This window comes from Lepidochelys kempii, chromosome 1 (genome assembly GCF_965140265.1).
Source record: "Lepidochelys kempii isolate rLepKem1 chromosome 1, rLepKem1.hap2, whole genome shotgun sequence".
Taxonomy (NCBI): domain Eukaryota; kingdom Metazoa; phylum Chordata; order Testudines; family Cheloniidae; genus Lepidochelys; species Lepidochelys kempii.
Genome location: NC_133256.1, coordinates 284,042,492 through 284,186,670, shown reverse-complemented (window position 1 = coordinate 284,186,670; position 144,179 = coordinate 284,042,492). Strand labels below are relative to the sequence as shown.

The 144,179-nt window shown below is 42.5% G+C and overlaps 2 protein-coding genes across 7 annotated transcripts in view; both read left to right on the top strand.

The window, feature by feature from the left end:
* The window catches only part of RAB21 (RAB21, member RAS oncogene family), an 18,965-nt gene extending 1,005 nt beyond the window's left edge, over nucleotides 1-17,960 (top strand). Inside the window, exons 2-7 of the mRNA XM_073327768.1 lie at nucleotides 9,789-9,848; nucleotides 10,121-10,228; nucleotides 11,658-11,721; nucleotides 13,974-14,028; nucleotides 15,082-15,170; nucleotides 16,472-17,960. Of these exons, the coding sequence (XP_073183869.1) occupies nucleotides 9,789-9,848; nucleotides 10,121-10,228; nucleotides 11,658-11,721; nucleotides 13,974-14,028; nucleotides 15,082-15,170; nucleotides 16,472-16,611 (516 nt within the window). The 3' untranslated portion in view covers nucleotides 16,612-17,960. The remainder of the gene's footprint in view (nucleotides 1-9,788; nucleotides 9,849-10,120; nucleotides 10,229-11,657; nucleotides 11,722-13,973; nucleotides 14,029-15,081; nucleotides 15,171-16,471) is intronic.
* Nucleotides 17,961-52,557: 34,597 nt separating this feature from the next.
* TBC1D15 (TBC1 domain family member 15) lies at nucleotides 52,558-141,619 on the top strand. Of its 6 annotated transcripts, XM_073327761.1 has the most exons (18): nucleotides 52,559-52,700; nucleotides 69,372-69,470; nucleotides 69,738-69,812; nucleotides 74,448-74,586; nucleotides 83,558-83,768; nucleotides 90,740-90,842; nucleotides 91,568-91,618; nucleotides 91,915-92,112; nucleotides 93,949-94,077; nucleotides 102,674-102,777; nucleotides 103,033-103,127; nucleotides 104,887-105,003; nucleotides 105,496-105,596; nucleotides 112,312-112,411; nucleotides 112,877-112,974; nucleotides 138,516-138,632; nucleotides 139,268-139,354; nucleotides 140,181-141,619. In XM_073327761.1, exons 1-18 carry the CDS (start codon nucleotides 52,677-52,679, stop codon nucleotides 140,397-140,399), a joined length of 2,067 nt encoding a protein of 688 aa, XP_073183862.1. In that variant the 5' UTR covers nucleotides 52,559-52,676; the 3' UTR covers nucleotides 140,400-141,619. The 6 variants fall into 6 exon arrangements, with proteins under 6 accessions (XP_073183865.1, XP_073183862.1, XP_073183864.1 ...); XM_073327764.1 differs by lacking the exon at nucleotides 138,516-138,632 and having other exon boundaries at nucleotides 52,558-52,700; XM_073327763.1 differs by lacking the exon at nucleotides 69,738-69,812.
* The last annotated feature ends 2,560 nt before the right edge of the window (nucleotides 141,620-144,179 follow it).

Below are 144,179 nucleotides of genomic sequence, written 5' to 3'. Positions count from 1 at the left end.
TAAGTATTGAGGAAGGTCAGTATCTTCAAAGAAATTGTGAGTGCCTTCAGATTTCATCTTTAGGTTTTTGCAAAACTCAACAAAAACACGTAGTAAATATTACTGGTGAAATAGGCTAAATTAGAAAGTTTGGTGAACTTGGCCAAAACTGGCTTACGCCTCATATTGCAGAAATGCTAACATCCTAAATATTGAAAGAGCCACTCCATGTAATTGTTCAACAGCTAAAATGTTTGAGAATAAATCTGTCTAAATTATTGGCCTCAGATTTGCAGCACCAAAATCCTGTAGTTCACTGTACATTTATTATTTGACATGTATTGAAGTGCATGTACAAGCTTATGTATCATGTATAAACTCTCAGGACCTGTGATTCTCAGACTCTTTGGGTGTGTCTACACAGCAACTAGACACCCATGGCTGGCCTATGCCAGCAAACTTGGGCTCACAGGGCTTGGGCTGCAGGGCTGTTTCATTGTTGTGTAGACATCTGTGCTCTGGTACCCTCCCACCTCACGGGGGTCTTAGAGCCTGTGCTGGAGCCTGAGCGTGGAAGTCTACACAGCAATGAAACAGCCCTGCAAGCCTGAGTTCGTTGACACAAGCTAACTGCAGGTGTCTAGTTGCTGTGTACACATACCTTAAGAGTCTGGAACCACTTTTTAATTGTCTTGGGTGTCCCACTGCTCTGTGAACCACAGTTCCAGATATACTGCTCTAGAGTGAGAACAAACCATTTAGGGATGACAACGTAGAGTGGAGCTGCAAGCAAGTTGTGCTTTATCTGTTTCAAGAAAAACTTAGTTTTCTTTTTCAACCAGCTCTGTGAAGAAAATTTACACTTTTTTAAATATTTTGAGATATGTATGATACTCCAGTAATGGAGACCAGAATGGCACCAAAAGGATTAAGTATTTAGTTTTTCCTTCCTTATCATAAGGGCTTGAAATACTTTTAAAACATTCTACATTAATATTTTCATGGTTATGAGTCTGATCTTCTGTTTTTTGGTTGTTTTCTGGAGGTCTGAGGTGTGAGCTCGCTTACCTTAATTGAAGGTGCATGGCTTGGGGTTGATTCTTTAACGAACCTTTCTTCCCAAATTTTTTAGCTCTAGAGAGGTAATGAAGAGTTTAAACTGTAACTAAATACTCCTGTACTTGCTGACAGCACATGTCTGCAATGGATGCAGTTGTAGCAGAACAATGTTAGCACTTCAGATATAATAAGGACAAAGTGTATGTCACTGCTTTGGAACTAGCCCAATCCAGACTATGTCCTGGAAAATCTGCACCCCCAAGCAATGTAGTTACCCCAACCTAACCCCTGGTGTGGACCGTGCTAGGTCAATGGGAGAACTTCCCCAAGTGGTGATAGCTATGTCAATAGGAGAAGTGGATTACCTATGCTAATGGGAGAAGCTCTCTCATCAGCATTAGTAGGGTCTTCACCAAGCACTACAGCTGCCCCATTGTAGCACTGCAAGTGTAAACAAGCCCTGTGCCTCCAGTGGGTACCTAAGTTCTGATATCAATGTAAAACCAAAGGCTGTGACAATAGACTATTAATAGTTTTGTCATCTGATGTGTCTCAGTTTCAGCTAAGCATGTGGGTGTAATTTGTAGTTGGAAATCGAAATTCAGGCACTTTTTTCCTTGAGGTTAAAAAGTGAATTGAATAAATACTCTGTGGATATTGGGGAAACAGAGTGAGGGAAGCTACAGGTCCACCAATTCAATTTTTAAAATAAAAACAAAAGAATGAATTTGTCCTCTCTGGATTTATTGCTTTTAAAGGAGTGTGTGTCTTTTTTTTTTTTTTTTTTTAAACCTCCTGTAAACAAGCTTTCGGAGTAGGGACTTATGTGGGGAGAATGCACTTCCTTATTGCATGAAAAGGGGTGGCGCTCTATCATTAGTCCTTGGATATACAAAAATGAAATCTCTGTGGGGCTGTAACATCACTAGACTTAGCTGACTCACTTATAGTTTTTGATATCGTCATCTCTTAAACAGATGTTGTGTGCCACTTAAGACTAAATGAAGAATTCTCTCTTCTCTCCCCACACCTCTCCCGCTGTGGGTTCCAGGACTGGCTGCTCCAAGAAGCAGTCATTAATGGTATCTAGAAATTGTGTATCTGCATCCTATACTGAGGTGTCAGTGGTACATTTCTGGACATCTCTTCAGTGAATCCTACTATATATCCTCTCTCTCCAGTGACCCTGGTTCTTCTCTCTTCCCAACATATTTACCCCTAAGTTCTAAAAACGTTAAGCTGCAGGGTCAGTTGGTGTTGGAACTTAACTGTGTGAACAGTTCACATTTCAAAACTACTTCTTACTGTAGTTGCTTTCCTGTATCCTATTTTAAAGTGTATTTTACTACCATATATGGTCAGCATGTGGATTAAACTAAGGGGTCGCACGCTTCCTGGCTTCCGTAGACTAAACTTTTTGCATATACCGGGGGCTCCTTATGTCCCTTCATTATACCCCCACAAATTCCCTGTATGCCACCCTCGCATCCTGCAACTCCCTCCATTCTCCCCCTGCCAGGGATTCTGTGCCTCCATTCTCTTTCTTCCCATTCCAGCATTTTCTGTTTTTCCACATGGAAGGGGCTCTGTGCCCCTTTCCCAGGCCTCCCTCTCCAGACTAGCGTCCCCCAATTTCTCTTGTGCTCTCATCCCTGTACTGCATGCCTACATATCCCCAGTCCTGCTTCCCCCACTATTATAGGAATGACTGAGTAGGTTGCACTGGTGGTGGAGAGTGGCGCTACATGTGAAAAAAGCATAGTCAAATACAGTTTGATTCATAGAAATTTTTAGTATATTTTAGAATTTCTAGGGATACAAATTCCATGCTTGATAAGCATTTAGTAAAAGGAATAATCTACTGATCCAGATGATAGTTGTGAAAGTCTCAGACTAGAGAAGCTACAAAAACAGAACACCCAGGAATTGAGGATTTTAGTCACAACATATATAGTTGGGGACATGTCTCCTGAGGATAGGATGCAGAGGGGATTTCTTGACACCATTAATGACTGTTCGTTGGAGCAGCTAGGCCTGAAACCCAGAAGGGGAGAGACCATTCTTGATTTTAGTCCGAAGTGGCACATGGGATCTGGTTGAAGAGATGATTATAGCTGAATCACTCAGTAATAGCAACCATAATGTAATTTAAACTTAACGTACTGGGGGGAGGGGAGAATATCTAAGAAACCCGTCACAGTAGAATTTAACGTCAAAAAGGGGAACTACACAAAAATGAGGAGGCTAGTTAAATGGAAATTAAAAGGAACTGTCATAAGAAGGAAATGCCTTCATGGAAGTACTTAAAGAAAACTCATAATACAGACTCAAACTATATGGATACACCAAAATTAAAAAAATAGTAAGGGGACCAAAAAACACCACTGTGGCTAAACAGCAGAGTAGAAGATGTGGTTGGAGACAAAAAGGCATCCTTTTAAAAATTGAAAGTCCCATCCTACTGAGGAAAACAGAAAGAAAGGAACCTAAACTCTGGCAAGTCAAGTGTGTTTAAAATATATTAATTAGGCAGGAAAACAAATTTGAAGAGCAACTAGCAAAAGGTAGATTGGCAGGCTTCCAGCTTCTGATGTACTAAATTCACTGGACAATCAAGGTGTACTCAAAGTCAAGGTTGTTGTGGAGAAGCTAAATGAATTCTTTTCATCGGTCTTCACTGCAGAGGATGTGAGGGAGATTCCCACATATGAGCCATTATTTTTAGGTGACAAATTTGAGGAACTGTATTAGATTGTTCCAAAATCTCTTCTATTAACAAATTGATAAATTAAACAATAGTAAGTCCCCAGGACCACATGGCCTTCACCAAGAGTTCTGAAGGAACTCAAATATGATATTGCAGAAATACTTACTAACTGTGGTATGTTTCAGAGTAGCAGCTGTTAGTCTGTATCCGCAAGAAGAAAAGGAAGACTTGTGGCACTTTAGACTAACAAATTTATTTGAGCATAAGCTTTCGTGAGCTACAGCTCACTTCATCGGTATGTAATGTATTGCTTAAATCAGCCTTTGTACCAGATGGGCTCCATATTAGTTAACTTCAGTACTAGACAAATTTGGTTGCATCTATAGTAAAACAAAAACAATTATCGACACATAAGCAAGCACAACATCTTGAGGAAGAGTAAATCGTGCTTCACCAATCTAGTCGAATTCTTTGAGGGAGGTCAGCAAACATGTAGGTAGATGATTCCAGTGGATATGGTGTACTTGCTTTCTGAGAGAGCCTTTGACAATGTCCTTCACCAAAGGCTCTAAAGCAAAGTAAGGAGTCATGGGATAATAGGGAAGGTTCTCTCGTGGATCAGTAACTGATTAAAAGATAGGAAACCAAGGTTAGGAATAAATGGTCAGGTTTTTTTTGGAGAGTGGAGAGAAGTAAATAGTCCCCCAAGGATCTGTAGTAGGACCAGTGCTGTTAATTTATGAATATCCTCATCTGGAAGAGGGGGTAAACTGCTAAGTAGCAAAATTGGCAGATGATACAAAATTACTCAAGATAAGTCCAAAGCAGACGGAAGAGTTAGAAAGGGATCTCACAAAACTGGGTGCACAACAAAGTGGCTGATGAAATTCAGTGTTAAATGAAAATTAATGCACTTTGGAAAACAGAATCAACTATACATACAAAATGATGGTCTAAATTAGCTGTTACCACTCACGAAATCTTGGCGTCATTGTGGGTCGTTCTCTGAAAACCTCCGCTCAGTGCACAGTAGCTGTCAAAAAGGTTAACAATCCTAAGAACCATTAGGAAAGAGGTAGATAAGACAGAAAATATCATGCCAGTGCATAAATCCATGTTATGCCCACACTTAGAATACTGTGCAGATCTTTTTGACCTACCTACATTTTGATGTTTTTCAGTCCTAAAAGATATGAGACGGGGGACACAAATGATTAGGCGTATAGAACAAGTTCCATATAAGGAGAGATTTAAAAAGACTGGGATTGTTCATCTTAGAAAAGAGATCTCCACACCATTCAGGATTTTTTAGAAAGTGAATACGGCAGTGATGTTTGTTGCTTAATATTACACATGAACCAAGGGGCACCCACTGAAATTAATAAGCATCTGGCTTAAAACATAAAGAAGTACTTCACTCAACACAGTCAACCTGTGGAACGCATTGTGAAGGCCAAAAGTATAACTGGGCTCAAAAAAGAACTAGATAAATTCATGGAAGATAGGCACATCAGTGCCTATTAGCCAAGATGGTCAGAGAGGCAACCCCATGGTCTGGGTGTCCCTAAACCTTTGACTGCTAGAAGCTGGGAGTAGACAACAGATCATGAATCACTCAGTAAATTGCCCTGTTCTGTTCACTCCCTCAGAAGCATCTGGCACTGGTCACTGTCAGACAGGATACTGGGCTAGGTGGATCATTGGTCTGATCATTGTTGTTTGTCTGGCACAAAAGGCTATATCTATACTGCAGAGCCTCCATGCATCTGAAGAAGTGGTTTTTTACTCACCAAAGCTTATGCCCAAATAAATCTGTTAGTCTTTAAGGTGCCACCAGACTCCTTGTTGTGGATACAGACTAACACAGCTACCCTCTGATACTTAGTTATTCAGTGTGTCAGCATGTTGTTGTTGGAAGGATAAGCAAGATGAGAGATGGGTATTAATGGGTGCTGTCAAACAGTTGGTTTTTAAGACAGTTGGAGAAGTGCTTGAAGCTGTGACTGCACGAAATAGATGGCAGGGCTCCATGTGTCCCTTCCCCTGCCGCCCGCGCCCCCCCCTTGGTTTTCTGATTTTCCTCCCCCCAGAAAAATAGAGTTCTGGCCACTGGTGCCTAGAACATTCTCTGAATGGTGCATCAGATCAGTTAGCACATTAGGCAGATGTGCTCTCAAGTTGAGAGCACAAAGCCTTGTAAGCTCCTCCAGTTATGACTTGACAGTGAAACTGGCAGTAACTTTAAACTAAGAATGTATTCTCATTTATCCTGAAACATGATCAAGCAGTGAAATGGTGTGGTTTAAATTGTTCTTAAGCAGATTTTTAGTTTGTAAAAAATATTTATAGTCTAATAGATTGTAAGGACTTAGTTCTGCATTATGGTTCCAGTTCAGCAAAGTACCTAAGCATATGAATAGTTCCTTTTGAAGTTGATGATTTGTTGAATTGGGCCATATGATGAGCCATGTGAAGGAGAGGGGATGGGCCAGGAAGCACTGTTGCTTTCTTTAAAAGTTGCCCTTTGCCATGGGATAAGAGGGGAGAAGAACAGTACAATGTGGGTCATGCTAAACTCTTGAAAAGTTGGAGCCATTCTAACATGCAGGAGGGTGGTGAGGCATTAGCCCTGTCCAGAAATGCCCTCAGTGTGGCCAGCTAGCTCTGTTTGCAGAACTGGCTCACTCCCTAGCATTGGAAGATGGGCTGGGTGTACTCTTTATGGGTGGAGACAGGCTTCTTTAATCTTTTCTTTCCTTACCTAGTGCTTCCCAGACAAGGAATAAACCTAGTTCAGCTTTTGTAAATTCATTAATATGAACTAATCTCTAAATCTGGTGCATAGCAATATTCTTGCTGTAGTTAAAATCCTCAGACCTGTTTGATCTGTTACATTATATGTATCCAGCTCATCCCCATCAGAGTCCCATAGTTCTTCAGTGCTACTTTCCACAAATTCACTCAGTGCAGTGTAGTTTTTCTGTACTAGCAGAATTTAGCAAGATTTTTTTAACCGTGAAAGGGTTTTTTTTTTTTTTTTCCATTGGAAACTACAGGGAGAACCCTGGTAGGCAAAATATCCATTCTAGGACTCTGGTGTTAGGATGCTGCTAGTACATGGGTATAGACTAATGCATTCATGTCAGCCATATTTGATTTCAAGTTGGATCTTAAACAGTTCAATAATGCGTGTCTATTGCTAAAGTGATAAGCACTGCAAATCACTGAAATGGTGGAAGTTGCTAATCTGCCTTCTGGAGCTGAAGTGATAAACAATTGTCTGAAATAGGTGGATTTTTTGTCTTTAGGAATGATTTCTCAAATCTAAACTACAGTAAATACAAAGAGGAATGGCACACAGAGTCCAGATGAAGAGGGGCTAATGCAGCTTTAAGTAAACTTTGCACCTTCCTGATCCTGGGTTGCTCTGGGGGCTGGAGCATGTATGTAATTTAAGTAGACTTGCGGGGGCTTCTCTAAATTATGATAGCCTCCCTAGATTGCCATATAGGTTGCAGCACTGTCTGGAATTTCCAGTGTTGCACGCAGTAATCCTGCACCCAGCATGCCCCTGGCATTCCCACTACATCAGGGCTTGAGGGCATCCTAAGGGAATCCTCTCCTAACTGGATCTGGGGCTTTTAGGGCCTTTCTAATACTGCTTAGGCTCTTATCCAGAATAAAGGGACTGGAGCGGGGATGAGGCGTTTGCCCTTTAAAGGAATGATATTTAACACCTCAGTGTGCCCATAGATGGAAGACCATTTCTTAGCAATTGTAGGAGATTAATAAGTTAAGCATAACTGAGTTTAGTGTAAATTGTAGGTTGAAGCATTCACTGGAGATCAAAGGACTGAAAAATCAGAAGATATCACAAGATTCAATAAATCAATAGTAGTTGCAGTTAACTTCAGCTGGTCTCGTGTTTTGGAAACCACATCCAAAAAATTGCGATAGAAATTTAAAAAAAAAAGTTGAAAGAAATGACTAGAAATTAAAACTCATGACTTTCAGATTTAAACTAGTCTCAGTCCACTAATGTTTTATATTTAGTAAAGCTACAAAAGGACTGAAATGAATAAGAATCTAGTATCTTCCAAGTTACATTGCATAAATTCTCAGAACTGCAGCTCTTAATGTCGAATGAAACAGAAGTGAAGAGCCTTCTTGCAATTGGAAATCTAACTGGTTAAAGTTGAGCTTTTTTCCCTTAAGAATCCAAGACTAAAATGCACTGGTGTATACATGCTAAGAACAAACCCTTACACTGAATATACTAGCATATTTATAGTCACAAATGCTAGAAATTCTAAGTGACTAGGGACATTGCTTGAAAATTTATTTAAACTCTGTTAACCCAATAATGAGGCCTACCAACCAGGGGAGTTACCTCTGCTGCCTAACTTCTTAAACTACACGTGCAACTTAAAGGGGTAAAGCAGTTGTGCATTATATTGTAACTCTAGCATATTGTCCAAATCATAAAAATATAACTTGAAGCCTGCTTTTGCTTAGCTTCAGGCTGGGGAAAAAATCTTCTAATCACTTGTTGTTTGGCAGCTAAGACTTTACATTTGTTCATCAAAGAAAATATGCCTGTCCCAATTTTTGGGCAACAGTTTCAAGCAAATTACATGAAGCATTTGCTCCTGTGACCGACAACACTTCTGCTTTTCATTTTTTTGGACTGTTTCAGGCTTTAACTTTAGTTTTGTCTCTAGCTTTAATACAAACTTAAAATGCCATTTCTACCAGGCCGAGATTGAAGTAATTTATTAGTCTTAGTTCTGAGTCTAATTCAAAACAATGAAATCTGAAGAATGTCCATCTGGTTTGAAATCTAAATGTTGGGGGTACCTTTACCTCCTCATAGTATCTAAAGTTATCTGATAGATCCATAATATGTATGGTGTCCAGATCATTATTTTACTTGGCTGCAGTCTGGAGTTGTAGTATTTTTAACCGTGTGAATTGGCTGCTGTAGTCTGAATCTGGATTCTGTAGGTTTTCTATGAAAGAAGCTGCACTGGTGGTGGTTTTTCCTGTTTTCTTGCCCACAAACATTTAATTTCAAACAGAAGGGCCAGTCTATTTCATGTGGGGAAAGTTGCAACATAGTATTTCTCTCTTGCCAAGCCTCAAAAAGATCCCCTCAAAGGAAGATTTCAGTTACTATGGTAGCTAAGGCCACTGTGCCACCAAACTTGTCATGCCTTGAGCTCTTAATTCTTTAAATTGGGCTACATCAGTCCTGGGTTCAGTTGCCCTGATATTTTCCAAATGGGGTGTGGTATTAATTAAAAAATCACTTGGCTTATGGTATAACTAAAACACCTCTAGGATTCAGATCAAGGAGAACAGACTAATCTGAAGGCAGGGATGTTCTCATGGAGGATCAGAAGTGAACATGGATGCCAAAGGATAATAACTAGCTAATAGTCACACTAATTAAGGCTGATGAGTGTATTTTTGATTAACTTGTTTAATGCTCAAAACTTAAATTTGTCCATTATTTATGGGTTAAGACATAACTACTTGTTCTCATTAAATAACTAGATCTTGTAATTAAAATATTACATAATTGTCTTGGGATGCCAGATAATTTGTAACATAATAATGGGAAAAATTTCCTGAATTTATTCTTACCTGTTTTCACTCCAGACTGAATAGATGACAGTTACTACTTAGATGCTGCCCAAATGGTGAGGCAATATTGAGATGTTATAAAACTTCTTCTAGACTTGCCTGGAGATACTCTGAAAAGGCAAACTGAAAGTGTGGTTTGTTGGAGCTAGGCTAATCCCCAGCCTTGGATGATAATATATCTTTTGGTCTGTGTCACCTCCACACCTCCTGATGGTTAATGGTGGTCTGAACAGATTTTGCTTCAGGATTTGTTTTTCTCTTTAAAACCATAAGAGTACAAAAATAATCCAAATGACAGGTTTATAAATAACTCTCTGGATCAGCCATAAATGTAAAAATTAACCATAATGACTCTAGTCTCTAAACTATTTCATACATATTTTAATTTCTGTTCTAGGCATCTTTTCTAACAAAGAAGCTAAATATTGGAGGGAAAAGAGTAAACCTTGCAATATGGGTATGTTTGCTTATCTGCCTTTTACGTTTCTATTCACTCTGCTTTTATAAACTTCAACTTTTCACTTTTACAATGGAATTCAAGTCTTGTTGGTTAAAATACTAAGCACAAAATAAATGAATACACATTTGAGATTCTGGTTGAATTCTTGCCAAGAATTCAAAGTTTTACTTATTTCTGGTGTCACTCTTGTTCAATAATTGGATTTCCTTGAATGATGTCATCAGTTTTGCCTTAATGAACACTAACACAAATGTATCTATCACATGCAGGATACAGCTGGTCAAGAAAGATTCCATGCACTGGGTCCAATTTACTACAGAGATTCTAATGGAGCTATTTTAGTATATGACATAACGGATGAAGACTCTTTTCAGAAGGTACTGTGACAGATGCATCCATCTCCCCGCAAGTAAACAGGTTCAAAGCTTCCCTGCAGTATGAGTGTGCAACTTGGAAGTTTCCATTTCATCAGTAACTAAATGTACTTTCTAATTTAGATAATGACTGCCTTATAAACTTAGTTTATAATTGAATGTACTGCAGTTTTTTTATAACTGATCAATTTGAATGATCTAAATTGTTCTATCTAATATAATAGAAAATAATTCCTAAAACTGAACAGTTTAAGGAAAGATGGAACTTTTTTTTCCTCCTTCCCCCTCTTTGCTCCTGGTAAAACAGTAATGCTGTTATGGCACTGTCATTAGAGTTTAATTTATATTCTGAAGTAATTAGGTCAAATCTACTCTAAGTGCTGTGCTTGTAAATATATAGTAATGTGGTAGTGATGGAACAATAACAGTAGGTAGTATACATGCTTATTGCATATATCTTAATTATTTGAAACATAGCATGCTACAACATGCCTTGCTTGTGGAATGCACTACTTTGCCATAATTTCCAAGTTACGACACTAAAGAAACTGTTTCCAAGAACAGTGCCCCTGGATTATTAATACCTTATAACAGTAAGTAGAGACAAGGTTTGGAGCTCGTGTGTCTATATAGAGCTGCTGATATATTCCAGAGTTTAGTCTATAAATCTAAATGATTTGCTTATTAGAATATTACTTGGTAAGATTCTGAAGGATTTTATTTTAATGAAGTTTTTCTCCATCATGAATGGAGACGCACTCTGTTGAAAGAAATGTGTGGTTTTTTGTTAGCATGTAAAAGCTTGGTTTTTTTTTGTATGTTTGTATCATGGGATCTAATTTTTATTTGACTTTCTTGCAGTTAACTTCCTCCTTCATTACTTATTCATAATGAAATAGAAATTCATAAGCTTATACACTCCTCATGTAGTCCCAGTATGGACAGTGTATTTTCTATTGGCCTATCTCCAACCATGCCTGCAAAAGTAATATTCTTGTCTGGTTCTGTTCCTCCCAAAACAGTCCATCTATTATGTGTACATTGGATTATAAAACACTCTGAGCAGGCCCCAGTTCTTCTAGTAGAATACCATGCACGCTAACATATCACTGACCCATCTATGTAGCAGTCAATACAGAATTCATATTTGACCTAAAAGGCAACCTCATGTGCATTTATATCACACATGTGATCTGTAACTTGCTCTTTGGGACTGGGATAACAGATGCTGGATTACCTTTAGTACAACTCAGAGGTGCGTAACTTCTCTGGATTCCAGATCGCCCTCTATAGAATTAAAAGGACAAAGTCAGGAAGACATTTGCATAGATATCTGTCTTAGTCTTAAAGCTGTATAGTTGGATCCATGACCTTAAAATGATGATACATGCCTCTTAAAATGAGAATACATCTAACTGATATTTGTATGCAGGTAAAAAACTGGGTCAAGGAATTAAGAAAAATGTTGGGGAACGAAATCTGTTTATGTATAGTTGGTAAGGCTATTTTATTTTTAGTCTGCTTTGAGTGCATGAGTAATTTATTGTAAATGTGCAGTTATTTAAACATTGCATGATTACTTTTGTGGTGATGAAACATAGTCTTACAGTACAGATCAGCCTGCTACCAAATGTAAACTCAAGAGTTTAAGTATCATTAATATATAATATCTGTTGAGTATATGCAAGATTTGGTGTGGGAAGAAAAATTAACTTTAGCTCCCTCAGTATGTATTAAGGCCAAGATCTATAAATGGACTTGGGTGTCACAACACTGAAACTGGTGCATAACATTTGGGCTACTAGAAAATCACAGGAACAACACTGCAATTCGTAAGACTGAGTTAGGTGCCTGGGCTCCCTATACAATGAATGAAGAGATGGGTACCTTAGAAAGCAATCCACAAAAGTTAGCTCACTAGGTGAGGAGCCAGTTAAGCTAGCCAATGGGAGATGCTGAAGAGAGGAGATAGCAGCCTGCTTAATGATCTGTAAACCTGAACCTGTCTCTTGGAGTCAGGTGGCTCAGGTACTTCAGGTGTTTCCTGTGGGAATGAGTTAGGGGCCTGTTTTACCCCACATAAAATGTCTGGAGGTGGTGGGCTGCCCACTTTAACTTTTAGCCTGGTGGTTAGAGCACTTGCCTAGGGAGACCCAGGTTAAATTCCCTCCCGCTGCCAGAGGGGGAGAGGATTTGAACAGGGGTCTCTCCCACTTCTGAGTGCTCTAACCACTGAGTTATGGGATTTTCAGATGTGGGGCTTCCCCATCTCTCCTGTTAGAGCTTTCCACTATGAATAAATGAAAGTGAGTTGGCCCAGGAGAATGGGAATGAATCTGTAGCCTGGTGGTTCGGATGCTTATCTGAGAGGTGGGAGACCCAGGGTTCAATTCCCCTGCTCTAGTTACTTTCATTATTTATCCACAGTGGAACAGCTTCAACAGACTCCATCCTTGTCTCTCAGTGACTGAGCTGTGGGACACTCATGTGAGAGTACTCTCCTGAGAGGTGGGAAACCCTTTCCCTGTTCATATCTTATTGTTGCTAAGTGGCGAGGGGGATTGAAGCTGGGTCTCCCACCTCTCAGGTGAGTGCTCTAACCGCTGACTTAAGTCATAAGGTGGGCACCTCCTCCTCTGGTGGTCACACTTTGAATGGACCCTGATCCAATAGGCAGCTTCTGAGCATGTCTCCTGGATCAGGCCCTGCATATGAGATGAACTGGGGAAGAGCATTCACCTGCCCATGGACACTCTGGAGCTCAGGCTGGAGATAAGTGTCTGGACACCTAGAGGAAGGCTGCAGTGTGCATGATAAAAGGCAAGAAAATAGGCACTAGGAAAATTCTTTTTTTTAACCCTGAAAACTTAAGTACTTAAACTTATCTGGTGCCTACAGGGTTTGGCAGGAGTTTTTTGGCTCACAATGGAGCCTAAAATTGGGACTTTATGGATCCCATCCTAAGTATTTGGGTGAAAGGGGAAAATCTTTAAATACTGCTAACCCTTAACGTGTAAAACATTTTTAAAGAAAACCAGCTTGATTGTGTTTTGAAGGTGGTATTTGGAAAGTGATAGGAAGAAAGATCCATAGCAGGGGTGGGCAAACTTTTTGGCCTGAGGGCTGCATCTGATTTTGGAAATGGGATGGAGGGCCAGTTAGGGGAGGGGTGTGTGGCCTGCCCCCCACCCTCTGCCGTTTCTCACCCCCGACAGCCTCCCCTGGGATCCCTTCCCCATCCAACCACCCTTTTCTCCCTGACTGCCCCTAGAAACCCTGCCCCTGACTGCCCACCACCACCCCCATCCAACCCCCCCACCTTCCTGACAGTCCCAACCCTTATCCACTCCACCCCTCCGCCTCACTTCCTACCCCCTTATCACGCTGCCTGGAGCATGGGTGGCACTGGAGCCAGCCACACCAGCACGCAGCACAGAGCACGGGTGGGTCAGGCCGGGCTCTACAGCTGCGCTGCTCCGCCCCAGGAGCTCACAGCCCCGCCACCCAGAGCGTTGCACCAGCAGCACAGTGAGCGGAGGCTGCAGGGGAGAGGGAACAGTGGGGGAGGGGCCATGGGCTAGCCTCTCGGGCAAGGAGCTCCAGGGCCAGGCAGAAGGGTCCCATGGGCCGGATGTGGCCCACGGGCAATAGTTTGCCCACCTCTGATCAATAGTCCGTAGACTTTTTTTTCTTTAGTTTGTTCTACACACACTGAAAAGATCTGAAGACTGGTGTCTCTCTCTGACAGGTAACAAAATAGACTTGGAAAAAGAGAGGCATGTTTCAATTCAAGAAGCAGAAACGTGAGTGGTTTTTTTTTTTTTGGCTTTTGGTTTTTTCTTAAACTTTAAATTAGTTAAATCACTTCTGCTATAACTAGTGCCTTTATCACAAGACTAAAGAAACAGTAGTGCTTTTAGTGAACGATTGTAGCTAATTACCATAGCTTTTGTATTATCTGCCAAAATTAATACTATAGTAACGTTCCATCCCTGTTCTACTCCACATGTATTCAAGGATTTAAAGCTTCAAAATTATACAAAACACTCTTAAATTACAGTATATTCTGTAGTAAACTTAGCTTCTGAAGTGTTTTTAAAATAGTAGATTCTCCCTTTCAGTGATGCTTCTCAATCTACACTAGTCATAGAACGGCAGGACTGGAAGGGACCTTGAGAGGTCATCTGGGCCTGTCCCCTGCATGCATGGCAGGATTAAGTATTCTCTAGACCATCCCTGACCAGGTGTTTGTATAATATGCTCTTAAATCTCCAATGATGGAAATTCCACAACCGCCCTAGGCAATTTATTCTAGTGCTTAATCACCATCCTGACAGGAAGCTTTTCTAATGTCCAACCTAAACCACCCTTGCTGCAATTTAAGCCCATTGCTTCTTGTCCTATCCTCGGAGGTTAAGGAGAACAATTTTTCTCCCTCCTTCTAACAACCTTTTTATGTACTTGAAAAGAACATAAGAATGGTCTGACCTGGTATGGCCAAAGATCCATCTAGCCCAGTATCCGGTCTTCCAACAATGGCCGATGCCAGGTGCCCCAGGGGAAATGATCAGGATAGGTAATCATCAAGTGATCCATGCTCTGTTGCCATTCCAAGCTTCTGTTATCTATTGTTTACTAAAAGGTGGGTTTGGGTTTTTCGCATGCAATATACAGGAGTGGCAACAAATTTAAATAGCAAAGTTTAATGTGGTAAATATCCTCCATACTTTATATATTTGTCTTACAAAGAATATTGTACACTTCAAAGTATGAAGGCTTGAAAGGATTTTTGATTTCTTTAACATTCCATGTGGTCTCATAAGTAAAAGCTTTTTTGGTATTTGCACTACATACAGGTATGCAGAATCAGTGGGAGCAAAACACTATCATACTTCAGCCAAACAAAACAAAGGAATTGAAGAACTCTTCCTTGACCTCTGTAAAAGTAGGTATTGCATTTGCTGTGGTGAGTTTACACGGTACAAGTTGATGAAAAAGCCCACATCAGAATAAAGTCCTTTCACATAATAGGCTGGAAGATGGGTTTCACAGATATTAAATTAAACTACAATAGATTAGTTAACATAACTGTTCATTCATAAGATTGATGTTTTACCTAATCTTTTGATGCCAAACTTTCTATTGCTGAATGTCTTCAGTCCTTGAGCCAATGTTCAAGCTGCTGCAGGTTTGAAAAGACTAAGATTTGGTGCCAAAGATGATAAAACAGCCACACTGCATACACTTGTTATGTGCATATTATTGAATGATTAATATGTTGTAATTTTGAGACATTCAGTTGCCTGAATTAGTTGTTAAAATAGGGGGTCTAGTGTACAAAGTAAAAATGAAAACCAAGTTTAAGGCTTGTACAGGCTATTTGGAATATAGTGTTCAAAATTAGTCAACTATTTTAAACATTCTTATACCTCTGCACTCTGTCCAAGGTCTCCCCTTCACCGTATCTGAGCATTGGTTGGTTGAAAACAGGAAAAAGTACATAAACGCACTTTTCTCTTCCATTTTCCTTATGACTGTTTCTCCTTCCACTCTTGCTCCCTTCCAATCCTCCATCCCACAGAAACTTGGCTTCAGAATTCTGATTTGAAGTTCTCTCTATTCACTTGCTGTCCAGAGTCAACTTGAAGTTTATTGCACAGATCTTAAACCTCATTCCAAACGGTCTGGATTGGAATATAGGTGTCTTACTCCCTGCATCTTTGAATTTTGTGAACACCTGCATCTTAAACCTTCAAAGGAGCCAAATTAGGAAGAAAACCGATCTAGAATCATTCAGCTGTCTGCTGTTGCTTTCTTTTATTTGTAGAATTTTCAGCAGTAACTTTTTGTTCCTGTGTACAGGCTCTAGTGCGGTAGTTAATGTTTGAGGGGTCATTTATTTAGGCCCAAATAGTCTTACCAACTCAACTACTGAGCACTCAAATGCTCCTATTGAAGTCCAATCAGAGCTGCTAGATGTTCTGCATTTCTGGGCCCGAATTATGGTTTTGGACTTTATATGTAGCAACCTGTTTTAAAATGTTGGTTTGTGGTATCAGATGGATCACTTTTCTAAAAAAGTCACTTGAATATTGAAAAATTTCAGTTTGTTTCTCGTTTTGCTAAATCAGGCTGATAACAGCTCTGTGTGCATAGAGATTAAATAGCTTGTTGAAGAATTCAAAGCTTTGAAATATTTTAAAATGGTAATGGAATGTCATCCTGATTTGAGTTCTTATTTTCCAGGAATGATAGAAACTGCTCAAGTGGATGAAAGAGCAAGAGGCAATGGTTCCAGCCAGTCAGGAACTACAAGGCGGGGTGTACAGATTATTGATGATGAGCCACAAGCACAGGGCAGTGGAGGGTGCTGTTCTTCTGGATAACTGTATAAAACTGTGGATTATTGCCCCCTCAATATGAAGACTGCCATATTTCAAGTCCTGCGTTCTTTACCAATGGAATAATAGAATTAACAGTATTGAAAAATATCTCTTAACACTGCAGAGACCTCAAGTGCTAAACTAGTGGAGTCTGAGACCAGAGAATTGGCATTTTCTACAGTGGTTAAAGCAATTACCAATGGCCTTTTTACATATATTTCTTTAATGAGGAATAATATGCATGTAGAAAAGACCTACTTAAAGGCGTCATTTATATTCTTTTAAATCAGATCATTATTTAATAACTTATATACACTGTTAGAATGGCAAATGTTTTTGCAGCTGTTTGTATTTTGTGGTAGATTCAACTGTATCACTTCTAAACTGCAAACGGATTTTTTTTCTAAATTAGATACCTAAACCTTTTTTTTTTTTTTTGCAGGGCTTACACAAGCCCATAACTGTCAACTACTTTGATATACTCTATATCCAGTCTGTATGCCAAGCTGGTAAAATACATTGTAAATTACATATTAAATATTTTATCTGCTTTTACAAGTGCAGGTGCAGAAATACATACATCAGCCTTGTCAGTGAGTGTCAAGTGAATAACAGTCGGTGAAAAGATTGCTCGTTTCTTCACCCGCTCTTCCTGCAGACTCCTAACAGGGGTTTTGGTGTATTCAGTTACACAGCTCTCTTTAAAAGTCTCTTCTGGCAAGCAGCAATATGCTACAGAGCACCTCTGGTGACAGGGAGGGAGCACTTCCTTTAAACTCCAGTTAACCCAGAGGGATTTGAGTCCCAGATGAACAGTGGAGCACCCTGCCCTCTCAAGTCTGCAATTGCTTTCATCCTCTCCCTAGTCTCCCAAGGAAGCTTAATCCTAAATTAGCCCTTGTCCATCTGGTAGCCACTAAACAATGTTTGTGAAAAGTTGTATTAGTACCCTTGCCTCCCAAGACAGCATTTTAAACTTTAATGAGCATTAGTTCATACTACAAAGCTTGAGTGAACAAGTAAATGAAATTTAACTTTCCTGAGTTACTTTTGATTTTGAGTGGTTTATTGACTATAAATGTAAGATGTAAAAACTTGCAAGATGCAATGTAACTATAGGAACACTAGAAAGGACTAAATTATATTCCTGCTCTGCTGGTTTTGTAAAGCTTGGTGAAGCTTACTTTAAGGTTTTGGGCAGAGATTTATTTGGAAATATTAAGTGTTTAAAAAAAATCTGCAGAAGGAACACACATGGTGGCAATTAAAACTTAAACTGTTGTGCTCTGACTTTTTTTACACATTTGTCATGTTTGGAAAAAACAGTAAAAGTGATGTCTGATAAAATAGAATATTCTTTGGCTTTCCTTTTTCTGAAGGGTGGAATCAGTATCACTTAAGCAACTGTAAATGCACTGAAAGGTGTAGGAAATATCTATTATACAGTATATAGGTGATGGCAAATCCATTTATACTACAACAAGAATACACAATATCCTCAGTTTATTCCTTTTTTCCCTGCCCAAAAATGATAGAATTTAGTTTAAGTACTTCATGGTAAAACAGTAGGAACCTACATTTCCACAAGCCAAACAAAGCCACCTTAGTCTTAAACGTGACAGGCACACCTAATTAGGTAACTTTTCAAACATTGTGTAAAGGGCGTATACATCTTAACTAGCAAGAAAACATAGCATGCTATTGCCTGGCCTCTGTAAATGACTGTGTGGAAAATATTAATGAAAAGTCTGATCACAAGATTTAAATATTCTGTTAAAAGACTAGCTGCACTACAGAACCATATTACTATGTTGAAATAAGTGTGCATAATTCTCTATCAGTAGCTCAAAATACTAAAGGAGCTAACTTTTGATACCAGTACATGTCTCTCTGTAGGTCTGTCACTCTTCTTTCCTCAGGTTAGTTGGGAATAAATTTAACAGGGTTAATTTATGGATCATTTAAAAATACTTCTGAACTCCCTGTTTGCTTGTTCTCTCTTCTGCATCAGGGCTTTTGCAGGGGATGTGGAGGCAGGAGTGCCTGTCTTCCATGGCAAAAAGTGGACTGGACAGGCCAGTCCTGTTCAATTTTAAAAAGTGGGAGATCCATGCCCCTGGCCGCCCTCCCTTCCTTCCTTTCTGCTGCCAGTGGTTCCTGTTCAGGGATTGTTAAACAGAAATAGGCGTCTCTTCAGCCCAGACTTAGGCCTCTTGTCTCCAAGAGACAGGTAGGGCTTAGTGCACATACCTCATCAGAATATCCCATTGGCTAGTGTAGGTGTGGTGCTGCCTAGCATACTGGCTTTTGTGGATTGCATTGTAAGGGGTCTGTCTCTTCCCATGCATCCACAGTGCTGGGACAGTGAGCACAGCAATACCCAAGTTCCTTTGCAGACCCCACCCTAGGAGAAGACACTTAAAAACTGACCAGAGGTCAGCTACTCCCTGGATTGGAGCTGAACACAGTACACTTGTCTTGACAACATCCTCCCTCTTCATACCAGTGTCACAGACTCAGTTGTTGCTGGCTCCAGTCGGTTTAGGAACAGTATCTTTCTGCTTTGGTGGTTGTCCGAACTGGAGGAAATATGAAGGTATGAAAAGTTCTACAACAGTAACATTTTTAGTTAAACGTGCAACAACTCACTTGCGTACTTTAAGTGTGCCAAAATGGCATCCTCCATGGTGTCTGTCAAGGCTGAATTCTCCACTCTGGCACTTTGAGTGCAGAAGGTGGGGGCTCGCAAGGATTCTAAAAATTAATACTGGCCTCTCCAGGCTGGTATTAAACTGCCAAGGTTACAGGGGTTTTTTTTGACCTTGGGTGGTGGCAGCATCTACCCATCCAAGTGCGAAACTCCTTTGAGGACTCAGGAAGACACACTTGGGAATTCCTTCCTGTAGGGTGCCCCCCTGGCCAGGGAGAGCTGAGAAAGAAAAAGGAAATCAGCTGTTGCCACCAGCTACTTAAAACATGCACAAACCTCTTAGGACACCAAAAATCCAATCCTGTTCTTAAAGGTAAATTGTATTTTTTGTTTTTAATAAATCTGGAACTTAAGCCTTTGCTGGATTTAAAAATCCCACTTACAAAAATTAATCAAGAATAATCTTCTTGAGGTCCAGCTTAAAGGTTACAAGCAAAACAAAAGCATTTGGGTTAGCAAAGAGGAGTCCACTAACCACAAGAAAGAAACCTAATCGCATCTTTCTAAACATTCCTGATCTACTTACACATCTGGAGGGTTTCAAATAAGTAGTTCTAGGGATGACCTGATGATTTTTCATACCTGGCTTAAACCTTCTCATAGCATAACTGCTGCCCTGTTCCCCTCTTCCCCAGAGAACAACAACAACCGACAAAGGGAAAATTTTGGGTTTTTTTCCCCCCAATTTAAAAAAGTTCTAGCCCTCCCACTGGCTCTTTTGGTCAGGTGCCCACTCCCTTCCTTTACCTGTGGACTTTTTTAACCCTTTACAGGTAAAGCAAGTAGAGAACAGCCACAAACAGGGATTTCATAGCTAACTAGCCAGCTGGGTATCCATAAAAAGGAGCTTTCCTACTCCCTGCTTCATTTATCACAGGGTCCAGTCAGAATTGTCCCACAGGCTGCCAGTTGGACAGCACACAGCTGATTGAGCATGCAGGGCACGCAATGCGTGCCTTGCACATATAAACAGCAGGCCACTGCTCTATGGTGATGTCTAGATATGTCTTGGTGAGTGACTGTCAGCACCTGTATGAGTCATCAACATACATACCCCAGCTCAGCTTGCAGGCCTACAGCATTGCTGATTTACACATGAGCGCCAGGCCCTATTAACTCCAACATTTCCAGACTCCTTTGACTTCTATCAGTGAAGCACGTTTTTTCCTCTCTCCTCCAAGCAATCAGATGGTTACCAAAGCAGGATGGGACTTGTAGTTCTCCTACCTCAGCATGCAGCCCTAGCCATTTAATCAAAGGGGACTGTTTGCCACATTTGTAGGGACAACATGCCAAAAGTGATTCCCCACCCCTGAAAGCAGATCTGCCTTCAGACCTGAGCTCCCGGCCAGCACCCACTGCTCTCCAGCTGCTCAGCTCTGAAGGCAGCGCCGCTATCAACAGCAGCACAGAAGTAAGGGTAGCAGTACCACAACCCCACCCTACAATAACCTTGCAACCCCCCAAAAGCCTCCTTTTTGTGTCAGGACTCCAACAATTACAACACTGTGAAATTTCAATTTTAAGTAGCTGAAATCATGAAATTTATGATTTTTTATATCTTATGACCGTGAAATTGACCAAAATGGACCATGAATTGGGTAGGGCCCTAGTCATCACTGCTGCTGCTCCTGATCACTGCTGCTTCTGCCATGTTGTGTTCTGAGGTTCTACCACTTAGAATCAGATCACCTCAGTGATTTCATTGGGTAGCTGGAAACCACACTGCTAGTGCAGTCTCTTTCACTGCCCCCACCCCAACTCCAAGGCTTAGCCCCTGGATCTAATTATCAGTAAGTTTAGCTCCAGTGATCATAGAACAGAAACAAGGATTGTCCCTTGAGTCCGATCAGTTCTGAGTTTAAACACTGAGGAGAGCAGCCAGGACACTTTAAGCAAAGTCTACACCACTACATAGAAATATCCATCTCCACCCCCTCTTTTTTTAATTAGAATTGGGCACTGCTATCCCTGGGTGACCCCCCCCCCCCCCCCCAGTCAGGGCTAGCTAAGTACAGTTCTGCAGCTCTTTATTCATACAATAAGGATAACATCATTTCATCACCCCTGCATTCAATATTAAAGTGAATTGTAACCCAAAATCTACCAAAATTGATCACCTTGGCAAAGCAGCTCCGTCTGTTACACACCCAGGTAGAGTAGGTGTGCCCATGCAAATATGGTCAGTCTGAAGTCTTTTCCCCTAGTTTATCACTTTAGATGTTGTGGGAAAACTCATTCAGACCCTTCTTATATATACTACCAATAAAAAAAATAAATTTAAAGCATTTTTATATTAGTTTCTCTATAAACCATGTGGCATACATAGAACATAATAGCACTGCATGAAGGTTTTATTGGTGTACATTTGGGATGACCTACACGCCTCCACTCATTGTTTTATGTTTGAGGAAATCAAAAATCACAAACCAATGTCAATAAAACTTTTATGCTGCACCATGTAATTTATTATCTAGCACAAGCTATCTAGAATGTATTGAAATAAAAGTCTTTTCGAACTTTTTAAAATACCATCTACTAGGCTAGAAGATCTGTTTAGGAGAGGTTTAATAAAAAAGTGAGAGGCTGATTGTGAGTCAAGAAGATAGAGGAAATCCCTATCCATAAAATTATTTTAGACTTATGATCCTTAGAGATGAGCCTAAATCAAACTCTGAATGTCTAGGAACATTGGGGATGTTTATTTGAAATCTAAATTTGTATTTTGCAAATATCTGAAACCCCAGATCCAAACTTGGGGGCATCTGAAATTCAAATCTGAGTTTTGTGGCTTGGGTCCATGTCTGGTGGTAATTAACTTTTTAAGTTAAACTAGAGTAGCTTGCTCCAGTATTTAGTGAGACAATTAAGCAGTTATAAGTCTCTTCTGGCTTGCCAGTTTTTCTCAGTGATGACAGCAGATTGTGAGTAGTTGCTTGCTTCCAATAATATTTAAAAACATTATTAATTCTTTTATTCCATCACATTTTTCCTGTCACTCTAACTGCTTGACTCATAGTCAGCCAGTCCTCCACCTTCAATCCTCTCTTAAACAGATGTAATCATTTCAACCCTTATCCTCTCCCAGGTTTCAAGTCAGGTGAGGAAAAGGAGTTTTGTAAGACATTAAAAGGCTATGGAAGATAAATGGAGTTTCCAGAAGAGATGGGATGGTGCAGCGAAAAGTAACAGGGTTAGCATAAATAGTGTAAAAGAGAGGTAAGGGAGGGGTGTTTGGGACCAGAAGTAGAATAGTTGTCACTAGCAGCTATGAAGAGGAGGACTAAACAGCACTGAGATGAAGGTACGGGAGAACGGAAGAAAGGGAGAGGTGGAGGTCATGAGAGCAGAAGGAAGAAGTGGGATAGAAAGAGATAGGCAAGTGAGGGGTCTGGCACTGGGCTATTGAAGCTAGGAAAGTCAGCTCTGCAGTCTCCTGAGCTATTGGGACCTGGTGGAGTTGCTAGGTTATCATCTAATGATGGTAATTAGATTATTCAGGTAGATTCCTATAAACTGGTCTCCTAGGTTACTCCTCCTCAGTGAGTTACCTGTTGTTTTAATAAAGATAGAGACAACTATTAACTGTGTGAACAGAATTCCAGAGACAATACCAATACATTTAAAAATCGATTAGCCTAGACAGTGAGATGAATGATACTTTCATTGGTGAAATGTATACAGTTCACGTATTTTGTGGGGCTCACTCTATCGCTCCCGTTGAAACTATTCCAGCGTGGATATATAGTAAATGAATGATTGGAGTAGGTGGCTGGGTCTGGGGTACCCTACCTCCCAGGGGGTTGCCATAACCACTGGACTACAGAATCATGCCCACTCTGTTCCTCTGGCCATTTAAGCATTTATCCACAATGGAACAGTCACTGGGCCAAAGAATGAGAATTACTTTGTAGTCCAGTGGTTAGAGCACCCACTTGGGAGGTGAGAGAGACCCCCAGATTTAGTCTTCTTACTCTAATCACTCTTTCGTTAGTTATCCATAGTGAAACAGCTTCAACAGGCAAAATGGAAGGAGCCCTCCCGCCCACCTCAGAATATCCCATAGCTCAGGGGTTACAGCATGCTCCTGAGAAGTGGGAAAGCCCTATTCAAATCTTTTCTCCCTTTCTAGCAGAGAGGGAGGAATTGAACCTGGGTCTCACACATCCCAGGTGAGTAGTTGAACCATTTGGCTCAAAGTTAGAAGGCTGGTGCCACTGCCTTCTGTGGTGAAATTTTGAAAGGGACCCAGTTCAGTATGTGGCTCCTGAGCATGCTTCCTCGATCTGGCCCCACATGTGACATAGGCAGCTGAATGCTTGTATTCCCCTGGCTTGTGAATTGCTCTGGGATGTAGGCTGGAGATAGGTGTCTGGATGCCGAGAGGGAAGCAGCAGTGCAAATGCCCAGAGGCAGAAACATAAGTGCTTAGCGAACTTTTGCCCTAAAAACTTAGGCACCGAGTAAGTTTAGGTGTCAATTGGGTTTGGCTGGAGTTTTGTGCACCGCAGTGGAGCCAAAACTGGGACCTAAGTCCCTTTGTGGATCTGGACCCTAGTATTTTTCCTCACAAAGCATAGGATGACTTTCCTCATTTGTCAGAATGAGAACTCCTAAAAAGCTAATTTATTATAATTTATTTGCATTACTGTAGCATCAAGGAGCCCCAGTCGTAGACCAGGAGCCCATTGTGCTGCACAAACCCAGAACACACAGATGGTTGCTGCCCCAAAGGGCTCCCAAACCCTGCTTTCTTTTAAATTTTCTGAGTGATGTATCTTCCCACCATTTCCCCATGGGTGACTACACTCATTGTCAGGAAGGATTTTCCTCTAATTTAGCCTAATTTCCCACTTCGATAGGGTTAGATTATGCTTTTAAAACATAGCGTTGTGTTGTGAATGCACATTAGAGGGAGGCTCTGCCACTCATTAGATGGATACAGAATGTACTCCACCTGCCTGCACCCAGGCAGCTCTGCTGGCTACTGGGAAATGTGGTGCTCCCCTCCTGACTCCCTTTTCAGGGAGTCTAGTGCTTTGCCTGCACTCCCCAAACACGCTGACGCTGGTCCCAGAACAGGGATGGTGAGGGGGTAGGGAAAAGAACCTCTCCTCCCCACTTTGTGCATTCATGCAGGACCAGCCTCAATCTGGACCTTGATTTTAGCCTGTATCTGCCACCCCTATTATTATGCTAAATAGTCCCTTCTACCCTTGGGCTCACTACACTTAATATCCTTACATTTCCTTGACCCCAGTCATTTGGATTATACACCTGGGTATAGGTTAGAAACAGCACTAGCTGATGATCTCCTCTACCAATAAATGAATATTTTAGATTTGTCAGCAGCTTTTGAGAGGTCTTGGTCATAATATTTTAGACTTGAGCAGGAGTGAGTCCACTTTTATTTTGTGGAGAGAACCCAAATAGTAATTACTTGTTTGCCTTGCCCTGATTGCTCTCTCATGCGGGTCCCTATAACGTCACCCCTCTTTTGCAATGAAGATATGAGCCCATTGGGAAGATTAGTAGAGAGACATGAGTTGCAATGCATACAGTATGCTAACTGACATCCAGCTCTACAGCTCCATCACATCTGACCTGGCCAGAGCAGTGGACAATAGCTTGGTTGAAAATTCAGGCCCTGATTTTTCCATCAGACTATAGACCCTCTGCCAGTACAAACTGTCCATAAAGCTAGTGCATCTGGAAATTGCACCAGTGTAGGAGAATCTTTGGGTAGTGTACAGATGTCATACTGCTCCATACCACTTCCATTCACAGCCACCAGCGTGAGGAGCATGGCCAAGGGAAAGGTGGTGGGGCTAGAGTCCCTCTGCTCATACTATTACTGGTTATTGTAATGGCCCCTTTCAGTTGCTAGCAGCCAGGTGTAAGTCTAAGCAGCCTTGAGGCTGCTTTAACTTATGTCAGGGCAAGAACTGGACCCTAGTCACCCCTATAATCGAGGGGCTGCAGGGTGGAATTAAGCCATCTCCCCTCCTGCACCTCCTTGTGTCTCACAGCTCTGCTAATCAGACCCTCCATGATTACTACTAAAGGTCACCTTTGATGAAATTAGTTTGGTGGTCTCCACTGCATCCTTAGGGAATGTCTATCCACGATACTAAACTGCCATACTAGCTGTCCTAGAAAAGAGTGAGGACTAGACTAGTCAGGGTCTGCAGGTCAAGAATGAACTGATTTAGCAGTCATAAATGTGTGACAAAACTTGCACAACACTTACCTGACTAGAGCCAGTTAAAATATAGTGTTCCATGTTGCCTGTATCATTATGTGTATTGTGGTAGCACCTAGAGGCCAGGGCCTTGTGGTCTGGGCACTGTACAAATATATAATAAAAAGATGATCCCTGCCCCAAAGAGTTTACAATCTACATTTAAGATTAGCAACAACAGACAGAGGGGAGATATGGGAGAGCACAAACCGTGAGACAATTATAAACAGCAATCACAAAACACCAGCTGCCTGAACATTGTCAAGTGGTTTGTAGGCATTGTTGGCAAAGTGGAGGAAAGAGTCTGCATTTCCCATGCCGATATTTTGGACTAAAAGGAGATTATTTATGAACCATTACCATGGTGACCAATTATTCAGTTCTTTAAGGCTATTAGATTGTGACCTGTCATGTCGGACAGAAAATACTTTCCCCTGTGCAACCCAGAAAATTAAACAAAGCCTAAATGGGCTATTTCTCTTAGTAAAATAAGAGAAATGGAGGCAGAAAGAGTGTCATGTTGTTGATCCTATTTATTCCCACTAGGGTATCTCAGAGGCTGTCACAATGAACCTTTTTCATCAAGGGAATGTTGCTCATCAAGGGCTATCAAGTTGATAGAATACTGTGCTCCAAACCAAAAATAAAAGTTACCACAGTAGCAGGAGTAAATGAAAAAGATGCAATACTTCAAACCATACATCAGCTAAAGTGGCAAAGTCAGGTCTTGGAGAAGGATTCCATTTGGAAATTGGAAAGCACGGGAGACTAGAAATGATACCCTCATAAATAGTATATATAGTACTTCACAAAACCTTCACTTTCCCAATGTATCACTGCTGCTGGAATTCTGAAAACCTTTTAGATCAAATGTTTTATTCAACACCATTTTTAACTGGAGTCAATTCCGTGAAAAACTCCAAGGAATACTAATCTATCAATCAAACAGAAAGGGAAACAAGATTAAAGACCACCTTTAGTATGACTGCTATTCATTCAATGCCAAATACAAGAGGTAAAAAAAATATTTAGAAACCACACTCTTAATACAAGGTAGTGTGGATCAATAGATGGGACACCATTAGTGTACTGAAGATCGATAAAAGAAAATAGAGCCGGAGAGTCTAAAACACTCGGCCTATGATTGAGTAGCATTATTGTACAATATAAAGGATAGCAAGCCACAAGACTCAAAGTCAGTGATGAACAGTCTGAAATACAGCCAATCCTGGAATTATTAGAGCAGAGAAAATGTAGAGCTTGGATAAATAAAGATTTGCTAAAAGGGTGAGAGATGAGCGCTGGTGAGACTGCAACTCTTTTTAATGCACATGCGACAAATATGGCTCCAGACTCTGGGTCCCTCAGAGCTGCACTCAGCACAGGACCCATGCTGGGGCAGAAGGTGGCTCTAAGGGGCCAAACCAGCCCTGGCAGAACTCAGAGCAGCTGAAGGATTGTTCTAAATTATACCAGTTAGTTAAAACAGTCCCCTCAAGACTATACCACAGGCTGGGCATCATCAGAGTGCAGCTCTCCCTCCCTCACCTGTCCATGTTACCCAGAAAAGCCCCCGATGCCTCCTGGGGTGTGGAAAGAAGAAGGTGGTAGAGAGCCACATATGCCCATTTTACACCACCCTGCCCTGGCAGGGTCGGTCTCTATCCCTTGCATACTACTGGAGCAGCACAAAAGGCTAGGCGGAACCAAGGCTCAGCCCTGGATTTTTAACTCCAGTGATTTCTGTTCAAATCCTGATTGAGTCACAAGTCACTAATGGACATTTGTGAACACTGGGCCATTGAAAGTGTCTGCACAAGAAAACCTAGGAATTAGCTAGGACAGCTGATATGAGACTAGGAGTGTGCGAGCAGGGCAACGTGGCAGACGCTTGGGCTATTTCTGGCACTGGCTGGTCCTTTCATTCTCTCTTGTTAATGAGTGCCACAGTAAAAAACCATGAAGATAGTTGTTTAGTCTGTCAGCACCTTAAAAGGGTCCTTTGCAAATTCGTTTTACAAACTTCTTCCCACACACTGTCACTATCCCATTTATGTTTCTATGTTTCAGCAAATGTGTTATTTTGAATGACATCCTGTAATCATAGTTCAGGGTTGAATATCTCACCTAGCAAGAGGCATTCAACACAGCTAATCTTATTTTGTGGGAGATCCTTGTCCCAGAAGACAATCTGTTATGACATTACAGCAGCCACATTGCACTGCTGGACCGTGAGACCAGCTCCTATTGGTCAGGGAAGTGGATGGATTATCCAGGCTTAAAGAAGTTTTAAAGTATATTTAGATTGTAACAGTTCTAGAGCATGGGCCATCTTTTCATTATGTATGTACAGTACCTAGCACAATGGGTCTCTGAACCTTGACTGGACCTCTAGCCACCACCACAATACAAATTATTATTATTAATAAGAGGCTGAGTGGCTCAGGGTAGCAGCCTGGCTAGAAAAAAATAGAGAACTCTGAGGTGGGTCTGAAGGTGGGCTGGAGGAAGGGGGTCACTGATGGAAGAGGCAGCTGTTGTGTAATATGGCCAAGTCATAAGCCGCGCTTTCTGAATGGGAAGCGAGGTACAGCAGTGATTATCCCCACCCTACAGTAATTGTCCTGTATGTTTTCTGCTTTTTCCAGGAAATGTTGCTAATTGCAATAGTGCTGTAATGCATGTGCACTGGGGATGGGCTTATTTTTGTCTTCTGCTTTTGAACGCTCAGATTTGGCAATATTGCCATTTGCCAGTCAGCGAGCAACACATCAGCCTCTGTTTCGTCACCACTCACAGGATCACCTCCCATCCCTCTAGTCCAGGGGTGGGCAAACTTTTTGGCCCAAAGGCCACATTGGGGTGTGAAACTGTATGGAGGGCCGGGTAGGGAAGGCTGTGCCCCACAAACAGCCTGGCCCCCACCCCCTATTCGCCCCCTCCCACTTCCCACCCCCTGACTGTCCTCCTCAGACCCCCCGACCCGTCCAACCCCCCCTGCTCCTTGTCTCCTGACTGCCTCCTCTTGGGACCCCCGCCCCAAACTGCCCCCCTTGGATCCCACCCCCAATCCAATCCCCCTGCTCCCTGTCCCCTGACTGCCCCGCCCCCTATCCACACCCCCGCCCCCTGACAGGCCCCCCAGGACTCCCTATCCAACCCCCCCTGCTCCCTGTCCATCCCCTGCTGTTGGCCGTGTCCAACCCCCCCGTTCCCCAACCCCTGACTGCCCCAGAATCTCTGCCCCATCCAACCGCCCCCTGGTCCCTTGTCCCCTGACTGCCCCCTGGGACCCCCTACCCAACCCCCCACTGCCATGCGCACATCGCCGCCGCCCCCTTACCATGCCGCTCAGAGCTGCAGGAGCTCACAGCCCCACTGTCCACGCGGCGGCGTAGTTGCAGGGGAGGGGAAACAACGGGGGAGGGCCTGGGGACTAGCTTCCCGGGCCAGGAGCTCAGGGGCCAGGCAGGACGGTCCCATGGGCTGGATGTATCCCATGGGCCGTAGTTTGCCCACCTCTGCTCTACTTTATCTGGAGGCTGATACAACCATGCAACGTTCTCCAATTGGCAAATTCAGAGCATTTCATTTTAGTACTCTGCTTTGGCTGTCTGGTATTAAAAACCACTTCCCTATCCCACTCAAAGGAACTAGCTTCCCACAGCTCCCATTAGCCGGGAACGGCAAACCGTGGCCACTGGGAGCTGCGAGCAGCCATACCTGTGGACGCAGCTGGTAAACAAAGCATCTCACAGCCTGCCGGGGCTTACCCTCAACAAGCCGCGAACCAAGTCTGGGAACCCCTGCCCTAGAGGCAGTCAATAGGTGGACCGCGGCCCAAATCTGGACCACCAGACACTTTTGAACAGATCCCAAAATCTTCTTATTTACTTGTTGTTGTTGTTATTTTATTATTATTTATTATTATTTTCTCTAGAGTCTGGACCTTGACTCTACCTTGACCAAGAAATTTGGACCTTGACAAAAATAATTGACTACCCCTGCTTTACTCCTATGAGCTGAAGCCATATTATCTTACTTTTCTTGCATTCAGGCTAATAGGGCTACTTGCATGAGTAATGTGAGCAGGATTTATCCCTGAATCTTCCAATTATTTGCCAGCTACTCCAGGTAGCCTGAGCCTGCTGATCCCCGTTGTGGCTGCATACTGAAAGCTTAATGTTTACTTGTAAATAGCTTTCCTTTTTGTGGGCTTTTCTCTGTGTTGTTGCTACTCAGGGAATAAAGTCTAATAGATTATGGCTCTAACTATGTTATCAATTCTTCTATTGACAGAGTGAGATTCTCTGTAAAGCCACTTTATATAACTAGTTAAAGCTTATTTCAAGGTTCCTTCCCGACTCTGAACTCTAGGGTACAGATGTGGGGACCTGCATGAAAAACCCCCTCAGTTTATTTTTACCAGCTTAGGTTAAAACTTCCCCAAGGTACAAACTATTTTACCTTTTGCCCTTGGACTTTATTGCTGCCACCACCAAGCAGCTAACAAATATATAACAGGGAAAGAGCCTGCTTGGAAACGTCTTTCCCCCCAAAAAATCCTCCCAAACCCTACACTCCCTTTCCTGGGGAAGGCTTAATAAAAATCCTCACCAATTTGCATAGGTGAACACAGACCCAAACCCTTGGATCTTAAGAGCAATGAAAAAGCAATCAGGTTCTTAAAAGAAGAATTTTAATTGAAGAAAAAGTAAAAGAATCACCTCTGTAAAATCAGGATAGTAAATACCTTACAAGGTAATCAGATTCAAAATATAGAGAATCCCTCTAGGCAAAACCTTAAGTTACAAAAAGACACAAAATCAGGAATATACATTCCATTCAGCACAACTTATTTTATCAGCCATTTAAACAAAACAGAATCTAACGCATATCTAGCTAGATTACTTACTAAGTTCTAAGACTCCATTCCTTTTCTGTTCCTTGCAAAAGCATCACACAGACAGAGAGAACCTTTGTTTCTTCCCACCCCCCTCCAGCTTTGAAAGTATCTTGTCTCCTCATTGGTCATTTTGGTCAGGTGCCAGCGAGGTTATCCTAGCTTCTTAACCCTTTACAGGTGAAAGGGTTTTTCCTCTAGTCAGGAGGGATTTACAGGTGTTTACCCTTCCCTTTATATTTATGACAGCTCACCTAAACGCTGCAGCAGTATGTTTGCATGATTAGAGCCTACTCTACAGTCCTCACTCAGGCAGAACTAACAGCTTTCACAGGAGTTTGACAGAGTAAAGTATATGTACGTTGTTGTCCTTTGTGACCAAAGATGACACTGATGATATGTGTTATGTCCTGTGAGTATGAGTGTGGCTAAAAAGGCCAATGCACAAATGGCAGTCCTTTCTGCACTGAATGCATATGTAGCTTGATATTGAGGAAGAGATAACAGCCTGTGTCTGCTGAATCTGCTGCTCTTTATGACTCAGCCTCTGTGCCTCAAGATCCATACGGTGATCAATCTCAAACTGAGCAACCCTATCATCGGGGCCAGATTTAGGGGCTGGTGACCCAGCCTGGGGTGCCAGGCTTGGGGGGTGCCGGGCTTGGGTGCTGTTTTTATTGTTAGCGACAAAAGGAAAAATAAAATGTTTGAAGCAAAATGTTTCAGGTATTCCATATGTGTATTCATTTGTCACTAACTTCCTAGAATGTTCTGGACCTTTGTAGAATCTTGTGGAACCTTCCAGACTTTCTGAGAACTACATTTTCCTCATGCTTCCTAGAAAGTTGTCAGCCATGCCCTCATAGGTTTATAAGGGGCTGGGCATTGCCAGTCAGACAGTGAGATATAAGGACAAAGTGAAGTGAAGTGAAGTAAGTGCCCAGCTGCTATATTGTGAACCATGTTTTATTGTGTAATTGTGAAAGTGTACTTGTCTTTTAAGACTTGAAGACATCTAAGTGGTCACTAATAAAGAGCATATTTAATGAGACACGAGAGATATCTATCAAACCCCTATCTACGCAACAATATAAATGAAATACTGTTACTTCTTTTGCCATGCTTAACACATAATGTCTGAGACTTTCTAGACCGCAGAACATAGACTTTTGTTCTCCCTAATACTGTCTGTTTTCCCAGAGAAAATAAAAGATGTTTCTGAGGAAGCCTTCAGGAGCTCAGTGTAGGAAGTGAAAAGCTCAACTGCAATCTAGTTTGCACCAAGGGGAAAAACTGATGGGGAAATATCTGAAACAGAACAACACAGACCAGGCTTTAGACAGTAGCGATTGTCCCAGTGCAGAAGAAATTGAGGAGTGAAGTGTAAATGATGGAAGTGTTATTACTAAGGAATTAGCAGATTTACCTGAATATAAGGAATGCAAATGTGAGGAAAGTGATAGAGAATTGTCAAGTTTTCCTGATGGCGTAAAGGAGAGTGATGATAAAGAAGAATGTGGCTCACATGGAAAGGAGAGCAATGACAAATAAAGATCTGGTTTACATGAAAAGGAGATAAATGATAAAGAAGAATCAGCTTTGCATGATGACAGAAACATCAGTGAGAAAAACTACACCCCAGAAATCGATATGTCAGATCCTGCTTTATGGCCGATGATCCTAAAGTCTGCTGATATTGATCGTACAATTTTGAACAGGCCAGGCAAAATTGAGGATATGACATTTCCAGTTAATGAGCAGAAGTGACACTTCTCAAAGTCACACTGCAAAAAACGGCTCAAGAATGGTGAGAAACTGAATTGGTGTTGGCTAGTTTACTCAAAATCAACTGAAAAAGTGTTCTCTTTTTGTTGCAAAATATTTGACAAGAATGCCAAATCATTGCTTGCACTTTCCAGGTACAATTACTAGCCTAACTGCTGATGTTCTGAAGCAACATGAAAAGTCATCCAGCCATTTTATGGCATACTCCAAATGGATGGAGGTCAAATCCAGGCTCAAGCTGAATAAATGCCTAGATGCAGAAAACCAGTGCATTATTAATGTAGAAACCCAGCACTGGAGGAATGTGCTCGAGTGTCTGATCTCAATTACCCTCTTCCTTGCAAAGAATAATTTGGCTTTCTGGTGCTTGTCGGATAAGTTGTTCACTGAACATAATGGTAATTTCCTCAATTTGGTAGAGCTCCTTGGGAAATATGATGATGTCATGACTAAGCACCTACGTTGAGTAGTTCATAAAGTAGCTATTACAATTACTGCAGCAAAACAATTCAAAATGAATTGATTAACCTTATGGCAAGGAAGGTGCTTGATAACATACTGATGAAGTAGTAATAGACTACATCCCTGACATTAGTCACAGTGAAAATATGTCATTTACAGTAAGTTTTGTTCATGACGAGGATGGCTGTATCCAAGTAAAGGAACACTTTATCTATTTCCAGTCTGTGGATGACTCTATTGGAAAAGGTCTAACAGAACTGTTTATGAATGTTTTGAATGAGAATAAAATAAATCTTCAGGACTGCTGCGGCCAAGGCTATGACAACAGCATGAACACGAAGGGAAGAAACAGTGGCGTCCAGGCAATGATCCTTGCACTGAATCCAAGAGCTTTCTTCATGCCTTGTGGCTGCCGTTTCCTCAACCTGGTTGTGTCAGATGCAGCATCATCTTCTTTAGATTCAGTATCTCTCTTCGGAGTACTGCAAAGGACGTACATCTTGTTTTCAGCATCAAATATCAGGTGGAAGATCCTCATGGACAAGGTTACAAATCTAACCGTGACTCTGCTAAGCTGGGAGAGCCGCACTGACAGCATGAGGCCAGTGAGGTACCAAGTTACTGAGGTTTATGATATCCTGAGAGAACTGGCTGTGACATTCCTCTCTGGTGTTATCTGGACTGGTGATCTGCTCGGTCACTTGAATCCTTGACTCTGGCAGCCAGCCTTACCCTGCTCTGCTGTGAGAACCCCCACTCCTGGGCTGTTCATGCACAGCCTCTGGCATGTAAGCTGCTCCCAGCTACTTGTAACTGAAAGACACTAGCCAATATCTCCAGTCCCAGACATAACCCTAGGAACCTCTGTCTTGCAGTGTCCAGTTATGCCCACTAGATGCTGCAAGCTTATATGAGTTTGTCAATTTAACAAAGAAATTGATATGTACCAGGTTTGTTATCCCAAGGGGAGTCTCTGACACACTTCAAACCAAATGCAGTGCTTCAGGTAGAATAAACAAATAAATGTATTAACTATGAAAGATAGATTTTAAGTGATTATAAGTCAAAGCACAAGAAGTCGGATTTGGTCAAATGAAATAAAAGCAAAACGCATTCTAAGTTGATCTTAACATTTTCAGTGCCCTTACAAACTTAGATGCTGCTCACCATAGGCTGGCTGGTTGCCCTTCAGTGAGGCTCTCCCCTTTGATCAGCGCTTCAGTCGCTTGGCAGTGGTGGTGTCTGTAGATGTAGGTGGAAGAGAGAGGAAGAGCATGGCAACTGTCTCTCCCTTTTATCATGGTCTTTCTTTCCTCTTGGCTTTGCTCCCCCCCACACCTTCAGAGTCAGGTGAGCATTCCCTCATCGCAGTCCCAAACTGACCAAAGGAAGAGGGGTGACTCACTCGATAGTCCAACAGATCCTTTGTTGTTTCCTAGGCCAGTGTCCTTTGTTCTTGTGAGGCTGGGCTGGGTTTGTCCCAAACATGCCCTGATGAGGTGTGAACTGCCCCTCTGCTCTTGGAGAGTTTTTGCCTGGGCTTGCTTTAAGTCATGAAGACACATTCTCAGCCTCATAACTATATATATGAAATTACAACCTATAACACTACTATAACAATGATTACTATAACAACAATGCTCAGTGCATCATGAGCCTTCTGCAGATACCTGACATGACAAACTTTCCATTAGATACCACACAATCATATTATAAGGATGAATATGGGGGTGCTGGGTGTTTCCCCGAGGTACAGAACGTCACACTAGCGCAGTCAAGTAAAGCTGAGGCTGGACTCTGAGATGAGGCTAAAAGCTTGGCGAACCAGATCACTGACTTCAGATTTCTGGTCTTAATTGTTGTTTGGCACAATATCCTATTCCAAGTAAATGTTGTAAGCAAGGCATTACAAACTCAGTCAATGGACATCGTGACCGCTACTACTTTGATGAGAAGTTGCCTTGATTTCATTGTGGCCTACAGAGATAACGGATTTGAAGATGCCATCACTGCTGCCAAAGAAATGGTGGAAAACTTAGGAGTTGAACCAGTCTTCAAGAAAACTCGTATGCATCAGAAGAAGAGACAGTTTGTTTACAAGTGTAGATATGAGGTGATGGGAAGTTTGGAAGAAAAATTCAATACGGACTTTTTCAGCTCACTCATTGACACTGCTCGAGTGACCATAGGAGAAAGGTTTGGACAAATGAAGCACCACAAAAAGACCTGGGTTTTTTTGTACGACCGTAGTAAGCTGCCAGCAGACAGGATACTCTTGAACAATTGTACGGACCTTCACTGGATGCTGATACATGGGGAATCACTGGAGGAACTGACATCTGTGATAAAGGCCTCTATGGCAAATTGGACAAGATCTGTCACATTTTGCAACACCAGAAGCACTCTCCACTCCTAGTTCTCCAATTCATTCATGATACAGACCTGATATGCTTCACCATTCTTAATTCCTTTCAACGAGTAATTTTTGTTTATGGAATTTTACATGGTTTACAAGACCTGTCATTTTTATTAGAAAAATGGAAAAACTCAAAATTTCTTTGAAGAAATGATTAGTGAAGTGAGGATTCCAATTGAATGCTTTGAGCGAAGCATCTCAGCACTGGCTTTGCTGAACAGAAAGGCTTTATCAAATATATTTTTGGCTGAAATTCTGAAAGGCTGATGTGCTGAGATAAATATTTATCACCTATTATATCTGTGAAAGATGATGAAAAGTTTCCACTAAAATGCCAATGCTTCAGATAGGGCCTTTCACAGGGAGCTGTTTTAAAGAGGTAAGAGAGCCTCAAATGGAGTTTACATGAACACTGTCAAAAAAAGGAATGATAAAGATGAAGGACAATTTGGTGACAAAACAAACAAACAAACAAAAAAGAAACAGAAAAAGAAAGAGTGCTTATTCAAACAGAAATCCCCCCACAACTCAACACCTGGAAACACCTCAGGAACAAAGGCTAGACGAGGGAGGTGGTCCCAGGATGAAAGGATTTCTACTTTGTGTATGGAAGATTGGTGGACTGTTTGTACCATCAGGGTGAGACACTGCTTGATTCAAATCCTGTCTAGAGTATAGAACTTAGATTGTGATTTTGTTGTATTTCTTAGGCAGCCAACTTTGATCTGTACACTATTACTTATAATCGCTTAAAATCTATCTTTCTGTAGTTAATAAATCTGTTTTATATTTTTTTACCTAAGACAGTGTGTTGTTTGAAGTGCAAAGGGAAATCTCAAGAACAGGGGCTGGTGCATTGTCCTTTCCATATTGAGAGGGGGTGGACTGGTTAATAACTTGCACTGGTCAGGCTTTTGACCAGGGCAAGACGGTACAGGTCTGGGATCTTAGGCTGGAGACCTAGGGAAAGTTGGCTGGAGCCTCTGTATTGTTGGTTCATGGGTAAATAGTGAAAGCATTCATGTAACATAGCTAGGTGTGTCTCTGTCTGTGACTGTTTGTGTGAGTGCAGGATCTGGAGGGGTCTGCAGCTTGTCACAGCATCACAATGTGAGAGGGAGCCCAGGTTGGTAGTACAGAGGGCTCAGCAGTACCCCACTTCCAGGTTGCACCCCAGGGAAGTACGTCACAGTAATTAAAAAGCATGTGATGTCTCTTGAAAGACTTGGAAGGTAATTTACTAATGGATCTTAATAGTTCTGGTTGCTGTGGGAACTAAAACACTGAATTTTCTCACTTCACTATTTGCACTACTTCACTACTTGATTTAACCGATTTCACCCTTTTTGCTGCTGTTTTCACTAGCCCAAGAGAACCAGATCAGACTGATTTTCAGATCTATAGCCTTACAAATTTATAGCTGTTTTAAACTTTTTTTCCACTTAGTTTTTTACTCTCTCTACTTGAATATGTTTCAGTTCCATTACCCTGTTGTCTTGTCCTTTCCTGTCTCTCTACTTATTCGTAGTCCTCCCAATTTTATTTTGTTTCTCTCTCTTTGGTGGGAATAAAATAAAATGCAATGCCTAATAACAGATGTATCCAGGACTTTAATGATCTTCTGCTGTTTATTCTTTGTATTTTTCCTGCTGTGTTTAGTTGATTCTGATTAAAGTAACACATCCTCACAGCCACTGACAGGAAAAGCCTCTTATGAAGAGTTTGATTCTGGCAGAGACACTCACAGGCATATGCAGATGAGACAACTAATGTTAGGTCACGGCTACACTACAAACTGCGATTGACACAAGTTATGTTGGTGTACAGCTGCTGAAGCTTGTATATTGCTTGGACATGTGCATATTTGGCTGCTTGCCTCAGCACTGCGAGTATTCCCTAGAAGTGATTGTGTCGATAGAAAGTGCGGTGAGTAAATGGGTTTGCATCCCAGTATGCCACGTGCCACCATCTGGCACAATGACTATTGGGAAAATTTTGTAATGTGTTGTGGGATAGAAATGACTCACTCGGGGATCTTTGGGAACTCGGAAGCCAAGTTCTCAGAATGCAATTTTCTCCATCCCATAATGCTATCCATATCCCATCATTTAAAAAAAAATATATCCCTGAGTAGCACTTTTCAGTGTCTGCCATCTCTGACAGAAGCATGCACCCTATAGAGTTCTGCGCTATCCTCATGAATGTTGCAAATAGAGGACACACAATTCTCCTGTATTTGCAAACCTGCAGAAAGCACTGCACTGGGTATCATGGGATCCACTCATTGGTGGTGGTACCTCCTGCTGGCCGTCCTGGGGATTAGCTCCAGCCAGGCCAGGCATTGTGCCCCCCCGGCGGCATCTCTCTCATCGTCCTCTCGCCCTGAAGACCCCTCTTACTCCAAGAACTGCAGCCTCCTATTCATGATTTGACTCTCCAGATGGGTCACGATTAGGGTTGCCAACTTTCTAATTGCAGAAAACCAAATGCCCTTGCCCTGCCATGCTCTTTCTCCGAGGCCCTGCCCCACACTCACTCAATCCTCCCTCCCTCCGTCACTCGCTCTCCTCCAATCTCAATCACTTGCTCATTTTCACCAGGCTGTGCTTCCAGAGCTGCCAGAGTCCCTTTTTGACCAGGTGTTCCAGTCAAAAACTGGACACCTGGCAATCCTACCATATATGATCCCCCCCCTTCCAGGGTATCAAAATCCCTCTTAACAAATGGGCTCAGACAGTCTTCCTGCTCACTGCCTCGCTGGTGCCACTCCACCAGTGGCTGGTAGGGCGACCCGTGTCTGTTCTCTACTCTGGGTCCTGGCTCAGGGAAAATAGACTGGAAGGCCTCTGAACAAGAACACTCTAATTCTGATGCCCATCCCAATCCCAAGCTCTGAAATGAAGAGGGTGTGGGTTGGTATGTCTGATCTCACCATTCTCTTGAGTCACTAGATCTGGGAAACTAATGTGATGCCGATTTTTAAAAAAAGGTTCAAGAGGTGATCCTGGCAATGACAGGCTAGTAAGTCTAACTTCAATAGTAGGTAAATTGGTTTAAACTTGTTCATGTGGTTCATGAATTGGTAGTGCTCCTGTTCTAGCAGGAACCTGAGAAACGTTGTGCAGGACATGTGAGTGTCTATATGAAAGTAAGCATCTTTCATATTGAGAGGCGCAAACCATGTGCCCAGCTCCAGAGAGGGGATAACTGATGCCAATGTGACCATGCAGAATTTTGATTTTTGAATACCAACATTCAGTTGGTGTAGACTGAGAATTGGCCTCCATCATCTGTTTTTCTTGGGAACTAAGAAATATGGGGAGTAAAATCCTTTCCCTTGGTGAAGTAGTACTTGCTAAGGAAGAAAGTCCATCTCCTGATGAAGGATTTCCTCATGAGTGGTCCCTGAAGAGGTACCAGAAAGGGGGTTTGTTATGGGGAAATGAGACTGTGATGGGTTGGGACTATGACCTGGTATGCAAAATCACAGCAACAAGATGGAGTTTGTAGCCACCTGGGCAAGTCACGTATCCATGAATGATTCAGCTTTTTGAAGGCCAACGCCATTGTTTACATGTTAGTTTGAATGTTCCCAGGAAAGCTCAGATGTGGATTGGCATCTCCCAAAGTCCATTGTTAGTTAAGTACTCCCAATTACTTGAGTAATTCCTTCACAACATGTTGGTCAAACCTTTCTTATGTGTTCCCTACAGCAAACACTTTAAATACAAGTATAGAGCCAATGCTCATAAGTCAGATATAAAAATGATACATGCATACAAATAGGATGAATATATTCAGTAGCTCATAATCTTTGCAAAGATATGTTACATGGCATATCTAGCATAAAACATATTCCAGTTATGTCATATTTACACTCATATGCATATTTTTATAAAGCATTATGGAGTGCAGCGTCACAGAGACAAACTTGATCGTGCAGCTGGAGTGAATGATCTCTGCCACCCACTTGTCTGTTGTTGTTGCTTTCCAGTTGTGAGTGAAATGGGTGAGGTGGCCACCAAAAGTTTGGGGGCAGTGTAGGATGGTATTAAGAGAGGAACACAGTTCGTGAATGTCCCATCAAAAGAAACCCCAAGGTGATGGGTGGGATTGAGCAGCAGCAGTTAAGGTGGAGTGTCACAGGGTTTGCTCATCGCTGGGGTACCTCCCTGTGTCTGAATCTGGGTATAAGAAGTGTCTGAATGAGCTCTCCCCTGACATCTAGAGATGAGCTGGGGGGAAAAGACTTCAGGAACAGACCGTGTTTACATAGAGCAGCATGATGGATTATTTGCAAAATTATCATGTTTGGCTTATGTTGTGTTACAAATCACTTTAATATTGAGTGTGGGGTAATGAAACGTTGTTATCCTTACTGTATGAGGAAAGAGCAGCAGAACTACATTTAGCCTGCCCTGATTGAGGGCGGTCACCCTAAACTGAATCCTATTTGGTAAGCAGGGAGTAGGGATGCCAAATACCAGTGAAAGGGGGAAGTGAGAACAGGTGTTCCTACCTGGTGATGTGGACTGCCTAAAGAGTCTTAGACACCATTTGATCTTCTCCTCTCCAGCGTTTAATGACAGAGCTAATTAGACTCAATTGAGAGTATCTTTTTCTGTTCAGTGATAAGCAAAACAAGGAGATAAGCCTTAACCCTGGTGTTGGGATAATGGTGAAAGGAAAAGACACTGCAGAGGCTGTACTGGCAATGAGGTTCTTTGCTACCCTGTGAAATCGCTAAGAGTTGAAATCACTACAGACCTGGGTTAAGTGAGGAACCTCAGAATATAGCATCGCAGAAGTGGCAGTAAGCGTCCAATGGCAGAAGCACAGAATAGCAGTGACAGCAAGCAACCACTGGCAGCACAGAAAAGCAGCAGAAGTAGCAGTAAACCCAGCCAGTTGCTGAGGTGCGCAGTGACCGCAGAGACATTGCTCAATGACCCTTCTGGGGTGGGAGGTGAACCCTTGCAAACACACTTCTGACCTTGGACAGCCAACTGTGGGTGGGGTGCAATGGAGGGAGAGGGGAGTGTTGTGTTAAAGGTCTGTCAGACTTTCCCATCAAAAGGTGGGAAACTCAGGAAAAGGGCACTGCCCAACACATTGTGCGGTCGGGTGTTTGCTTATGGTTGTGTGCTTTTGAATGTGGTTCTGGTGTTTTCCCAAACTAATGCTTGATTCTCTTTCCCTTTTATTAACATTTCTCATTTGTTATACACAGACTCTGTGCTTGCAAGAGCGGGAATATTGCCTCTTGGAGGTGCACAGGAGTGGTGATACGTTTTCCCAGATTACTGGGTGGCGCTAAAGCCTGTTCGGTTTTGTATTGTTAAGAGGAACCCCTAAATATTGAACCCAGCCCTTTGTGCTGCCAACTCCACCTAGCAGATGGGTTACATGGGATTACTTCTGCTTGGTCTGATGATCCCTTCCTTCAGTCACTCATGCCACAGCCCCTCTTGGTCTCTAGGAGTTGCAGTACTTTCTCTTTGTGGCTTGTCCCTCCAGCCAAGTCAATATATGGTCTTCCCCTTCTGGGGTAACAAAATCTCAACAGACCTGATGTCCAGGCAGTCTTCCTGTTCAAGACTGTGCCATTTCCCAGTGGTTGGTTGGGGAACCTGCACCCTCCAGCTACTTTGGGTTCCATCCCAGAGTCCGTAGATTCAGCAGTCAAGGTCTGCACCTCTCACCCTTGCTCACATTTCCCTGGCCTTCTTCCTTCTCTGCCATTTGCTGGCTTTCTTCTCTATTACTCAATAAACCCCTTCCCTCAGCATCAGGATCCCATGCCTTCTGTTCTCCTCTTGGGTTTCCTCCTTCTCTCCTCACTAGGCCCAGAGACTGATTGCAGACTTCCACATTACAGCCCATTCTGCTTTCCCTTTCTGGCTTTATACACGTCTGTTTACTCCTGCCCAGATGAGCTCCATCTTAAATTAGTGCTTGTCAGTCAAGCCTAAGGCCATGTCTACACTACAGAGCTAAGTTGACTTAAGTTATGTTGATGATCATAAGCCGCTTTAATTACATCGGTTGTGCACGTCCACACAACACTCCTTGTGTTGGCAGAGTGTGTCCACAGTTGGTGCTCTTGCACTGACAGAGAGAGCGTTGCATCATGGATTGCTATTCCATTGCGCAACTCGTCACCCTCTGCCTCTGGGAGCTCTGGGAACAGATCACGGTGCATCATGAGGGAGTGCTCACCATCCCATGATGCAGTTCTTTCCATCCCATCATTCCATAGGTTTCCGGCTATATTTCGCACCATTTTTCAACAGCCCTTGTTAACTGAGTGCCCGCCATTATGTTGGATCATATTAAAGAAGTTCTGTATTAAAATCACAAATGAGTTTGATTCCCCAGAGTTTCAATTCCAGGGTATTACTAATTAAGAGGTCTCTTGGTTTTTGGTGCTGTTTCTCTCCCTCTATGTGTGAAACTTGCAAGCTGCTAATTGTGTTAGTACATTCCAAGACAGAGTCTGTTCTCAAAGCAATTCACAGAGAGAGAGACTCAAAGCAATACTCTAACAACAGAAACAGCACCCAGAGACTCCCCACCCTTTTGTTGTATTAACCATTGTGATTAAAATAGAGATAGAGGATGTATGTGGATGGATGCTTGGTGTGGATAATAACTGAATGATCAGGGAGGTGCCAGCCTAAGAATCCAGTGTCCATCGGCTGAAGAAGGCGTCAAGTGGATATAACCAGAGGACCCCCCCGGTGGGCAGACTGGAATCCACCCAACAGCCTCAAGAATGGGAGAACCAAAGAACAAGATAACATCTTGGAGCCGTCAGGAATGTGCTATCTGCTGATTGATTCAGCAACAGCATGATGAAGCAATTCCCATAGACTGGCATAGGAAGAAATTCCTATAAAAATAGACTCTAAAAAGTGAGAACTTTGGGGGGTCTGATTCTGCAAACCAACTTCCAGGAGCATCAGATGAGCATCTGACAAGGCCCTGCTCCCTCCTCATGTCCAGGCCACCTGGCCAGTGGCTTGGCATGAGCAACTCTAAGGCTGGTAACTATGATAACAACCTTGCAGAACCTCTGTGTGTGTGTGTATGAATGAATGTGTGAATAAATATGAGATTGAATGGAATGTTATAGCTATAACTAACTGCTTACTATGATTCTTTCTGTATTCACAATAAATGTGGTATTTTGCCTTTTTCCCTTTAATAAGATCCTGCTGGTTTTTATTTTATTGGTACAACATTTTGGTGGAGAATTGCGAAAGGGGGAATATTGGTAAAAAACCTCAGTTATTGTAAATATTGGTGTGCACACCGCCAGCTCTAGTGAGCTAGGCATTTCTATTAGGTTAACCAGACCTGCTGGCCTCCGAGAAGGTAGCAGGGGACCTGCTGGCCTCCGAGAAGGTAGCAGGAAAAACAGATTAAACCAGACCTGCTGGCCTCCGAGAAGGTAGCAGGGGACCTGCTGGCCTCCGAGAAGGTAGCAGGAAAAACAGATTAAACCAGACCTGCTGGCCTCCGAGAAGGTAGCAGGGGACCTGCTGGCCTCCGAGAAGGTAGTAGGGAAAACAGATTAAACCAGACCTGCTGGCCTCCGAGAAGGTAGCAGGGGACCTGCTGGCCTCCGAGAAGGTAGCAGGGAAGAACAGGTTAACCGGACCTGCTGGCCTCCGAGAAGGTAGCAGGGAGAAACAGGTTAACCAGACCTGCTGGCCTCCGAGAAGGTAGCAGGGAGAAACAGGTTAACCAGACCTGCTGGCCTCCGAGAAGGTAGCAGGGGACCTGCTGGCCTCCGGGAAGGTAGCAGGGGAAAAACGCATAGATTAAGCTATGATTTCAGAATCTAGGCTGTGTCACTTGCTAAGTAATACCAGCAGTGACAAAGAGATTGAAATATCCATGTTAAGATGTTTAAAAGAAAACAGGGTAAGCCAGTACTAGAGGGAGGAATGGAGTCAGAAGGAACTCCAACCTCACCTTTTGTTAAAGAAATTACACCTTTTAAACAAATCCTTCAAAAATTTGGGCACAGTCCTTGGACTAAACAAGCCCTAGCTGATGTCTGCACTATTTCGGACCTAGAGGATAGATTGGCTCAGTATATCCTCATATACAAACCTTCTAGTGCTGCCAAAAGAGATGCAGCAGCAATTTGGTTGTTGTGGGAGGCATGTAAGGATTCTTCTCTCCGCTTGTCTTCATGTAAAGAGGAAAAGGCACAAATGGAAAAGGGAGCAGACAATTGGAAGGTGCTGGCTACAAATATCCAAAGCCAGCTGAAAATAGTGAAAGAGGCACTCCAGGAATACAAAAAGAGTGAAAAAGTTAACTCTGCAGAGGCTGGAGGGAGGCAGGTAAAGGGGGAGAAGGTCCTATGTACGGCACCCCCAGGCATAATTACAAAGAGAAAAGAGAGTAAAAAAAAAAAAAAAAGTTAACTCTGCAGAGGCTGGAGGGAATTAAGCAGTTAAACTTTGTATTTCACCCAAACAACTTTTAACCGAAAATGTTAAAAAGGAAAAGTGTTAGAGCATTCTTGGTTTCTTTGCAGCCATTCTGAAAGAAAAATGGGCCCTTTTCCAAAGGAATGTCCGTAAATTAGCCAGGCAAAAATAAACTATCTGATTAAAACCATTTGGACAATTTAGTCAAATTTGCTAAAAGAACATAAGAGGGTTCTATTGGAACTTAACTGCCTCAAATGTATAAAGGGAATGTAAGATGTAAAAAACAGAGCAGTGTGGAAGGGATGTTAAGGAAAAGAAAATGTGTATGTATCTGTCTGTGTGTGTGTAAATATGTAAAGTTCTAAGGACCAGTTAGTTTTGTTTTTGTTTTAAATAATGCCACTAAAAATCCATTTGACTCTTTAATTCAAAGTTGCAAAACTGACAGACCTTTTTGCTAGACACAGGTAATTAGTGTTGTTTGGCTTTGGGATTTGGCATTTAACCCTTAAAAGGTAACTCAATGCTTTACAAAATTTAAAATGTTTTTAAGTTGTGGCTGCAGCAGGGCAGTCAAAATCAGGAGAATATAAAAAAAAAATTTTTTGGATTCTTTTTGTTTGTTTGTTTTTTGTTTGTTTGTTTTTGTAACAAAATAGCAGATGAGAGTTGTAGTAAAAAAAAAAAATTAAAAAAAGACAGTGCCTCTCTGAAGCAACAGCAGGGGTGAGGTGCACAAAACAAAAAGAAGCAATGTTAGAAACACTGAGTCTTAAAATGGTTCTGAGTAATCAGACTGTCACTTTGATAAAGGTACATGAAAACTCTGTAAGCAAAAAAAGAAATAGTGACACCTTATGTAAAAATGGATCTGGATAATGTTATAGAAGTTAAACTATGGAAGAAATGTGCATTTGCCCCAGAACATGTGCAGGGTATATTGTAGAAGGGGCAAAAGAAATGCAAACATACCATGCTACTTAATTAAAATGCTATTAGGGCTCCAAAGGGAGCCACAATAGGTTGGGTTTTCTTTTTCAGATTGCTGTGTGTTTTGGAAGCAGAAGTTAAAAGTAATCAAAACTCTGGTGAAAGTTGATTGTGTCCCTTTTAAGATAGAGTCTCTGAGCTGCTGATGGCTTTAAATCCAAAAGCAGGAAGTTTCTGTGAAAATGCAAATTACCTAAATGATAAAGGAAGGAAAGAACTAGCAGCACAAAGGAGCTGCAGATAAAGGACATACCTGGTCAGCAAACAAATTGTCTAAATAAAAGGCATGGGATAACAAGATAATTTTAATAAATGTAATGATAATAAGTATCCCTGTAACAACGTATAGTGTGTATGATTTTTGGAAAAATCCTTTAAGGTCGTATGGTAATGATGCTTCTCAGTTATTACCTGTAAATAAAACTTAAAGCTTAACACAGCAGGAAAAACATTATAAACTTGGTCTGCTGTATAAGAAGGAAAACTCAGGGATTTAATGACTAAACAGTGGGAGAATTTCCCCATAACCCTTAAAAGATAAAAGCCTTTGAAACCTGGCCTGCCTATAGAACAAAAACAGGAAAATATGGGGGCAATTTCTCTGTTTTGCCTGCAATCAGCAAGGGTATTTGTAAAAGAAATATTTTAAGCAATAATCTGCCACCCCAAAAGGGGTAGAAACATGTTCTTTTTGTCTTTCAGAAAATCAGGAAAAGCTGATGCCAGCTGAAAAGCAACCCAATACCATGAATCTACTGTCACAATAGAAATTGTGTTCTGTGTTCTGTTTTGTCTTGTTGCTAGCACTGTTGTGTGTTTAAAAAAAAAAAATACTGAAGACCTGCAGGAACTTAAAAATAAATTAAGCTTTCTGTCCCAGCTACAGGACAGCCTGATACAAAAACAAGTACATGCCAATGTAGACTTGGTCCAAATTGGTCTGGGTAACCTAAAAGGCCAATGGAATCTTTAGTAATGGCTTAATACTACCACATGGCTTATCCATAAGAAAAAAATATATATATTAGAAATAGGAAACTACACAGCCATAGCTATGGGATGCACTGAAATGCAGATACTTGCACTAGCTACTTTGGAACACAAAATGTTCTGGGTCATATTGGGAAATATTAAGGGTTTGATGCATTTGTTAAAAAAGAAAGAGATCATTGTTTGACACCTATCAATATGAATGGATGCAATATGTTTCCACTATTGTAAACCAGACTTGTTAATGGGAGAAATTGTTGTCAAAATTGCACACCAACAGTCCCTGGAGGCAAAGGTATTGAAGGTTAACCCACTCCTCATATTACACATGGGATCCTTTTGGCTACCCTGGACCTTGAGCCAGTGGGCTGGGGAGGGAGGGAAGCTATTGGACACTAGAGGTTGTACCGAATGGACTCCTCAAAAGTGGGTGTGCCTCACCTTGCCTGTTTCCCCAGAACCTTGTAGTAAAGATACATCACTAGGATCATGTATGTGGCATGAATTGGAATCACAAACTCAAATTGCCTCACAGTACTTTCTCTTGAATAGGCTACATAGAAAGTGACACTGACGATTATAAATCTTAGTGTCAAAAGGGGGATTATGTTGGATCATATTAAAGAAGTTCTGTATTAAAATCACAAATGAGTTTGATTCCCCAGAGTTTTAATTCCAGGGTATTACTAATTAAGAGGTCTCTTGGTTTTTGGTGCTGTTTCTCTCCCTCTATGTGTGAAACTTGCAAGCTGCTAATTGTGTTAGTACATTCCAAGACAGAGTCTGTTCTCAAAGCAATTCACAGAGAGAGAGACTCAAAGCAATACTCTAACAACAGAAACAGCACCCAGAGACTCCCCACCCTTTTGTTGTATTAACCATTGTGATTAAAATAGAGATAGAGGATGTATGTGGATGGATGCTTGGTGTGGATAATAACTGAATGATCAGGGAGGTGCCAGCCTAAGAATCCAGTGTCCATCGGCTGAAGAAGGCGTCAAGTGGAAATAACCAGAGGACCCCCCCCCGGTGGGCAGACTGGAATCCACCCAACAGCCTCAAGAATGGGAGAACCAAAGAACAAGATAACATCTTGGAGCCGTCAGGAATGTGCTATCTGCTGATTGATTCAGCAACAGCATGATGAAGCAATTCCCATAGACTGGCATAGGAAGAAATTCCTATAAAAATAGACTCTAAAAAGTGAGAACTTTGGGGGGTCTGATTCTGCAAACCAACTTCCAGGAGCATCAGATGAGCATCTGACAAGGCCCTGCTCCCTCCTCATGTCCAGGCCACCTGGCCAGTGGCTTGGCATGAGCAACTCTAAGGCTGGTAACTATGATAACAACCTTGCAGAACCTGTGTGTGTGTGTGTATGAATGAATGTGTGAATAAATATGAGATTGAATGGAATGTTATAGCTATAACTAACTGCTTACTATGATTCTTTCTGTATTCACAATAAATGTGGTATTTTGCCTTTTTCCCTTTAATAAGATCCTGCTGGTTTTTATTTTATTGGTACAACAATCTCTGCCTGAAAACATGGATCCTGAACTGTTCACCAGTCTGGTGATGAGCATTATGAACACAACGCGGCTGGTCTTGCAGTATTTCATGAGCTGCGAATCAGGAAGTGAATTGGTGGTGCCTGCCCTGCTGTGTGTCATGGAAAGAAATAATTCAAGATTGCTGCTGGCATTCAAAGAGTAGCTGCACGGAGTACACCATCTGTACTGGGTTCAGAAAATAAGCACTGAGTGGTGGGATCGCATTGTGATGCATGTATGGGATGATGAGCAGTAGCTGCAGAACTTTTGGATGCACAAATCCACCTTCCTGGAACTGTGTGCAGAGCTCGCACCAGCACGGTGGTGCAAGGACACCAAAATGAGAGCTGCCCTCGCTGTGGAAAAGCGAGTGGCAATCGCTGTGTGGAAGCCGGCAATTCTAGACTGCTACCAGTCAGACGCGAATCAGTTTCGAGTTGGAAAATCCAGCCTGGGGGCTGCGATGATGCAAGTGCGCAGAGCCATTAATTGCCTCCTGCTACGAAGGACTGTGACTCTCGGTAATATGTAGGAAATACTAGATGGCTTTGAGGCAATGGGATTCCCTAACTGCAGTGGGGCAATAGATGGAATGCATATCCCAATTTTGGCCCCAGACCATCTTGCGATGGAATACTTCAGCCAAAAGGGCTACTTCTCTGTGGTATTGCAGGTGCTGGTGGATCATGGGGCTGTTTCACTGACATCAATGTGGGAGGGTCAGGGAAGGCGCATTTTTCGGAACACGGAACTGATAGCAAGCTGTGTGCTGTGCCTTTCTTTCCAGACCAAAAGATTCAAATGGGCAATGTGGAAATGACCATAGTCTCTCCTGGGAGACCCTGCCTACCCCTTGCTCCCGTGGCTTATAAACGCAGGGAACTTAGACAGCAGCAAGGAGCGCTTCAGCAGGTGCTGAATGACTGATGAATGTGACTTTGGCTGATTAGAAGGTTGCTGGCACTGCCCATTTGGCAGATTACACCTCAATGTGGAAAATATTCCAAGGATCATTGAAGCCTGCTGTACTAACTCTGCATAACATTTGTGAAGCAAAGGGGGAAAAGGAGCACTGAGGTAGATCAACTGAGGGAGGCTTTGAAGGAGCATTCTGACAATGATTCCCAGTAATGTGTCTTTATGTGACGCATTCAGCCAGGCAATATTTACTTGCCATCTTAAATGACCCCTGCAGTACTTGCTTCCTGCGTATTAATTGTACTGAGCAAATATTCCTGCATATAGCCATTGTGTTTGAAAGTTAGCACCAACTAACGTGTGTATGACACAAATAAAGTCTCATTTTATTTCAAAGACTAATATGTAATAACAGGACAAAACACAAAATTTTTGTCAAACAGGGGACGTGGAAATGAGGATCAGTCTCTCGGTTACGACTCTCACAGCTGACTGTAACTCCAGCTTTCATTGTAAAACCAGTTCCTAGGGAAGAGTGCATGGGGTACTGCGAGGGACCAGGAACATGCGAGGAATGTGGCGCAGGAGTTTGGGGAGGGCATGGAACGGAGTTCTGTATTGCCTGCAGGGTGAGTCATGCATGGATGTGCTCAGATTGCAGCGAAATGAGGGACCTGAGCATCTCTGTCTGGTCCTCCAGCTGCCCCTGTGTCCTTTCCAGGCTATCCAGCCCGAGTCTTTCTTTTATAGTCTTACTCTACTCTCTTGTTTCACTATGTGCTACATCTGTTGACTGCAGCACTTTGTGAAATGTATCCTCCTTACTCCTCCCGGTTTTCCACCTTATCCGATGAAGGAGCTCCACCAGTGTGGAGGAGTAGGTCCTCAAGGGCACTTCTGCAAAACCAAAGAAACAATGAACAGAGATGGTATTGTGAGTTCACTCACAGCCATGATCACAAAAGTTACACACACCTCTTTCTGACTGTCTCTCTGCTAGCACACAGCTCAGCGAGAGCCCAAAATATGGTGAGTTTGGCTGGGAGGGGGTGGCTACTGAAGAGGGAATGGGCAAGAAGGGACAAAGGGTCTGGGTGCTTTGCGAAGAGGGTCACTAAATGCACCTAGGGAGAGTGTTCTGAATATTGGCACCCTTTTCCACAGGCTGGGATAATCGAACTCGATATCTCACTCCTGAGGGTAACCCAGGATGCAAGGGTGCATCTCCTGCACACGTGTGGCTTCAGACTGGGTTCATATGCTGCTTTGGTCCCTGCAGAAATAATTGCCAGTTGGTGCAGCAAAGTTTCCTACAGCGGGGGGACAAACAAGGCAGCTCTGCCAAGGAACCTTTAGCAGAGGATTGCAGAATACTTACAGGAAACTTTCCTAGAGATCACTATTGTGGATTCCTGGGACATCCTGGTGTACATTAACAAACTTTCCCATTGGGCCCCCACTGCATAGCATCATCTGTTAATTGCAGTCCCTTATCACTCCTCTACCAAATAACAAAGTACATGACAGCTCAATCTCCTCTCACTGTGCACTATCAAAGCAAAATGTGTGCTTACCTGAGCTCGCTTTCCCTGCTTCAGGCATGCCAGAACTGGAGTGCTGGGACTTGCTAGTCCCCTCCAGAGGCAAAAAGAGGTCCTGACTCGCTGCACCATCAGATCTAGGTCTCTGTACCTTCTTGTGTATGAACAGCAATTTGTAAGGGTGCTGGTCACAGAATGGCTTAGGGGGCAATCTTGGCCTATACCTCTATTTGTGGTGTTTCCTCTATGGAGATGGGGGTATAAATTACCCAGACAATGAGGAGTCTTTGAGTGAGTAAAGGGACTCGTCAATTTTATTTACTGAATAAGTTAGCCTTGTCAAAGGGTAGGTCCTCAATGGTATTTTGTACCTCCCTGCGGGACCCTCAGGATTGGAACCAAGACTTGCGCCTCATGACAATTGCTGTAGCTATCCCTGTCAAAGTGGCATTAGCATCATCCACTGCAGCCTGAAGAGATGTTTTAGCTATCAGTCTGCCCTCATCAATGAGTGCTTGGAAATGTCCTCTTGAAGGAGTTTGTCCTTAAAGTCCAGAATTTGGAGCAGTTGGTGAAATCATACTTTGCTAACAGGACTGGGTAGTTAACAATTCGAAACTGAAGGCTGGTGGAAGAAAATACCTTCCACTCTAGGCAGTCAAGGCATTTAGTACCCTTGTCCATGGGTGTTGCCTTGAGATGCGGTAGCCTAGCCCTTTTTGTGTCTGCTTACACTAGCAGGGAGTTGGGTGCTGGGGGTGTAAACTGGAACTCCACTCCCTTGCCTGGTACAAAAATAATGCTTCTCAGCCCTTTTGGGGGCGGGGGGTGCAGGAAGCAGGAATATGCCAAACTACCCTGGCTGGTTCCATAATAGCCTCATTCACTGGAAGGGCCATCCACCTAGGACCAGAAGGCTGCAGAATGTCTAGGAGCCTATGCTGAATATCCTGGACCTCCTTGAGTTGGATCTAGAACTCAGTCACCACCCTTTGCAGGCGCTCTTGATACTGCCTGTGGTCATCAGGAGTGAATGATGATGGAGGGACAATCACCTCATCTGATGAGAAGGATACTCCCATTGGAACTGTTGGTCCCAATGGATCTGGCTTGATTTTCTTTTCTCTTGTACTCTAACAAAGCTGGTTGGTTTTGGCTAGGAAATGGTAGGTGAGATTCATACAAGGGTCCAGGGTGTCTAGCATAGAAATTCCATGGACCCCAATAATGCCAGTATGTAGGGTTGACTGGTTGGGTGGACCCTATGACATTGGGTACCATCAGTCCCCATGGACAGGCATGTCTGGGTGAAGGATGGATCCCAGACTTTTGAGAGTTTTTGTCTGGGCTAGCATCCCTGTGCGGAGGTGATGTTTTGTCTGAAGCCTCTGACTTGGCCAATGAGAAGGTAAGTTCCAGTTCAACCAACAGAGCCATTGGTACTGGTGGACAAATACTCTGGCTGGATGGGTGGGGGAGCATTCCTGTCTCTTCACATTGGCTTCTTTCTCCACTGCTGTAATGACCCTAAATAGGGTCATACCCACCAGGAGAGGAAACTGTGGATAAGGTAGGGTAAAGATATCCTCTGGGGAGCTGTAGGTTTCAGTCCATCCTAGAGTGCAGGGTTTTCTAGTGGTCAGGACAGATGGATCCAATGCATCCTAAGTTGTGATGGAAAGTGGTTTCTTGTGGGGCATTGCCAGTGCCAGAGCAGAGTCTCATCTGTAACTCCTAGATGGTGTTTGTAGGTGCTGATCCTTGGGCTTATGTATTAGAACGGAAGTTGGTACTGACAGATCCTTATTCCTTTGTGCCATACCTTCATGTTCAGAAGATTTGACTGGACCTAAGTCCTTAGGACATGCATGCAAGGACTCAATTGACTTGGATGGAGTCAGGGAGAGATCTTTTACTCTAGGTGCAGATTTGGAAGGATATCTGTTCTTGTGTTTGCAAAAGTGCCCCTTACTCTTGTGAGAAGCCCTAGGTAACAGTTGTTGAGGCTTAGCTGCTTTGGCCTTGGATCCTGAGCTTGTGCTTGGAGGGGCACTGCCCTCTGACTGAGGCGGTTGTCTGGAGGGCGCCTCTCTAGCCCAGGTCCAGCTGAGCTCTTATGGCCTTCTCCATGAGATGCTTCTTTAGTCAGAGCCATCATCCCTCATGGGTTCATTGGGGGACAACGGGTGGGGACAGATAGCTCAGTGGTTTGAGCATTGGCCTGCTAAACCCAGGGTTGTGAGTTCAATCCTTGAGGGGGCCATTTGGGATCTGGGGCAAAAATTGGGGATTGGTCCTGCTTTGAGCAGGGGGTTGGACTGGATGACCTCCTGAGGTCCCTTCCAACCTTGATATTCTATGATTCACAGAGGGAAGGACTGACAAATGCTGTACATGAAAGAGATGTGACCCTCCCCAAGGCAATAAAGGCAACACTGGTGCTCAGGACTCATGAAGAAAGAATGAAGACACCCTGACTCCGGGCATGGTCTTTACAGAGAAATGCTCGGGGGTGGGGGGTGGGGGTGGGTGGAGGAAGAACTAAATTACACTAACTAGACTAAACCTCACTACTAAGAAAAATAAAAGAAAGGATTTAGAATATACAGGTCCGGAAGAATACACACAGAGGTCACTTCAGACACAGAGGATTCCCACGCAGCTCTAGAAAGGAACCGGAGCAGCATCACTCCGCAGGGCCCCGATACCCTGGAGGGGGTCAAACCCCGGTATGCGAGGCAGGGACACGTCTATGCGGGGTCCGTGGTGGTGTGTAGGGGAACGGCCATGCCCTAGCATGTGGGAGTGGGTAGGGGCGAGCTTCGCCCGCGGCGGCGGCGGCATCGGCCGCGCCCCCACCCGCAGGCGGCCCAGCGGTGCGCCGGCAGCTGCCGGGAGAGAGGCTCCGGCGGGGCGAGCGCGAGGTCAGGACAACCCCGCCCCCGGTTCGCCATATTCGCCTTTCTCCGCCGCCACGAGGCGAGCTGTCCGGGGCGCATGCGCCGGCCGCTTGGCCCTGGGGCTCGCGAGAGGCGGGGGCTCGAGGTTGTTGTGAAGCTGTTGGAAGCACGTGAAGCGCGCAACGTCATCATAAACACTAGTAGGGGAAATGGCGGCTCCTGGGAGCGGAAAGGTAACGGGGGAAGGGGGCGCCTGCTGCCCGCCGGCTGGATCGAGGGGGAGGGGGCGAGGCCTGTGCCGACGGGAGCGCCCGGCCCGGTCCGGGTGCCGCCGCCGCGTGTCTGTTTGTCCTGGGCTGGTGGGGGAAGCGAGGCCCGGCCCCTCGTACTGCTGGGCTCTGTTGCTCCTTAGCCCTGGCGGGGCGGGGGGCAGCGGAAATCCCTTTTTGCTGCTGGGGGTGTCTCCCTAGGCCGTGGCGCCCAGTGTGTGGGGGGGGATGTCCCTGTAGAGCGGGGGGAGGCCGGGCATCCTGCGCTGGTTCGCTGGGGACTCCTTGGTGGGGGAAGGGAGGTGCTTGGTGACAGACAGCGAGCGCCTTGCTCCCTCCCGAGCAGCTGGTGACATCGGGTGTCTGGCCCCGACTGAGGCGGCGTCTGTCTTGCCCGGGCCCGCCAGCCTGTCCCGCTGCAGCCCCAGCGTGTCCCCAGTGCTGGGGGCGGCGAGTTGTTGCTCGGCCCTTGCTCTGGCGGAGGCAGCCCCGTTCCACTCGCTCGGCGGTGTGTGTGTGTGTTTCCGAGGAGAATGCCAGGCTGCTGGTCAGTTTGTGGCTGTTTAAAATCGTAGCGCTTTTGTGAAGAAGTGGAGTTGTCCCATTGTCCTTGGCCATGGTATCCTGGTGTTTAGCAGCCGCGCTCTTTGGCAGGCTTGGTTGGGTTTCACTGACGTGGGTGTGTCCACCTTTTGATACTTTGGGATGTAGTGTGGTCTGTAAAGAGAAGATAGTTTAACATAAATCTAATAATTACGTTAACATGAATATCTGTGTTCTTTGATTCATGGTCGAGCCCGGGATAGGACTTTTTTAAATCCCATCTGACTCTGCAATTCCAACTTCCACCTACTCCTGCATTGTTTCTTGCATTTTTATCACACTTCCACCTGCAAAAACCTTAGATCCTGCCAATCCCGCAAGAGAGACTGATACCCCCATGCTACTAAAAAACAAACAAAAAAAACAAACCATGGTCATTTAGTACATTATATACATAATTAGAATTCAGACACAATTTTTATATGCTGAACTGATGAGAGATTTAACGTTTTACAGCAGATTACTAAAGTCTGGGTTTTTTTTTTTTTTTGCCCACCTAATTCCACCCACAACAAAGTATTTGTTTTCTTTGAATTATGGTTATGATTCAGATTCATTTTCAAATAGTGACCGTCTACATTAAAACACTCGTGCGCTTCAGTTCTCTGTTCTTCATTGCAGTCATCATGTTTTTCTGTGCATGCAAGTAACTACAGCTAGTGTTTTTTTGGGAATGAGGACCTTCTTCCCTGGTGCTTCTGATTATATGCCTCAGCATGGGTACCTTTACCTATTTCTGCTGCTTACCAGAGGCCAGTTTGTTTTCTTTGTCTTTGGGAATGGTCTCCAAGGCCATGTCTACGCTACTGGGTAAATCGACACTGCTGTGATAGATGCGGTGGTGTCGATTTAGCGGGTTTGGTGAAGATACCCTAAGTCAATGGGAGAGTGCCTCCCGTCGACATAGTGCGGTGTAGACACTACTGTAAGTCAACCTAAAATTATGTCGACTTCAGTTATGTAACTTATGTAACTGAACTAGTGTATCTTATATCGACTTACAGTGTTAGTGTAGACCAGCCCCAAGGGATTTTCCTTATAAAACAATCATAGGATCATAGAATATCAGGGTTGGAAGGAACATCAGGAGGTCATCTAGTCCAACCCCCTGCTCAAAGCAGGACCAATCCCCAACTAAATCAGCCCAGCCAGGGCTTTGTCAAGCCTGACCTTAAAAACTTCTAAGGAAGGAGATTCCACCACCTCCCTAGGTAACGCATTCTAGTGTTTAACCACCCTCTTAGTGAAAAAGTTTTTCCTAATATCCAACCTAAACCTCCCCTACTGCAACTTGAGACCATTACTCCTCATTCTGTCATCTGTTACCACTGAGAAAAGTCTAGATCCATCCTCTTTGGAACCCCCTTTCAGGTAGTTGAAAGCAGCTATCCAGTCCCCCCTCATTCTTCTCTTCCGCAGACTAAACGGTTCCCTCCCAGTTCCCTCAGCATCTCTTCATAACTCATGTGTTCCAGTCCCCTAATCATTTTTGTTGCCCTCTGCTGGACGCTTTCCAATTTTTCCACATCCTCCTTGTAGTGTGGGGCCCAAAACTGGACACAGTACTCCAGATGAGGCCTCCTCAATGTCAAATAGAGGGGAATGATCACGTCCCTCGATCTGCTGGCAATGCCCCTACTTATACAGCCCAAAATGCCATTGGCCTTCTTGGCAACAAGGGCACACTGTTGACTCATATCCAGCTTCTCGTCTACTGTAACCCCTAGGACCTATTCTGCAGAACTGCTGCCTAGCCATTCGGTCCCTAGTCTGTAGCGGTGCATGGGATTCTTCCGTCCCAAGTGCAGGACTATGCACTTGTCCTTGCTGAACCTCATCAGATTTCTTTTGGTCCAATCCTCTAATTTGTCTAGGTCTCTCTGTATCCTATCCCTACCCTCCAGCGTATCTACCTGTCCTCCCAGTTTAGTGTCATCTGCAAACTTGCTGAGGGTGCAATCCACACCATCCTCCAGATCATTAATGAAGATATTGAACAAAACCAGCCCGAGGACTGACCCTTGGGGCACTCCACTTGACACCGGCTGCCAACTAGACATGGAGCCTCTGATCACTACCTGTTGAGCCCAACAATCTAGCCAGCTTTCTATCCACCTTACTGTCCATTCATCCAGCCCATACTGCTTTAACTTACTGGCAAGAATACTGTGGGAGATGGTGTCAAAAGCTTTGCTAAAGTCAAGGAACAACACATCCACTGCTTTCCCTTCATCCACAGAGCCAGTTATCTCGTCATAGAAGGCAATTAGATTAGTCAGGCATGACTTGTCCTTGGTGAATCCATGCTGACTGTTCCTGATCACTTTCCTCTTGTCTAAATGCTTCAGAATTGATCCCTTGAGGACCTGCTCCATGATTTTTCGAGGGACTGAGGTGAGGCTGACTGGCCTGTAGTTCCCAGGATCCTCCTTCTTCCCTTTTTTAAAGATGGGCATTACATTAGCCTTTTTCCAGTCGTTCGGGACCTCCCCTGATCACCATGAGTTTTCAAAGGTAATGGCCAATGGCTCTGCAATCACATCCGCCAACTCCTTTAGCACTCTCAGATGCAGCACATCCGGCCCCATGGACTTGTGCTCGTCCAGCTTTTCTAAATAGTCCCGAACCACTTCTTTCTCCACAGAGGGCTGGTCACCTCCTCCCCATGCTGTGCTGCTCAGTGCAGCAGTCTGGGAGCTGACCTTGTTCGTGAAGACAGAGGCAAAAAAAGCATTGAGTACATTAGCTTTTTCCACATCCTCTGTCACTCTTTCCTTGACTTTCTTCTTGTTGCTAACATACCTGAAGAAACCCTTCTTGTTACTCTTAACATCTCTTGCTAGCTGCAACTCCAGGTGTGATTTGGCCTTCCTGATTTCACTCCTGCATGCCCGAGCAATATTTTTATACTCTTCCCTGGTCATTTGTCCAATCTTCCACTTCTTGTAAGCTTCTTTTTTGGGTTTAAGATCAGCAAGGATTTCACTGTTAAGCCAAGCTGGTCGCCTGCCATATTTACTATTCTTTCTACAGAAACCAAGGTTTGTTAGAAAATCAAGTAAAAATAAAAAGTTGTGGCATAAAATCTTATTTTAAAGTCTGAAAAGCTACCTCACTAGATAGGATACTTTATAATTAGTCTGTTTATGGACAAATACAGTTTTTACATTCTTGGAGTTTGTGTATTTTCAGTATTTTGGCTGTTAGATCTTTCCCCCTGTGTTACCATCTCACACTCATTGGTACAGTTGTCATTAGGGAGGTTATTTTCTCTTGTGTGCTTCTTTACATGGTGTGAACATTCTGTTACGCTGTATAGGTGGGAATATTCTGTGTTACGTGCATAGCCCTCTAATTAAATATATTGGTCATTAAGACCAATATACATTTTCCATTATGTGAGTTTATTCAATATTTGATTTCAGCCATCTCCAGTCATTTGATATGTGCTGCTTCAAAGGAATCTCTGTAACCTTCATGGAATTAGAGGCCTTTCTGTATATCCTCTAAATCTAAGGCATCGCTTAACAGACAGATTGATGTAGGGCTTCTCTACACTTAAAATGCTGCTGCAGCAGCACAGCTGCGCCACTGTAGCACTGCACTGAAGACACCACCTACACCAATTGGAGGACTTCTCCCGTCGGCATAGGTACTTTACCTCCCAGAAAGGCAGTAGCTATGTCAATGGGAGAAGCCCTTCCATTCAATATAGTGCTATCTAACCTGAGAGTTAGGTTGGCATAACTGTGTCCCTTACAGGTGTAGATATTCCACACCCTTGAGTGATGTAGTTATACGGACATAAGTTGCTAGTGTAGACCAAGCCTCATAGTATGCTGTGAGCAGAGGCCTGTGCCTGCATGGAGTTCTTCTGAATGTTAGGCCTTGTCTAAATTAGAGTGTTTTACCAGTGTAGCTATGTCTGTTAAGAATGTGATTTTTTCCCCCCACTCCCCGCGCCTTTCACATTTCTAACTGACCTAGCTATGCCAGCGAAAGCTATGCAGGCAAAAAGACTTTTTGCTAGCATAGTATATTACATTCAGGGAACTGGTTTAAGCTGTAGCATATATCTGTACTGGTAAACCCTTTTAAGTATAGACAGGGCCTCAGTTATGGTTTCACTGTGCTGAAGAGATAAAGTATAACTCTCCTTTACTCATAATTCGAAAGTTTCTGTTTATTCTTAATTGCATTTTATATCCATTATAGAACTTCTCTTGCATAAATGCTTACAGTAAAATTTATTTATTACTACCTGAGGCTCTTCTCCTGTCTGTGCTTAAGAGACTTGTATTTTAGTTTAAATATCACTGTTACTGTATAATTATTCTAATAGCTCAAGACACTTTCAATGCATCTATGGCAGGACTTGAAAAATTTGCTTATTTCTGTCAAGTAAGAAACCTTTACTGTGTGTGTGGTTCCCATAGTTTCCAACTCGGGCAAGCTTTTCAGTATTGGGTGGATTTTTACTTAAAGCCCCAACTCCTGGAATGAAATGAGAATTCCACTTTAAATAAATAAATAAAAAAGCTGATTTTTCTAGTCCTCATCATTGCCCTGAAAGCGCTCGAAGACGTGAGCCCTGAATGCTCCAAAAGCAGAAGCCCCATAAAGACTCAGTTTATTTTTTAATTTTTTAAAAAAGCTTCTGAATTCTAAGCCATCTCATGATCTTTTAGGGGCCTGATTGATATTTTTTGAATGCTTATGGTTGGCAATACCAGAACCCAGACCCCTCAATTTCTGCAGAATTTAAGCTTTAATTTAAAAATAGTGTTTGAAAGATAAGCTTCCAGATATGAACTGTTGCACTGCTTTTATCTTGAGTCTTCAGCCTCAGTTCTTCCTCAGCCCACTGCTCCTAGGAAAAGCCTTGCAATAGAGAGATTTTGATGACTGCTAGCACTGCTTCATCATTTACTAGGGTTACTGTACCATAGAATACCTGTTTAGGATTGATTCATTGAGACCTTTATGTCCATTATAGTTGATAAAACTGGAGTACCATGTCTCCACTCCTTTCCAGACTTGTATTATCCATGTGTGACTTCTTATTGAGTTAGGGTTTTTTGTTTTATTTAAGTCAGATATGGACATTCTTTAGCATGGTTTGGTTTGGCATCACAAAAGCTGTCATTAGAACTGAACAGATTTGTGTGATAGACCCATGGTTAAAGTTGCAACTATTCCAGATAGTTGAAATATAAAATAAGTAACTGTTTAGTTAGTACTTAAACATTTCTATCACCTGGTCTGTACTACACAATTAGGTCAACGTAAACTGCCTTACATTGACCTAATTATGTCAAAAGAAAAGGAGAACTTGTGGCACCTTAGAGACTAACAAATTTATTTGAGCATAAGCTTTCGTGAGCTACAGCTCACTTTGTCGGATGCATGCAGTGGAAAATACAGTGGGTAGATTTATATACACGGAGAACATGAAACAATGGGTGTTACCATACACACTGTAACGAAAGTGATCAGGTAAGGTGAGCTATTACCTGCAGGAGAGCTGGGGGGAAAGAACTTTTGTAGTGATGATCAAGGTGGGCCATTTCCAGCAGTTGACAAGAACGTCTGTGGGGGTGGGGTGGGGGGAATAAACATGGGGAAATAGTTTTACTTTGTGTAATGACGCATCCACTCCCAGTCTCTATTCAAGCCAAAGTTTGCAAATTAATTCCAATTCAGCAGTCTCTCGTTGGAGTCTGTTTTTGAAGATTTTTTGTTGAAGAATTGCCACTTTTAGGTCTGTTATCGAGTGACCAAAGAGATTGAAGTGTTCTCCGGCTGGTTTTTGAATGTTATAATTCTTGACGTCTGATTTGTGTCCATTTATTCTTTTACGTAGGGACTGTCCAGTTTGGCCAATGTACATGGCAGAGGGGCATTGCTGGCACGTGATGACATATATCATACTGGTAGATGTGCAGATGAACGAGCCTCCGTACTCCTTTTGTACTCCTTTTCTGCCCCAAGTACTCCTTTTCTTTTTATGGATACAGACTAACATGGCTGCTACTCTGAAACCTGTCATTATGCAAGGCACTGAATTTAGCCGTATGGAGTGGAAATCTATCAAGTTCATGAAAAAACTCATACAGATACAGACAGACATCATCTTCCTTTCCAAATGCAAACTGATGGACATCATACCAAAAGGACTGAAGGTAAAAAATCCATTACAATCTACATACCACACAGACTATGCTGACAGCTTGTGCCACACACTCTCAAAGAAACTGCGGAACCACCTGATCAACATCCTCTACAGCAAACAGGGAAAGATTAAGAGTGAGCTCTCAAAACTGGATACTCTCATAAAAAAACAACCTTCCACACAAACTTCCTCGTGGCTGGACTTTACAAAAACTAGACAAGCCATTTACAACGCACACTTTGCTTCTCTACAAAAGAAAAAGGACACTAAACTACTACATGCCACAAGGGGCCACAACAGTGGTTCCCTTAACCCACCCAGCAATATTGTTAATCTATCCAACTATACTCTTAGGACAGATTCTTCTGCTGGGCTATCTCGGGGCCTCTCCTTCTGCCCCACCACCTGATTGAGTTCTGTGGTGACCTAGACTTCTTCTTTCGACGTCTCTGACTCAAATAATATTTCCAACACACCTCTGAAAAACATACTAACCCACAGAGACCTTTCTACCAAGACTACAAAAAGAAGGATTCTGGGTGGACTCCTCCTGAAGGTTGAAACAACAGACTGGACTTCTACATAGAGTGCTTCCGCCGACGTGCACGGGCTGAAATTGTGGAAAAGTAGCTTCATTTGCCCCATAACCTCAGTCGTGCAGAACACAATGCCATCCATAGCCTCAGAAACAACTCTGACATCATAATCAAAAAGGCTGACAAAGGAGGTGCTGTCATCATCATGAATAGGTCGGAATATGAACAAGAGGCTGCTAGGCAGCTCTCCAACACCACTTTCTACAAGCCATTACCCTCTGATCCCACTGAGGGTTACCAAAAGAAACTACAGCATTTGCTCAAGACGCTCCCTGAAAAAGCACAAGAACAAATCTGCACAGACACCCCTGGAACCCTGACCTGGGGTATTCTATCTGCTATCCAAGATCCATAAACCTGGACGCCCCATCATCTCAGACATTGGCACCCTGACAGCAGGATTGTCTGGCTATGTAGACTCCCTCCTCAGGCCCTACGCTCCCAGTGCTCCCAGCTATCTTTGAGACACCACTGACTTCCTGAGGAAACTACAATCCATCCGTGATCTTCCTGAAAACACCATCCTAGCCACTATGGATGTAGAAGCCCTCTACACCAACATTCCACACAAAGATGGACTACAAGCTGTCAGGAACAGTATTCCCGATAATGTCACGGAAACCTGGTGACTGGACTTTGTCCTCACCCATAACTATTTCACATTTGGGGACAATGTATACCTTCAAATCAGCAGCACTGCTATGGGTACCTGCGTGGCCCCACAGTATGCCAACTTTTTTATGCCTGACTTAGAACAACGCTTCCTTGCCTCTCGTCCCCTAATGCCCCTACTCTACTTGCGCTACATTGATGACATCTTCATCTGGATCCATGGAAAAGAAGCCCTTGAGGAATTCCATCATGATTTCAACAATTTCCATCCTACCATCAACCTCAGCCTGGACCAGTCCACACAAAAGAGATCCACTTCCTGGACACTATGGTGCTAATAAGCGATGGTCACATAAACACCACCCTATACCGGAAACCTACTGACTGCTATGCCTACCTACATGCCTCCAGCTTTCATCCAGACCACACCACATGATCCATTGTCTACAGCCAAGCTCTATGATACAACCGCATTTGCTCCAATCCCTCAGACAGAGACAAACACCTACAAGATCTCCGTCAAGTGTTCTTACAACTACAATACCCACCTGCTGAAGTGAAGAAACAGATTGACAGAGCCAGAAGAGTGCCCAGAAGGTACCTACTACAGGACAGGCCCAACAAAGAAAATAACAGAACGCCACTAGCCATCACCTTCAGCCCCCCACTAAAACCTCTCCAGCGCATTATCAAGGATCTACAACCTATCCTGAAGGACGACCCATCACTCTCACAGATCTTGGGAGACAGGCCAGTCCTTGCTTACAGACAGCCCCCCAACCTGAAGCAAATACTCACCAGCAACCACACACCACACAACAGAACCACTAACCCAGGAACCTATCCTTGCAACAAAGCCCGTTGCCAACTGTGTCCACATATCTATTCAGGAGACACCATCATAGGGCCTAATCACATCAGCCACACTATCAGAGGCTCGTGCATCTGCATATCTACCAATGCAATATATGCCATCATGTGCCAACAATGTCCCTCTGCCATGTACATTGGCCAAACTGGACAGTCTCTACATAAAAGAATGGACACAAATCCGATGTCAAGAATTATAACATTCAAAAACCAGTCGGAGAACACTTCAATCTCTTTGGTCACTCGATTATAGACCTAAAAGTGGCAATTCTTCAACAAAAAAAACTTCAAAAACAGACTCCAACGAGAGACTGCTGAATTGGAATTAATTTGCAAACTGGATACAATTAACTTAGGCTTGAATAAAGATTGGGAGTGGGTGTGTCATTACACAAAGTAAAACTATTTCCCCATGTTTATTCCTCTCTCCCTCCCCCCACTGTTCCTTGCCCATTCTTGTCAACTGCTGGAAATGGCCCACCTTGATTATCACTACAAAAGTTTTTTTCCCCCCAGCTCACCTTACCTGATCACTCTTGTTACAGTGTGTGTGGTAACACCATTGTTTCATGTTCTTTGTGTATATAAATCTCCCCACTGTATTTTCCACTGCATGCATCTGAGAAAGTGAGCTGTAGCTCACCAAAGCCTATGCGCAAATAAATTTGTTAGTCTCTAAGGTGCCACAAGTACTCCTTTTCTTTTTGCGGAGACAGACTAACACGGCTGCTACTCTGAAACCTAATTGTCACTGTCTATACTGCAGTCTTGTCCTGGCAATGTAAGTGCTGTATGACACCAACATAATTCCACCTCCATGAGAGGTGTAGGGATTATGTAAGTGTAGTTAGTGCGATGTAGTGTCTGTGGACTGCATTACTAATATCTGCTGTTAGCTTTCTCCAGCGGAGCCATGAAATTGACAAGAAAGCTGGGCAGCTAGAACTGAGCTCCCTTCGCTCGCCTTTAGAGCTGGTGCAAGAATGGACCCAGCTCCCAAGGACTTTCTCTCCCCCTGCTCTCAGCTGGGAATTGGCTGTCTTGTCATTTTCACAGCTCTATGCTGGAGCTGTGAAATTGACAAGGCTTCCTAGCTCATGGTGGGGAGCAGGTGGGGGCTGAGGTGGATGAGAAGACTGGGGAGCTGGACTCCGCTCCCCAGGGGCAAGAAGCCCCGCTTCTGGTGGGGAACTGGGAGGTGAGAAGCCCTGGGAGGCCAGCTGGAAGGCTGGTAATTTGTGGGGCAGCCAGGCTCCTGGCAGGGAGCTTCCAGCAGAGCTGAGAGAGCTGGGGCTCTCAGCTCCCCACACTGTTTCTCTTAGTTTGGTGGAAGTGCTCCTGGTGAGGATGTGCACCACCAACCCATGGAGGGTAGTGTGGACATGCACCACCGCAGTAATTACTGGGGTGACTGTAAGTTGACCTAATGTAGGTCGATTTAAGTTTTTAGAGTACACACACCCTGAGTATTTTCAGTATATAGATACATTTTCAGGGCATAGACAGTTACCATTCACAATGTTTTGCTTAGCTAATTTATGATGTGCATGCATGTTATTCTAAACTGTAAACTTCAGAATCTTTAAAAGCTTGCACTTTTATCATGATCTGTATAACTACCTTTCTGTTTCCTTTCCCATAATTAAAAAATAAATAAAATGAAATTGCCATAGTGGTATGTTTTTTGTGATAAGCCTCATGGTTCAGACATAAAAGGAAGTTGGAAAGCTGGTGCTTACACGGTGGTTCTTTTCTTAGCATACTCATATTGACAATTTGACCCATCCAAGGAATTAAAGGAGAAGAGCACCAGATATGGAAAAAACATTAATAGTTAGTGGATAGTTTCCATTCTTGGAATATTAATGAAGGAAACATTTTCCTCTTTGGCCTGTTGTGCTTGGAAGTAGTTATGTAAAGTGTAGTCTTATTACAATCAATTGTTCTACTTCTGTTTCAGTACAATGTAGCATAACTTTTAAAGTTACTAATCATCATATGCTGAGATATAGTCAAAGAATACATTCATATTTTTCTTAGGCATTTTCAAAGGTCTTAATTTGCTGTTCCAAGAGTGACCTGCATGTTCCAGCATCTTAGTTGGATAGCAGCTGCATTACATTAATGTATATGGCTTTCACACCAACATATTAACATTCTGATAATTTGCAGTAGTTAAGCTAACTGCTGATGGCTTTCTTTTTATTTTTTCTTGGAAACTGTGAAATTGTCTAAAATTAGATAATTTGGTAAAGATTCTGACCCAATGCAATGAACAATTTGTACTTCCAACAACTGAAGGAAAAATCTCAGAGAACTAGGAAAGTGTTTGTGAAGGTGAAGAGACCACATTTGAGTATGGCAACAGCCTATCTACGTGCCCCACATTTTATACTTTTGCCATGTAAGGGAGTTTTGATTTGGCTAAGACTGAGGGCTACTCAGAAGTTTTTGGGGCCCAGGGCAAAATGGAGAAGAAAGAGTTTCAACTACAGGCTGAGCAAGTGCAGAATGGTGGTAGAGTGGGCATTTGGACGTTTAAAAGAGCTCTGGCGCAGTTTACTGACTCGGTTAGACCTCAGCAAAACCAATATTCCCACTGCATGACGTCAGAGAACATTTCATCACGAGTGCGTTTTTTTCGCCTTCTAATCTTTGCTAGCCTTTGGGAAGGAGAAGATCCTGTGATCCTTGAAACGCATGCAGCTGGTGGAAGGAGGAAAAAAAAAAAAGGGACAGTGGTATTTAAAAAGACACATTTTATAGAACAATGGGTACACTCTCTTTCATGGTAAACCTTGTTGTTAACATTACATATGTAGCACATGTGCTTTCATTACAAGGTCGCATTTTGCCTCCCTCCACCACGTGGCTAACCCCTCCCCTTGGCTAACAGCGAGGAACATTTCTGTTCAGCCACAGGCAAACAGCCCAGCAGGAATGGGCACCTCTAATGTCCCCTTAAGAAGAGTACCCTATTTCAACCAGGTGACCATGAATGATATCACTCTCCTGAGGCTAACACAGAGAGATAAAGAACGGATGTTGTTTGAACGCCAGCAAACATACACTGCAATGCTTTGTTCTGCAACGATTCCCGACTATGTGCTACTGGCCTGGCGTGGTAAAGTGTCCTACCATGGTGGACGGAATAAGGCTGCCCTCCCCATGAACCTTTTGCAAAGGCTTTGGGAGTGCACCCAGGAGAGCTTTATGGAGATGTCCCTGGAGGATTTCCACTCCATCCCCAGACACGTTAACAGACTTTTCCAGTAGCTGTACTGGCTGCGAATGCCAGGGCAAATTAATCATTAAACACGCTTGCATTTAAACCATGTATACTATTTAAAAAGGTACACTCACCAGAGGTCCCTTCTCCGCCTGGCAGGTCCAGGAGGCAGCCTTGGGTGGGTTCGAGGGGTCCAGGTCCAGGGTGAGAAACAGTTCCTGGCTGTCAAGAAAACCGGTTTCTCCACTTGCTTGCTGTGAGCTATCTACAACCTCATCATCATCATCCTCTTCCTCATCCCCAAAACCTGCTTCCGTGTTGCCTCCATCTCCATTGAAGGAGTCAAACAACACGGCTGGGGTAGTGGTGCCTGAACCCCCTAAAATGGCATGCAGCTCATCATAGTAGCGGCATGTTTTGGGCTCTGACCTGGAGCGGCCGTTTGCCTCTCTGGTTTTCTGGTAGCCTTGCCTCAGCTCCTTAAGTTTCACGTGGCACTGCTTTGGATCTCTGTTATGGCCTCTGTCCTTCATGCCCTGGGAGATTTTGACAACTGTTTTGGCATTTCGAAAACTAGAATGGAGTTCTGATAGCACGGATTCCTCTCCCCATACAGCGATCAGATCCTGTATCTCCCTTTCGGTCCATGCTGGAGCTTTTTTGCGATTCTAGGACTCCATCATCGTCATCTCTGCTGATGAGCTCTGCACTCACCTGCAGCTTGCCACGCTGGCCAAACAGGAAATGAAATTCAAAAGTTCACGGGCCTTTTTCTGTCTATCTGGCCAGTGCATCTGAGTTGAGAGCGCTTTCCTGAGCGGTCACAATGGAGCACTCTGGGATAGCTCCCGGAGGCCAATACTGTCTAATTGTGTTCACAGTACCCCAGATTTGATCCAGCAAGACCGATTTCAGTGCTAATCCCCTTTTTGGGGGTGGAGTAAAGAAATAGATTTTAAGAGCCCTTTAAGTAAAAAAAAAAAAAAAAAAAGCTTCATCGTGTGGACGGGGGCAGGGTTAAATCGATTTTAATGCTGCTAAATTCAACCTCAACTGCTAGTGTAGGCCAGGGCTATTACTTTGATAGTGGTTTCACTGCTTCAGTTCTTGAATTCCACTAAGTCTGCAACAAAATGTTTGCAGCTTTCTGTAGAACTTTTCATCAGGCAGGGCTGGAATTGAACAAGTTGCAGAGTTTGAAGTTTCCAAACAAACTCTTTATGTCACACTTGGGTCTGCTGTGTGCACTCCACAAAGACTCAGACTGCATGAACTATGTGGAGAGTAGATTGCCTGAGGATTCTTCTGTAAAATTAGTTTGTGCTCCTTCAGAAATTCTAGCCATGTTGGACCCATTGTCCTGTCTTTGACCTCTACAGTTTTGAAGGTCGATACCACTCTTTTCAAGTACTCTGCATATTGGCTCTGCAATGTCCTTTCTCCCACCCCTGAGTCCTCAGACATCAAAAAGCACTCTTTAATTTCCCATATGTTATCTTGAGTTTGAGCGTATCACAAAGCAAAAAATAATTTGCTCTCTATAGGAAGCATCTGGTTTTCTGGCAACAGTCATATCGTAGTAGAATGCCTTCTGTACATTTTGGATAAGTGTTTTGGATTTGGTTTTAACCGTCTCTTATGAACTCCATTCTGATACCTCAAGCAGTGGTAAAGTACAAAAGAAAAGGCTGTTCCCTTGGTCTCCTGTTTTGCTGTTAGATCTGCAAAATGAAACCAGCTAAAACCAATGTGACATCTAAGATGCATTTCAAAATTTCATGGCTTTTTATGGTTTCTTCCTCAACTTGTTTTTGAAGAGCACCATCAATTCCAGTGTGGTTCTTCAATCTTTTTTCCAGTCGAAGTAGAGTGAAAAATGGACAGACGTGTGCTCGTGGCTTTCAACCCGATCTTAGTTACTTTTGAGTCCATCACCAGACATGCAAAACACGGATACTTTTGTTGTTGTTGTTTACTGCATCCATCAAAAAGACAACAAGGAAAGCAGAATGGTGGTTGAGCATGCTGACTCCACACACAATCCAATTTCTTGACTTTCTTTCTGTCTTTCTTTCTGTCTTTTTCTGCAAGTCATTAGATGTAGCTGTTTAAGCACTTAAAAGGAGTCAAAAATGTGACTAACACAATTTCCAGAGAATTACATACATGCACGTGCGCATGCAGGCACATATAGTCACAAAATCATTCACAAGCAGCTCAATAGTGTTAATAAAATCCATTCTATGCTTTTCTTGCTACATACCTCAAGCAACTAGTATGGTACACTGTCCTCATCAGGAGGATGCCCTCTGCTCACTGGAAAGGAAACTGCAGCCCTCTGCTCATTGGGAAGGCTCTGTACACTGCAGCCCAGGTTGTCTGAGGTTGGTTAATTTCAGCTGAGCCTCTTTCTTGCCAGCCTGGATTTGAGCGGACAGGTTAGTGAAATGGAGAGTCCAGAGCCAGAGGAAAAAAAAGAATTCACCTGACCTGAGCTCGGGGCTGCAGGGAGCTAAGAAAGTAGGTTTAAAAACAAAAATTTGCTAGCCAGACCCCTTCCCCACTCTTCCAGGATTTGATTTCTGAAAACAGCTGGGCCCCTAACCCCAAGCCAAACCGGGGGAAAGAGTGAAGAGGAGCTGAAATCAAGCTAGTTCTACCTTTGATCCCATCTTCATCCTTGGTGCCCCCTTCCCACTGGCGCACATCGCCCTCTCTCATCCCACCACACCTTCCATCCGCGCAGCTCTCCTCACCAGCTAACCTGCCTTCCCAATCCTGCCCACTTCATTAGCCATCTTTCCCTGCATTACAGGGTTTTCTACCTACTATGGAGCAGCAAGAAAGAACACATTTGGGTAAAATAAGCCCTGGCTAATGTGGTGCTCTCTCCAAAGTGTGCCAGACTTTAGCGAAGTATTTAATTAGCCTCCACAGTCTTCTTTTCTTCTCCTGCAGATTATAATGATCTCAGTCCAAGAAGCCCTGGAATGCGATTCCTTCTGAGGACATGTTCAGTTGAGATGTAATGACACTGACTTGGTGTGCAAAAGAATGTAGTAAGAAGAACATGGAATGGATTCTGTTAACACTACTGAGTTGCTTGTGAATAATTTTTTGACTATACATATTGGTGACTTCTTTCTCTGTATGTCACTAATTGGCAGTGAAAGTCGCTAGATTTGTCACTGGTCAGTTTGACACTTTATTTTCTCGCTAGGGAAACCAAAAGGTCACTAAATCTAGTGACAAAGTATTTAAGTTGGCAACAACTTTTCAAAAGCAAATACATTTGTAAAAGGAAAAGGAGTACTTGTGGCACCTTAGACTAACCAATTTATTTGAACATAAGCTTTCGTGAGCTAAAGCTCACTTCGTCGGATGCATACTGTGGAAAATACAGAAGATGTTTGTATACATACAAACCATGAAAAAATGGGTGTTTACCACTACAAAAGGTATGGATTTGTGCTGGAAATGGCCCGACTTGATTATCATAAACACCCATTTTTTCATGGTTTGTATGTATACAAACATCTTCTGTATTTTCCACAGTATGCATCCGACGAAGTGAGCTGTAGCTCACGAAAGCTTATGCTCAAATAAATTGGTTAGTCTCTAAGGTGCCACAAGTACTCCTTTTCTTTTTGCGAATACAGACTAACACGGCTGCTACTCTGAAACTAGTTAGTAGAGGGGATTATTACATTTTATTTCCAGATGTGTACATTTCTCCATTTTGAACAATGCATACTGTTTTATATTTGAGGAACAAATATGTCCACAAAATGAATCACATAATGTTTTATGTTTTCACTTCTCAAAACCTTAGTGTTGAATGTTTGGGGTTTTTTCACTGGGTTCTCCCCCTCTCTCCCTCCCCCCCCCCCCAGCAAAATGGGTGGGTTCAGGTTTACAACGACCCTGGTTTTCATTTCCTTTGGTAGACTTTTGATTAAGGTTATTTATATCAAGCAGCCCAGGAGATCATGCTGAATCTTGGCAGAGAACACAGTGTTCAGATTTTTGAAAATTAATTTGTATATAAAGGAAAATATAATCTCATTCAGCAGATTATACACAATAAGTCTTTAACTTTTACACAATTAGTCTTTAACTTTTGATGCACTTAAATTTACATCATATAGATACATTCAAAGATCACCATTCAGATTCATTTTAAAGATGTAAAATTCTTCCCAAGTAACTTTGTACTACAGTATTTCATTGATCCTATAAATTAATCTTTCAGTATACTGAAGTTGAAATCAAGTATTTTGTGCAACAGCTATTTCTTTTTCCAGAATAAGGATGTGGCAACTCACTTTTTGTGTCTGTGCAGCAGGATTAATTTTGAATTGCAGGACAAATCAAAATTATAGATCAAATTAATTTTATAGTACCATTTTGGTGCTGTAAATCTGATTTTTAGGACATGATAGTAATACTGAGAGTAAAGTTCCCCCTGTATTATCCATCTAGGTATTTACGTTGTCTAAATGTTGCTCTGCCATTAAAACAAGATGTTGATCCATTTTCTGCCCCCCCACCAGGTTGTGTATGAACAAGAAGGGGTTTTCATTCATTCATCCTGTGCAAAAAATGACGACCAGGACAGTATAATATCAGGAGTACTACGTGTCATAGAAAAGGTAATCATTTAATACAGTTGTTAGATTTTTTTTTTCCTTACATTTACCTTCAGTGCATCTAACATACCTTTGCAAGTTTAAAATATTAAAAGAAAAATCCTTAGTGTTTGTATTTGTTAATGTACACCATGATGTTTGGCAGCTATACCTAAAATGTATGTATAAAGTAAATCTACATAATTCTTTGCATAAATAGGGAGATCTTCATTTTCTTAATTATAATCTTACTGAGTTTGTGCTGATGCATAAGTGTAACTTGTATTGTAGGAAGCTGAAGTAATAGTAGACTGGAGACCATTGGATGATACTTTGGACTCTTCCAATATCCTCTGTGCTGGAAAGGTATGCTTATTAATTACTTGCATTCACCTTTTCATCTCTCTCTGCAGGTTTTGTATGTATTGTTCATCTGTTAAATTTAGCTAGATGATCCTAAAACTGGAAGTTTACTTATTCAGGGTGATGGTTATTTTTGTTGCTGTAGTGCCTAGGCGCCCTAGTCCTGGACCCCATTATGCTAAGCACTGTTCAGACAGAACAAAAAGATGGTTATGTTTTGCTGTCTGAGTGGAGGGTGCTAGGGTCCAATGAAACCTGATCTTCAGAGTATGAAAGAGGGGAGTGCTACCTCCGTGGATCTGCCTATACGAGGGTTTAAAGATGTTGTGTTAGGATATTAGCTCACACACCCTAACTAAAATGGTTTAAGTTTAGGAGAGAAAATATCTTGATTAAAGCCTAGAGGCTTTAACTGTACTAGTTTGGTATGTGCTAAAACAAAGCTATTATAATACAAATGAATAAAATTTGCCCTGTTTTGTTTAGCATTTTGGAAGGTCTTAAATTGAGGTAGGTAACATGACCGAACATCAGACATTTAAATCCTAGTCAAGAAAGACTAGGCCTAAGACAAGTAATTCTTTCCTATTCCTCTTTTGATGTTGCAGAACTCTCTCTGCATGGGCTGGTCAGGGATCTATGCAATATTCATATGTATGTAGATGTTAACTTCCAATTTTTCTAAGTGCTTTAACAGTAAGCTTATATCTACCTCAGCTATTGTGGTTCTACTTCCCCACTATGAGAAGCCCAATTTTGGCCTCTGCCTACTAAGTCTGTTACAATAAAAGCACTATAAAAGATTAGAATGTTAAAGATCCTTTCACGTTGTTGCTTAAAACACATGACCCATAAGTCTAGAAAGCCAGGAAATTCTGTGTTGATAGTTACTAAAAGCACAAACATATGAAAGTGTGAGAGTGCACAATTAAGGTCACCCAAATAACTTTATTTTCTTCATGGCAATGTCAGTCTTCAACTTCTCTTTCATTCCCTTTATACCCTGTGGTTGAAAACTGAACTCACTTAACTCTGTAGTGTAGATATAGCTTAAGTTGACGCAAGCTATGCTGACGATCATAAATCGCTATCATTACAAAAAGAAAAGGAGGACTTGTGGCACCTTAGAGACTAACATTTATTTGAGCATAAGCTTTCGTGAGCTACAGCTCACTTCATCAGATGCATTCAGTGGAAAATACAGTGGGGAGATTTATATACACAGAGAACGTGAAACAATGGGTGTTACCATACACACTGTAATGAGAGTGATCAGGTAAGCTGAGCTATTACCAGCAGGAGAGCGGGGGGACACACGACCTTTTGTAGTGATAATCAAGGTGGGCCATTTCCAGCAGTTGACAAGAATGGGTGAGGAACAGGTGGGGGTGGGGGATAGATTTACTTTGTGTAATGACGCATCCACTCCCAGTCTCTATTCAAGCCAAAGTTTGCAAATTAATTCCAATTCAGCAGTCTCTCGTTGGAGTTTGTTTTTGAAGATTTTTTGTTGAAGAATTGCGACATTTAGGTCTATAATCGAGTGACCAAAGAGATTGAAGTGTTCCCCGACTGGTTTTTGAATGTTATAATTCTTGACATCGGATTTGTGTCCATTTATTTGTTTATGTAGAGACTGTCCAGTTTGGCCAATGTACATGGCAGAGGGGCATTGCTGGCACATGATGGCATATATCGCATTGGTAGATGTGCAGGTGCACGAGCCTCTGATAGTGTGGCTGATGTGATTAGGCCCTATGATGGTGTCTCCTGAATAGATATGTGGACACAGTTGGCAACGGGCTTTGTTGCAAGGATAGGTTCCTGGGTTAGTGGTTCTGTTGTGTGGTGTGTGGTTGCTGGTGAGTATTTGCTTCAGGTTGGGGGGCTGTCTGTAAGCAAGGACTGGCCTGTCTCCCAAGATCTGTGAGAGTGATGGGTCGTCCTTCAGGATAGGTTGTAGATCCTTGATGATGCGTTGGAGAGGTTTTAGTTGGGGGCTGAAGGTGATGGCTAGTGGCGTTCTGTTATTTTCTTTGTTAGGCCTATCCTGTAGTAGGTACCTTCTGGGTACTCTTCTGGCTCTGTCAATCTGTTTCTTCACTTCAACAGGTGGGTATTGTAGTTGTAAGAATGCTTGATGGAGATCTTGTAGATGTTTTGCTCCAACCCCTCAGACAGAGACAATGCGGTTGTATCATAGAGCTTGGCTGTAGACAATGGATCATGTGGTGTGGTCTGGATGAAAGCTGGAGGCATGTAGGTAGGCATAGCAGTCAGTAGGTTTCCGGTATAGGGTGGTGTTTATGTGACCATCGCTTATTAGCACCATAGTGTCCAGGAAGTGGATCTCTTTTGTGTGGACTGGTCCAGGCTGAGGTTGATGGTAGGATGGAAATTGTTGAAATCATGATGGAATTCCTTAAGGGCTTCTTTTCCATGGGTCCAGATGATGAAGATGTCATCAGTGTAGTGCAAGTAAAGTAGGGGCGTTAGGGGATGAGAGGTAAGGAAGCATTGTTCTAAGTCAGCCATAAAAATGTTGGCATACTGTGGGGCCATGAGGGTACCCATAGCAGTGCCGCTGATTTGAAGGTATACATTGTCCCCAAATGTGAAATAGTTATGGGTGAGGACAAAGTCACAAAGTTCAGTCACCAGGTTTGCCGTGACATTATTGGGGATACTGTTCCTGACAGCTTGTAGTCCATCTTTGTGTGGAATGTTGGCACAGATGGCTTCTACATCCATAGTGGCTAGGATGGTGTTTTCAGGAAGATCACCGATGGACTGTAGTTTCCTCAGGAAGTTGGTGGTGTCTCAAAGATAGCTGGGAGTGCTGGTAGCGTAGGGCCTGAGGAGAGAGTCAACATAGCCAGACAATCCTGCTGTCAGGGTGCCAATGCCTGAGATGATGAGGCGTCCAGGATTTCCAGGTTTATGGATCTTGGGCAGCAGATACAATATCCCTGGTCGGGGTTCCAGACTCCAACAGACTCCAACTAGAGACTGGTGAAATGGAATTAATTTGCAAACTGGATACAGTTAACTTAGGCTTGAATAAAGACTGGGAGTGGGATGGGTCATTACACAAAGTAAAACGATCTCCTCTCCCCCTCACGCCCCCGCCGTTCCTCAGACATTCTTGTCAACTGCTGGAAATGGCCCACCTTGATTATCACTACAAAAGGTTCTCTTCCCCACCCCCCCGCCCCGCCCCGCCCCGCGCTCTCCTGCTGGTAAGAGCTCAGCTTACCTGATCACTCTCGTTACAGTGTGTATGGGAACACCCATTGTTTCATGTTCTCTGTGTATATAAATCTCCCCGCTGTATTTTTCACTGACTGCATCCAATGAAGTGAGCTATAGCTGACGAAAGCTTATGCTCAAATAAATTTGTTAGTCTCTCTAAGGTGTCACAAGTACTCCTTGTTCTTTTTGCAAATACAGACTAACACGGCTGCTACTCTGAAACCCGCTATACATTACATTGCTTTTGCGTGTTCACACAGTGCTCCTTGTGTCAGAGTGAATGCACAGTTGATGCTCTAGCATAGAGAGAGCGAGCAGTGCACTGTGGGTAGCTATCTCACTGTGCAACTCGACACATTCTGCTGCTAGAAGTTGTGGGAATGGATTGCAGTGCATCATGGGCGTGGGTGCCCTGTCCCATGGTGCATTTTTTGTGTCGTGTCATTTCATGAGCTTCCAACTACGTTTTGTGGCATTTTTCAACCAGCCCTGTAAACTGTGCACCTACCATCTCTGCCTAAAAACATGGATCCTGCACTGCCCTCTGGTCTTGTGATGAGTGTTATGAACATAATTTGGCTGATCGTGCAGTATTTCATGAGCTACAAATCTGAACAGGAATCTGTGGTGCGTGCCATGGACTGAAACAATTCTAGATTACTTTTGGTATTCACAGAGCAGCTGCACATGGCGAACCATCGCTATTGGTGAATGCACACAATATGGACACAAAGTATAATGTTTGCCATCTTAATAACTTTTACTCTTTCTGTGTTGCTGCCTTAATGCTGTGATCTTGATTTAGAACAAAGGCCAATTCTGTTTCTCGCTATGGTATAATTGACACATCGAATCTTTACAGGGAGTTGGGAATGATTGCTTTTAAAATACTATTTATTTAACTTGTAATTGTTAAAATGCATCCTTTTCTGTTGTCTGTGGTCGTAAAGAAGGGTGGAAGTGGCTCAAGAATTGTACAATTTAGAGTAATAAATGATACATCTGTCATTACTGGGATGAGATCAATTTGTCAATTATGAATAGGTAAGGGTGTATTAAAATTTCTGCTTGTTCTTAGTGCATCTCTAGTTGGGCAGATTTAAGATTATTTGTGTGATCTTCACTGTCTTCTTCTATAAGTTTCAAATGTTTGCGTTTCTTTTGAATTTAAACTGAACATGGAATTTCTTGTTTTTTTTTCCTAATAGTTGTTTGATAACTATGTTCTTCTGAGGATTTTAACACTCAAGTCTGTACTTTCAGCCTTAACTCCAATTTACCAAAGGTGTTTGTGTTTTTTAAATCTTGAAATTCACTACTGATAAAATTTAGTTTTAGTTTTTATGACTTCATTTTTTATTTTTATTTTTTTTTAATTTTGTTTAGGATTCCAGTTCAGTTGTAGAGTGGACACAAACCCCTAAAGAAAAATCTCCACGAGGGTCAGACCACCAGAATAATTATGAGGCAGAATGGGACATGGTCAACACAGTCTCGTTTAAAAAGAAGCCACGTTCTAATGGAGGTACGTGAAAAAATAAATTCTGAAATTTTAAATATTTCCCTTGGTATTAACTTGGTTTTGAAAGATCATTAGTTTATAAAAATACTCTCAAATGTGTTCCCTCAGGAACTGAAATGCTGAGGTGACTTGTGGTTTGAATTGCTTCCATTTTCCCAGCTGAATTGATCTCTGCACCCACAAAGCTGTCTGCTTCTTCAGTCTGATTTCCTCTCCAAATCACTCCAGGGGGAATTGTGTGGTTGAAGCTTATGTTTAACCAGCATTTTAAGAGCTCGTCCTACTGTGTAACAAAGCATTGGTATGCCTGTCTTAATATGCATAATACCTTCACATCTCTCTTAAGCAAGTGAAACTTGAACAAATGTATGCAATAGTTAGGAGAGAGAATGGGAAGATTAATGCTGTATTAAGCAGATGCTACTTCACTACTGGAACACCAGAGGGAGATTGAGTATATTACTGTGCAGTGAGAGCTTGCACATCAGAAAAAAAGAGATATAGCTGGAGAATTGTACTCTATTCACACCTAACACTCAAGTTCTGGTAAAATAAGAAAATAAATACAGGAAAATTGAAAGAATTAAAGAATTTGGAACCATCAAGTTTTCATAGCTAGCGTGTGCACAGTTCTTATGTTTCCCATTATTATTTTGCTTGTAATTGTGTGATCTTCTTACAGTTAGGTTTGTCCTCCCTCTGTAATCCCCCTCCATCTTTTTATATTCATGGTCTTGCACTATATTAAACACCAGTCCTGTAACTGGGGATTGTAATGGGGCCAACAAACCCCATACTGAGCGTAGACAGAAGGGGGAGTAGAACAGCTTGTAGGCAAACAGCATGACCACACCTTCACGCAGCTGCCAGAGCTGCCAGTCATGGAGGCAGGCTCCAAGAGCTTCATCCAGTAGAGGAAACAAAGCCTGCTATAAAGGGGAGAGTGCAGAGAAGGAAAGGGATGCAGAACAGCCTGAGACAGCAAATGGGTAACACCCTTGCACCAGGCTGCCTCTATGAACAGCCAAGAGACTGAAACATACTTCTAGATTTAATTTGAGCTGAGGGTCCAAGAACTGCCCTGCCCAGGGGCAAACTAAGGAGGACCAGTCGGGGGCAGCAGAGACCCCACAAAAGACCACACCAGGAGCTGGTGACAAGGGACCCTTATGTTTATATGGCACCCCATCAATGATGGTGGTTCTTAGAGTGTATGTCCACGTGTATTCCACTCCAGGTGTACATGAGCCGTCTGTGCTGGATATTGGAGATATTTAGTTAGCGGTGACTGTTCAGTCTATTCATGCACCTTAAGTACCCCTGTACCCCAAACCAAGGGTATAAAGGACGATGCAGGACTAACCACCACTGCGGTTCCTTCTCACTGCCCAAGACTGCGATGGAGTGCTCAGTGACCTGCACTCCTATTATTTTATTGTTGCACATAGTGATTATTTAATGTTAGACTAGTGATTTGCCTGTTGATGATCATTTTATAGCTGTTTATAATTTTTTGATAGGTTTCAGTTAGCTATGAGGAAGCTTTCATTCACATTTCCTCTTCCCCCCCACCCCCTCCCCCCTTAGGGTTTTTTGGTCTTTTTGGGTGATAATGCCTCAGCCTAAATCACCTAGCTTCAGATATTGCTCTTCTTGCAAGTTAGCATTTCCTCTTAGTCATGGATGTACTCAATGTTGTCTTTTGTTATGGGAATCACTCATCCCCCTCAAAAAGCAGTGTGTATAAGTCCTTTTCAAAAAGGGTATGAAAACCGGAGACAAGACTGAAAATATCGGACTACTCCTTGGGACCAGCCAGTGAGCCAGACCCGTCAATAGCCCCACCCCCAGTTTGTTGGTCAGCAAGTTCAAAGTGTGCCCCTCAAGCTCTGCTCCCAGTAATGCAAGAACGTGGGACAAGATAGGTCTTCATCTACTAAACAATCCTGGAGGGAAATGTTGGGGAAAGAGCTGAAGGATATCCATCTCCCTCAATCTAGAGGCAGATCTCTCCATAAATGCTCTAAGAAGAGGTCTAAATTGCTTCCGAAGACTCCATGGCCTGGAATGGATAGTGGTGGATCTCTTGTGGAATGTGGTGTACCACTTGTCTGGTTCCCATAGCCAAGGCATCGGTGCCTATTAGGGTGCTGTAACATCAGCACAGATTTTCATTATTGGCATAGGGTAGGCTGGTACTGAGCACCTTAATCACAGCCGCTCCCAAAGGGATTATATTATTTTGAGGTTCCCAGCTCATTTGACATTGGTACTGATTAAATACATGGTACCAAGGGATGTAGTACTGGGAAGCCTGACTCTGTTACTATTAGGAAGGGTGCATCTCTTTGATTTGGGAGGTTAATACTTCAATGGTATCAACTTCCTCTCCTGTACTTACCCCAAAGCTGGCTTTACCTTCTACCCCCCCTGCCTGTGCAGCTTCTCCCTTTGAGTCGGATATATTTTATTCAGTCCTAGCATAGTGGAGAAGATTTCCCACATATTTTCACAAAACTAGCTCTCTAGACTTCCTCTCAGAGAAGTTTTAGTGCTTGAAGTACAGGTCTCTACAAAAGACCTACTGTTTGAAGGGTCAGAGCTGTTTGGCGAGAAAACAGTATGTTACACTTGCCCAAAAACTCTAATAGCAAGCCTGAAATCATTAGACATATACACATCTCTTGTGTATCAAATTTATCACCTGCAGCAGAGGAAGTGGCTGCTCTCATAAATAGGCATCCAAAATATTAACCTAAGAAGCAGCCTCCTTGCTACAGAGAGCACTATCCCTGTAATCGCTCAACCTCATGCCCTGCTCAGTCCTATTCCAGGTTTCTATTCCAAATATTTCCTCATGCCCAAGAAGAAGGAAAGTTAGAGACCTGTTCTGGACCTCAGTATGCTCAGTACCTTCATTCAGCAAATAAGGTTCAGGATGATTACCTTAATATCTGCGTTACCATTGCTAAATAAGAAAGATAAGTTTGCAGCTCTCAACCTGCAGGATGCTTATTTTCATGTTGCCATATATCCTGCACACACAAAATTCCTGTAGTTTTTGGTAGGCCAAAAGAGTATCTTACCCTTTGATTTATCCACAGTTCCAGGAGTATTTACAAAGGTCATAGCAGTAATGGCTGCTCACTTAAGAAAACAGGGGATATCGGTATTTCCATACCTAGACAACTGGTTGGTCAAGAGAACTCTTACCAAGAAGGTCAGACCTCCACTCAGACCATTCTCCATCTGTTTGGATCTCTGTCTGTGAGTTGGCACTTGCGCTGTTTCATTCTAATACAATGAATAGAATTTATCAGGGCTATACTGTACTCCAAAACAGCGAGGGCCTATCTACCTCAAGAACAGGTTTGAGACTATGGCCAGACTTACCACAATACTTTTTAGACAGTGCCTCAGAAGTTGGCAATGACTTTTATCAGCTTACTAGGCCGTATGACCTCTTGCACTTTCATAATGTTGCATGCCAGATGACACCTACGCTGCCTGCAAGGTTGGATGAAGTTTGTTCCTGTGCTAAGTGTGACAGGTTTCAATCGGTCCATCGAGCCTCTAGGGGGTGATGGAGAGCTACTGTCCTACTGGCAGGCTTTAGTTACACGTTTCGGTCACTGGGGAATTAGCAGAGAAGGTGTGCTGGCCAGAGTCTGCGGTGCGCCCCTCAGGCAGGGGAGCGTTGGCACGAGTCTGCAGTGTTCAGGATTCTGCTACCCAAGGCGGGTTGGCCGGGGTAGGGGAACGCAGGCCCACCCAACTCCACTGTGTTCCAGCCCCGGGCCCTGACAGTGGCGGGAGGAGAGGGTCCCGCCGCTAGGTCAGCGGGGAACCATCCGCGCCACACTGACCAAATACACCCACCACACTGTGCAGTTCTGCCCCTGGGCTACTTCCTACCCGGTTTCTCAAGCGGGCCTCTCCGGTCCCTCCAGCTCGTCCGGGTATTCAGCTGCTGGCAGCTCCAGCTCCCCCTCTGTGTCAGGCTCACGCTGGCCCGGTTTACAGTGTGGCCCCTCTGGGTACTCGGCAGCTGGCAGTTCTGGTTGCCTCAGTCCTTCCTCCTGGTCAGGTTTCTCCTGGCCCAGGGCCTCCCCTGGGTTGGCAGCACGGTCTGGAGGGAACAGCCAGCAGCCTGTGTCTGTCTCCCTCCCTGGTGCTGCCCTCACTGGGCAAAGGGCCCCGCCCTTTGTACTTCCTGTTCTACCTCTCCCCTTCTGGGGATTGGAATAAACTTGGTCTGCCCCGCCCACTCAGGCTGAGAGGGTGGCTCTTTACCCTCTGGTTCCAAGGGGAGCCACCCTGGCTCCCTACACTGAGCCATCACAGTTTGTACCTGCCGCTAGTGGTCCCTTGAGGTTCTTGCCTCCATTAATTGGTGGAAGAACCCACACTGTGCATGGGAGTTCCCTTCTCCCCACCTCCTTCCAACAAAAGTGATAGTTACAAATGCATCTCTATTGGGTTGGGAAACCCACCCAGAACATCAAATATTCTGGAGCTAAGAGTAATCCAAAATGCCTGCATTCAGATTATGACGGACAATACAACTATTATCTTTTATATACACATGCAGGGAGTGGCACGTCATCTCCCCTGTGTAGAGAGCAGAGCAGCTGTGGAATTGGTTCATAAGCATTGCATTACATTCACAGCAGTTTACTTACCGGGTCTGCAGAACCCATTGACAGACAAGCTGAGCAGACACTTTTCAGCAGATCATGAATACGAAATACACAACTCTAATTCAGTCACTCTTCCAGAAGCGGGGTCACACCTCAGTGAACTTATTTGTGACACACAAGAACAAGAAATGCCCAACTTTCTGTTCCAGAGGTGGTCAGAACATGTAGTAGATGTGTTCCTCATTCTGTGGTCTTGTGTTCCGATGTATACATATTCACTAATTCTGTTACTTCCAAGAGTGCTCAGGAAGGCCAGGCAAGATGCAGTCACACTTTCCCTCATAACTTCTGCATTGGTAGCCAAGATAGTTTTGGTTTCTGGAGCTCATATGTTTCTCCAGCAGCCCTCCCAATATTTCTTTTTGCTAGTACTGTATGAGATCTCTTATCTCAGGATGGGAGTTGAACCTATCTTCCCAACCTATCCTCACTTCATCTCTGTGAATTTTGGATGCGTGTCGGAAGTAGAAAGAGCATGTTCTACTAGCATTCAAAATATTATGATCAACAGCAGAAAATACCTCCACTAGAAAAAAAACCTATGATGCAAAGTGGAGAATTTTCATCACCTGGTGTGAGCATTGTAGACTTCTGCCTCTTCAGTTGCAAATTCCCACTATCTTAGACTATCTGCTGTTATCAACAACCTTAGGTCTATCACTCAGCTCTCTCAGGGTACATCGTGGTGCCATAAGGGCATACTACCCACTTACATAGGGGTTTTTGGTGTTTTTCTACCTACCTGTGATCAGATTTTTTAAAGGCCTAGTGAGGATATTCCCACCTATAAGGGAATGGAATCTTCTATATGGAATCCAAATGTAATTTGACAGCTCTCCTGAGACCTCCATGTGAACCTGTGGTTTCATGCTCCCTCTTGCACTTGTCTATGAAGACTTCCTTCCTTATAGCTATCACATCAGTAAAGAGAGTGGGAGAAATAGGGACCCTTATGGCTGATACCCCTGCCCCCACAGTTTTTTTAAAGTTGGTAATGTATCCCTCAGACATGTCCGAAGTTCATGCCGAAGTTCATGAATTTCCTTTAAATCAGGCCATTCATTTACCCATATTTTTTCCAAAGCCCTGTTCGTAAACATGCTGACGTGAGATTATAAACCCTGGATATTTGAAGGGTCCTTGTCTTTTACCTTCAGAGGACAAAACCCTTTAGATCTTCAACAAGACTCTTTGTTTCCTTTGCTGAAAGGATGAGAGGCCATCATATTTCTACTCAAAAGTTGTTAAGGTGGGTTTCAGGGCATCATGAATTGACTAAACTAGGTCCACCGAGTATTGTCAGGGCCCATTCCCCTAGGAAATAGGTGGCATCAGCTGCTACTTTGAGGGGAAAAAAAACCATAATTGATATTTGTAAAGCTTCCACCTGCGGTTCCATACACACCTTAGTAACCACTATACCGTGACAGAAAGATCTAGAGCAGACATTTCTTTTGATAGAACAGTCCTTCAGTCTCTTTTTAGATAAGACACTGAGCATCTAACACCTTAATTTAGATCTCTGCTTGGGGGTCACCTAGAATGGAATGCACATGTGGAGAAGCATCTGAAGAAGAAACTTTACTTACCTGTGCAGTAACTGGAGTTCTTTGAGATGTTTTTATATGTATATTCCATGACCCACCCTCCTTCCCCTTGCTTTGGAGTCGTCCTATACTTTCAGGCTCCAAGATGGCAAAGAAACTGGAGTGGTAGTTAGTTCTGCACTGCCCTTTATACCCTTGGTATGAGGCTGAGTACTGTGCCTCATACCAAGGGTATAAAGGGCAGTGCAGAACAAATGGACACTGCTAGCTAAAACGAAACAAATGGACACTGCTAGCTAAAACACAAAACAAATGGACACTGCTAGCTAAAATCTCCTGTCTCAAGCACATGGGGTGCATGCATACTATAAGTTGTACAAACGTAGTCCCAGTTCATGAATTCTGGTTGATATTGTGAAGGTGTATTATGAAAACCTGCTGTATCATGAGTGCCTATGTGTATGGGGATCAGCTATTGCTGACAGGTCTTGTAGCAGGTTCACACTAGTAGGAACAATGCGAAATACTCAAGGTTAACAATGGTATTTAGACCTCAGAAAGGTTAGGCTGAAAAGCAGTTGCATCCTTAGAAATCTGGTTTTAGCATAACCCTTCTGAAGGGAGCGGGGGAAGGTAAGAGCAGTACAACGTTACCAGGAGCAGAAGAGAGGCAGCCCAGGGGACCAGGAGGAGTTGAAATCAGGGAATGCACAAGAACAATGAGCCTGACAGGAAAAGGAAATGTGGGATATGAGAGAGCAGGGCCACAAGCTGAGAAAGGGGCTCCATGAGGGAGAGATGAGTCACCATGTAACAGTTTGCATGAGGCAGGGGACACCTTGCCTACTTTCCTGGACCTAGATGGTTCCCCAAGTAGGACTCGCTAACTCACCTTCCCTTGTGAAGGACCCTGCATGTTTAAGATGTTTGTTGTTTTGTATGAGTTGTACTCTCCTGTGCTCTGTAATATTAAGAATTAATGTGTTATGTGGTTCGCAACTGCTTGTGTGCCCCTGAGAGATTGAACCTGTAAAGCAAAAGCTTCACACGTCTGTGGTGGAATTCTGGGATAGGGTGTATTTAAGTAACTTGAGTATCTTGAAGGTCAGTCCTGATCCTGGGGGCTTAGGGCAGGTGGGCTGCGGAGCTCCATTTCTGAGAAGTGGTAGCTAGCAGACTGAGAGTCCGTGCCCAGGAAATGTGCTGGAGGGGTCAAGGGAGGAACCAATGCTTTAACCAGCTGAGGCTCCAAGAGGTTGAAACACCATGGTAATCCAGTGCAGGAGAGGCTTGGATTCCCCTCACAAGAGTCCTAGAGGGTGGCCTGGAGGAGATACTTTGCTAGGATCTGTGACATGTACCTAGAATGGAATTAACTTTACAAGTGAATAACTTTTTTTTCTGACTAGGGTGAGGAGTCTACTCACATGTATATGGCTGCAGGATCAGGGCTTTAGATAATGGTCCCTTTGAGGCAAGGATTCTGCCTACCTGTGTGTTTGTGCGGTGCCTAGCACAACAGAGCCCCAATCTGATTGGAGCCATTAGGCGGATCATGGGACATGGCACTTGTAGTTGGGATTTCATCTAGCCAGTGAATTTACAGATGGTAGACAAACTGTCTAGGAAATAAGCAGGAAAATTATGTCTGATAGCTGTATCAACTGTTTAGAACCCTCTGGGATGTGGACAGGTATAGTGAGAACTGAAGAATGCTACAGTGCACACTCCATTCCCAGAGCTAGTGTTACATTTCTGAAAAGTTGGCAGCGTTGATATGGGGTATATGCAGCGGCAGATTTAGAGTTAGTGGGGCTCTGTGCGCAGATTCATTTTTGTGCCCTCGCTCGCCTCAGGACCCATCCAAGAAAAAGAACATTCTCTCTTATCTCTGCCTCCCACCTGTTTTTCATTCTTTTTTTTCTTCATCCTCCTCCTATATTATAAATAAAGGGAAGTAAATGAAAATAAAGTGAGGTACTTTAATTGGGACAGGAGAGGGTGAGGGGTGTGGGCTCTGGGAGGGAGTTTGGGTGCGGGCTGGGGCAGGCGGTTGGGGGGTGGGGGGGGTGAGGAGTCGGGCTCTGGGAGGAAGTTTGGGTGTGGGATGCGGGCTCTGGGAGGAAGTTTGGGTGTGGGGTGCAGGAGGGGGTCAGTGGGGTGGCGTTTACCTCGCGTGGCACGGCTCCCAAAGTGACCAGCGCATCCACCCCTCTGGCAGTGGCTCCTAGGCAGGGTCTCCACGCACCACCCCTGCAGCTCCCATTGGCCGCAATCCCCCCTGCAAGGGGCCACAGGGACAAGCCGGCTGCTTCAGGGAGCAGCATGGGCGTGGTGTGGAGGGAGGGAGGCAGAGTGAGGAAGGAACTGCCTTAGCCCTGCTGCTGGCACGTCTCTGTGCGCCCCTTGTGGGGAGGGAGGGCAGTGAGTCTCGGGCAGCACTCTGAGCCCCCTCTCCCCACCAGGGGTTTGCAGAGATGTGCCAGCAGCCGGCAGCTTCTGGGAGTGGCGTGGGGCCACTGGTCACGGCATGCAGGCAGCCTGTGCCGCTGGCCGGGACTCAGGAGCAGGTTGTCAGATGAGATTTGTCTTGCATTTTGTGGGCCCCCCTGTCGTTGGGGGCCCTGTGCCACTACACAGTTTGTTTCATTGTAAATCCGTTCCTGGGTATATGTAGATGCTAATAGTGGAAGCCAAACTGTAATTGTCATAATTTTGTCTTTAAAGATGCTACAACTCATGCAAATGGAGAAAGCAAGTGGTCATTCCAGTTCAGTTTGACAGATCTGAAGTCAATCAAACAAAACAAAGAAGGCATGGGATGGTCTTATTTGGTATTCTGTCTAAAGGATGATGTCATCCTCCCAGCTCTTCACTTCCATCGTGGTGATAGCAAATTATTGATTGTGTCCCTTGAAAAATATGTGGTGTTGTGTGAGTAAGTATCAAAAAGTTCTTAATTATGTTAATATATCATATAAATAATGGCAATAATTGTAAATTCTAGTAATACATTTGCATGTATGAAAGTAGGTTCTGAAAATTTAACACTGACAAGTTAATAAAATCCCTTCCCTTTAATCTTATTTCTCACTACTTTAATAATTTATCTCATTTCTAACAATTGATTTAATCATGTTTTCATTTCAGATGTTTTGATATATTTAAACAAGCTTCATCAATCTATTGAAAATCAAACAACCTTTGCAAAAAGCTATAATGGTTTATGATATTAGCACCCTCTAGTGGGTACAGAATGGGAATAAGGAGACTTGTGTTCTGTTGCTCACTTCACTATTGTCAGACTTTGTGACTGTGAGTTTATCCTTTCTTCCAGTTCCCTCATCTAAATATAGGGGTGATAATAGTCAACCGGTGTAAATCACTTTAGATCGTCAGCTTTCTTCTCCAGACCTGAAAATCTCTGTGAAGCTCAAAAGCTTGTCCCTTCTACCAACATAAGTTGGTACAAAAAAAAATGTTCTCTCACCCACTTTGTGTGTCTCACATATAAGCAAAATAATTATTATTGATGATGATAATTTCTATTGTAGGTGACATTGTCAGGATAAATGAGTCTAGAAGTTAAACTTCGTTTAAGAAAAAAAAAAAAGTAACACCCTGTCATCCAAATCTATATATAAATGTTTCCTCCAAAGTGGTCTTCAGAATTCCATTTATTCCTGTTTTGATTTTAACAACTTCACATTCTCTTCTTAAGGATTTGAAGGAAAAAAAAAAAAACTGGCCAAGAAAACTGACCATGGATCCTTACAGTTTCTTATAAAGTTGCTCCTGCTGACCCAGAAATGAAGGACTAAATACAAATCTTGAACACTGATACCCTCCTGAGAGGATATTACATCACTATTAGACTAGCTTTATGTACAGTATCAGGGGCTGGTTTTCTCACTGGGGTTCTGCCTTGCAGGAACTTCTGTTGTGTTGTCCTCTGGCTAGTAGAATTTGTTTTCTGATCAGGTGCATATCTTATGTTTCATAATACCTCCCACTGTATTGAGCTCCAGAAGTTGTTGTTTGGTATCTTTTTTAATTATTTGTATTGCGGTAGCCCATAGGAGCCCCAGTCATGGACCAGGACCCCATTGTTCTAGGCACTGTACAGTGTAAAGACTATGTCCCCAAAGAGCTTAGACTCTAAATTTGACACATCAGCTGTCTAACCATTATCAAGTATTTTGTAGGCATCATGGCAAAGAATGGATTAGAAGGGTGATAATGAGATGGCTTTGAAGATTTTTTTTTAATGGGGAGCTCTTCCTCCAATGCGAGAAGGGCAGTATGGGAGAAAACATGAAGGTGGTTGGAAAATAAAGCAAGTGGGTGATGAAGGGTGGCAACAAAGGCAGAACAGAGGGGCGAGTCAGCATCCCAATAGTGTCTGAGATATGACAGATAGGGTGGGTATAGGTTGTGAAGAATCTTGAAAATGAGGACAAGTAGTTGGTTCTTGTGATGAAAGACAGTAGATGTGGTCAAAGCTATGAGCCAGGAAAATGATCTTTACAGCAGTATTTTGATCTTTTTCCACTTCTCTATCTCTGCTCTGTTTATGTTCTACTACCCTTGCCCTCCATGGGTACAGAGATTTGGTGGTAGAAATCTTCCATTCCAGTCTGTGGAGGGGCTAGGTGGGTGTGGGGTGAACCCCCCTCTTTGGGGAGGCTAGCCCCCTGACCTCACCCCTTCTGCCTGAGCCCGTGCCCCTACCCTGCCTGCCAGAGCCCCAAGGCGCCCCGCGGCCGGAGCAGCCTTGGCCGAATCGTCTGAGCTGCCCGCCCGAGCTGGCGCAGGCCACTGGCCTGACCCCGGAGCTGGCCCAGGCCACTGGCCTGCCAAGCCCCAGGCTCCAGGCCACTGGCCTGAGCTGAGGCCCCACCGGAGGGGGAGCAAGGACAGGGCCTCGGGACAGATCTAGGGTTGCCAACCCTCCCGGTTTCACTGGGAGTCTCCTGGAATCAGGCCCTATCTCCTGGAGGGTACTGAAGCCAAACTAGGAGGTTTTCTGTACTGATCTGTGAGGTATAAGGAAAGAAATGCACACTTTTAGTTGAGGCTTCCATTTGACCCAACAATTTTTCTTAGTACAAATCTGATGGTTTTACATTAGGCCACAACATACCACCTTGTCAAAAAAGGAAATAGCGATTATGAAATTTTGTAATAAATATTTTGACCAGTTCACTGTGTGACAAGCTTCACAGGGTTAACATAGTTACTATAGACAGTCATAATAGTCATTATAGACTATAATTTCCAGCTGAAAAATATCCTTTCGATATGCAACTCCCCTCTAATTTGAAAAGCTGTCTAGTGCTTTGTATTTTCTTACAGATCTATCTAGTGTTTAAAATATGTTTTGGGGATTAGAGCGAGTGCTTCATGTTCACGTACTTTGTGACTCGGAAGCATGTTAGCTATATTTGTGAGTTAATTCTCTCTCTTTTTTTTTTTAAACAATATTCCAGCTGTTTTCTAGAAATAACATTAAGGTAGCAACACATTCAATTTATTTTTCTTGTTACATTAGAAAAGTAATTTAAGGCAACTAGCAAGATAAATTATGAATCTGTAAATACAGTAATTGTAATACTTTAGTATTACACTTTAATATCACTTTAGTTTGTTAGCACAAAAATTTAATGCTTTTTTCTTTTTTGTAACTAAGTATAAATCTGATGCATTTGGAGAATAAGCCAAGAATAATTTATCCTTATCTCCACCTATCCCATTTGGCCCATATTTTATTCTGTACTACTTCCTTTCCAACGTGATCTGTTGTTGCATTAGTGTAGCCCAAAGATGAATGTATGGTCTCTTATTTTCTTGACAACTCTCCTTTGAAGTGGCACTCTTTCGACAGTAAAGTCGATACCTTCTCACAACATGCATTCAGTACTATTTGTAAGACGTTAAGTGTGCTCTGAACCAAAACAAACATCCTTCTTTGTTTGTCTATAAACATGATAATAGCAGTATCACAAAAAGAAATAAGGCAGGATTATTAGACCTTGTTTAAAAGGTTTGCTGGTATAGCTACATATGCGTTAATGCTTTTGCCTGAATAATTATGTCAGCAAAAAATCATACCCCCTAAGTAACTTATCTATACTAGCAAAACTTTTAAGTGCAAACCAGGTCCAAATATATAACTGCTGTTTAAAGTATACTTCTACCAAAGACTGGATTGTCAGTTTGTGGTCCAATCCTTAGTAAAGGGCTGCTCCTGGAGCAGCCTGGGAGAGAGATTGTGATTTAGGAAGTCAGTTTCCCTCCAGATTTCCCTAGACCATTGGGAGGAGTTTACACTTCATGATGCACTGGTGTATTATGCTGCCAGGCCCTTTCGAGGGGTGCCGTGATGACTCCCTTCCTTCTTGCCCACCTGTCTGGGAGGGGAAACCTAACAGTTCTGCAAAGCCCAGTTCCCTTTTCACACAGGAAGCAGTGGTACAAGGGAGCAATAGGGTGTCCCCATGTCCACCCCTGCCTCTACTCCCTTGAGCTGGTATGCAGCACAGGCTGCAACCTGGCCCCAAAGTAGCATGTGATTAGGAGCATGTGAACTACCATATTAGATCAGACTAATGGTCTTCCTAGTATGGTGTCGCCTTTCTGGTAGCGTCCACTAGCACTGGTGGTGAAACACTCTGAAACATTTTTTCATTGGAATTTGGCTATTGGTTGAGATCTAAACATTTCACAGAGACAGTTTAATTTTGACAGAGTTCTGACAGAACCCAGGCAGGATTCCATTGGAAATCTGTCTGGTTTCCTCCAGCTATCTCCCTCTGGTTTCAAGTGTCCCCAGCTCTGGTACAGTCTATCAAGAGGGTCTGGGTCATTGAGAGTTCTGAAATTTTTTTAGTTTTCATTGCAAATTGGAATGAAATCACATTTTGAAATCCTCTGCTAAACATAATCAGCTTTCTCTATCCAGATCTAGTATCCAGTACCAAATGCTTCAGAAGGAGGAGTAAAATTCCCAAAAAGAATAATTAATACAGTTTAGGGAGAAGTCTTTTCTACTTGTTTGTTCTGATTTATCTTCAGTGTGCCCATTCTTTAAAATTTTTAGCAACTTGTCTTGGTCAGGACTTGTGCATCCTATGATAACGGAACTTTTATTTTTGATGTGATCTAAATTAGCTGTTAACTCTCAAGAAAGAGATTAGAAGTCATCGTGGATTGTTCTCTGAAAACATCTGCTCAATGTGCAGAAGCAATCAAAAAAGTTAACGATATTTGGAACCGTTAGGGAAAGAATAGATAAGACAGAAAATATCATCATGCCACTATATAAATCCATGGTACACCCACTCCTTGAATACTGCATGCAGTTCCGGTCGCCCCATATCAAAAAAAGATGCATTAGAAATGGAAAAGGTACAGAGAAGGGCAACAAAAATTATCAGGAGCGTGGAACAGCTTCCATATGCAGCGAGATTAAAACGATTGGGGCTTTTCAGCTTGGTAAAGAGATGACTAAGGGGGGATATGATAGAGGTCTATAAAATCGTGAATAGTTTGGAGAAAATGAATAAGGAAGTATTATTTACTCCTTCACATAACACAAGAACAAGGGGTCAGTCAATGAAATTAATAGGCGGCTGGTATAAAACAAACAAAAGAAAGTACTACTTCACACAGTGCACTGTCAACCTCTGGAACTCATTGTCAGGTGATGATGTGAAGGCCAAAACTATAGCGGGGTTCAAAAAAGAATTAGATAAGTTCATGGAGGCTTGGTCCATCAATGCCTGTTAGTCAAGATGGTCAGGGATGCAACCCCATGCTTTGGCCTCTGACTGCAGGAAGCTGGGAGTGGGTGACAGGGGAAAGATCACTCAATAAATTGCCCTGTTCTGTTCATTCCCTCTGAAGCACCTGGCATTTCCTGCTGTCAGAAGATAGGAGACTGGGCTAGATGGACCATTGGTCTGATCCAGCATGGCCGTTCTTACATTACATTTTTATTGTTGCATCATTATAGATGTTTCCTTGTTCTGCCCATCATTTGCTCTTCAGCTTGTTACTGTGCATAGTACGTTGATATAAAAACACTAAAAGTGCTTTCTAATGTTTTTTTGACTAATAATGATTTTTACTTTAATATGATGAGAAGTAGGGTGCCTTGAGTGCTTGAGAGTTATGCATGGTTGTGGTAGCTAAAAAAAATCGAGGTTGTTAGTGTGGTCCTAGCTCCATGCAGATCTATAATCAAGTGTCATTGACTTATCTGCTTTTAAAAATCTTAATTTTAATAAATGTGTATTTTTGAAATTCTTCAGTCTTCTTCTCCCCTCCTCAACTTGGAATAATGTTTTCTTATTCTGTACCCCACATCTTCCCTCTCTTCTAAACCCACTTCTTTCTATAGTTTCTCCAACAAATATTTGAACTTCTATGTCTGCTTAATATGATCAACATAAAGAAAAATAAGAGATCATATGTTCCTTGTGAAAACAACCAACTTCAGACCTTATTATGTGTAAATCTCCTTCCCTCCTCTTGCTAGTATCATCTCTCCTTGCTTTATTTCCTGACATGTATAACCTCAGTTACAATATTTTCTGGGAAAAGGCACTATTTTTATTATCTCTGTGATGTCATAGTATATAAAAATGTTACATAATCAGTTATTTAATGTTTTGCTTTCTTGCTGTTTCCATTATTCATACATACTGTACCCTTGTTATTCATATAGGGATAGCATAACTGCTTTGTAAAACAATATAATAATTGGGCAGGCTGGCATTCCCCCCTCCTCCTGAACTTTGATAACCTTTTTGCCTTCCATCTAATAATATTCTGTTATGAAAGTATTCAGTCACTGCTCAAGTCAGTATGTCTGAAGTGGCTGAGATGGAACAAATATATTTATTAGATTTATCACTTTGAACATTCTGTGCTATTTAGTTTGGCTTTGTATCTCTGTTTTTATTGAATACAATCCTGTTCTGATGCCACATTGTCAAAGCTGGAATTCCGTGAATAACTGCTTTTGTGAATGTGCGTAGCTCCACATTTTGTTTTGAACAAGTATCTGTCCAGAGAGAGAATGTTTAATTTAAAATGGAAATTTCTTACAAGGGTTTTCATCCTCCTGGCTTGACAAATCATAGTACATGACTCAACCTTTGTCCCCTCTGCTGCTTTTAGCAAAACCCAGTTGAGGTTTATTAACTGCCATTGCCAGAGACCTATGACTGTGGTCTGGCAGACTTGAAATGAGATCTCTTGTTGAATTTCATATCCTCCTGCATTAACATTGTATCCTGTCATGTTGGAACTGAAAAGAGATAACCGTTATTAAAGTTCTTATCTTAGGCTTTAATAGCCAAGTATGTGTTCTATGTAGCAATGAAATAAAATAATTTTTGTTTCAAAGACTAGAAATAGTGAATTTAACCAATTGATTTCCCGAATAGTGAGCCTCAGGTGAAGGGCAGTGGAGGGTGGGGTTTGTCATAATTTTTTAGATGCTTCTCTGAAATACTAGATTGCTCAAGTACATTGAAAGCAGCCATCTGATGATCAGGTTTCAGAGTGGATTTAGCATTTGGATTCCAAACTAGAATACCTTTTTGCAGGGCTGTAATAGGACAGTTCTGTTTCAGAATATAATGAGTATAACAAAATAATGCACCTTGTAAATGGCAATCCGACTCTGACAATTAAATAGATTGAGAACTATGTATAAAAATGAAGAAATTGCATATTGTAAATATTTTTGTAAGTGTATTGTGTAAAGGGGCTAAGAATGATTTTATGTTCAGCATCAGCTTTTCTCACACACAGCACCAATTGTAACTTACAAAACCTAAAATTTTAAAAACATTTGTAGAAAAACTGGCATCTTGTGATACAAACTGTATTTTATTACAGATCTCCACAGGATAAAAGAATTCTTCTTGTCAATTGTCAGAACAAGAGTCTTTCACAGTCTTTTGAAAATCTCCTTGATGAACCAACATATGGTCTAATACAGGTATGTACTATGTATAAAACCTACTACTCCTCAGTATTCCTTTCAGATTTTAAAAGGAAGTCATCTAAAAATACCTCTGCCCTTCCGCTGCCAAAAAAACTTCCCAAACAATTAAGCAAGCTTTCTGTAGAAAGTGAAGAACTTATGTTCTACCTGTATACTATAACTACGTGTTCATGAAATTTCATTATTTTTCATATGATCAGCTATTCCTTAAGGTCCAAGTGTTGCTCCTCCATGTTGTACAGATTTTATTTCAATAGGCAAAACCTTGTTTACTTCAGCTTTGCCTACGGCCTTATACATAAAGATATAAGTATTTTAGATTATTCAAATATACTCCATAACTTTTTTTCATAGGGCGGGTGGGGGAAGAAACACAAGGCAAGTCTTGCCCAAATGTTAGGTAATTATTCAAGGAAAGAATATTTTCACCAATAATGTTCTTTCACCTAATATATGTGCTGTTCAGTGCACAATATTGCACAGATGGAAACTATTCTGTTTTATAACTGCCAATTACTGGGTGAAATCCTGGCCTCCCATTGATAGCAAAATTCCCATTGACTTCTTTGGGGCCAGGATCTCATCCCATTGATTTGATTTACAAAGGAAGTAATATTGACTAAATTGTATTAGTTTTCAGATTTAGTGATCAAAGAGAGTTTTTCTGTAAGATTTCTAGCAGGATGCTTCTTGCTTCAAGATGTATTTTCTCTGTGAAGGTAGAGCAACTAGACAGAAGAAAGACATTTTGGGCCATTCACCATTGGAAAGTAAGCACTGGACATGACTTATTATTCTGATATAAGTAGGCTAGATTTAGCTAGCACATCACTGGCCAATCTCTCAAATTAAATCATTAGTGTTATACTACTACCTGTTGTGATTTCTCATTTTAGACGTTTTTAGCACATTAAAATTATGCTATGCAAAATTGCTATTATAAAACCTTTAACTTTCAGAATAATTTTTGAGAAATTTTGGTTATAATTTATATTTTTGTTAGGGTAGTTGTGTGAAATATGAGGCTGTTACTGTTAACTTGTTTTCCTCTCCTACTGTTACATAGAAATTGAAGAAGGATCCATATACAGCAACTATGGGAGGATTTTCCAAAGTGACAAACTATATTTTTGATAGTTTGCGAGGAATTGACTCTTCAACTCAACAGCGACCACCATCTGAAATGGCAGACTTTCTCAGTGATGCTATTCCAGGGCTAAAGATAAATCAACAGGAGGAACCAGGATTTGAAGTTATTACACGAGTGAGTGTGTAGATAGCATAGTAGCATAATACAGACAGAAAGCACATTTCTTACATCCTGAATATCTTCACTGCTACAATCACTGAATTTAGAATTGTTGAAGCATGTTGTGTGTGTTCTTGAGGCTTTGGTTTATGTCTTGTCTAGAAAGTAGAGGTCTGCTCAGGCCTAACTTTTTAGGCTGAATCCAAGCCCGCCTGACTTAATCTGAGCCTGAGAGGGTCAGCAAATTTTACAGCCCAACCAGACCTTGACCCTTCTCCTTGAACCTGAGCTAGCACCTCCGCTGTCCTCTTGCCTGTGGGGTTGGCATGGCAGCAGCTGCATGCTCTGCTACTGTTGAATGCCGGCCCCTGCTGCGCAATGTGTGCGCTGTGAAGTGAAAGGCACGACGCCGCAAGGTGGTAGTGGATGACGAGAGCAGGGCACGCAGTCACTGCTGTGCCAACCCCACAGACTGGAGGAGGAGAGCCCAAGGGGGTCCAGTTGTTTTTCCACACGATCCGGACCATGCACTTGTAGTTGCGTCCAATCTTGTTGCAGGGCACTACTATAAACCATGACATAGCATAAGATCAATACTAATAGCTTGAGAATGTATATCAAAATGCTTCCTTTCATGCATTCAGAGAAAAATAGCGTTGTTGCTTATTAGCATCCAATTTATCTCCCATTGACGCCAGTGGAAGCTCAGGTTGCTCATCTTACAAGACCATCCCCATAGAAACTGGTTCAGTTCATGTTTGGCTTATTTCCTGTGTTTGGTTTTAGATCTATATTATATACTTATACCTTCAATCTCTCTTAATATATATGTGCAATTAACCTTATTTCTGTATGGTTAATTTAAACAGTTTAGACTATCCATTTATACTTACACAGGTCTAATTGTATTAAAACAAAATACTAAATGGAATGATCAGTTGTATTGTAAAGACTGGGGGATAGCAAGTAATTCCATGCACTTGTAATTCTACCATGACTCACTTATTGTGAACTCTGTGGATATAAATTTTTTACAGTTAATAAAATAATTATGTTTTATTTATATAAGTGATTCATGGCAGTGAAATTATTTAAACAGCCCAATGCTTTGAGGTGGCATTAAATATATCAGAAGCAGTTTTTATAAAACTTTTTAAAAACTCAAATTGTTCAGGTTTTCTCAATAGCTGAAAATGAAAATTGTCAGCAAGTTCAACTATGTAATCTGTAGATTCCTTGGATTTACTACCCAGCAGTTGTTCAGTTAACCATGGATATTACAGAAAGTATATGATTTATTTGAGATAATGTTGACCTGTGTGCTTTGATATGCTAAACTTGTGTGGCTTCTAAGCAGTTAAAACCCACTTGAGCTGAAATAGGCTTTGTTGCTGCCATGAGCAAAATATTTCGAGCAGCAGGGCTAAAATAGAAACTATGTCTGAAGCCTGAGCCCTACTCAGTGCTCACATATTTGGGTTGGGGACTGAGGGGAAAGTAATTTCCTGGCCATGGAGCTTTGCTGCACTTTCAAAACTACCCTCTCTCCGGAGTTGAGGGGAGAATAGCCAGTGTGTACACACAGCAAATGATCTGCTAGTCTAACCCCCAAATCCCTACTATGCTATGATGTGCAAGAACCCCCTTTGGAACTGTGGCATGCTCCTCAAATCTGTCCATTTCCCCCTTTCCTTTTAACTCCCTATACACAGTGCATCTGCTGTGGCCATAGCCCCAAGTGAATATGGAGGAGAGAGCTGGATTTAATACTATCATTTGGGTTTTTTTAAAAGAAAATTAATGGATCAGTGTAATGGCATTCATGTAACATAGGGTTTTTTAATATTTTAGATTGATCTAGGTAAACGACCTGACGTTATCAGAAGAGAGCCAGTGTCTGCTGAAGAATGGACTAAGAACATGGATTCAGAAGGAAGAATCTTAGATGCTGACTTCATAAAGCAAATGATATTCAAAGGGGTAATTTATGTTCATTAATGAAGCTGTTGCTAGGAACCGAGTCAACCAACCCCTTACGGTCAAATTTTAGTTCTCTTTCCACTTCTCTGCAAACTGTGCTACTGAGCTGATTTCATCATGCTTGCAATTTCCAGAAGGCTTTGAACTTGTCAGTGTTGTTGGACAGATTAAACAAAGTCTGTTGAGGTGTTCAAACAATGTTAAGGCAAGTCTGCAGCAACACAAAGAAATGCAGTCCCAAGACACAGAGGACTTTTATTAGCTGGTAAGAGAATTTGGAAGTAAAAAGGCGGAGATAGGTGACTGGACCTTGGCCAATACAATAGAAGAGGCAAAATTACTTAGGGAGGGAAAGTGTTCTAACTACGGCCATGTCTACGCGACAGACGTTGGTTGACGCAAGTTACACCAGTGTAAAAGCCTTTGTGGTTAATACATCACTTGTGAGTTCGTATTTGGCTGCTTGCATTGCATTGACCGCTCTCCAGGAGTGCTTGTGTTGATGCAAAGTGTGGTACATCATGGGTAGATATTACAGTATGCCACACACTACCCTGTGGTGCAGTGCCTTTTGCAGAATTTTTGCAGTGCATTGTAGAGCACACACAAGTTGTGCGTAGGGGGAGCTGTGAATAAAGGGTCAAGATTCCATCATGCAACTTTTCCCATCCCATAATGTGGTCCCCATCCCACAATTTATGCCTTTTCTAAAAATCCCACAAACCCGCATGGCACTTTTTGCTGTCAACCATCTCTGACAGAAGCGTGGAGCCCGTAGAACTCTGCGCTATTGTCATTAACCTTGCAAACACAGAATGAACAATATTCTGGTATTTTCAGAGCTGCAGGAAGTTCTGCAACAACAGAGGACATGTTGATTTCTTTGAGGACAGATGACTGTGGAACATAGTGAAAAACAATTCAAGGTTGTTGGTGGCATTAATGGAGTAGCTGCAGATGATGGAGCTTTTGGGCCTGGGAAACAGGCACCAGCTAGTGGGAACACATTGTAGTGCAGGTTTGGGACAATGAGCAGTGGCTGCAGAACTTTCAGATGTGAAACGCTACATTCCTGGATCTGTATACAGCGCTCACCCAAGCCCTTCAGCGCAGACACCAGAATGAGAGCTGCACTGACAGTTGAGAAGCAAGTGGTGATTGCACTCTGGGAAGTTTGCAGTGCTGTATTGCTACCGGTCAGTGGGAGATCTTTTTGGAGTTGGAAAATCCGTAATGGCAGCCACTGTCATGCAAGCGTTTAGAGCTGTTAATTGTATCCTGCAATGCAGGACTGTGACTCTAGGCCGTGTGCAGGATATTGTGGCTAGATTTGCAGCTATTGGGTTCCTGATCTGCAGTGGAGTGATAGATGGCATGCACGTTCCTATTTTGGCCCCAGCCCTGTTACTCTGAAAAATAGGTTTGCGGGCACCCCTAGAATAATCTTCCTATCATTCCCTTAATCTGTCCTTCCCTAGGTATGGGTCTCCAGGGTAGTCAAGGAAACACTTTGAGGATACGGATATAGCCTTCTGATTAAAATGATTGACACAGGCAGTGTTCTTTCCAACACAAAGTATCTTTTTATTACTATAACTAATAATCCCTAATACAGTGTAATCTAAAAGCATGGATTAAACACAAATCACTTGTTGCAAATTAAAGAGAACTCAAACTGCAGTACAGTTTGAATGACGTTAAGTGGGTGTGCTCTGTTACAGATGACCAGTCTGTACAGGGTGCTGACAGCAGTTCTTAAATTGAACTTCCAATTTTACATAGGTAAATTGGAGTGAACACAACATTTTATGCACCTTTATCAACACACACACACATTCTAATCCCACACTATACTATAATGAGATTTAGCAAACACTCTAAAATCCGTTGATGTCACTCTTTGATTGCTGTTGCCAACTCCCATTAGTTACCAGCATGGCATGTGTTCTCCCTCTTCTTAGCTCCGCTCTTCATTTCTTTCAGCTACACTGCTGACCTCCTTCAGCAGTTGCTCTGCTCTGCTCTCAACTGTTTTAACTGCTCACCTTTTTAAACCTTTCTATTCTGACAGCATGCTCACTGTTAAACATTACCTCATTCTTGGATGTATGCTAACATTCTGCACATGCTCACTGCTGTTATTTACTGCACAGTTAAGACCTTGCCCTACTTGACTTTTTGCCAAGTCACCATCTTACATATTCTTGGCTTTCTGCCAATGACCTTTTCCCCATTTTTTGCACTGGGTATACTCAGCCTAGAAACACTTTGTCGTTAGACCTCATTTTACTTGCAGTGGTCATGTGACCCATAACACTCAGTGGTGAAGTGACTCCTGCTTATTCAAGTGGAAAGCTAGGGTTAGAAAATGGAGATTAGAAATATAAAATGGAGTCTGGGGAGTTTCTCCGGTACCAGCCAACAGAAAGGGCTACTTCTGTATGGTTATGCAAGTGTTGGTGGATCAATGGGGATTCTTCATGGATATCAATGTGGACTGGTCAGGGATGCATGATATTCACATCTCTAAGAATGCAGGACTGTTCAGGAAGCTGCGAGTGGGGATATTTTTTCCCAACCAGTAGATTGCCATTGGTGATGTTGAAATGCCAATAGTGATCCTGGGAGACCCAGCATACCCCTTGCTTCTCTGGCTCATGAAGCTGTGTGCTGGTCACCTTGACAGCTCCAAGGAAAGTTTCACCTACTGGCTCAGCAGGTGCAGAATGACAGTTGAATGTGCTTTCAGTAGACTGAAGGGATGCCGGCGGTGTTTACTCGCTAGTTTAGATTTCAGTGAGAAAAATATCCTAATGGTTATATCTGCCTGTTGTGCCCTGCCTAATATCTGTGAGGCAAAGGGGCAAAAGCTGCTGCAGCAGGAGTGGAGGGCAAAGGTGGAGAGGCTGTCTACTGACTTTGAACAGCAAGACGAAAGATAATTAGAAGAACTCAGCTTGACGCTATGTGGCTGATAGGAGAACTTGAAAGAGCACTTTAATAGTCAGCCACGGTAGTGTGTTCAGCTGGACTATGCTCTAGTTGGCCCTGAAGTTTTGAGGGTTACTAGGAATTGCATAGCACTTGGTGTACATTTATGAATCACATCTTTAAATGAACCAGTGAACTTTGTGCTGTCTATTTTACATTTATAATTATTACACGACTTTTTCACTGAACCTGTGAGTTCTGTGGTCTTGTTCTGTTACAAGTGATGTGCCTTGAGTATTGCTAGGCATGTTATTAATAGGACTCTACCAAATCCAGGGTTCACTTTGGTCAATTTTACAGCCGCTGGGTCTTAAAATTGGTCAATTGCACAATTTCAAATGTTTACATCTGAAATTTCATGCTGTTGTAACTGGGGGGATCCTGATTCAAAAGGAGGTGGGGGGGTCCCAAAGTTGTTGTAGGGGGGTTGCAGGATTGCCGTACTCATTTCTGTGCTGCCTTCAGAGCCAAGCTCTGAAGACAGCAGCTGCGGAGTTTTCTGCAGCTAGAGGAGGCTCCCGGAGGTGGAGGCTGGTCTGATTTCCCCAGTGTTGCTGGGAACGCCCCAACCGGGGGATCCTAGCTGCTCGTCGGGGCCAGTGGTGGATTAATGTATGGGCCCAGGGGCCCTGGACAATTTGAAAAATGGGTGCCCCATCCCTGGCAGGAGCCATGGGGTGGAAGCCCAGGCCGAAGAGGGGCTGGAGCTGCAGGGAGTGGCAGCCTCCAGCCCAGGTTCCTGAACCCGGACAAGAGCCACAGAGGGTGGAAGGCCCGAGTCCTTCTGGAGCCGCAGCTTTGAAGTGCCTCTTTGAAATGGGGAGTCTGACCTGCGAGGGATGGATGGTGGGGTAGGAAATGAGGCAACTGTTCGGTTGCATGAAACAATAAAATTTTATCCCGTTTCCATGGGTATGAGCACAGGGTAGTGGCAATGAGTACTGGCACTATTTTCCATAGGGAGTAATGATTTCAGCTGATAACTTCATTCTTTGGGGCAACAAAGGCACAGTGAACACAGCTGCTGCTGGTGTCCTAAAGCTGCTTGGGTCTGTATGCTGCTGACCTGTTTACTGCAACTGAGTCCTGCAGAAGTCATCGTGGAGTGGCATGGGAATGTCCTATTGTGAGGGAAGAAATAAGGTTGCCATCCCTAGAAGTCTTCAAAAGAGGATTGCAGAGTTACCTCTGTGAAAGTTTCATCAAGATCTCTCAAGAGGATTCTAGGGACATCCCAATGTGCATAAACAAACTGCTCCACATGGCTCCCCTTTCCCCACTAACCTGACAGTGGAGTAAATAGCAGATGAGAGCTCTACCTCTGTTGTATCTCTTCTCATATGAGAAAAACAATGAAAAGTAGATAACTATGTAGTTCTACCTTTGGGATTGGGCTGAGTGCCATTTTCACATTTAAATACTGTAAAGGAGAATGCATGCGCACACCTGAGATTCCTTTCCCTTCATTGAGCTCACCCGTGCCCGGCTGGTAGGACTGGTTAGATTGTGGTAGAGTCTCAAAAAGATCCTGGCTCGCAGCACAGCTGGACCCTCCTGCTACATCTCCCTCCTCTGCTTCTTCCTTGCTGTTCATGGCTGAGGCCTTGGGCTCCTTGGAGGTATCCACAGTGGTATGTGAGGTGCTTGGTGGGGTCTCCACCAAGTATGGTGTACAGCTCATTGTAAAAGTGGCAGGCCTATGGCTCAGCACTAGATCAACTGTTGGCCTTCCTGGCCTTCTGGTACGCCTGTCACAGTTGCTTCACTTTCGTGTGGCACAGCTGCTGATCCCTGTCATACCCCTTCACCTGCATCCCCTGTGCGATCATTGTGTATGTTTCTATGACTGGTCTGCAGCTGTGGCTGCACAGCCTCTTTTCCCCACAGGCCCAGGAGATCCAATACCTCCTGTCCACTCCAGGCAGGAGCAAGTGTAGAGCATGTAGCCAGCAGGTCAGTTGGGCAGTCGCATACAACGAGGGAGAGCTGCTAGGTGTGCTCTCCAAGGAGTGCAATTAGGAAAAAAGCATTTCAAAAATACATAGAGTTTTGAAGGGGGTGGCTTCCATGACCCAGGGGCAATGGAGTTCACAAATGTGACTAGAGCGGTCACTGTCGGTCACTGGGGAAGCTGCTGGAGGATCATTAACATCAATACGGGTCTCACAGTGTCCGCGCTCGCGCTGTGGTGACCACAATATGTCATCCATGGCTCAACGTCATTCGAGGAGGTGGTATTGCTGCCTTGCCGTAATGAGGCGCTTACATTGACAGGAGATAAATGTGAGTGCAAACAAGTTGATGCAAAGCTATTTACATCAACCTAACTCTGCAGTGTAAACCAGGCCTAAGAAGGTGCCTCCCAAGAAACTGTTAATGCTTTAATGAAAGTGCTATTTTCTTTAGAAAGTGAGTCCCCTTTTTTCTGAATTCGTAGTCTTCCTCTCCTATCTTGCCCTTGTTTCTTGCTCTCTGTGGTTTGTTCTGGTAGCGAAATTGTTGTGGGCTGTGCTAAAGCTGACCCTGAAGATTTTCGTTAATTTTAGCCTTGTTTTGTGGAGTCCTGTATTATATGAATTCAGCTTCAGTAGTGCAAATCTAGTAGTAAATACAAACTAAAGTTATGAAGAACAGTTATAGCAAGGACACATCTCCTAATCAGTTGTCATGTGTGATGTTTGGTTTTTTTGGCAGTCAGTCCAGGAGCCTGTTGCAGAGCAGGCTCATTGGCTGGCTGTTGTCACAGTGCAGCCCATGTGCGTGTTGCTTGCCCTCTCAGCATTACCCTGTAAACCCTAAACGTAGAAGGCCAGCATGTTTTAATGCCCTAAGCATCTGACAGCCTGAGAAGTAAACCCAGGTCCCAACTTGCTTCCCATCTGTTGGGTTTGATTACACTTGACTTGGTGGCATAGCCAAGTGATACAGCAAATATTTGGCACTATTGTACCTGTTTTAACCTAGTAGAAGAGGGGAATATAGTGAGGAGTAAAGAAATACTGTTGCTATAGTGGCTAATATTTCATTATTGAACAGTGTTCAAGAAGTAGATTTGTTTTGTTCTCCCAGGCACAGTGCAGATGCTTGCCCATAGGAGATGCAGGGGCTTGTCCTATTTGAGGCAGGTAACATTCAGGCAGGAGTAGTCCTTGATATAGGAAAGAAATGTGGTAGGAAGTGCCAGATTTACTATGAAAGGTTATTGAGAAATAAACATTCTTAAGTACACACCCATATTATGAGTTGTGTGGTGGGATCATCTGCATGTTATATGCTCTTATTTATAGTTATGACACCAGGTGTATTTTATATTACAAATGGTGTACCAGACCTTGGAGTATTGGGTAATTGGGTCTAATGGAGAGCAGGTTTGGGGGTTGCAAAATAAAGTTTGGACTCGTTAGTTACAGTACAGAGTTTTAAGTCTAGAATTTATCTTATCTTTTAATGCTTATACAAAGGTTCAAGAATGATGTTTCTGAGGAGGGAGAGAAGTGTAGGGTGAAATGTGACTTAATCTTTTAGTGATATTTTCTTTCACTGTTGCCAGGTTGTGCCTGATGCTTTGGTAGTTTTCACTAGCATCTATGTAATCATTTGATTTTATTCCAGTCATTTGACAAACCAATTGCATTGGTTCTTTAAATGTGTTTCTAGATAAAGGCTAATCAGATTCTCTCTGTCCAAGTCTCTGATTGTCTGCACTATGAGCTTAGGAGTGTGATTTCCCCTGTTGGTGTAGATCCTCATCAGTAGGGTCCTACCAAATTCCTGGTCCATTCTGGTCAATTTCACCATCATATTTTTAAAATAGTCAATTTCAAGGTTTCAGATGTTTTCCTCTGAAATTTCATCATGTTATAACTGTGGCGGTCCTAACCCAAAAGAGGTTTGTGGGCAGGTCGCAAAGCTGTTGTAGTGGGGTCATTGGATTGCTACCCTCATTTCTGTGCTGCCTTCAGAGCTGGGCTGGGCTCTGAAGGCAGCAGCCACCTACAGATACGGAAGGTTCCGGAGGTGGGCCTGATCTCCCTCCTGAGAGCAGCCATGCAGAGGAAGAGGAAGTCCTATCCTTCCCCAGCCTGGCCGGGACTAACAGCTAGGAACCCCCAGCTGGGGCACTCCCCAGCAGCATGGGGAAGATCAGACCCATCTCCAGCAACCTCCCCCAGCTTCAGGAAGCTCAGTGTTTGCCGTCTTCAGAACACAGCCTTGGAGCTTCCTGAAGCCAGGGGAGGTACCCGGAGGTGGGTCTGATCTCCCTGCAGGAGCAGCTGTGCAGAGCAAGTCTCGTTTCTCCCAAACCCTGCTGGGACTAGTAGCTGGAGCCCTGTGCATGGGAGTCCCCCGTGAGGCACCCACAGCCCTGTCAATCCCCCTCCCCTACAATAGCTAGATTTCACAGGGAAAGTCTGATTTCATGGTCCATGACGCATTTTTCACGGCCATGAAATTTGGGAGGGCCCTACTCGTCAAGCTAATGCGAATATAAATAGTAGTGAGGCCACAGTAGCATGGGTAGTGGTCTTATCCAGGGTTTTCAGAACCCCCAACAGGGGCAACTAAACTATTTCACTCCAGGCGGTATAAGGAATAAATCAACAGGAACTCGGCACTTCTGTCTGATCAAGGAAAAATGCAAGTAAGCATGCTCTAAAACTGCAGTTTATTAGATTTAAGCACACACAAACATAAGCAATAGGTAAATACGTGGGATGTTCTAAACCTAACATCTGGAATGGTATTGAGTAATTAATAGCAGGTTTGCAGTGGCCAGTGGCCCACCGGGGAGAAAGGGTGTCAGGAAAACTCTCAAGATGGCTTCAGAGGACTGCTCCAAAGCACACTCTATTAGCTAATATTTTATAACTTACTTCTATAAAACACATAGGTCATAATGACCCCTGCTGTATCATCACTTTTCTAACTTTCAATAAACTTTTAATATCAGAGGTGTCTAAATTCAAGGTTTTCAGACTCAGTTGTTTACTTGTCTGTCCCTTCCTCCCATTCTGATTGGCAGAAACTGCCAGCTAGATTTGACCTTGTTTCTAAAAGCCAGTGTCCAAATTAACCCTTAACTATGTGGCGTCCTGTTTAATTAATTCAGGGTGGCTGAATGCACACAACATGATTGCAATTCGCTTAATCACATTCTGGGGTTTACACACCCCTCAAATCCAGGGCAACAGTGGAGGCGCATCTGAGCTGTGCTGAGTACAACCCCATCTGAAATCAGTGGGTATGTACTCAGCACAGCCCAGCTGTCTCTCTGCTGCTGCTGCCTGTGCTACCGTGGCCACACTGCTATTATACTTTTGCTATTGTGTTGAGAATGCGAGTATGTGTACACAAACTGGGGAATCACACCCCTAGCTTGTAATGTAGACGTCGCCTGTGAAACCTAATAAGGTGAGGTGGTAGGTACTGTAAAGCTGTATGGGAGGATACTCTTTGCCTTCAGCTAATCTGAAAAGTCATCTTAACCTTTGTTTTCAATTATTACTTTCAGCCGTGTCTGCTTACTGTGGCATTGTTTCATCGCTAGAGCTAGAATCTTACATTCTTTGATTCTTATTTATTGCATATGCATATTTTCCCTTAGGGACTCTGCCATGCTTTGAGAAAAGAAGTATGGAAATTCCTTTTGGGTTATTTTCCTTGGCACAGTACCAGAGAGGAAAGAACTAATTTGCAAAAAAGAAAAACGTGAGTACAGACATACTTTTGTACTACGAAGTAGGTTTAAATAGTTTCAGAATTTTTTCAAGCATATGCTTATTGTAGTTATGTGGAAGTCTTCCTAAGTCTAACTGTTTAATGTTATTGAATGCAGTTATCCATGGCTTACTCCTGTTTGCGCTGTTCTTTTATTTTTTGAGAGATTGTGACATTCAAATTGTGAAAAGTGAAATGGCTTAGCAAGTTGCATTTAGTTTAAAAATGACCTTTCTTTTTCTTTAGAGATGAATATTTCAGGATGAAACTTCAGTGGAAATCAGTCAGTGATGAGCAAGAAAAACGAAATTCAAGATTAAGAGACTATAAGAGTCTTATAGGTAATTTTCCTTTTGTAGGTTTAGGGTGCAACATATGGATTAGATTAATGGCAAGATTTAAAAAAAAAAAGAGAAGTGAAGCTCTTGAGATTTAGAATACTAGAGCCATTGGTCAGTGTATCTTGTGGCCAGAGAATTTGCTGCATAATCAAGCTCCAAAATCTCAGCTTTCACTTAACTTTCTTAAAAAGCTTCTTGGAGTGCATGGGTATGTCCTCAATTAATAAGAGACCTCCCCAGTGAAGAAGGGCACTGGCTTGCTTTAAAGGAGTACCATCCAGTCTTCAGTGGCTCTGAAATTATGAAAGCAATATTGAGTACAGTTTGTCATTTTTATCTCATTTTAAGATAAAAATGAGAGCCAGCATAATCCAGAAACTAGCAGGTACGACGTGGGGTGCATCAGTGTTGTGAACATCTGCAATAGCACTTGTATATTTAGTAGCTGACTGTTGTGCACCAGTATGGAGCAGATGCAGCCACACACAAATTGTGAATACCCAGCTAAGTACAGTGATGCGGTGCATCATGAGAACCCTTAAGTTGACTTCAACACCATGGCTACCTGTCCTGTCTAACGTTGCTCCCCCGCCAATACGCCGAACTGGTGCAACGTTCTGCGAAGCTCAGTGAACCTGTGAAAACAGATGTCTTCCTGTTCACCAAGACCTTGACACCCTCCACTCCACCCCCCCACCTCACAATGTCTTAAGTCCTGCAAGCCTTTCTGGGAACACTTGTTTAACCTCATGCAATCAGGCTATGATCAGGAGGAGGCTTGGAAAGCAGACTGGGCTAAACGAGACTTAAAAAAAAATAAGCACCTTTTGCCAGATCCCACGCAGAAGGTTCCTGGATTTGACCTTCTATAGTTATCTGGGTCACCTCTGAACCGAATTTGAACCAACCATGCTAGATGTGGACATCTAATGCACAAATGGAAAATCAAGGACTCCTTGGTGTGTGTGTGTGGTTCCCCATAACAGACCATCGAACATATCCCTATCTACTGCCCAATTTATAAATATGAGGGAGGCATCACTGCAATAAATTCTGCTACTCCTGATGTAGCCACTTGGCTCAATCAACTTTAGGTGAAATTGTAGTTGCTGCTCTACCCCAGCCATACAAGAGAAGTGCAGTTTGTAATCAAATTCAGGAAGTGTGAACTCTGTTCATTGAAACAACAAAAAATGTACAGTCTATATCTAGGAGCAAGCAGGCAGTTTCAGCTCAGTAATGATTAGAGAAACAAGACAAACTAAAATTTAATAATACTTGCTATAATGAACCAACCAATTACAAGTGTCACAAAATCACTTTATGCTTGTTTGCATATTAGCTTTTTCCCATTATAGTTTTTAAATTATGCTGCATATCATATGCATTTGAGTGGCATTTTACAATTAACTCATCTAAAGTAGTCTTCTTTGTTGCTTTGAATTCAGTAAAAATATTTTATATTTAATCATGAGGGTTCTGTAAAAAGTGTGTAACAATTAAAAAAAAAATGGAAAATCTGCTTGTAAGTATATCTTTTTCCAGACAGGAAGAATTTTCTTTTAAATACTTACTCTTAAAATCCCCTTTAAATATTTTATAATGACATTCAGTGAATATAGTTGGTTTCTTAAACACTTCAAAGCTCTGCAATAGTGTTTTGAGAAATCAGTAACTTAAAGAGCATTGTGCATTTGTTAGATATAGGCTTAGTAAAAATTGTTTTGAAAGTGTTTTGTATCTGTGGGTTATTTCTCAGAAAAAGATGTAAACAGAACAGACCGAACCAACAAGTTCTATGAAGGCCAAGATAATCCAGGATTGATCTTGCTTCATGACATTTTGATGACCTATTGTATGTATGACTTTGATTTAGGTAAGTGGGACTTGTCTGAATATTTTTTTATAAAGAGTTAATGGTTAGTGAGCAAGGATCACTTTTCAGAGTATTACTGCATTTCAAAAATCTTTTACTGTATAATTATATACTTTCTGAAGGTTGTTAAAGTTAAATTAAATAGAAATGTGGGTGTATGTTTTCTAAAGATTTGGAGAATCAAGGGTATATATGTATACAGTTTCTGTCCATGTTTTCAGAACATAAACTTTTAATGATCAAATGCACGTATTTTTTTTAAGTCATACAGAGGAAATTGAATTTTCAGACTATTTGGTTATGCTGATTTGGAACATAACTACCAGTCTGCTGTACCATTGAATAATTGTACAAACAATGAGTGTTCAGTAACAAATTTGAAGCTTGGCATCTTGGAAGATAAGGAAGGAAAATAATTTAATTTAGAGTTCATAATTGTGTAAATCACTAGTTAACAGTCTAAGATTAAGTTTAATTATTTCTTTTTTTAAGGGTATGTTCAGGGAATGAGTGACTTGCTTTCTCCTGTCTTGTATATCATGGAAAATGAAGTGGATGCCTTTTGGTGCTTTGTATCATACATGGATCAAATGGTAAAAACAAGATTATTTATTTCATAGTGTTCATGCAGCTTTCATTATCTGAATTTAGATGTAAAACGTTGTCATTTTATCTCTTATGTCTTCATGACTAGACTTGAAAATTTTGCATTACTTCCTCTGTTGTCTTTAATATTTGCAAAGCAGAAAGAAACAGTTTAATATTGGTGTATGTATGACTGCAGAATAGCTCAGAGGCACATTTGTCCAATAGATGGACTATGCCCATGTAAAGTAGGTGGCACTTGTTTATCTTCTCTTTTTAAAGATAGGAGGATCAAATGCCCATCATGGCCAGTCAGTCACTAGAGGTTTACACCATCTGTGGACTGATAAAAGTACACCACCACCACAACCTTTCAGCTTCCAAGTCCTGTTACACCATCAGTGAGAAGCTGGCCATATTGTGTTACCCAAAAGTGCTCATGTTTATCAATGTGTATACATACTTCAGCGACAGACAAAAATTGGGAAGATAGGGTTTTTTCCAAGTCTCCTGTTTTCTCCCTTATATTTCTTCTGTTTGTTTATATGTAAAATAAACACATTTGGTCCTTGACACAGCTTATGGTAGCTTTTGATCTTCTGGGAATATAAAGCTTCCAGAAAGTTTACCAGCTACGGGGAAATTCTCCTAGTGTAAGAGGAGGTCTTGGGTGTGACAGTGTCTTCTCTAAGGACCCCTATTTCCTCTCTGAGTGCAGCTGTGATCTCTGTATGCTGGAACATAGCTCTCTTGGGAGGGCTTGCAGCCCTGAAGCTATTCTGAGTTATGCTGATGGCCAAAATAGCCCCTGGCTGGCACCAAGATAAAGCTACCATTATTCTTCTTTGAGTAGTGTCCCAATGGGTGCTCCAGTAGAGGTGTGTTTGCGTTCCTGTGCTGCTGACCAAAGAACTTTGGTAGCAGTTTCCTTTCGGCCCACGCATGGTTTGTCCGTCGTCCGTCCGTCCCCTGCACCCCCGGCCGTCTTTGTGCTCTGCCACAAGGCTAGCCAGCATTGCGCAGGCGAACCTGCCTCAGTTCCTTCTCTACCACCCCTGGCTAGAGATGGAGCTTTTAGCTGGCTGTTTATCAGATTATTAATTTACCAAAGACTTGTTAATCATTTCTTTTCTAACTACTCCTTGAAGTTTCCTTTGTGTGCCCTTTTTTAGTCTTAAAAATATATCTATTTTTGATTTTGGTTTCTCTCTCTCTCACGTACACGTACACGTCTGGGACCACACCATCTCAGCTGCAAAGAATCTATCCTGGTGTCTGTTGCCTTGGGGAAGATCGCATTGCCCAGAAGTGTGGATTTTACCAGCAGTTGAAACTGTGGTCCCGAAAGGATAGAGAACTGAGACTTAAACTTCTTCCAGTGGAAGCAGCTCTCCAACTGCCTTCAGACCCATGTCAAGACTCAGTATGGTGGGAATCCTCACCACAGCTCTCTACATCCAAGGAGGGTGTGCCTAAGAAGACACCTATGAGCCATTCACACAAGGCTTTTAAAAAGAGAGCCATGAGTCCCCACAGCAAGCCCGAAAACCGCCAGTTCACTCAGTATCATCGGTACGGACGGTACAGAAGCCATCCAAATGCAGTACCTAGAGCTCGCATGGTACTATTCCAGCAGAACACGTTAGGCTGCCTAAGGACCCGATGGGCCCAGGCAATGAAACATCGGTAACGACTGGGTGAGACAGAGATACTCTGCCTTGGGGAAAGCTCCATTGGTATGGACAATGGCATCTGTACCATCAAAGGTATGCCAACCACTGGTGAACCGTTCAACCAGGTCCGCATCACCAACTCCATTGGTATAGTCACTCCGGCACCATCGTCCACCCCCAGTACCGCTACCTACTGCACCTCCTGACTTCAGATACTCAAGAGACCTTATAGTGTCTGATGTACTGGAGTCTCCTCTACTTACTACCAGGGCTCTGGTATCAAGTCTGCCTTGAGTTCCAGATTCTCCTTCTGCATTTGCCTTTCACCCGCATTCTCTAGCAGGGAGTCAATGAGCAGGAGGAGGTAGTCTCCCATTGCTCCTCATGCACCTTATGGTATCCATTACCAATCTGGACCTCTTCAGCCTCCCTGTCCATCTGACCCTCAGCCTCCTGGTATGGTCAGCCATGGTACCAAACACTGGGACCTTTCCTGCCATTCCAGTGGCCTTACTGGGATTCATGGCAGGCATATAGACATCGTGCCTCCTGAAGTTCTAGCATGGCTTACCAGGAACCAGTGAGGCACCCTCCTTCTGCCACTGCAGCCAGAGCCTTTGAGCCCCCTAAAGAGATGAGGAAGGAACAGGAGGACAATATTGAGGAAGAGGTTACACCCCAAACTAATTTCTCATCTTCATCACCAGATGAAACAGTGATGTCCCTCCACCACTGTTAGCAGACAACTTTAAATTTTTTCAAGAACTAGCTCAGAGGGTGGCTTACATACTGCAGTTACCACTACAGGAGGTGACAGAATCCCACCATAAGTTACTGGATATTTTACACCCCTCTGCCTCATCCAGAGTAGCTCTCCCTATCAACGAGGCTCTATTATACCCAATCAAACTTATGTGGCAGACCCCTGCAGCGGTCCAGCCAACCTGTAGGCAGGCTAATAAGAAATATTACGTGCCAGTGAAAGACACAGAATTTCTCTTCTCCCACCCCCAAACCCCAATTCAATCATTGTGGAGGTGGTAAACTCCAAAGGTCAGCACCACCAGAGCTTTCCCAAAAGTGGGGGAGGGCAGTGCCCCCACCCCCTCCATGGCCCTGCCCCAGGCCAAACTGGAAGCCAGAGCAGGCCAGGAGCCATGGACCCTCACCACATCTGCCCAGGGTGAGGGGGCTGAGAGCAGCCCCCAGCCTGTGTCCCTGCCCTGCGGGCCCCCGACCCAGGGCAGGTGGAGTGTTCATGGCTTACCACAGTTGCCCACACGGTTTTTCTCAACCCAACCATCTGTTACGAGAACAGATAGACCAAAGGTTTCTACTCTCATTACTTCCTGATACCAAGAAAAAGGGAGATTGGAGACCCATTTTAGATCTCAGAGCACTCAACAAATTTGTCAAGGCTCAAAAGTTCAAGATGGTCACTTTAGCAACAATTATTCCAGCGTTGGAACAGGGAGACTGGTTCTCAATCCACTACCTCCAGGATGCTTATTTCCATATTTCAGTCATATCCTCTCACAGATGATATCTCAGATTTACACAAGGGCAGGACCACTACCAGTACAGAGAATTCCTTTTTGGCCTCTTGTTGGCTCCCATAGTATTCCCCAAGGTCCTCTCTGTAGTGGCAGCCCACCTACGCTCTCAGAGGATCATAATCTACCTTTATCTGGACAGTTGTCTCTTCAGGGCACACTCCTTTGACAAAACTCAGCAGGTTACCCATACGACTTTGGATTTATTAAGAAAACTAGGCCTACAAATTAACGTACAAAAATAGACATTAACCCTAGTATAGAGTGTAGAATTCATAGGAGCCAGTCTTGACTCTGTCCAAGTGTAAGCGCTCCTTCTATAACACAGATTGCTCAGTTTCTCCATGCTTATAGAGACAGTGCAAACCGGCCCTTAGATATTGGCCAGACATTGTCTTCAGCTTCTGGGACACGTGGCCATGGATACATTTGTGATGGCTCATGCCAGACTTCGTATGAGATGCCTCCAGTCATGGTTCAGCTCGGTTTACAGACCGAACAAAGACAGCCTGAATAAACCACTATCTCTACCAACCAAGATAAAACAATCTTTGAATTGGTGGAAGAACCCAGCAAACGTCTGCATGGGGATCCCATTTGTGTAGCCTCCTCCTCCACCACTCCTCACCATCAACGGATCCCTCATAGGGTTGGGTGCACATCTCAATGACCTCACAGTACAGGGTAAATGGTCGCCCTCTGAGATGTGTCTTAACATCTACCTCCTTGAGCTCAGAGCTGCTGCTGGCGGTGGCGTTGCCTTCAGAGCTGGGTGCCTAGCCAGCACCCGCCGGTATCAGGCTGCCCTGCCAGTGCTTAATTTGTGCCAGGGCTGAGCTCTGGCATCTCTTTCAACACAAATTCAACACTGGGGGAGGCAGCGGAGCCCAGAGGTGAAGGGGGGTGTGGGAAGCTGAGCGAGCCCATGGGGGCCAGGAGTAACGGGGAGCGCCAAAATACAAGTTTGCCCAGGGTGCCATTTCCCCTAAGGCCAGCCCTGGATACTCCACAACATACTCCAGTAATGAGGGACATCAATAATAGACTTGTTCACCACTTACCTGAATAAGAAATGCTCGCAATACTGCTCCAGAGCAGGCCTCGGAGAGCACTCTTTGGGGGGTACTCTCCTCCTCTCATGGAACAAGGGCCTTCTTTACGCCTTCCACTGTTTCCTCTCTTGCTGAAAGTCCTGTTGAAAATAAAGAGAAAAAAATCTAATGTCATAGTGATTGCTTCTACCTGCCCAAGAGAGATGTGGTACCCTTAACAGTCACAACTGGCAGTGTGTCCACCGATCACTCATCAACCCACTCCTTATCTCCTCTCACAGAAAGAAGGATGCACTCTCCATCCCAGCCTATGTATACTCTGGCTCAAAGCCTGGCTTCTTCATGGTTCCAGCATATAGATAGATCCTTCTCTGAGGAGATACAGGAAGTGTTACTATACATCAGGAAATTGACTGCTCGTCATACTTATCTACAAAAGTGGACCAGATTTCAGATATGGTGCATTCTAGAGGAATTACCGGACATCGACTACTCTACCACTAGTCTTAGACTATTTTCTGACTCTTAAGAAATCAGGACTCTCTATTAGTTCACTAAAGGTACACTTGGCGGCAAAAGATCAAAAGATAGAAGGGTAACTAGTTTTCTCTCCCCCAACTACAAAGAGGTTTCGTAAAGGCATAACAAACCTCTTTCTCCAACCCAGACATTCTACCCCACCATGGGACCTGACTTTAGTATTAAAAGCGTTGACCAGATTGCTCTTTGAACCCATGGCCACTTGTTCACTAGCACACCTTTCAGTGAACACTGCCTTTCTAGTCGTCATCACCTCAACGAGTATAGGGGAGATAGTGGCTCTTATGGCGCAACCCCCTTTCCACTGTTCTTTCCTGACAAAGTCAAGCTCCGACCACACCCAAAGTTCACCCTCAAGGTGACTTCCACCTTTCACGTGGATCAAAACATTCATCTCCCTACCTTTTATCCCAAACCTCACCAGGATAACAAAGAAACTATTCTACACACGCTTGACGTAAGGAGAGCCTTGGCTTTTTATTTGGACAGGACAGAGGCCTATATGAAATCTCATAGGCTCTTCCTCTCCATTGCAGATAGGTCTAAAGGCATAGTGATTTCAGCCCAGAGACTCTCTGAATGGGTCTCAAACTGCATCAAACTCTGTTATCAGGCTCGCAATTTAGTACCTCCATCTACAATCCATACACACTCTACAAGGTCAGTTGTCTTCTTCAACCATGTCCTCGACCTGGAAATCTGCAGAGCAGCTACTTGAGCATCTGCACACACCTTTGCAAAACATTATGCCATCATGGGAGACTCTGATGTCGATGCTAGATTCAGCTGTGCAGTCATCCATAGCAGACTCGACTCTGAAGCCCCAGCTTCCCATTGGGGATACTGCTTGGGAGTCACCTACAGTAGAGCACCCCTAGGAACAATACTTGAAAAAGAAGAGGAAGTTACTCACCTTGTGCCATAACAATGATTCTTGGAGATGTGTCCCCCTATGGGCACGCCACAACCCTCTCTCCTCCCCTCTACTTTGGAGTTCTCATTATTGACTCTGCGGTAGAGAAGAAACTAAGGAGGGTTTGCCTGCACAATGCTGGCTAGTCTCGTGGCAGAGCACAAGGGTGGGCATAGCCCATGTGTGGGCCGAACGGACATTGCTACCAAAGTTCAACGATCAGCAGTGCAGGGAGGCAAACGCACCTAGTGTGAAACATCTTATAGGGACGCACATCTCAAAGAACCATCGTTGCTGCACAAGGTGAGTAAATTCCTCTTCTGTCCTGCTGGATTGGGCGTAACAGTGATGGAGCTGAGGGTCTGGTCCATAAAGAATGACTGTTATTACATATATGGTATACTGCTTGTATGATACACGGCAAAGATGTCGATGCCCAAGCTCTTGTAGGGGTAATATAATTTTTACAGTTTTGATAATTTTTATTCATTTAAACAAGTGCTCATTTCCAAGAATAACTTTGTATATGGGATGTTGTGAAACATAAATACAGTGGTTTAAAATAAAATACAGTCAGTGGTCTTCTGATAAAATTTAACAATTTTCTCCAGTCTGTCTATTCCTGCCTGCAACTCTCTAGCTCCAATTTGGAGGCAGATGAATTTATTCACTCCAAATCTTGTATCCAAGTTTCAGTGTAAGTATGATTGTGGAAGATTAAGTACAAGTATCCCTGAGCCAGAGAGACACGGTTTGTTGTTAGTTGCTTTAAGCTTCCAGTTGAAGGCAAAAATTTACCAGACCTTGGCTCCATCTTTTTAAATGCTTAGTATGTGAAACAGTTAAAGGATAATACTGTCTGTCATCAGGACAATTAATTTAACTTGCATGTAAACTAATCATAGTTTTGTGGTTTATAATAGTATTTGACCCAGTGAACTATTTACCAGTATCAATACCTGACAGAGTGCTAATGTTTATTTCCTATCAAGCACGAGAACTTTGAGGAACAAATGCAGGGTATGAAGACACAGCTAATTCAACTGAGTACTTTGCTCCGCTTGCTAGACAGTGGATTTTGCAGTTACTTAGGTATGTGTAATAACTCAAACAACTTGTTACTTTTAGAGAGAGAGATGCATAGACATTCTAAAGTGCCCTTAAACACTTTTCCAACATGAATCTGTTTCATTATTAATGCAGGACTGCCGCATTCTAATAATTTGGCTTTAGTACAATGCCTCTGAAAGAATAGAAACTTACTGTTGTATTTCTCTGAGCCCTAGAGTGCAGAGTCCTTAATGTATCACTATCTATACTGTTGTCCTAAATGAACAATAAAAAAAATCTATTAAATGTTTTTAATTTGAATATTTAATTGGTTTTCGTGGCTAGCAAAATATAACAGAGCTATGTCATGCCATTGATATTTAAGCAAAACTTCCGACTGACTTTATTGGAGACTTAGTTTTACAAATTGATGGCAGGATAACAGCCCTATAATAATCATATTTTCTTTGTTTGATATTCATAAGAAATGTGACATTCTTGCCCTAGAATCTCAAGACTCGGGATACCTTTATTTTTGCTTCCGGTGGCTTCTGATCCGATTTAAAAGAGAATTTAGCTTTCAAGATATCCTTCGATTATGGGAGGTAAGAACATAGATATTTAATCTAAACTTAATTCCATTTGTCTTCGGAAGATGGCTGAATGTGGTTCCCTTATTCAGATAAGGAGCAATGATTATGGAAGATGACTGAAAGCAAAATCAAGGGCAGAGTAGTAAAACAGTGGAATAAATCTGACATGATGGGGACAAACTAGTACAGCTTTTGTAGATAAGTTGTGGCCCTCTAACCTATAAGAAGACTTTTAAAGTCTTAATAATAGTGGAGTGATGCGATGGATATAATTTACTTGGCTTTTCAAAAAGTGTTTGACAAGATCCATCAGAAAAGACTCTTAAGGAAAATAAATAACCAGAGAATAAGAGGTAATGCTCTGTCAGGGTTGAAAAAGTGGTTAGGTCATAAGAAACAGCCAAAATAAATGGCTGCTTCTCAGAAGTGTGAAAAGTCTATTGGGGCATTCCCAGGATTGGTACTGGGGTTAAAGGTGTTCCATATTTTTATAAATGATGTGTCTAGAAGTGAATAGTGAGACAAGGAAACTTGCTTTTAACACAAAACTAACTAAATTAATCCAAATGGAGGGGGTTGTAAAATGCTGTTGGGGGATCTAATCAGTCTGGGTAATTGAACTGCACAATACCAGAAATATGTAGATTAATATAAAACAATGCTTACTGGAAAAATGGAAATACTGTTGGACTCTGAGCTAGTGGGATACTATTGTGGTCTGAGGAGGTCTAGGAATTATCCTGATGATGCCAATTAAATAAATTAAAATCTTGAATATATTTTTTAAAAGTGAGAAATAATACAAACTAAAATACAACACCGTATTAAATGTTAGCATGATCTTACCCCAAGTATATATCAACTTACTTCAAAAAGGGTATAGTAGATAATAGAAAAGGTCCAGACAGGATAAATAAAATGGCATAATGAATGGCTCAGTGCAGATGGGTTTGCAATAGAAAGATATTACATAAAACTGGAATTAATTGGCCTGGAACAGAAAAAAAAAATGGAGACAGCCGGATTGAGGTATGTACAGTTATTATTACAATGAAAGCTGATTTGACACTTTTATTCACTTTATTCCATAAATGAAAAAGGGGTCATTCAACGAAAGGGAAGGGCAGTAAATTTAAAACTGCAAAGAGAAAATCATTTTTAGCCATTGTAAAGTCAGCCTATGGAATTTTCTGTTTTAAGAGGTTATTGAGGCAAATAGTTCATCAGAATTTTAAATGATTAGGTAACTTTATAAACAACATTTACTAATGAACCACAATTCACAAATACAAAAGAATTTAGCCTATTATTCCATGGCATAAGGTGATCACAAAAGAGGAGTTTGGAAGAAGTTTTTTCCACCCTCTTTCCTTTTCCCTTTCTAATGTTGTAACACTGTATGCTGGCTATTTTGTTTTTCTGAGGTTCCTCACCCCACCGTTTTTGAAGCATCTGCTGAGACAGGTTACCAGACAGTGGATCTACAGGTTGTTCTGATATAGCAGTTTTAAATTGTCTCTCTCATATTTGGTGGGTTTTTTTATATCCTCAATAACATCTTCCTTAAGTTGTGTGCTATGAGCACAGAACACCACTGCTGTCATTTTCTTCAGTGTGTGTGGTACTGTGCACAAAGAGGCTGTAAGATGAGACCCTCAAAATTTAATCAGGAGAAATCTAGTTCAGGATAATGCCATTTTGAGCACTATTGATTCTGAATGAACTATATAAACACATATATATTTCTAAAAAGTCTATAGAGGAATCTGAAACTCAGTATTGCTAATTATTGGTTTGACATTTTATGTCAGTTTTGTATAACATCTCTATCTTATCTAAATATGGTCTACACACACAATTTATTTTCTGTAGTGATTGTTTTTTGCTATTTTAAACCCTTTCAACTAATGAATAAAGACATCTAAGATATTGGTGGAATCCTACTAAAATAATTTGTTGGGTCCTTCCAGTGCATCTTAAAAAATATGGTACAAACATTATTTTTCAGTTTTGTTGCCAGGAGAAGTGGAGCTAAAAATCACATGCTTAGTTTGCTTTTTAAAATGTTCAGAAACCTATTTAACATATAATCAAGTTGAGGCATTTATGCCAACATTTCCTCCATCTGAAGATTAATGCCTTTCTTTTAGAAAGTTAGAGCCTGATTCACCACTACATCACTCCAGTTTTATACCCAGGCCATTCTACTGATACAAAAATAGAGTGCTGTCAAATGTACAATATAAACAGGAAAAATACTCCATTTCTTAAGTCAAACTTCTTTCACATACAATAAATGTAGGGGTTACTTGTCTACAGTAAATGCAATATTTTCAGACAGAAGTGTGATTTAGCAGAGTTGGACCATTCCGCTCTTATGTCACGGGTATTTGCAATATGTACTAAACACATGTAAGGGCTTTATTCACCATTGTGTTAAACCCATTTTACGTTGGTGCAAGTCAAATGACATAAGACTTGAATGACACTGGTGAACTGGGACTTTTGTGTTAGTACTTGTTACAAATATTCATACCTAGTGAGGTAGCAGTGGACATAAGTAAGCCCTAAGATGACTGTATCTGAAAACTTAGAAGGTGGGGGGAAGCCTTGTTCTCAATTTTTTGAGATTGTGGATTTTGATAGCACTTGTGTATGCTCAATTTAATTTTTGTTAGTTGGTTTCACTTCCTTTCGCATCTGCTAATCTGGAACATGACTGTCATGCACTCCCCTGGAGGAGCTCATGTGTACACTCTTCTCCTTGTTTTGTGAAAGACTTGTTATCAGAAAGTCTGGAACGGAAGCAGCAGCTGGCAGCTGTGTACATGGATAGGATATGGATAAGCCCAGCACATTCATTTGCTCTCTCAGCCATATTCTGTTCCCAATAAAATTGATGGATGTCAACAATACTTCCATGGTAGTTAAATCAGGCCCTATAAGATTTCATCATGGAGCAGAAAAACTGTTCAAGAGATGTCCCAGTGGGTGCTCCACCTCAGGTCAAGGTGTGTCCCAGCGCCTTCGACTGGAGATTTCTAGAGCCGTACCCCTACGGGCTGCGCACGTGCTGTGTCTCCCTCTCAAGTTGTCAGTGTTTGAATAGCGCGTGCGCAGACTGAGCTCCTCAATTCTTTCACTACTGTCCCCAGCTAGAGATGGAGTTTAGCAGTGCTCTTTGAGACTAGCTAGTTAGTTTGTTTCTCAGTTTGTTTAGTTTCAGTCATTAGAGTGATAAGTTACATTAGCTGATACATTTATTTAAAAAAAAAACAAAAACAACAACCTCCGTGGTTTCGGAGATGCCTGGCTCCCCAGCCTTCAAGAGATGTGCCTCATGTAAGGATGCCATCCCCATCTCAGATAGGCATTCACAGTGCATATGCTGTTTGGGGGAGTCTCGTGTACCCCAAAAATGCATCCACTGTAACAAACTGAAAGCGCGGACCCGCAAGGACAGGGAGCTCAGGGTTACAATGTTTCTCCTGGAAAACTTCCTCAGACCTGCATCTGACCCAGCAAACCTCTGTGACACCCTCCAGAGGCAAAAGGAAAGCATCTCTCTTTTGATGGAGACAAGCTCTTCACCTCTATGACCAATGAGGTCCTTCACTCTATGAAGGGCTCCTGTGGCACACTCCGATCCTTATGCATCCAAACACCTGCCTCAAAGAAGAGACAATATAGATATCAGCCATACCAACAACCACATTACCATACCTTTGTGCAACATCCACCTTTCAGACACTATGATACGCAACAACGACACAGGCCCAGGAACCAACAACGTCGCCCTCCGCTAACAACGGCAACCCACCCTCCTAACCCAGATAAACAAATTTGAAGTCTTGGTCGAGGGTATGGAAAACCTCGCACCCTCTCCAGCGCCAACTCCAACCAACCATTTTTTTTATACCGTTTGCGTCTGTTCCTGGCCAACTGGCAAACCATCACTATGGACAGATGGGTCCTGGAAATTATCAGATTGGGTTATGCCGTCTCCTTCCTCTCCTTACCTCGCTCCCACCCCGTCCCTCTTCAGGGATCCCTCCCACGAACAATTGCTCTGTCAGGAGGTACAACATCTCATACATCTCGGAACAATAGAGGAATTACCCCCTCAACCCAGAGGGAAAAGGTTTTACTCCCACTACTTCTTGATGGAAAAGAAAAATGGTGGTTGGCGCCCCATCCTTGATCTTCGACGTTTTAAAAATTTTGTCAAGAAACCGAAATTCCGAATGGTTACTCTCCCAATGATAATTCCAATGCTGGAACAAGGAGATTGTTTTTCAACCCTCGACCTCCAAGACACACGCTTCCATGTCTCTATCCACCCTGTCCATTGACATTTCCTCAGGTTTGCTGTGGAAGCGCAACACTACCAGTACAAAGTCCTCCCATTTGGCCTCTCCGCTGCACCACGTGTCTTCTCCAAGATTCTAGCAGTTATAATAGCACATCTCAGGAAAGAAGAAATTCTCATATTTCCTTACCTGAACAGTTGTCTCCTCAAGTCTCCCACTCAGTTAGAAGCAAACCACGCAACTCTTGCAACTCTTCACTGCTTCCGCACCTTGGGCACGCAAATAAACAAAAACAAATCTACCTTACAATCTACCCAACAAATCGACTTCATCGGCACCTACCTCAATTCCCCCAGGACAGATTCCACACAATGGGCATCCTTATTACCCAGATACGTGCCAGCCCACAGACTGCAGTCCGAGACTCCATACAGCTCTTAGGACATATGGCTACTTGCACATTTGTGGTTGCAAATGCTCGCCTGTACATGTGATGCCTTCAGGGTTGGGTAGCCATGGTATACAAACCAAACAAGCACAGGCTAAACCAGTTACTAACTATGCCCCAGAAAGTCAAGGACTCGCTTCTCTGGTGGACCTCTCCCATCAACCTCTGCACCGGGATTCCCTTCTGACGAGATCCCCCTTGAATTACCATCACCACAGATGCATCCCTCACAGGATGGGGAGCCCACATCGGACACCTCACCACTCAGGGTCTCTGGGCCACTTCAGAAACCAGGCTTCACATAAATTTGCTAGAGGTCCGGGCCGTACGCAATGCCTGTCTCCATTTCCTTCCCATCATCCAAAACTGCCGAATTTGAATAATGACCGACAACATCATGTGCATGTTTTATGTCAACAGATGGGGGGAGCCCGGTCACACTCCCTCTGCGCAGAGTCGGTAAAACTTTGGAACTGGTGCCTTCAACACAAGATCCATATCTCCTCCTCATACTTGCCAGGTTCTCAGAATACCACCGTGGACAAGCTCAGCCAATCGTTCCCCGTACAGCACGAGTGGGAACTCAACAACACCATTCTTTCCAACATTTTCCAGACCTGGGGTTATCCCCAACTGGATCCACTTGCCACAGCAACAAACAAACAAATGCCCGACATTCTGCTCCAGAGTAGGCCTGGGGAAACACTCATGGGGAGACACCTTTATGCTCCCTTGGACTGAAACTCTCATGTATGCGTTCCCACCAATGCTTCTATGAGACAGAGTAATTCAGAAGATACGCACAGACAGAGCCAACATCATTCTCATAGCCCCAGCGTGGGCCAGATAATCATGGTACCCCTTCCTCCTGCATGTTCAAGCCACCTATTCCCCTTCCCCCACTCAGCAACCTTCTTTCATAACACAGGGGACAACTATTTCACCCCAACGTACAACGTTTCCACCTGAGGGCCTGGATGATTAATGGGTCTGTAATGCGGAGGTAACATGTTCGGACCAAGTATGCACTGTCTTGCTACACAGCAGAACACACACACACGCACACTACCTACCTGCATAAATGGAAACGGTTCACATCTTGATGCGCTGACAAGCAGACTTCTCCAGTTTCTGCTTCACTCCCACTGATACTGGATTACCTGTTACACCTGGCCTCTCCACGAGCTCACTCAAGGTCCACCTCGCAGCAATCACCACCTTCCACCATAAGATTGACAACCTAACGGTCTTTGCCCATCCAATCACCAAAAGGTTCCTGAAGGGTATCCAGATGTTATACCTAGACGTGAAACCGCCTGCTGCACCTTGTGATTTACACCTAGTCCTCAAAGCCCTGATGGATTCACCCTTTGAACTGATGGCTACCTGCTCCCTTCTCCACCTATCCATGAAGACTGCCTTCCTCATAGCAGTCACGTCTACCAGACAAGTAGGAGAAGTGGGGGCGCTTATGGCGGACCCTCTGTATACCATGTTCTTCTGCGATAAGGTCACACTCCGAACGCATCCAAGGTTCTTACCTAAGATACACTCTTCCTTTCACCTCAGTGAACCTATACACTTTCCAACATTTTCCCCAGAACCTCATGCTAACGCCTTTGAAATGACAATGCACACTCTTAATGTTCACAGAGCATTGTCATTTTACCTGGATAAAACAAAACCGTTTAGGAAAACCCCCAGACTTTTTGTCTTTACTACTCAGCGCTTACAAGGAAATGCTATCTCTACACAGAGACTTTCCAAATGGATTGCTGACTGCATACGCCTTTGTTACCAACTCAAGCAAATACAGCCTCCTATGTCAATTAGAACCCACTCTACCAGAGCTGTCTCCACCTCCACGGCCTTTCTCTGTGTCTGTCTCCGTGTCCGTGTCTGACATATGCAAGGCAGCTACTGGGCATCGAATCTTACCTTCACTCATCACTATGCTCTCATCCACACAGCAGCATCTGACACCAGATGGGGTAGAGCTGTCTTGTCAACAGCCTTCTTGCCTCATCCAAAGTCCCAACCATCCTAAGGGATACTGCTTTTCAGTCACCTGAAGTGGAGCACCCTCAGGGACATCTCTCGAAGAAGAGGAGGTTACTCACCCTGTGCAGTAACTGACGTTCTTTGAGATGAGTGTCCCTGTGGGTGCTCCACTACCTCCCTCCTCCCCTCTACTTCGGAATTAGTAACGCACACGGTTGTAGAGAGGGAACTGAGGAGCCCGGGCTATGCACTCGCTATTCAAACGCTGACAGCTCAAGAAGCAGGCACAGCACATGTGCAGTCCGTAGGCGTACTGCTGTAGAAATCTCAGATCGAAGGCGCTGGGATGCACCTTGACCTGAAGTGGAGCACCCACAGGGACACTCATCTCGAAGAACGTCAGTTACTGCACAGGGTGAGTAATCTCCTCTTTTATAAAAACTTCTTCTTTAAAAGATATTTTTAAAATTCAGTATATCTGATTTAAAGGGGTTTCTATTAGAAAACCACATTTTTTTAAAGAAATTTAAACTTGAAAAAATATTCAAGTTGACAGATCTTTAACCAAAGCTGTATTTTGATAGGATTCCACTATCTTTACTGTAGGCTGGTGTCCATCATTTGTGTTTTGATGTGCAATTTTAAATTCCTGGAGGGGACATTTTCAGCTCCATATTCCTTTTAACATGCTGCTAGATCTCTGTTAATAGTAACTATACCTGTTACGTTAGTGATTATGTTTATATATAATGATTAAGACCTTAACTGAATCACAGGATGATCTTCAAATAATTGCGTACAAGATATGGAAAATCTCAGAAAAGTAATAGACCTCTATTAAAAGCAGTAATTTGGAAAAGCCACAGTAGATGTATTTAAGAAAAATTTGCTGGAACGATATAAACACTCAACTATTATGTTATGCCTTCAAATGTTTTTGATAACCAGACAATTTGATGCAACTACAGGGCCATAACCAGGGTAGGGTGTGTGGGGCAGCCATCCAGGGTGCAAAGCTGGGGACGGGTGGAACACGGGGGGTGGGAATGAAGAAGAAAAAGTAGGGGATAGAGCCCTGAAACGAGTATGATATTGCCACCCTTGCTTCTGCGCTGCTACTCTTGGCATCTCTGCCTTCAGAGCTGGGCGCCTGGCCTGCGGCCACCACTCTCCAGCTGCCCAGCTCTGAAGGTAGTGCAGCCTCTGCCAGCAGCAGCACAGAAGTAAGGGTGGCAATACCATGCCTGCTGCAGGGTTCTACCCCCTTCCGTTTTTTTAGTCATTTTTCCATTGACCACTGCCACATCCGGCTGTGCACTCTGGGCGGATACACAGCTTGCCTCACCCTAGTTAGAGCCCTACCCAAAACTCTCCAAGATTATTTAATGTACTAGTGGGGAAAAAAGTGTGTTGCAAACCTCAAAATGTACGTAAAATTGTGGACTGTGCAAAGTAAGCTAATTTAAAGCAAAATTACGCTGAAAGCCTAATACTCTGGAATCCACAATTTCCTCAATATTGCGAATTAATTAGGACCTTAATAATGATGTATCTACCAGGGGAATTTATGAGTATACTGCAGGGAAGTTGGGGGGGGTGGGCAACAATTTGATTGCTAGCAACATCCTTGCGTGGCAATCAATGTGTGTTTATTTTATAGTGTGAGAACGACAGAATTAAAAGAAAATTATCACAGAAGTGGACTCTGCATGCAATTCACTTTGATACAGTTTGTTCTATTTATCAACCCTTTTACATTGTTTCTTTCTAAAGAATGAATTACAGTTAATTACAAAAAGGAATATCGGATATTTGAAATAGATTCTTAATCTGTGTCATGGCTTAGTAAAATGAAACTGTCAAGGTTAATTGCATTATAATTAAACATTTTTAATTGAATTTAGTTTGGATATCACTCAGATTTATGCAGTTCTAGTGAAGGGCTGGGTGCATTGCAATGACAATTGTGCAAGAATGAAATAGACTATTCTTTTAGCTTCAATAGCAGTGACCCCGAATCTTAAATAGTGCAGAAACTATAATTGTGCTAGCTAGGATAGAAATTACTTCTAATATCAACCCCCTGACATCAAAGACACAAACGGAGCACCAGAAGATTTCGAGGAGGAATTGCTTATACCTTTTCCCTGTTACCAGGCTTGTTTAACTGGCCTAATAAATGTCTGCCTTCTGTACAGCATTTGCTTTAGGGAATTTATTGATTTCTGGATGTAACAGCATAAAACTAATGATGCATTATAACAGTTCCTGTATAGAGCTGAATATCCTTCATAAAGCTTGCCACAGGAAATAAGTGAGATCTATATGGTAGTAAAATTAAATGCAACAGGTGTTTACAGCAATTTGAAAGGTCTGCTGTAACTCTGAATTGCTTATGAGTTTAAGGCTGGCAGTCTCTCCTTACTTTATATTAGGGTTCGGCAACCTATGGCACGCATGCCAATTTTTAATACAATTAAAAATCCTGCCCAGCCCGGCCTACTCTTCACCGCTCCCACCCACCGCTCTCTCCTTGCAGGGCAGGCAAGCTTCCCACTACCCCCGCCTCTTCCCCCAGCGTGCAGGGTTCCTGCCCCTCCTTCTCTCCTGCCCTGCGGCCGATCAGCTGATGGCCCCTGCTATGGAGTGGGAGAGGGAAAAGCGGAGCCACAGCACGCTCTCTGCTCTGGGGACCTTGGGGAAGCGGGTGGAATCGGCATATCCCCTCCAGCCCCCTGCCGTAAGCTGCTCAGGGCAGGCGGCTGGGAGCACCTCCATGACCCCAGCCCTCTGCCCTCACCCCTGCACCCCCCAAACACCCCAGCCCTCTGCCCTCACCCCTGCACAATCCCAGCCCTGACTCCGGCACCCCCCACACATACCCAGCCCCCTGCCCTGACTCTTGCACCCCCCACATCCACATCCCCACCCCTCGCACCAAATGGGAGCTCCTACACAAACACCTGCACCCCTTGCACCAAATGGGAGCTGCCCAGGTAAGCGCTCCACACCCAAACCTCCTGCCCCAACCCTGAACCCCCTCCCTCATTCTAGCTCCTGGCCAGACCCTGCACTCCAACCCCGAGCCTGCTCCTTCACCCCCAGCCCTGTTCTCAGGGCACTCCCACCCTCATCTCAGTGCAGAGAGAGGAAGAGAATGGGCCAGAATCAGGGAGAAAGTAGGTACCTACTCTATGTGGACAGGGCCGGGACCCCAGACCGGCAGTGGGCTGAGTGGCAGTGGGCTGAGCCGCTCAGCCTACTGCTGGTCTGGGGTCCCGGCCACTGGCCCCACTCAGCCCGCTGCCGGTCTGGGGTTCTGGCTGCCAACCCCTCGCCAGCCGGGGTACCGGGTGCAGGCCCCGCTCAGCCCGCTACCGGCCTAGGTGAACAGAACCCCAGGCCAGCAGCGGGCTGAGCGGGCGGGCGGTGTAAGATCAGCATGTTAATTTAATTTTAAATGAAGCTTCTTAAACATTTTGAAAACCTTGTTTACATACGATAGTAGTTTAGTTATATAATATATAGACTTCTAGAGAGAGACCTTCTAAAAAACGTTAAAATGTAGTATTGGCACGCAAAACCTTAAATTAAAGTGAATAAATGAAGACTCGGCACACCACTTCTAAAAGGTTGCCGACCCCTGCTTTATAGGCTGCAAGATCAACTTCTAACCATGGAGTAAACCCATTTTTTCATGCTCCTGTAATAACTAAATACAGTAGGTTGAGTGAAAGAGTTCTTACTTGAAATAGTCAAGTAAAGTAATACTGTGCAAAAATATTTTAAAATGAAAACATGTAATAGAATAGTGTGAAAGGTCATTCAACACCAAAGTACTAAACTACTACTTTCCATTCTTACCGTGTAATTGTAATAATTAAGCAACTTCTTCAGAGTAAGCTGGAAGAGAGCTTACATGTCTTGCTAAAACTTTTGGAATGGGATAGAGCTAACAAGCTGTCTTTTCAAATTGACTCATTCATGTATATATGTATAGTGACATTTTTTGTAGAAAAGTTTGTTAGGTTACATCAGAGTACATAATTTCAGCATTTACCAATATAATATTGTAATGTTCTCATATTGCATATGCATACAAAATGAAAATATTGTAAAAAGTTATTGCCCTGTATATACCATCCTTTATAATTAACCTTTGTTTGATACAAATTAAATGTTATCAGTTTAGGATGTGTAGAAAATTCTGATAAAATGTGAAAGTAGTTCGATTTATGTTTTGAGCGTAGTATATTATATCTTAGAAACGCTGGGTGTAGGACATTAGTTCATGAATCAAGAGCTTCATATGCTGTAGGAAGAAAGAATAAATGGTCAGTTTTCAGAATGAAGAGAGGTAAATACCAGTGTCCCCCGGGGATCTGTACTGGGACAGTGCTGTTCAACATATTCATAAATGATCTGGTAAAAGGGGTAAACAGTGAGGTGGCAAAATTTGCAGATACAAAATTACTCAAGATAGTTAAGCACAAAGCAGACTGTGAAGAGTTACAGAGGGATCTCACAAAACTGGGTTACTGGACAACAAAATAGCAGATGAAATTCAGTGTTGATAAATGCAAATTAATACACTATAGAAAACATAATCCCAATTATACATACAAAATGAGAGGAATTAAATTAGTTTATACCAGTGGTTCTTAAACTTTTTTTTTCGCAGACCACTTGAAAATTGCTGAGGGTCTCATCGAACCACTTAATGATCTTTCCAAATGTTGTTTGTACCATTTGCTAACTGTTGTAAAGCACTTGGGATAAAAGTGCTACATATATATATATATATATATATATATATATATATATATAAAATAAAAAAGTAACAAAACTTAACAAGTTGGAAGAATTGCTCTCTGAGGCTTTCAGGAAGGAGTTCCGAGGGATCCTCGATGAGGGCATGACCGCAGCCAGGGCAGCCCTCCAGGTGGTGTCAGACATTGCTGCTGCTTACACTATGGCTTCCGCTATCTCCATGTGGTGAGTCTCTTGGCTGCTTCTCTCTGGGCTGTCCACCGAGGCCCAGGCGTCTATGCAGGACCTGCACTTCGACGGCTGGGCCCTATTTGCAGAGCAAACAGACAGAAAATTGCATTGCCTCAAGGACTCCTGCACCACTCTGAAGACCCTGGGTCTCTATGTCCCAGCCCCGGCGCATAAGCAGTTGAAACCGCAGTAGCCTTAGGGCCAGGGGAACCAGACTCGGCAGGACCAGTCCCATAAACAAGCCAAGGGCTACAAGCACCGTCTGAGCCACCCACCTCCACCCTCTTCTCAGTTAGGCTCGACCTAGAATAAGCAGAGGGCCAAATGGTCATTTTGAGGGTACGCCCGAGGGCGACCTACCATACTATTCCCCAGATCCATTTTTCCCAATGTTCTCCAACCGCCTTTCCCTCTTCTTCCCCGTCGGAAGGCTATAACCTCGGACCACTGGGTTCTCAGCACAGTGGAACAGGGTTATACCCTATAGTTCCTTTTTACCTCCCCTTTCCAGGGTGGATAAAAATCAATGTTTTTTTAAAATAAATAAATAAATAAATAAAAATAGTATTTTTTCCTCAAAAAGCATTTTATCAAAAAAACCGATCTGAAGATATTTTTAATTAAGATACATTATAGCCAGGACCAGCTTTAGGTACCATCAAACCAAGCATATGCAGCATTCTGGCCATCCTTTTTTGCTTGGGCAGTTGCGCTCTTGGAGCTTGGGGCGACAAAAAACATAGAGCCGGCCCTGATTATAGCTCAAAGATATCTCACCATGGAATAGGGATTTTAAATTCTAATTCTATAGTATGAGACAATATATTCATGTAATGTTTAAGAAAAGTTTTGTAAATGATTTCCAGTAGTTCATGGATTAGGGACCCAATCTTATGGGGTTCCGGGGGCTCCTGTATAGATTATTTAGGTTAATCTTTCAATCTACGCAGTGGGACTCAGTGCTCAGTCTAGAAGATACCATCCGAGATGCTTATTTTTGCAGTTCTCAGACTGTGGATTTGTCTCTCCAGAGATAACATGGTTGCTAACAGCAAAAATGTTTTTAAATAAATATCTAAATATATAGAGGTGAGAAATAACAGACCTCAACCCTATTGTCCCTCTGCAAATTTGTGTACACATTGTCAATCCCTTAACTTTCTCTAAAAGTACAATGTTTTAAGAAGTTCAATGAATAGAAGGTTGTTGGGGGTGGACTAGATCTGGACAAGGAGAAGAAGTCTGGAGATAAATGTGAGAAGGGAGGAACAGGCAGTAGAAACAAAAGTGAAACGTCTTTGAGCAGCATATTCCAGAAGTCTTGAGGTCTTTCTGAGTGTAGCCTTCATTGATTTGAGATTTACCATACCATTCTCTCACTAGAAGTGAAAACCTATAATGGCAGCAGGCCGTAAAAGAGACCCAGTTTGGGAATATTTTAGTGAAGTTCCTTAAGACAGGCATGTGTGCAAAATGCAAACAGTGCAACAAAGAAATGCAAGGTCTGGTGATGTTCTCCTCCTAATACAGCATGGCAAGAAAATCCTCCAAATATTGATGATTAACTTTCTGAATTGAAGATCACCTCCCAATGACTTCATAAATATTTGCTTCAGTTACCTTTGATCTGGCTGACATAGTCCATTTAATTTAATTTGTTTTTTTTAATTATTTCATTTAACTATTTTAATTAACAATTTTAACAAAAACAAACCTGATTTTAAAAAACTGTTTAAATTCAAAAATTCATATGCTTGTTTTGTTAAAATATTATGTTTGCTGTTGAAGAAAAAAATCAAGAGTACATAACGTTGTTGTTTTATTTAAATAAAACAATTTAAATTTCTGTCTGGTGATGTTTTCCTCCTAATACAGCCAGGCAAGAAAATCCTCCAAATATTAATAATGCATCCAATGAAGTGAGCTGTAGCTCACGAAAGCTTATGCTCAAATAAATTGGTTAGTCTCTAAGGTGCCACTAGTACTCCTTTTCTTTTTGCGAATACAGACTAACACGGCTGCTACTCTGAAACCAAATATTAATGATTAACTTGTTAAACTGGAGATAGTTCACCTCCCAATGACTTCATAAATACGTGCTTCAGTTACCGTTGGTAAATGAAATAACCAAACAATCATTCATTTTCTAATATAGCTGTAAAACTAATCTGAAAAGTTTTTAAAATAAATCACTTTAAAAATGTATAGTGTGTACCTTCTAAAAATGAAACCTACATCTATCTCTGAGTAGATAAGGTTGTAACAGCCAACAAGAATACACTTTTATGTAAAAATCCATGATTAAATAGTCTTCCTGCCTAGTGATTTAAATCAAATCCACCTTGCCCCCGTCCCACCTGTCTTCCCTATCCCTTTTCAGGGACCCCTCTCACGAAAGTCAACTCGTGCAGGAGGTAAAGGGGTTGCTACAGCTGGGTGCAATAAAAGATATTCTTCTTGAGTACAGGAACAAGGGGTTCTATTCTCTGTACTTTTTAATCCCAAAGACCAAGGGCAGTCTGTGGCCCATCCTGGACTTGCAAGACCTCAACAAGTATCGAAAGAAGCTAAAGTTCTGCATGGGTTCCCCAGCTTCTATTATCCCCTCTGTGGATCCTGGAGACTGGTATGCCACCCTCGACTTGAAAAACGCATACTTCCACATAGCCATCTTTGAAGGACATAGATACTTCCTCCTGTTTACAGTGGGGCCCCACCACTATCAGTTTGCGGTCCTCCTGTTTGGCCTGGCAACAGCACCGAGAGTGTTTACCAAGTGCATGTCAGTAGTAGCGGTTTACCTCAGGCGCCGGGGTATCCATATCTACCCATACCTCGACAACTGGCTTGTCAAGGGCAGCTCCAGGTCTCAAGTCCAAAGGGATGTTGTGGTGCTTCAAGCTGCGTGCCACTCTCTGGGCCTTCTGGTAAATGACAAAAAGTTGACGTTCGTGCCAATGCAGAGGATAGAGTTAATTGGAGCAGTCCTCAACTTGACCTGTGCTAGGGCATTCCTGCTGCTGGAAAGGTTCTGTGTAATGGCAAACCTCATCACAGAAGTCTCCGCATTCCCTCTGACTACAGCCAGGGTCTGTCTGCGTCTCCTGGGTCACATGGCAGCGTGCCCTTACGTGGTCCACCATGCCAGGCTCCGGATGCAGCCCCTGCAGCAATGGCTGGCAGTGGTCTATTCCCAGTCCCGAGACCCACCTGGAGAAGATCGTTACCATTTCCCAGGTGATACTTATCTTGCTGTGATGGTGGACCGCCCGCAGGACAGTCTTGGAAGGGGTTCTGTTTGACAACCCTCAGCACTCAATCAAGTTGGTGTCGGCCGCCTTGGACCTTTGCTGGGGGGGCACATACCGGCATCCTCTAGACTCAGGGGATGTGGTCCCTAGATGAAGTGTGGTTGCACATAAATGTCAGAGAGCTCCGAGCAGTCCATCTGGTGTGCAGAGTCTTCTTGCCCCACCTGTCGGGCAAGATGGTACGAGTCCTGACAGACAACACAGCCTCAATCTTCTATATAAACAGGCAACGGGGAGCACGCTCATCGGCTCTCTGTCAGGAGGCGCTCTGTCTCTGGGACTTCTGCATCAGCTACGAGATCCACCTGGAAGCTTGTCACCTTCCTGGCATTAGGAATACGCTGGCGGACCAGTTCAGCAGGGACTTCTCCTCTGACCACTAGTGGTCGCTCCATCCAGAGGTAGCCTGCATGATCTTCCAAAGATGGGGAACTCTCCAAGTGGATCTGTTCGCTGCCAGACAGAACAGGAAATGCCACCAGTTTTGTTCTTGGCAAGGTCTGAGAAAGGGCTCCCTCTCCGATGTTTTCCTCCTGTCGTGCTCAGGAAGCCTGATGTATGCATTCCCTCTGATTCAACTCATCAACAGAGCCCTGGCAAAGATCATGCGAGACAAGGCACAGGTCATCATGAACCCCCAACGTGACCTCACCAGCACTGGTTCAGCACGCTCATGAGCCTGTCAGCGCCCCCTTCCTGGCCCCTGCCTAACCGACCGGACCTACTGTCACAGGACCACGGTCAACTCCTACACCCCAACCTATCAGGTCTCTCCACCTGTCTGTGTGGCTGAACCTGGAGGAGCGGACCTGTTCGGAAGGAGTCCAATAGGTCCGCCTGGAAAGTAGGAAGCCCTCAACTAGACTGATTTACCTAGCCAAGTGGACGAGGTTTTCCTGCTGGGTGTCTGAATGGGGCATCTCTCCCTTACATTCCTCCATACAGGCTGTCCTGGACTACTTGCTCCAGTTGAGGAACCAGGGCCTGGCGCACACTTCCATTCAAGTGCATCTCGCAGCCATCTCCGCTTTTCACCTTCTGATCCAAGGACAGATGGTGTTTTCTCATGACATGACAGTCAGATTCCTGAAGGGGCTTGAGAGACTCTTCTCGCAGGTACGGGCCCCTGTCCCACAGTGGGATCTTAACTTGGTCCTCTCTAGGCTCACTGGCCCACCCTTTGAGCAGCTGGGTTCCTGCTCCCTTTCCCACCTCTCGTAGATGGTCGTGTTCCTGGTGGCGGTGACGTTGGCAAGACGAGTCTCTGAAAGTAAAGCCTTGACTTCAGAACCTCCATACACAGTCTTCTACAAAGATAAGGGTTCAGTTGTGGCCCCACCCAGCCTTCCGGTCAAAGGTGGTCTCCACCTTCCATCTGAACCAGGACATCTTCCTCCCAGTGTTCTGTCCCAAACCACACAAGACCAGTGAGGAGAGGCATCTTCTTGCCCTGGACGTTCAGGGAGGCTTGGCTTTCTACTTAGAACGTACTAAGCCTTTCCGTAATCGACTCAACTCTTCATCACTACAGCGGATAGGATGAAGGGTCGCTCTGTGTCCTTGCAGAGGATTTCCAATTGGATCACCTTGTGCATTAGGACCTGTTAGGACCTGGTGGGGGTTCCACTGCCGCCGATTGTCAGAGCCCACTCAATGAGAGTGCAGACGTCTTTGGTAGCCTTTCTGGCATACATTGCTATCCAGGATATTTGTAGAGCCGCAATGTGGTCCTCTGTTCACACGTTTACCGCTCATTATGCCATCACTCAGCAAGCCAGAGATGATGCTGAGTTCGGCAGAGCTGTGTTGTAATCTACATGTCCATTAACTCCTCCCCACCTGCAGGGGTATTGCTTGGGAGTCACCTAATATGGAATGGACATGAGGAAGCACTCGAAGAAAAGACAGTTACCTTTTCCGTAACTGGTGTTCTTCAAGATGTGTTGCTCATGTCCATTCCGCAACCTGCCCTCCTTCCCCACTGTCGGAGTTTCCGGCAAGAAGGAACTGAGGAGGGACTGGGGAAGCCGGGGGCGTTCCTTACACCACGCCGTGTGGGCACCGCTCCAGGGAGTGTCAGAGTCAGTCCCCTATGGATACTGCTGAGGGAAAAAGTTCCAGCACTGGTGCATGTGGCAAGCACACACACCTGATATGAAAGGGACATGAGCAACACATCTTGAAGAACACCAGTAACAGAAAAGGTAACTGTCTTTTACTACTTCACATAACGCAGAATTCGTGGTCAGCCAGTGAAATTAAGAGGCAGCAAGTTTAAAACAAACAAAAGCAAGTAGTACTTCACACAGTGCACAGTCAGCCTGTGGAATTTGTTGCTAGAGGATGTTGTGAGGGCCAAAACTAACTGAATTAGAAAAAGAATTAGAGAAATTCATGGAGACTAGATCCACTAGTGGCTATTAGATGGTCAAGAATGCAACCCCATGCTCTGGGTATCCCTAGTCTCTGACTGCCAGAACCTGGGAGTGGATGATGGGATGAATCACTCAGTAATTTTCTTGTTCTGTTCATTCACTCTGAAACAACTGGCATTGGCCACTGTTAGAAAACAGGATACTGAGCTAGATGGACCATTGGTCTGACCCAATATGGCCGTTCTTATGTTCTTATGATGGTTAGTTGAGAGAGAAATGTTCTGTCAGTATGATTTTGGAATGACTTTTATTATTCATGAGTTGGAATACTATGAGTAGATTATGCAGTGGCAGTAAAACCTTTATACCTCGCCATATAAGTGTGTATTTGGTTTAAGCCACCTATTTTCCAGAAAAACTCTAGAAAGTCTTCAAAAAAAAAAAAAAACCTTTACAAAAAATAGTGCCAATAAAATATTGTATCGTTTGTGATCTCCCAGGCTGCCAAGATACCAGGTCTACGAAGGGGAGGAAAATTATAGCTAACTCATTTTAGAAGCCTCTAATAATGTATATTCTAAAAAGTTATTATAGATCATCTTAATATTATTTTAATGTCTATCTCACACACAATAAGGGCTAAAAATAAATGACAAATTATTTTGGAAAGGGGGAATTCCCAGTGCTTCAATGCTATAAAACATCCATTTCTACCATTGATAGTTTGCCAAATACCAAACCATAAATTTGTAGTTGTTTTATAGGATTGCTCTTTATTGTAGACCAGTATAATTACACAGGGAAATTCCACATAAGAAGGAAAGGCAGCTGTGTAAAGCTGCTCAAAAGTTTAGAATGTTACAAGTAGTCTCATTAGAGAGGGATTATTGGACAGACTGTTGCTGATGTGGTAAAATGTGCATGATATATTGTATGGTGGTGGTGTTCATCACATGGATATTGCAACCATAAATGCAATATAAATATGTTTTTATGTAGTTTAAGTAGACATTACTCAATACTTAAGGTATTTGAAACTTTGAAGCATAGCTAGTTTGTCATTCTGCTGGCTTCTTTAAAATAAGTCGTCCTAAACCACTGAGTGGTGAGGTGGCCAAGCAAAAATGTGCTGGGCTCTCCAGTGACTGATGACTGGCCATGACCTGCTGTAGGGTCTTTAGCTGAGAGGGAGACAGGGAAGAACTGCCTGGACGAGGTGTCAGAATAAGCCTCTTAAAGGTCTGTGGAGGAGGCAGGGAGTTGTGTACAGAGCCTCAGAGTGGGGTAAGTTTTTGTTTGGCAAAAGACTTCTGAGAGTCCCTGAGCTACCTGGGGTGAGCCCTGCACTCATGAGGTAAAGGGTTTTGGACTTCTGTTGGATTTTATTTTTTTGTTGTACTCTTGTTTATGCTTCAAGTGCAGGTGGGTTGTTGTTTTTTTTTTTTTTTTGGTTTAGGTGTAGGGTTAAACTATGGTTCTAAGAAGAGAAGACACAGAGGCAGCTGCTGCACTTGATCTGTAATAGATAAGCTACTCCTGTGCTATCCCTGAGAAGTCTCAAACTGTTCTTTGTCAGATAAGTCTCTCTTTATCAATAGCATAGCGTTAGCCATCTATGTCAACTAATAAGAAAGTCTTGAAAAGCAAAGCATCGTTACAGAAAGCATCAAAACTTCCTGCTATTTGTCAGATCCACTGTGTACCAGGAAAACTGAGTTGCATATTAGGTTGGCCCAGTCAAACTACCATCTGTCTTGCCTCATGAAGGCTAAAGGAAATCTGCCCATCTCTTACTGTGAGATTTGGCTCATTGGTGATAGGATAATTGAGAACACCACCAAGCAAATATTTGCTATAGAGATTGGCACCCAGTGCCAGTAAGACAAAATCCTGGCCTTTCAAACAAGGTCTTTTCCAGGTTGCCATCATTTCAAGGTTTTGCAAAACATGGGCAATGTTCCTCTTTTTGATACTTGGGCAGGGATGACTGGAGCTAAGAATTCTTCACTCTATTTTTGAGTTTGTCGAAAAGGGATGTGGTAGAATTTTATAATGGAGCTCCCTTCTGGTTCTTTTCAGCCCTGGATGTTCTGTAGAGGAATTTCCTCAGGACTTCTAAGTGCTTCCCTCCTAGGTTCCTTAAAGTTTCTGCCTCATTAGTAATTATTAACACAACTGATGAAAACTAGACCTGAGGCCTGTAAGGAAAGAAAATCTAAACTGTTTTCATTATTTGTAGTAAAGCATGAATTTTTGAATGGAGAGAAAAAGCAGGGAAACTTTAATTTATAGAAAAAACAAGCAAAATAACAATAAAATGGACATGCTATGACCTGTTGAAAAAAGGTTTGAGTAGAGCCATTGATAATGTTAATGAAATATTTTATATCTTCAAATGAAAATCTGTATCAGAAAAGAATAGTCAGTCACCCTGCCAATGCCAACTGAATGATTTTTTTTCTGAAAAATATATTTGCGAAGGTAATTAAGTTCCCAGAAAGATAATGTAGGTCAATCAGTTGCAGCTCTGGAATTGGTATTAAATTGATTTGAGCTGTAGAAAAACAGGCATGTTAAATGACGTCTCAACTTCTATTTTCCTTCAAATGTTTGAAAATTTAGGAAACATTTTTAGTACAGCCTTCAAGAGGGTTTACTGCTTGTTTCCCACAGGAGTGCACTTATAACACTTGAGACTGAGAGGAGATAAATGTAGTAACTATATGCCCATCTCATTTAAATAATATAGCTTGCAAGATATTAGCTAAAGTGGAACTTTAGGAATTTGAGATAAACTTGCTGGAAATAACATATTAATCTGTTTGTAATAATAATAATAAAAAAAATTCAAACAATGAAGGGTTACTTGCCAGTACCGAGCTCTCAAAATATATTGCCTCTTCACATTCCCACTGTAAGAGTCATTTGCTAGGCTTTATTATCCCAGAACTATTTTAAAGTAATGTAAATGCTGTCCTACAGTTCAGATGTTCCAACATGGTTATAAAAGGTACTATCCCATAACCACCTTTGGTTCCTCCCTGCCTCTTCTAAACTAGTTGTACAAATCTGAAGAAGTAGGGAAGGAAAGGGGGTCAGTGTGGTTGTGCAAAGAAAATAAGTTCAGAGAATTCCATATGCAAGTAATTTTTCCCCAACCTGAAATTACCTATGCAGATCTACACTACAAGAGATGAATAAGTGGCAACATTCCTCAGAAATACTACTTGAAAAGTGGTTAGCTGATTAAACACTGGAGGACTACTTCACTGAAATGAGCATTCAGTTTGGCTCCAGTTATGAAATAGTAATATTGAGTAAAAGTGACAAGTGGCAATCTGACAAATATCTATAATAAATACATTTTCAGAGAGAAATCTTGGAAGTGGTTGCTATTCTGGCAGAATGAGTATCATGTGTCTCTAGTGCTGATTTAAATGTAAAACTTAAATTGTTTAAATAATCTCGGGGCAAAAATTGCTTCACCTTAGACTTTTTGCCAAAAACCTCGAACTAGGATGATCTCCAGAAGGGTTTGGTGCTTTTGCATAATACTTTTTGATGCAAAGGATTTGGTGCTCTGCATAACATACCTCAGAATTGCTGTGCTGCTTTGTGTATTAAACAAAGAAACATCCCAAACAAACTAACTGGAAGACATGATTACGTTCTGATAAAATTCAGAAACCACTTAGGGAACCTCCATTTTTCTGCATCATTGTTCTAATTCCTGACAGAGGCAAGGCAAACACATATGTGGTAGTTGTGTTGTCTTTGAGAACTTGGACCACTTTTTTCCTGTGGTTTGTGGGAAGAGAGCTCTGCAGCGGCAACCTTATACCCAAAATGGCCTCCCTTAGCTTCCAAAACTGCCTAAATAGCGGATGGGCCTCTTCTCCGGTCCTCCTCCTATAAGCTGGGGATGGCTAATATCCCTGTGAGGAAGATACTATTAAATCAACTTGTACCTTATAGTCCCAGGTTGTTGGGTGGGCATAAATTTAGGATGAGGTCACCCAGTACTAATCTTTTCAAAGGGGGTCACGGAGGTACATGAGGCTGTTAAATAAGAATAAATAAATAGTAGTAAAAAGTAATGTCTCTAGCTGAAATCTTCTTGCTGTCAAGGCTGCTACCTAGAACTCCAGAAAAAGTCAGAAGGAAGGAATGCAGCTGATACCCTTGAATCCCGGCGTGATTATTGTAAACATTATCTGTTAACTAGAAGATGAATTTATTTTGGTTGCCCTAGACTCTGAAATAGAACAATTAACTTAGAATTTTAATCACATTCCTTGAGGGGAATTTTCTTTGAAGGACAAATCATCTAGTTAGTAAAAAAACAAAAACAAAAACAAAAAAAAACTACACCACTGTCACTAGAAGTGGTTGGCTACTAGTGCCAGAGGTGGTGAAAACTGAGTGTTGATCCCACTCCAAATGGGAACATGAGTTAGGAATGGTCAGAACTGACTTCAGAAAACTACGTATGATCCTATTTTACTGAGAGGTGGAAATAGTTACCTTCAAATCTGAGAGCTCTGAGTCAATTGTGATTTCATTGACACCTGCTTTTCATTGCAGCGTGTAGCTACACATACCCTACATGCCACTGCAAGAGGTGTGCAGTGTAGACATGGCCTTTGTCCACTGACAGTTTCTCAGGAGAGGATCATGGAAAAGTGATCTTTTTTAGGCCTCAGACTGTAAACTTGCCCTCTCCTACAATTCCTAGAGCCCAGTGGGTTCCCGTAATCTGCATGAAGAAAGAAAATGGGATAATTGGTTTCCAAAGACATGGAGAGAAAAATGGAATATAAATGGATTGCTGCAGAGTTCTTTGGTGAAATCAGAATTTCTGCTCTCCAGAGAATGAAGCATTTGCTGGAAGCAGAGGAGCAGAACATCACATCCTTTGCTTGTTCTGCTGACTCTTAACATGATGAACAGTTTTGAGGCTGCCTTTGTTTGCTCTGAGAGTTGTACAAAATTGGGCTCCTGACTGTTGCTGAAAGTACTGCTGCTCATACCTAAATGAAAACATTTACTTTCTACATGTAGATTGGGAAAAAGTGACACAAAACTCGTGTGTGTTTTTCTCTAGTCGTCTTAAGTTATTGTAGTAAAAAAATCACTTGTTTTTTCTGTAATTCAGCAAAAAAATATTTTTGGACTATATGAGATACCACAGTAATGTAAAGAAATGTGGAACACAACTGCTGGATACTTGTTGAAACATGGGCAAGGAGGTGAAGGGGAAAGGACATTTCATATATTTATTATGGTATTACTCTAAACCAAAAGAGTATTTTGGCAGGAAATTTGAAAAAGGTAAATGTAAACATAGAAAGTAACGGTGACTCTTGCTGAGTTCTTGCCATTACCCTTACTGTGTGAATGGTGGGGCTTAGCCTATACAATTGGCTATCTGCTCTGGGAATTTTAAATGTTTTCTAGTTCTGCTTGACGGTCTCTTAATCATTAGTTGATTTAAGAGTAAGGATGGTCTTGCAGTTAAAGCACTCACTCAGGAGATCTGATTTAGATTCCTGGCTCTACCACAGACTTGCTGTGTGACATCAGGCAAGTCACTTAGGTTACAGCATTTGGGAGGTGTAATTCCCAGCTCAGGCAGACATACGCAGGAGCAGATTTACCATGAAACAGACTGTGCGATGGCACGGAGCCCCCAAAATGCAGGACAAATCTCATCTGACAACCTGCCTGAGTCATGGCCGGTGGCACAGCAAGGCGCAGGCAGGCAGCCTCCATGCCGTTGGCCAGTGGCTCCACGCCACTCCCGGAAGGGGCCGGCTGCTGGCATTCTCTGTGTGCACCTGGCTGGGGAGAGGCAACTCTGAATGCTGCCCCCACCCTGGGCAGTGCACAGGGGCCTGCTGCCTCCCTCCCCCCAAGGGTCGCACAGAGATTTGCCAGCAGCAGGGCTAAGGTGGCTCCCTGCCCGCTCTGCCTCCCTCTCTCTGTGTCGTTCCCGGAAGCGGCCGGCATATCCCTGCCACCTCTGGGTGGGGGCGTCTCTGTACGTTGCCCCTGCCTTGGGTGCCGACTCCACAGCTCCAGCCCGCTCCCAAACTTCCTCCCAGAGCCCAACCCCTCCCACACCCCTGTCCCAGCCCAGAGCCTGCACCCAGCACCCAAACTCCCTCCCAGACTCCAATCCTTGCACGGCCTCCTACACCCCAACCCTCTGCCCCAATCAAGGTACCTCACTTCATTTTCATTTACTTCCCATTACTTATAATATAGGAGGAGGATGAAGGAAAAAAGAATGAAAAATGGGCGGGAGATATAATGTTCTTATTCTTGGCTGGGTCCCCTGGGGTGGGGTGCCGAAAATGAAGCTGCACACGGGGCCCACTAACTCTAAATCCACCACTGGACATACAGCCACAATGTGACATTGGTCTGAGCTGGGATTGCAAAGCAGTACTTTAATATAAGTAATGAATTATATGTAATTGTATAGCCTCCAGCTTTAGATTTTTAGGTCGTAATCTTCATATGGTTAGTGTAGTGTTCAGTTTTTTTGCTTCTTTTTTTAAAAAAGTTGCGTTTCTAGAACATGAACAGCTCAGTGTAAAAACCCAGAATCCAAGCTGTCTTTGGATAGCATAGTCTGGTGGGTTGATTTTGGACCTCTGAATCAAGAACTCCTGTGTTTTGTAATCTTGGATCTTCTGCTGAATCACTGTGACCTGGGCCAAGTCATTTAATCATTCTGCCTCAATTTTCCCACAAAAGCGTGTTGAGGATTGATTGATTGATGTTTGTACAATCCTTGGAAGTGTAAAATGCTTTGTTTCACTAGTAAAAGTAAAAATCCAATAAGATGCTGTCAGGAAGGCCACTCTTTCATTGAAATATGTTAAGAATATTCCTTACTGATTGTATTGTCGATTGCCATCGTGCCTGTATGTATATGGGGGAAAATACCTGGCACAAAAGATGTTTGATTAATCATTTCCATACTATTCCCTGAAGGATGTTCAGTGAAGAGTTTTCTAGTTAGAAAATATCCTCTTTTATTGAATATTCATTTAAGAATGCAAGATGACTGTGTGTGGGGGGAGAAGGGGGGGATAAACTTGTGCGGGCCTTGTGGAAAGCAGCAACTTCAGAACCTTATTTTATGTAAACCTTCCTCTCGCTCTTCACCCCCCCCCATGTCATATCTAAACAAAGCCTGATTCTTTGAACTCTTACTCTTGTTTGTAATCTTTGCTAAAGGAGTAGGTCCCATTAACTTCGGTGATTTTACTCACTTGAATAAGGACTACTCTTGCAAGTAGATTTTTCAGGTTTCGGTCTTTCATTTTTGATTTCCCCCTTCCGTCAAACAATTGTTATAATCTACTCTTTTAGTCATCAATCCTAATGTTAAAATGGAGCCATCATAATTATAAGTGTACTGTGTTCAAAGAGCTAAATCTTGGTCCCATTGAATGCAATGAAGGGTTTTTCTATTGATTTATTTGATCAGTATTTGACCCAAAGCAGCAAGCCATTAGTTTGCATACATGCTCTTTGACTACAGGCTTGTTATAGAGTGGTAGGGTGAGGATGGAGGGGCAGTTTGGTTTATAAGAACCTTTTGTAAAGATTTGAAAGCACAGTAAGCGTTTCTGTCAATTTGCTGGATTCTCCAGGCTTTATACCAAGACCTGTCAAGCCATGTAAAACAATTAGAATTCATAAATGTTTTGTACACAATTACCTGTCCTCTTGTTTGCGTAAGAGATTTTTTTTCTTGAACTAGGACAGAACCAGCAGGCATCAGTAAGACCATAAAAGCACATTGGGCTTGAGAGTATCCATCGTAGACATCCTCAGCGGACCTATGGTCTTGATGGACTGTGCATGTAACTACTTAGACTTATTTATCACTGTTTTTCGGCCAGTGATAGTAATATTCAGTTGGCTTAAAAAAGGAGCTTGTTGTTTAATTAAACCATTAGGCTTAGGAAGCATACTGAAGCTGTATTATTAAATGTGAAAAGTTGTTATACTTCAATGTCTGTCTTGCTCTTCAGAAGAAAGGCATAAATTCTCATTTCCAATTTAAAAAGCAGTTTTAACGTTTTAACAGGTAATGTGGACAGAGTTGCCTTGCCAGAATTTTCATCTTCTCATCTGTTGTGCTATCCTGGAATCTGAAAAGCAGCAAATAATGGACAAGCATTATGGTTTTAATGAAATACTAAAGGTATCTGCTGAGGTTCTTAATTTTAAGTGTAAATTAACTTTTTGAATGGATTCTTTTCTGGTTCTACACTGAAAAAGACATAGATGTACAATGTGTCTCCTGAGCAGTTATAGTTACTTCATTCCAGAACTCTTTAAGGGGCAAGGCAACCCAACAAATGTAATTATGAATCAGTAATTTTTCACCTATATTTAGAGGTTAAACCTCTAGTGTTGGGTTAATAAGTGTCAATAATAGAATATTCAGCACTTACTCTTTTTAAACCGTCTAGGAAGTTGCATAAATCTAAATCATTGTTACCTTATCTTCTATACACTTATTTATTACCTCTTCAGCTCTGGGAATTATGGTTGCCTGGTGTGATATGCTATTGTATATTACATTAGAGCAAGAAACACTGATACATACTCATTTTAAGAATCCTATAAAATGCTGATCAATTGCTTTGAGATATTCAACACATTCAGCTCCTGTTTATCAATGCATGTGCAGTGTTTTGAGCATTTTGGAGGTTTGACCCCTTAATGTCCATCGTGGCACTTACAATAGAGGAGAATATTATTATTTTAATACAACAGCATATTTTTTTCTAGTCTACTGTTTTCCATTCTTATTTTTTGTGAATATATTTTTAGCATATAAATGAACTGTCTATGAAAATTGATGTGGAAGATATACTCTGTAAAGCGGAAGCAATTTCTATCCAGATGATGAATTGCAAGGTAAAGTTATTTTAAAGTATATCTATGAGTATTTGAGATAGTAAAAAAAAAAATACATAGTTGTCTATATTCATATACATGTATAGCTTTTGAAATAGTCCCTTTTGAAATAGTTCAGTTTTTGGAAGTGATGGAAATATGCTGTCAGCCTTTGATTAGATATTTACAAAAGCCTCATATACTTGTCCAGGCAAGAGCTGTACATTCACTATCAGTGTATTATTGTGTGAAAAAAGCTGGAGTTTTGCTCTTGGATAGGTTATTTTTACTTCGTTCAGGTTAGATTAGCTGGTATACAGTTGAGTTGATTTTTGATGTGTGGGGAGGGGTGAGAGGGGAGTCTGAGTTACCCTGCTGCCTGCTGGACTAAAAGCACATAGACTTAATTTTGTTGTGTGCTGAAAAGTTGAGTATTGATAGATTGGTAGAAAAAGTTTTAGGCAGTGTTATGAAATTTATAATGGTTGGTTTAATTTGATTTGACTTATACTTTGGGTTCAGAGCAAAGATGAATAGCATTGTTAATCAGATAATAATTACATTAATTATTTAATATAATTTAGACTGTGGCATAAAGGTTCCCTATCACCTTTAAAGATCTTTTCAGGGAGCAAAGATAGCAGCTGGTAATTTTCTTGAAAACAAGCAACCTTTACGCAAAATTAATATTTAAACACATTTTCACTACAGATTAGACTTTTATTCTTATAAGTGCTTTCAAGAAGTTATTAAGCATAATATGCTTGCTAATGTGTTTCAATTAACTCTTCAATTTAATTTGTTTAATAGAATAAAAAATACAATGATAAATGTTTCCTCCTCATAGGAATTGCCTCAAGCAGTTTGTGAGATCCTGGGGATGGAGAACAGTGCTGTAACAACACCAGATTCAGACACTGGAGAAGATGAAAGTGTTACTATGATGAGTCGTTCTGCATCAACATATCAAAATATCTCCATGCCTGTAACTGCTGCCAACGGAACAAAAGATAACGCACAACATATGGCTGTGACACATATTGCCCATAGATTGACACCTACATAATTACACTTGGTTAAATTCTTGAAGAGACACTTTACTGCAGCTCTTTTTTCAAGCATTTGAGAGGTGGATGTTTAAAATTTGGTGTTTGATTAAGCTTTAAGGTTTTGGAAAGAAATTCTGTACTGTAATGCTCTTGCATTAAAGCTTTACAACATGACCTGACCTAACTATTTTTGTAGATACTTCTACCGAAATAGCCTTTTGTTTTCAATAACATTCCTTACTATTTTTGTAGCAAAGTGCATTTCTTTTTTGGTGATGAACTGGAAATGGCTAATAGTTACAAGGTGGGTGATTTGGAAATGATGCATCTGCTGAGTTTTGACTTTTATTATTCTAAGCTTTGGTGATTCTTTGGTTTTGATCAGATTCAAAATGGGCAAACTGAAGCTCCTGTACAGCATTTCCATGCTGAAAAGATGCTGATTTCCAGAAGAGGAACATTTTGTAGATGAACAGAGGTTTTTCCTTCTCAAATGTTTACAAAAATATTTGTTGCTGTTTGAATGTAGATTTGAAATGGACGTTTTGACTTATGACGTTTTAATGTCCAGATGCTGAATTATGTGTAACCCAGGAATGGACAAACAATATATTTTTTACATTTAACATCTCTTCACTTACATATATATACATAAGCAATTATTTGTGAATACTAAAAGGATAGGCATATTTTCAATATTTGAATAAACTTCACTGTTCATTAGTCAGTTTGACCAAATTAATACACAACAATTTCAACCTGGGGTCTTTTTGAAAACTATTTTCTAAATAATAACTATTTCTTGTGGGCATGATCAGTCCTACGCCTGGTGTAATTTTACAATTAATTTCTTGCAAAGTTTATCTTTACCAATAATGTTTATTAAATTTGCTAGTAGTATATTAACTGATCAGTAAACTCCTACTTAAACTGTTTCTATGTCCGACTCCTTAGGGCATTTAAAAGCAGGTACAAAACTATTGGAAAACAGTAATCACAATGATCTTAATAAAACATTCTTTTGTATATGAAAAAGGCAGTGTGAGTTTATACCATGCCATGCTGTATGATCTTCTCAAGTCTTGTGGTATTTAACAAAACTGATTCAATATATTCATTGTTATTTTGCAACTATTGTACATATTATAAAATAAACCTCAAAACCAATTTAGTGTTTTTTAATTAAATCATATTTAGAGAAAAAACTTAATTGTCTGGTTGTTGATATGAGAAAACAGATAGAAGATGGGACATAGCTAATAGCAGTTTCCAAGTCACTTAAATTTTGTTTTGAATGGGTAACGAAGGGCAATGGAAAAATCTGATTTCTCCAGAACAGAATATATTGTTCATCTCAAGGCGGTTGTTGATAGTGAGTAGGCAGAGGAGGTATTTCCCCCTCCTACTTTGGAACAACTTACTATTATAAATGATGCTGGAACTGTCCAAAGCAAATACTTAAAGTGACACAAAAAGGCTTCAGTCGATAAAGCAAATCATTGCAATGACTGGAGACCTGGTTCAACTTCTCACACCTGTTGTGAGCAAACATGGCAAAGAGTTAGTTGAATCAGTACAGATTTTGTTTTTAATATCATCAGTGTGTTATCTCTCATCAGTTAATAACTAAAAAACTCATTCAGCAAAAGTCAAGGATTCAGAACTCAGCATCTCCACAGTCTTTAATTTCCTGTTTTACAGGAAATTGCTTGGAAGCATCATGATACCTTTGTTCCCTTTGGGTAATTCTTTTTACATAACAAAAAATCTAATGCTTTATTTGTTCTAGTATATTACATGAGTTAAAAGTATAAAATTAACGGAGTTTTGCTTTAGTGTGTTCTAGAGCAAAATACCTTGTTTCACTGAGAACCTTGCACAATATATTTCTAGAATATTTGCATGAATAACCCTGTGAAAGAAATGTTATATAGGTAATATGGCTAAACCATACACAAGCTGTGAAGTTTTAGTAGGAAGACTGTCATGGCAAGCTTTGCTCATTTCTTCGCCATTATCTCATGTATTCTATATTATGAGACCCTCCCCCTCTGCCCCCCCCCCCCCAAAGTCCCCAAAGTGTAATCTGCAGGGTTATTGTGGCTTTTTTCTTTCATGAAAAAGCACAATGGAACACGTTCCCGTCCCTCCCAAATGCACAAAGATTTTTTTTTAAAGGCATATTGTCTGGTTCATCTTGTATGTGTATGCATTTCTCAAATCTAAAGAGGCACGCATTTTCCAAATTATAATGGTTTCCTTTCTGTTCATTAAAATGTAAGAATACAGTCCCTCGGTCCGATAATTCAGTAGGCCTACCAATCTTCACCCTGTCCTTAGAAACCAGTATCTTTTACCAACTTATTTGCTTTTGTAATACCTATCCTTATCCAAAACAATCTGTGTGTGTTAAAACATGTTCCTTTGATGCTGAGCTGGCAGGAAGGAATGCAGAGGTGTTCAGAATTGTATAAAATTCTGAATTCAACATATCCTGGCTTTTGTGAACTTACTGTCAACAATTTGATATAATGAATTGTTGAAAAACTACCTTTGCAAATCTATATTTGGGATACAAATCTGGATCTTCGACGTTAAATGGTAGAAAAGGAAGGAACTCATGTTTGTTTCATGAGCTAGCATTAAGCTTATTTGTCCTCATGCTAGCATCTTCATATGGGTTCATGCTATGACAGTTATTTTTTTAATTCAGTCCTGCTGGCTCAGAATCTTTTATTTGAAGTATCTGTGAGTGGTTCCAGTGTTTTGTTAATTAAATCAAGCCATATCGAAACTGCAACAACAATATCTTCAGCCTGTAATTTGTCAAGCCCTTCGAATTGCGAAAAGCAACCTTCAAATTGCTTTTGTAAATTGAGTCTCTCCATAGAGTTCCGTCCTTTTTGTGTAAAAAAAAATCCTATCTTTAGATCAAAGACTGTCCTGAGATCCATGGATATTTCAACACATTTATAGAAAATACAGAAAGACAATCTTTGAGAGTTCCACTCAATGCCATTGGAAAGCTGGGGTATCAGTCCTCCTTTTTCAGATACCGCTGACAAAGCTGGTGGTTGCAGAAGAAATGTTGAACTTCTGCAATGTGGCTTAGAACTGTGCTACCTGTTACTCCTTTCTCAACAAGATTTGAATAGTATGGTGAACATAAGTATATTAGAAGTTTAGGAAGAATATATTCAGGTTGAATTGTTTCAGTCATTTCTTTAAATTGCTTATTTTTATTACACAGAAGGTGTTATTAACATTAAAAGAAGGTTGCAACTTTCTTCGGTTAAACTCTGCCTTTCACTTGCTGTAATGACCATATTGATTGATAGATCTTTGCCACTTTTGGGGTGTTGAAGGTTAAAAGGGTCAGCACTTGAACTGGTGCTAAAGAGCTGCTGGAAGGCTTGGAGCGGGTTGGATATGTTTTGATGACAGTGATGGCTCCATTGCAAGATCACTCATTAGTAGACTCTTCTTCTGTAGACTGTTCAGTGATGCAGCTGAAGGAGAAAAATCTACCACTGATTTTTATGGATGCATTACTCTAATCTGAGACCACGATCAGCCTTAATCATATGGTAGTGTGATCTTGGATTTATTTTAAGTGTAAACTTGACTCTGAATTTTTGGGTTTTTGTAATGCTTGGTTTGGGGATAATTACAACATCCCTGTATTTTTTTTAAACTGTTAAAGTACTAATACTCTCAACCTTAACTCCATTTATTACATCAGTTATAAAAAATATATATAGTTTTGCTTATCTGACAGTCCACAATAGTGATTTGCC

Coding starts and splice junctions, on each gene's coding strand:
- TBC1D15 (XM_073327761.1), top strand. CDS start 52,677: ATGGCGGCTCCTGGGAGCGGAAAG. Junction 52,701..69,371: donor CGGCTCCTGGGAGCGGAAAG/GTAACGGGGGAA, acceptor CCCCCCCACCAG/GTTGTGTATGAACAAGAAGG. Junction 94,078..102,673: donor AGCAAATGATATTCAAAGGG/GTAATTTATGTT, acceptor ATTTTCCCTTAG/GGACTCTGCCATGCTTTGAG.